Source organism: Pyrus communis, chromosome 6 (assembly GCF_041283825.1).
Source record: "Pyrus communis isolate YQ-2024b chromosome 6, ASM4128382v1, whole genome shotgun sequence".
NCBI classification, from domain to species: Eukaryota; Viridiplantae; Streptophyta; class Magnoliopsida; order Rosales; family Rosaceae; genus Pyrus; species Pyrus communis.
The window spans coordinates 116,335-234,250 of record NC_142570.1 but is presented as its reverse complement, the minus strand read 5'-3'; the positions used below and the strand labels follow the sequence as shown (position 1 = coordinate 234,250).

At 37.4% G+C, this 117,916-nt stretch overlaps 18 protein-coding genes, 1 long non-coding RNA gene and 1 other non-coding gene across 31 annotated transcripts; 9 read left to right on the top strand and 11 right to left on the bottom strand.

Annotated features, from left to right (window-relative positions):
• Nucleotides 1-7,258: 7,258 nt before the first annotated feature.
• On the bottom strand, nucleotides 7,259-9,111 carry LOC148696070 (uncharacterized). The gene is made up of 2 exons (XM_088696148.1): nucleotides 8,337-9,111; nucleotides 7,259-7,314 (listed from the first exon to the last, which is right to left on the bottom strand). Exons 1-2 carry the CDS (start codon nucleotides 9,097-9,099, stop codon nucleotides 7,259-7,261), a joined length of 819 nt encoding a protein of 272 aa, XP_088552274.1. The 5' UTR covers nucleotides 9,100-9,111.
• Nucleotides 9,112-14,182: 5,071 nt separating this feature from the next.
• LOC148696069 (uncharacterized) lies at nucleotides 14,183-16,182 on the bottom strand. Its single transcript, XR_015963832.1, has 4 exons — nucleotides 15,995-16,182; nucleotides 15,790-15,900; nucleotides 15,193-15,259; nucleotides 14,183-14,392 (listed from the first exon to the last, which is right to left on the bottom strand). It is a non-coding gene; the product is annotated as an uncharacterized LOC148696069 (long non-coding RNA).
• Nucleotides 16,183-23,271: 7,089 nt separating this feature from the next.
• Nucleotides 23,272-24,718, top strand: LOC137711443 (germin-like protein subfamily 1 member 13). Its single transcript, XM_068450687.2, has 2 exons — nucleotides 23,272-23,493; nucleotides 24,007-24,718. The coding sequence occupies exons 1-2, from the start codon at nucleotides 23,367-23,369 to the stop codon at nucleotides 24,558-24,560; spliced, it is 681 nt and encodes a 226-aa protein (XP_068306788.2). The 5' UTR covers nucleotides 23,272-23,366; the 3' UTR covers nucleotides 24,561-24,718.
• A 1,061-nt stretch (nucleotides 24,719-25,779) lies between these two features.
• On the bottom strand, nucleotides 25,780-27,103 carry LOC137710912 (Kinase interacting (KIP1-like) family protein). Its single transcript, XM_068450072.2, has one exon. It carries the CDS (start codon nucleotides 26,957-26,959, stop codon nucleotides 25,934-25,936), a length of 1,026 nt encoding a protein of 341 aa, XP_068306173.1. The 5' UTR covers nucleotides 26,960-27,103; the 3' UTR covers nucleotides 25,780-25,933.
• A 21,818-nt stretch (nucleotides 27,104-48,921) lies between these two features.
• Nucleotides 48,922-50,405, top strand: LOC137711398 (germin-like protein subfamily 1 member 13). The gene is made up of 2 exons (XM_068450635.2): nucleotides 48,922-49,164; nucleotides 49,686-50,405. Exons 1-2 carry the CDS (start codon nucleotides 49,038-49,040, stop codon nucleotides 50,237-50,239), a joined length of 681 nt encoding a protein of 226 aa, XP_068306736.2. The 5' UTR covers nucleotides 48,922-49,037; the 3' UTR covers nucleotides 50,240-50,405.
• A 463-nt stretch (nucleotides 50,406-50,868) lies between these two features.
• LOC137710325 (tetratricopeptide repeat (TPR)-containing protein) lies at nucleotides 50,869-53,369 on the top strand. Of its 2 annotated transcripts, XM_088695255.1 has the most exons (5): nucleotides 50,869-51,801; nucleotides 51,905-52,042; nucleotides 52,243-52,359; nucleotides 52,800-52,935; nucleotides 53,033-53,369. In XM_088695255.1, the coding sequence occupies exons 1-4, from the start codon at nucleotides 51,313-51,315 to the stop codon at nucleotides 52,845-52,847; spliced, it is 792 nt and encodes a 263-aa protein (XP_088551381.1). In that variant the 5' UTR covers nucleotides 50,869-51,312; the 3' UTR covers nucleotides 52,848-52,935; nucleotides 53,033-53,369. The 2 variants fall into 2 exon arrangements, with proteins under 2 accessions (XP_088551381.1, XP_088551382.1); XM_088695256.1 differs by lacking the exon at nucleotides 51,905-52,042 and having other exon boundaries at nucleotides 51,194-51,801.
• A 171-nt stretch (nucleotides 53,370-53,540) lies between these two features.
• On the bottom strand, nucleotides 53,541-57,907 carry LOC137710324 (kinase-interacting family protein). Of its 9 annotated transcripts, none has more exons than XM_088695247.1 (4): nucleotides 57,710-57,907; nucleotides 57,467-57,577; nucleotides 56,267-56,484; nucleotides 53,541-54,771 (listed from the first exon to the last, which is right to left on the bottom strand). In XM_088695247.1, exons 3-4 carry the CDS (start codon nucleotides 56,445-56,447, stop codon nucleotides 53,771-53,773), a joined length of 1,182 nt encoding a protein of 393 aa, XP_088551373.1. In that variant the 5' UTR covers nucleotides 56,448-56,484; nucleotides 57,467-57,577; nucleotides 57,710-57,907; the 3' UTR covers nucleotides 53,541-53,770. The 9 variants fall into 9 exon arrangements, with proteins under 9 accessions (XP_088551373.1, XP_088551374.1, XP_088551376.1 ...); XM_088695248.1 differs by having other exon boundaries at nucleotides 57,787-57,879; XM_088695250.1 differs by having other exon boundaries at nucleotides 57,695-57,846.
• Nucleotides 57,908-58,097: 190 nt separating this feature from the next.
• On the bottom strand, nucleotides 58,098-61,934 carry LOC137710893 (dehydrogenase/reductase SDR family member FEY). The gene is made up of 8 exons (XM_068450050.2): nucleotides 61,492-61,934; nucleotides 61,149-61,269; nucleotides 60,951-61,068; nucleotides 60,715-60,851; nucleotides 60,362-60,463; nucleotides 59,758-59,850; nucleotides 59,482-59,554; nucleotides 58,098-58,719 (listed from the first exon to the last, which is right to left on the bottom strand). The coding sequence occupies exons 1-8, from the start codon at nucleotides 61,677-61,679 to the stop codon at nucleotides 58,457-58,459; spliced, it is 1,095 nt and encodes a 364-aa protein (XP_068306151.1). The 5' UTR covers nucleotides 61,680-61,934; the 3' UTR covers nucleotides 58,098-58,456.
• A 2,221-nt stretch (nucleotides 61,935-64,155) lies between these two features.
• Nucleotides 64,156-65,857, top strand: LOC137710422 (early nodulin-like protein 14). Its single transcript, XM_088695246.1, has 2 exons — nucleotides 64,156-64,363; nucleotides 64,849-65,857. Exons 1-2 carry the CDS (start codon nucleotides 64,159-64,161, stop codon nucleotides 65,379-65,381), a joined length of 738 nt encoding a protein of 245 aa, XP_088551372.1. The 5' UTR covers nucleotides 64,156-64,158; the 3' UTR covers nucleotides 65,382-65,857.
• Nucleotides 65,858-66,955: 1,098 nt separating this feature from the next.
• LOC137710264 (uncharacterized) lies at nucleotides 66,956-69,032 on the bottom strand. Its single transcript, XM_068449190.2, has one exon. The coding sequence runs from the start codon at nucleotides 68,322-68,324 to the stop codon at nucleotides 67,233-67,235; it is 1,092 nt and encodes a 363-aa protein (XP_068305291.2). The 5' UTR covers nucleotides 68,325-69,032; the 3' UTR covers nucleotides 66,956-67,232.
• A 13,924-nt stretch (nucleotides 69,033-82,956) lies between these two features.
• AGD15 (ARF-GAP domain 15) lies at nucleotides 82,957-86,348 on the bottom strand. Its single transcript, XM_068450477.2, has 8 exons — nucleotides 85,953-86,348; nucleotides 85,784-85,842; nucleotides 85,536-85,626; nucleotides 85,039-85,093; nucleotides 84,743-84,833; nucleotides 84,441-84,642; nucleotides 83,477-83,657; nucleotides 82,957-83,234 (listed from the first exon to the last, which is right to left on the bottom strand). Coding segments are annotated over exons 1-8 (732 nt in total). The 5' UTR covers nucleotides 86,004-86,348; the 3' UTR covers nucleotides 82,957-83,232.
• Nucleotides 86,349-86,487: 139 nt separating this feature from the next.
• Nucleotides 86,488-87,036, bottom strand: LOC137710265 (sufE-like protein 1, chloroplastic/mitochondrial). The gene has a single exon (XM_068449191.2). It carries the CDS (start codon nucleotides 86,992-86,994, stop codon nucleotides 86,662-86,664), a length of 333 nt encoding a protein of 110 aa, XP_068305292.1. The 5' UTR covers nucleotides 86,995-87,036; the 3' UTR covers nucleotides 86,488-86,661.
• A 96-nt stretch (nucleotides 87,037-87,132) lies between these two features.
• Nucleotides 87,133-87,205, bottom strand: TRNAF-GAA (transfer RNA phenylalanine (anticodon GAA)). The gene has a single exon. It is a non-coding gene; the product is annotated as a tRNA-Phe (tRNA).
• Nucleotides 87,206-87,285: 80 nt separating this feature from the next.
• LOC148696068 (uncharacterized) lies at nucleotides 87,286-88,253 on the bottom strand. Its single transcript, XM_088696202.1, has 2 exons — nucleotides 88,040-88,253; nucleotides 87,286-87,752 (listed from the first exon to the last, which is right to left on the bottom strand). The coding sequence occupies exons 1-2, from the start codon at nucleotides 88,137-88,139 to the stop codon at nucleotides 87,376-87,378; spliced, it is 477 nt and encodes a 158-aa protein (XP_088552328.1). The 5' UTR covers nucleotides 88,140-88,253; the 3' UTR covers nucleotides 87,286-87,375.
• Nucleotides 88,254-89,923: 1,670 nt separating this feature from the next.
• Nucleotides 89,924-94,013, top strand: LOC137711049 (E3 ubiquitin-protein ligase RING1-like). Of its 2 annotated transcripts, none has more exons than XM_068450248.2 (2): nucleotides 89,924-91,404; nucleotides 93,697-94,013. In XM_068450248.2, exon 1 carries the CDS (start codon nucleotides 90,250-90,252, stop codon nucleotides 91,393-91,395), a length of 1,146 nt encoding a protein of 381 aa, XP_068306349.2. In that variant the 5' UTR covers nucleotides 89,924-90,249; the 3' UTR covers nucleotides 91,396-91,404; nucleotides 93,697-94,013. The 2 variants fall into 2 exon arrangements, with proteins under 2 accessions (XP_068306349.2, XP_068306350.2); XM_068450249.2 differs by having other exon boundaries at nucleotides 90,112-91,404; nucleotides 93,703-94,013.
• A 1,653-nt stretch (nucleotides 94,014-95,666) lies between these two features.
• Nucleotides 95,667-97,885, top strand: LOC137711040 (uncharacterized). Its single transcript, XM_068450236.2, has 3 exons — nucleotides 95,667-96,225; nucleotides 96,359-96,495; nucleotides 96,720-97,885. The coding sequence occupies exons 1-3, from the start codon at nucleotides 95,962-95,964 to the stop codon at nucleotides 97,465-97,467; spliced, it is 1,149 nt and encodes a 382-aa protein (XP_068306337.2). The 5' UTR covers nucleotides 95,667-95,961; the 3' UTR covers nucleotides 97,468-97,885.
• A 1,595-nt stretch (nucleotides 97,886-99,480) lies between these two features.
• On the bottom strand, nucleotides 99,481-104,185 carry LOC137710362 (dolichyl-diphosphooligosaccharide--protein glycosyltransferase subunit STT3B). Its single transcript, XM_068449316.2, has 6 exons — nucleotides 102,846-104,185; nucleotides 102,160-102,696; nucleotides 101,337-101,791; nucleotides 101,003-101,125; nucleotides 100,340-100,399; nucleotides 99,481-99,901 (listed from the first exon to the last, which is right to left on the bottom strand). The coding sequence occupies exons 1-6, from the start codon at nucleotides 103,782-103,784 to the stop codon at nucleotides 99,772-99,774; spliced, it is 2,244 nt and encodes a 747-aa protein (XP_068305417.1). The 5' UTR covers nucleotides 103,785-104,185; the 3' UTR covers nucleotides 99,481-99,771.
• Nucleotides 104,172-106,204, top strand: LOC137710363 (DNA-directed RNA polymerase II subunit RPB7-like). The gene is made up of 6 exons (XM_068449317.2): nucleotides 104,172-104,425; nucleotides 104,720-104,885; nucleotides 105,011-105,061; nucleotides 105,237-105,302; nucleotides 105,417-105,485; nucleotides 105,943-106,204. The coding sequence occupies exons 1-6, from the start codon at nucleotides 104,310-104,312 to the stop codon at nucleotides 106,003-106,005; spliced, it is 531 nt and encodes a 176-aa protein (XP_068305418.1). The 5' UTR covers nucleotides 104,172-104,309; the 3' UTR covers nucleotides 106,006-106,204.
• Nucleotides 106,205-106,726: 522 nt separating this feature from the next.
• On the top strand, nucleotides 106,727-111,699 carry LOC137710651 (plastid division protein CDP1, chloroplastic). 2 transcript variants are annotated; one of them, XM_088695244.1, is made up of 12 exons: nucleotides 106,727-107,087; nucleotides 107,384-107,497; nucleotides 107,619-107,756; nucleotides 108,074-108,178; nucleotides 108,270-108,392; nucleotides 108,674-109,042; nucleotides 109,134-109,286; nucleotides 109,430-109,549; nucleotides 109,917-109,982; nucleotides 110,070-110,843; nucleotides 110,955-111,145; nucleotides 111,266-111,699. In XM_088695244.1, exons 1-12 carry the CDS (start codon nucleotides 106,830-106,832, stop codon nucleotides 111,348-111,350), a joined length of 2,496 nt encoding a protein of 831 aa, XP_088551370.1. In that variant the 5' UTR covers nucleotides 106,727-106,829; the 3' UTR covers nucleotides 111,351-111,699. The 2 variants fall into 2 exon arrangements, with proteins under 2 accessions (XP_088551370.1, XP_068305833.2); XM_068449732.2 differs by having other exon boundaries at nucleotides 106,728-107,087; nucleotides 109,191-109,286.
• Nucleotides 111,700-112,038: 339 nt separating this feature from the next.
• Nucleotides 112,039-115,425, top strand: LOC137710416 (succinate--CoA ligase [ADP-forming] subunit alpha-2, mitochondrial). Its single transcript, XM_068449430.2, has 7 exons — nucleotides 112,039-112,507; nucleotides 112,969-113,178; nucleotides 113,427-113,597; nucleotides 113,838-113,961; nucleotides 114,653-114,714; nucleotides 114,894-114,975; nucleotides 115,074-115,425. Exons 1-7 carry the CDS (start codon nucleotides 112,292-112,294, stop codon nucleotides 115,211-115,213), a joined length of 1,005 nt encoding a protein of 334 aa, XP_068305531.2. The 5' UTR covers nucleotides 112,039-112,291; the 3' UTR covers nucleotides 115,214-115,425.
• The last annotated feature ends 2,491 nt before the right edge of the window (nucleotides 115,426-117,916 follow it).

Genomic DNA, 117,916 nt, shown 5'->3' with positions numbered 1-117,916 from the left:
ATTTGCAATTTTTTTTGTATATGCTTTAAAGAAAGTATTATCAGCTTTTCGAAAGTGGTTGGACAGTTTTTTAGGACTCATAAGGATATTTTATAGATTTTTTTTTTTTTTTGGTGGTGAAATAGAAAAATAAACACACACTGGCGTTGATAAAAAAGGATATCCGAGATATAGAAAAAATATTAAGAGCCCTACATAGATTATTGAGAAGCCTATTGATCAAGCAAAATGACACGAAAGTAAGCTTACGATCACTACTTTATAAATTAGCAAAATCAATCTGTAATCATGACTTATAGCTTACAGTTTTCGTGAAAAATGCAAATTTTCAACATTTACAAATTTTTTGGTATATGCATTCATGAATGTCTTATAAGCTGTTTGAAAGTAGTTGGCCCATTTTTCAAGACCTATAAGTGTTTTATTTCTTTTAATTTTTTTACACGGATTATTAAGTGGTGAAATAGAAAAATAAATAAATACTAGCGAATAGCAGAAATGATATCCAAGATCCGCAGAAATCATTAAGAACCCTGAATAGATTATTGAGAAGCTTATTGATTGATCAAAATGACACAAAAGTAGGCTTACGATCACTGGTTTAAAGATTAGCAAAATTGATCCAAAATTGTGACGTATAGCTGACAATTTTAATGAAAAATGAAACTTTTGAACATTTGCAAAGGACTCGTAAGGATATTTTACTGATTTTTTTTTTTGTGGTGAAATAAAAAAAATAAACAAACGTTGGCGCTGATCAAAAACGATATCCGAGATCTAGAAAAATCATTAAGAGCCTTACACAGATTATTATCAAGCTTATTGATCAATCAAAATGACATGAAAGTATGCTTACGATCACTACTTTAGAAATTAGCAAAATTGATCAGTAATCGTATAGCTCAGAGTTTTCGTGAAAAATACAAATTTTGAATTTTTTTGGTATATGCATTCAAGAATGTCTTATAAGCTCTTCGGAAGTAGTTGGCCCATTTTTTAAGACCTACAAGTTTTTTTTTTTTTTTTTTTTTTTTTACGGATTATTAATGTGATGAAATAGAAAAATAAATAAACACTAGCAGAGATCGGAAATGATATCCGAGATCCGAAAAAATCATTAAGAGCCCAAAACAGATTATTCAAAAACTTATTGATCGATCAAAATGACACGAAAGTAGGCTTACGATCATTGGTTTAAAGATTAGAAAAAATGATCCAAAATCGTGACTTATAGCTCACAGTTTTAATGAAAGAAGAAACTTTTGAACATTTGCAATTTTTTTGATATACGCTTCAAAGAAATTATTATAAACTCTTTGGAAGTAGTTGGACAACTTTTTAGGATTCACAAGAGTATTTTACTGATTTTTTTTTAATTTTTAATTTTTGTGGTGAAATAGAAAAATAAACAAACACTAGAGTTGAGAGAAAATGATATTCGAGATCTAGAAAAATTATTAAGAGCCCTACACAGATTATTGAGAAGCTTGTTGATCAATCAAAATGACACGAAAGTAGGCTTACGATCACTACTTTAGAAATTGGCACAATTGATCCGTAATCGTGACTTATAGCTCACAGTTTTTGTGAAAAATGCAAATTTTGAACATTTGTAAATTTATTGGTGTACGCATTCAAGAATGTTTTATAAGCTATTTTGAACTAGTTGGACCACTTTTTAAGACCTATAAGTTTTTTTTTATGTGGTATTAATGTGGTGAAATAGAAAAATAAATAAACACTAGTGGAGAGCGGAAATGATATCCAAGATCTAGAAAAATCATTAAGCCCTTCACAGATTATTAAGAAGCTTATTGATCAATCAAAATGACACGAAAGTAGGCTTACGATCATTACTTTAGAAATATCGTGATCTATAGCTCACAGTTTTCATGAAAAATGCAAAATTTGAACATTTGCAAATTTTTTGGTATATGCATTCAAGAATGTTTTATAAGCTCTTCGGAAGTAGTTGGCCCATTTTTTAAGACCTATAAGTTATTTTTTACGGATTATTTGACACACCCCGACCGAGATCTGGGAGTGCTGGCCGTCACTCGAAGGTGACGTAGCCATGTGCGCGTGCGGAAGCTATTAAGAAGGTAATATAAAAGTACGAATAATTAAAAACTAGCATGCAAAGTACTAAAACAAGTGCTAGCGTATGTAAGACACAATTTCAGAGCAAGTCTACAGCAGTCGAAAAGGAAAGATACGACATAATTACACCCGAAGGTGACCCTACAATGGTGAGTGTCTGTCAGAAATGCCGGGACGCCCTCTGGGAAAAACCACCGAATCTGCTAGACCACTAGAACCTGGAGGGGCGCAAAAACAAAAGCGTGAGTGGGCAAAAACAAAGTTCTTTGAAAACTCTTTAGTAAAACACATTCTAACCCCTCGCCGTAAAACCTGTATACTTCCCAGAAAATGAACATATATACGTACGTATAGATATGCCAATCATGCTCTAAGATATGCCAATCATGCTCTAGAATATGCCACAACGGAATCTCATAATTAAATGTAAGTACTCAAGCGTAATTCACATTAATAGCATACAATCTGGCAGCCGGGAGTCACCTAACGTGACCTGTACGGCTGCATCTAGAGCTCCAATCTCAACTCAATAACTGAATCTGCACACGAGTCGGAACCACCTAACGTGGTCTGTACGACAAGGCTAGGTGTAATATATACGCTCTAGTGCTACGATCACGTGAAGACTATGCGAATAATCGCGGGTCACCTCCGAGTCGGAACCACCTAATGTGGTCTGTACGACAAGCCTATTCACCTAACTTGGATCCAAGACGAGCGTGTGGTGCGGGTGAACATCACGTGAAGGACTATGCCCTGGCCCTGGGCGGGAGCACTAACACCGGGGTGCAGATTATGAGCTCTCTAAGCATTTCAAACTACTACTGAATGTAAATATGAATAACCTTTACCTGGCACTTACCTGTGCGTCCACAGCACCAAATACACATATATATAATTAACGTATATGCAACTAATCATGCATAACCACCAATTATATAAAAGGAGTGACATATAACAAATAAGCATTATACTAAATTTCTGGGAATTAATATGTATATAGGTATATACGGAAAACAAAAGCCCACTCACTGATAATTGGAAGGGTCGTAGCCCCCCTGCCTCGAGTGTGTACGCTCGTTCTCGGAATACGAATCACCTATACGCGAAAAAGCTACGAAAACGTTAATTTAAAAGCACATAACCAACTTCTCGTAATAACTTCTCATACATTGCTCAAAATGGACAATTGAATATACCAACGTGATCTACACAACCTCAGGATCACACCCATATTTTTAGAATAATTTTTGGACCCCGCACGCGCCCCCACGCGCCGGCCAAGGCACGGCCCTACGCGCCCCCCACGCGCGGCCACGTGCCATGCACACTGACGGTGTCAACAGACGCCGTCAGGAATATTCCGTCAACTAACGGAATATTCCGTTAAATCTAACCAGATGCCGTTAACGGCATCAGGAATATTCCGTCAACTTTGACGGAATATTCCGTCTCCTTCTCCAGTCTGTCCCCGACGCCGGCGCCGTCGCCGTCACCGGAAAACTTGCAACTCACTATTTCTCTCTCGTTTTTCCACCTTTTTCCACGTTTCTTGCACCAAAATCAACCTTAAAGCTAGTAGAACATGACCCAACAAGTTTTAAGGCCTAAAAACCATGGAATCTCACCTGCAACAACGATCCAAGTTCGGCCAACTTCGAACCTAGCCTTCCCGACGTCCAAATTCGTCCAACGAACTACTCCCAAGCTCCTGGGAACCTCACAAACACAACTACAAGCTTAGAATCTCCTAAAACAAGCTAGATTAGGTTTGCATGAACAATGCATAATTCGGCCATTGTTGAAACGACGTGAAAACGTTCGAATTCTTACCTGAAATTGATATGGTTGTGCTCCTCACAACCTCACGAGTTCAATGGTGTAATTGGTTCCTTAATTGGTGAAGGTTTGAGTTGGTTTGTGTGTGTGTCCGTATGCAGAATGAAGAAGAAGAAGAAGATGAACTCGGGGAGGAAGAGAGAGAGAGAGAGACAGAGTGACAGAAAGTGAGGGAAAGAGGGAGGGAATCCCGGGAAGAGAAAGAAAATGTATGAGTGTGTGTGGTCCCACAACCCACACAACACAACACTAAGCGTAAACGAACAAATTAGGGGTAAAATCGTAAATTCACACGTACGTTAAAATGAAATTTGGGACGGGATGTTACAACCTACCCACCTTAATAGAATTTCGTCCCGAAATTCAAAATAACTAAATACACCCCTAATGGTCAAAGAACAATCTAGGATACAAATCCCTCATCCTATTTTCTGTCTCCCATGTCGCTTCTTCAACCGAGTGATTCCTCCACAAGACTTTCACCAAATTCACCGTCTTGTTCCTCAGAACCTTCTCTTTCCAATCTAAGATCGTTAACGGCTCCTCGTCATACGTCAAATCTGGATTTATCTCTAACGGTTGAGGAGGTATCACATGTGATGGATCAGCAACATAATGTCGGAGCATAGACACGTGAAAAACGTTATGTACTTTAGCCAACTCCGAAGGCAACTCCAACCTGTAAGCTACCTCACCAACTCTTTCTGTGACCGTGTATGGTCCAATGTACCTGGGACTCAACTTCCCTTTCTTTCCAAACCGCACAACACCTCTCCACGGTGAAAGCTTTAGAAATACCCAATCTCCGACCTCATACGTTCTGTCCGTAGCATGCCGATCTGCTAAACTTTTCTGCCTGTCCTGAGCTGTTTTCAGGTTAGACCTAATTACCTGAACATTTTGAGTAGTCTCCTCGACAATCTCCGGGCCTACTAAGACTCTTTCTCCAACCTCTGACCAACATAACGGAGTGCGACAAGATCTACCATACAAGGCCTCAAATGGCGCCATGCCAATGCTTGAATGGAAACTGTTGTTGTAAGCAAATTCCATCAAATCTAACCGCTGGTGCCAAGCATCGGTAAACTGCAACACCGAAGCTCGCAGCATATCTTCTAAGGTCTGAATAGTTCTCTCGGACTGTCCGTCCGTCTGTGGATGATATGCCGTACTGTAAAGTAGTCTCGTACCCAAAGCTTCTTGAAAAGCTACCCAAAACTTCGATGTGAATCGTGGATCACGATCCGAGACAATACTCACAGGGACACCATGGTACTTCACAACCTTTGAGATAAACAATTCCGCTAACCGGCTCAAAGAATACTTCTCTCTTACTGGAATAAAATGTGCTGACTTAGTGAGCCGATCAACGATCACCCAAATGCCGTCAAATCCATTATGTGTACGCGGGAGCTTGTACACAAAATCCATAGTGATATTTTCCCACTTCCATTCTGGAACGGGAAGCGGTTGTAACAGCCCAAACGGCTTCTTTCTTTCTGCCTTAACCTGCTGACAAACAGCACACCTGCTCACATACTCGGCTATCTCCCTTTTTATACCCGGCCAATAGTAAAATGGTCGAATGGTATGATACATTTTTGTCGCTCCTGGGTGCATGGCATAAGCCGAGATATGTGCTTCATCGAGAATTTCCTTCTTCAACTCCACACTACTAGGCACAAACATTCTACCCTCTAACATCAACATGCCATCAGAATCACGAACTCTGAGATCTCGCCTCCTTCCTTGATCTCGAGCTCGAATTAGTTCTTGAATCTGCTCATCAGTTACTTGAGCTTCAAGCACCCGATCAACCAAGATTGGCCTAACTTGAAAATTAGCAAGTAACGCCACATCTCGATCTTCTGCTTCTAATTTTACTCCCGTAGCACGCAAGTCCACTAAAAGAGGAATACGACTAGCGTACAACGCATTAATACGGCCATGTGACTTTCTGCTAAGTGCATCGGCCACTACATTCGCACGACCAGGGTGATAATCAATCGTGCAATCGTAATCGCTGAGCAACTCCAACCACCTCCGTTGACGAAGATTAAGTTCCTTCTGGGTGAAGAGATATTGAAGACTTTTGTGATCTGTGAAGATCCTACACTTCTCTCCGTAAAGATAATGTCTCCACAACTTCAACGCAAAGATGATAGCAGCCAACTCCAAATCATGTGTAGGGTAATTCATTTCATGGGGTTTCAACTGCCTCGAAGCATAAGCAATCACCCTACCATGCTGCATCAATACACATCCCAGACCATTCAAGGAAGCATCGCTATAAACCTCGAAATCACCACTATCGTCCGGGAGTGCCAAAACAGGTGCATTAGTAAGACAATGCTTCAACTGTTGGAAACTCTGCTCACACTTATCATTCCACTCAAACTTAACGTCTTTCCTTGTTAACCTCGTCAGTGGCAAGGCAATCACCGAAAAATCCTTAACGAATCTCCGATAATATCCCGCCAAACCAATGAAACTTCTCACCTCAGTGACGGTTCGTGGTTGCTCCCAACTCTCCACAGCTGCAACCTTCTGAGGATCAACCAATTGATCTAACCAGAACTGGCACTTGCTAAACTTAGCATACAATTGGTGTTCCCTCAACCTTTTCAACACCAAAGTAAGATGTCGGACATGCTCCGCTTTGGATTTAGAATACACCAGAATATCGTCAATGAAGACAATAACAAATCTATCCAAGTAAGGCTGGAATACTCGGTTCATTAAATCCATAAAAGCTGCTGGTGCATTCGTCAACCCAAATGGCATAACCAGAAACTCGTAATGACCGTAACGAGTCCTGAACGCCGTCTTAGGAACATCATCCCTACTAATCTTCAGCTGATAGTACCCAGACCTCAAGTCTATCTTAGAAAATACACAAGCACCTCTCAGCTGATCAAACAAATCGTCGATACGAGGCAATGGATAACGGTTTTTAATCGTCACCCGATTCAATTGCCTGTAGTCGATACACAGCCTCAAAGTCCCATCTTTCTTCCTCACAAACAACACTGGAGCGCCCCAAGGCGAAGTACTAGGCTGAATAAACCCTTTATCCACTAATTCCTGTAGTTGCACTTTCAATTCCCTTAACTCAGCGGCAGCCATACGATAAGGAGTTAATGAAATAGGATTAGTACCTGGAAGTAACTCAATAGTGAAATCCACGTCTCGATCTGGGGGTAAACCAGGTAAATCCTCAGGAAACACATCAGGGAAGTGTCTGACCACTCTCACATCCTCAATTCTGCTAGGAACGGTCTCCTCTAGCACCACATGAGCTAGATACCCCTGACAACCTTTAGATAACAACTTCTTTGCTCGTAAAACCGAAATAACACCGTGTCTCACCCCACTCTGCTCACCCACAAAAGTAACCTCAGGTAATCCAGGACGGTGAAACGTAACTACTTTCCCGTAACAATCAATGTTGGCACGATAGAAATGCAACCAATCCGTGCCCAAAATCACATCAAAATCGACAATATCTAACGGGATAAGATCCGCTGGCATAACAACACCCTCTACTATCACTGGACATCCTGGGTACATACAATCTACAACACATCTCTCTCCTCTAGGCATAGCGAACTCTAAATCGTACCCTAGAGGTGTGGGGCGAGGTTGCGTTACTTGAGCAAATGTATGAGAAATAACGGAATGTGTAGCTCCACAATCAATTAAGACTCTAGCAAAATAACCAAGAATGTTTAACGTACCCATAATCAAGTCCGGGTTGTTCTGAGCATCCTGCAGGGAAATATTGTGAATACCCCCCTGGCCCTGCTGTCGTTCGCCACGACCTCTGCTAGCTTGAACACCGCGACCTTGAGCTCCACGCCCCTGACTGGGCTGACCCATCTGTCTCGAAGACCCTGGACTACTAGTAGCAATCTCACTCTGCTGATACTGTCCTCCTGGGTACCACTGAGAACCACCCGTTGGAGCTGGAGGATACGGCATGTAGTTGCTGGGATACGGGGGATAACCACCCTGTGAATACGGGTCCTGGGGGTATTGATACGGTCCCGGAGCATAGGGAACAACATCACCCTGATAGTGATAGGCACCACCTCTACCTGCTTGACCATAATTACTCGGACCTTGGATTTGCTGAATCGGTGCAGGTGGCGGCATAAAGGTCTGATGCGGCCTCTGCTGCTGACCCTGGGGACAATTCATTGCTCTATGTCCCATCTGTCCACACGTGAAACAACCACCGCTGCCACGCCTGCACTCGCCGAAATGTCGGTTATTACATCTACGGCAAAATGGAACTTGGTTTCGACCACCATCACCTTGTCTCTGGCCTCGAGCACCTCCATAAAACCTACCTCCTCGTCCTTGTCCAGAGGCACTGAAACCACTACTAGACGAACTCGAACTAGTACCACCCCTTTTGAAGTTCTGAGTTTGGCGAGGCCCAAGCGACATCTGACCTTTTCCTTTGTCATCTTTGTTCTGATTGCCGTTTTTCTCTTCATCACTGTCACTCGACATATTCTCAGAGTCCTCAATCCTCAATAGTATCTCATAGAACTCCTGGTAGGACTCACAGTAAGTAGTAGTTGCCATAGAACGCCATCTCTTCTTAGTGCCTAAGCGGAAACGACGGAGCATCTCCGCCGGATTACTTGCGACGTCCGGATGGTAACGAGACAGATCAGTGAACTTACGATAATACTCGTTAGCCGTCAACTTCCGCTGTTTCAATTCAGTGAATTCTTGTTTCTTACGATCAATATACTCAGGGGGTACAAATCTCCTCTGAAATACATCCTTGAAAACATTCCAATCCGTACTCTGAGCTGGAGTCAACCTACGAAGCTCCTGTTCCCACCAGGCTGCAGACTCCATCTCCAGAAACCATGAGGTTGTCTCGACCCACCTGTCCATAGGAAGGTTCCCCTGGTTATGCAACACACGGAAAGTCTTCTCTATGTGTTCCAACCATCGCTCCGCGCCTTCATGACCCTCACTACCATTGAACTTATCCAACTTCAGGTTATACATAGTCTCCAGAGGAGTCCTCTGGGGAGGGCGGATAGCTGTCTGAAGGGCTGTAGCAATAACTTCCCCCAACTGAGCAAAATCGGGGAAGTTAGACTCAGAAGAACGACGTGGTTCCCGACGAGGCGGCATGATTCTGACAGAAGACACCAACTATTAGAATACTCACAAAGACACAGGACTGCCAAACCTAAGCTCTGATACCAAGCTGACACACCCCGACCGAGATCAGGGAGTGCTGGCCGTCACTCGAAGGTGACGTAGCCATGTGCGCGTGCGGAAGCTATTAAGAAGGTAATATAAAAGTACGAATAATTAAAAACTAGCATGCAAAGTACTAAAACAAGTGCTAGCGTATGTAAGACACAATTTCAGAGCAAGTCTACAGCAGTCGAAAAGGAAAGATACGACATAATTACACCCGAAGGTGACCCTACAATGGTGAGTGTCTGTCAGAAATGCCGGGACGCCCTCTGGGAAAAACCACCGAATCTGCTAGACCACTAGAACCTGGAGGGGCGCAAAAACAAAAGCGTGAGTGGGCAAAAACAAAGTTCTTTGAAAACTCTTTAGTAAAACACATTCTAACCCCTCGCCGTAAAACCTGTATACTTCCCAGAAAATGAACATATATACGTACGTATAGATATGCCAATCATGCTCTAAGATATGCCAATCATGCTCTAGAATATGCCACAACGGAATCTCATAATTAAATGTAAGTACTCAAGCGTAATTCACATTAATAGCATACAATCTGGCAGCCGGGAGTCACCTAACGTGACCTGTACGGCTGCATCTAGAGCTCCAATCTCAACTCAATAACTGAATCTGCACACGAGTCGGAACCACCTAACGTGGTCTGTACGACAAGGCTAGGTGTAATATATACGCTCTAGTGCTACGATCACGTGAAGACTATGCGAATAATCGCGGGTCACCTCCGAGTCGGAACCACCTAATGTGGTCTGTACGACAAGCCTATTCACCTAACTTGGATCCAAGACGAGCGTGTGGTGCGGGTGAACATCACGTGAAGGACTATGCCCTGGCCCTGGGCGGGAGCACTAACACCGGGGTGCAGATTATGAGCTCTCTAAGCATTTCAAACTACTACTGAATGTAAATATGAATAACCTTTACCTGGCACTTACCTGTGCGTCCACAGCACCAAATACACATATATATAATTAACGTATATGCAACTAATCATGCATAACCACCAATTATATAAAAGGAGTGACATATAACAAATAAGCATTATACTAAATTTCTGGGAATTAATATGTATATAGGTATATACGGAAAACAAAAGCCCACTCACTGATAATTGGAAGGGTCGTAGCCCCCCTGCCTCGAGTGTGTACGCTCGTTCTCGGAATACGAATCACCTATACGCGAAAAAGCTACGAAAACGTTAATTTAAAAGCACATAACCAACTTCTCGTAATAACTTCTCATACATTGCTCAAAATGGACAATTGAATATACCAACGTGATCTACACAACCTCAGGATCACACCCATATTTTTAGAATAATTTTTGGACCCCGCACGCGCCCCCACGCGCCGGCCAAGGCACGGCCCTACGCGCCCCCCACGCGCGGCCACGTGCCATGCACACTGACGGTGTCAACAGACGCCGTCAGGAATATTCCGTCAACTAACGGAATATTCCGTTAAATCTAACCAGATGCCGTTAACGGCATCAGGAATATTCCGTCAACTTTGACGGAATATTCCGTCTCCTTCTCCAGTCTGTCCCCGACGCCGGCGCCGTCGCCGTCACCGGAAAACTTGCAACTCACTATTTCTCTCTCGTTTTTCCACCTTTTTCCACGTTTCTTGCACCAAAATCAACCTTAAAGCTAGTAGAACATGACCCAACAAGTTTTAAGGCCTAAAAACCATGGAATCTCACCTGCAACAACGATCCAAGTTCGGCCAACTTCGAACCTAGCCTTCCCGACGTCCAAATTCGTCCAACGAACTACTCCCAAGCTCCTGGGAACCTCACAAACACAACTACAAGCTTAGAATCTCCTAAAACAAGCTAGATTAGGTTTGCATGAACAATGCATAATTCGGCCATTGTTGAAACGACGTGAAAACGTTCGAATTCTTACCTGAAATTGATATGGTTGTGCTCCTCACAACCTCACGAGTTCAATGGTGTAATTGGTTCCTTAATTGGTGAAGGTTTGAGTTGGTTTGTGTGTGTGTCCGTATGCAGAATGAAGAAGAAGAAGAAGATGAACTCGGGGAGGAAGAGAGAGAGAGAGAGACAGAGTGACAGAAAGTGAGGGAAAGAGGGAGGGAATCCCGGGAAGAGAAAGAAAATGTATGAGTGTGTGTGGTCCCACAACCCACACAACACAACACTAAGCGTAAACGAACAAATTAGGGGTAAAATCGTAAATTCACACGTACGTTAAAATGAAATTTGGGACGGGATGTTACATTATTAATGTGGTGAAATAGAAAAATAAATAAATAAATGCTAGTGGGGAGTGGAAATGACGTCCGAGATCTGAAAAAATCATTAAGAGCCCTAAACAGATTTTATTTTATTTTTTAATTTTTTTTGAACAAACGATATTATCTATACTAAGGGGAAGGGGGCGGGCTTATCCTCACATTGGGCTATGGGGAGAATCTAACCTAAAACCTCTCACTTACAAGTGAAGAGGAATACCACTAGACCGTAGTACTAAGTGGCTCCCTAAACAGATTATTGAGAAACTTATTGATCCATCAAAATGACATGAAAGTTGGCTTACGATCACTGGTTTAAAGATTAGCAAAATTGATCCAAAATCAAGATTTATTGTTCACAGTTTTAATGAAAAAAGACACTTTTGAACATTTGCAATTTTTTTGTTATACGCTTTAAAGTATTATAAGCTCTTCGAAAGTAGTTGGACATTTTTTTAGGACTCATAAGGATATTTTATGGATTTTTTTGGTGGTGAAATAGAAAAATAAACAAAAACTAGCGCTAAGCGAAAGTGATATCTGAGATCTAGTAAAATCGTTAAAAGCCCTACACAGATTATTGAGAAGCTTATTGATAGATCAAAATGGCATGAAAGTGGGCTTACGATCACTAGTTTAAAAACTAGCAAAATTGATCCAAATCGTGAGTTATAGCTCACAGTTTTAATGAAAAATGAAACTTTTGAACATTTGCAATTTTTTTCGGTACACACTTCAAAGAAAGTATTATAAGCTCTTCGGAAGTGGTTCTACAGTTTTTTTGGACTCATAATTATATGTTACGGATTTTTAAATGTGGTGAAATAGAAAAATAAATAAACACTAGCGTTGGGCGAAAATGATATCCAAGATTTGGAAAAATCATTAAGAGCCTTACACAGATTATTAAGAAGCTTATTGATCAAACAAAATGACAAGAAGGCAGGCTTCCAACCACTACTTTAGAAATTAGCAAAATCGATTCATAATTGTGACTTATATTGCTCACAGTTTTCATGAAAAAATGCAAGTTTTGAACATTTGGAAATTTTTTGGTATACGCAATCAAGAATTTTTTATAAGCTCATCGGAAGTGGTTGGACCATTTTTTAAGACCCATAAGTTTTTTTTTTTTTTTTTTTTTTAACAGGTTATTAATGTGGTGAAATAGCAATTTTTTTGGTATATGCTTTATAGAAAGTATTATAAGCTCTTCGGAAGTGGTTCGACAGTTTTTTAAGACTGATAATCTTATGTTTAAATATTAGCAAAATTGTGTATGGCTTAAATATTAACAAAATTGATCCTAAATCGTGACTTATGGCTCACAATTTTAATGAAAAATGAAATTTTTGAAATTTTGTAACTTTTTTGATATACGCTTTAAAGAAAGTATTATAAGCTCTTCGAAAGTGGTTGGACAATTTTTTTGGACTCATAAGTATATTTTATGCATTTTTTTTTTGGTGAAATAGAAAAATAAACAAACATTGGCGCTCAACGAAAACGGTAACCGAGATCTAGAAAAATCATAAAGTGCCCTCCACATATTATTGAGAAACTTATTCATCAATCAAAATGACACGAAAGTAGGCTTATGATCACTAGTTTAAAGATTGGCAAAATTGATCCAAAATCGTGACTTATAGCTCACAGTTTTAATGAAAAATGAAACTTTTGAACGTTTAAATTTTTTTTGGTATACACTTTATAGAAAGTATTATAAGCTCTTCGAAAGTGGTTCGACTGTTTTTTAGGCCTCATAATCATATATTACATACATTTAATGTGGTGAAACAGAAAAATAAATAAACAATGGTGCTAAACAAAAACGATATTCGAGGTCTAAAAACATTATAGAGAAGCTTATTGGTCAACCAAATTGACACAGATTATTGAGAAGCTTATTGGTCAACCAAACTGACACGAAAGTAGACTTACGATCACTACTTTAGAAATAAGCAAAACCGATCCGTAATCGTGACTTATAGCTCACACTTTTCGCGAAAAATGAAAATTATCAACATTTACAAATTTTTTGGTATACGCATTAAAGACTGTTTTATAAGATCTTCGGAAGTAGTTGGATCATTTTTTAAGACTTATAAGTTTTTTTTACGGATTATTACTGTGGTGAAAAGAAAAATAAATAAACATTGGCGGCGAACGCAAATGATATCCGTGATTTGAAAAAATCATTAAGAGCCTAACATATTATTGAGAAGTTTATTTATCAATCAAAATGACATGAACGTAGGCTTATGATCACTAGTTTAAAGATTAGCAAAATTGTGACTCTCACAATTTTACTGAAAAATGAAACTTTTGAACATTTGCAATTTTTTTGGTATACACTTTAAAGAAAGTATTATCAGCTCTTCGAAAGTGGTTGGACAGTTTTTTAGGACTCATAAGGATATTTTACCCTTTTTTTAATTTTTTTAATTTTTTGTGGTGAAATAGAAAAATAAACAAACACTGGCGCTGAGCGAAAATGATATCCGAGATATAGAAAAATCATTAAGAGCCCTACATAGATTATTGAGAAGCCTATTGATCATTCCAAATCACACAAAATTAGGCTTACGATCACTACTTTAGAAATTAGCAAAATTGATCCGTAATTGTGACTTATTGCTCACACTTTTTGACACGCCCCGACCGAGATCGGAGCGTGCTGGCCGTCACACTAAGGTGACGTAGCCATGTGCACGTGCGGAAGCTAAAAAAAAGTAATAATATAAGTACGAATAATTAAAAACTAAACTAGCATACAAAGTACTAAATAAGTGCTAGCGTGTGAGTCACAAATTCAGAGCCAGACAACAGCAATCCAAAAGAAGAATATGCGACAATAGTTCACCCGAAGGTGACCCTACAATGATAGGTGTCTGTCAGAAGTGCCGAACAAGCCCTCTGGGAAACCACCGGAACTGCTACTCAACTAGAACCTGGAAGGGCGCAAAACAAAGTGTGAGTGGGCAAAAACAAAGCTTTCGAAAACCATTTATAAAATACTTTCTAACCCCTCGCCGTAAAACCTGTATACTTCCCAGAAAATATATACACATAATAGATATGCCAAATATGCTCAAAGGTATATCAATCATGCTCGATAATATGCCATGCTGAAATCTCATAACGATATGCAAGTGCCCAGGTATAAACATATCAATATCATGTAATCTGGCAGCCGGAGTCACCTAACGTGACCTGTACGGCTGCATCTAGAGCTCAAATCTCAATCTCAATATCTAAACCTGCCCACGAGTCGGAACCACCTAAAGTGGTCTGTACGACAGACCTGGGTGTAAATAAGTGCTACAATCACGTGAAGACTGGGCGAATAATCGCGGGTCACCTACGAGTCGGAACCACCTAAAGTGGTCTGTACGACAGGCCTGTGCACCTACCTTGAATCCAAGGTGAGCATAAGGTGCGGGAGGTGAACATCACGTGAAGGACTGTGCCCTGGCCACGGGCGGGAGCACTAACACCGGGGGTGCAGGTTATGAGCTCTCTAACTATCTCAAACCATTACTGAAACATAAACGTGAATAACGCTTACCTGGCACTTACCTGTGCGTCCACAGCACCCAATATGCATATGTATAAGTATATGCAACTAATAACGTACCCAACGATGCACGAAAAACGATAATGTAATGCATGGCATAATGAATAAACATTTATTCAAGTTCTGGGAAAATATAGTATATAGGTATATACGGAAAACCAAAAGCCCACTCACTGGTATGTAGAAGGGTCGTAGCCCCCCTGCCTCGCGTGTGCACGCTCGTCATCGGGGTACGTGTCACCTATATGCGAAATAGCTATAAAAACGTTAACTTTAAAGCACATAACCAACTTCTCGTAATAACTTCTCATACATTGCTCAAAATGGACAAATGAATATACCAACGTGCTCTACACCACCTCAGGATCACAACCATATTTTTAAAATAATTTTTGGACCCCTCACGCGCCCCCACGCGCCGAAATAGGCACGGACCTACGCGCCCCCACGCGCGGCCACGTGCCATGCACACTGACGGTGTCAATTGACGCCGTCAGGAATATTCCGTCAAAATTCCGGAATATTCCGTTAAACCTAACCGGATACCGTTACTGCCGTGAGGAATATTCCGTTAAACTTAACGGAATATTCCTGTTTCTTCTCCGGTCTACCCTCGCCGGACTCCGGTCACCGGAAAACTGGGAAAACTTCAAACTCACTATTCTCCTTCGTTTTTCAACCATTTTCTATGATTCTTGTACCAAAAGAAAGCCCTAGACTAGTAGAATCACGCTATACAACTTTTAAAAGCTAAAAACCACGCGATCGTACCTGTCACAAAACTCAAAACTCGGCCAACTCCGAACCAAGCTTTTCTGACGTCCACTTCCGTCCAACGATACACTCCGAGGTTCCTTGGGACCTCACGAACACAACTACAAGCTTCAAAAGTCCAAAAACAAGCTAGAATAAGTTTGCATGAACAGTACACAAATCGGAGCTTATGAAATCGACGTGAAAACGTCGAAGTTCCTACCTGAAAATGGTATATTCGTGATCCCCTCGACCTCACGATCACAACTGCACCCTTGGTTTCCTCGATCTGCTACGGTATAATGGTTCTTGGTGTGTGTCCGTACGTTTACAGTGGAAATGGGAGCTCGGGGGAGAGAGAGATAGGGAGAAGACAGAGGGAGAGAGATAGGGACAGTGTATGTGTGTGTGTGTGTGTGTGGCCCAACACATGCCAACACCACACCACCCACCAACAGAATAACGAAACGAACTAGGGGCTAAAATGTCATTTCACTAGTACGTTTTAATAATCCCGGGACGGGATGTCACACTTTTAATGAAAAATGCAAATTTTGAAAATTTGCAAATTTTTTGGTATATGCATTCAAGAATGTCTTTTAAGCTCCTCGGAAGTAGTTGGCCTATTTTTTAAGACCTATAATTCATTTTTACGGATTATTAATGTGGTGAAATAGAATAATAAATAAACGCTACTAGGGAGGGGAAATGATATCCGAGATCCAAAAAAAATATCATTAAGAGCCCTTTAAACAGATTATTGAGAAGCTTATTGATCGATCAAAATGAAACGAAAGTAGGCTTACGATCACTAGTTTAAAGATTACACAAATTGATCCCAAATCATGACTTATTGCTCACAGTTTTAACGAAAAATGAAACTTTTGAACATTTACAACTTTTTTGGTATACACTCTAAAGAAAGTATTATAAGCTCTTCGGAAGTGGTTGGAAAGTTTTTATGACTCACAAGGATATATTTTATGGATTTTTTTTTTGTGGTGAAATAGAAAAAAAAAAAAAAATACTGGCCCTAAGCGAAAATGATATCCGAGATTTAGTAAAATCATTAAGATGCCTACATAGACTTTTGAGAAGCTTATTGATCAAGCAAAATGACACGAAAGTAGGCTTACGATCACTACTTTAGAAATTAGCAAAATCGATCCGTAATCGTGACTTATAGATTACAGTAGTCGTGCAAAATGCAAATCTTGAACATTTGCAAATTTTTTGGTATATGCATTCATGACTGTCTTATAAACTCTTCGGAATTAGTTGGCCCATTTTTTAAGACCTATAAGTTTTTTTTACGGATTATTAATGTGGTGAAATAGAAAAATAAATAAACACTAGCGAAGAGCGGAAATGATATCCAAGATCCGAAGAAATCATTAAGAGCCCTAAACAGATTATTGAGAAGCTTATTGATTGATCAAAATGACAAGAAAGCAGGCTTACGATCACTAGTTTAAAGATTAGCAAAATTGATCCAAATCATGAGTTATAACTCATAGTTTTAATGAAAAATGAAACTTGAGCATTTGCAATTTTTTTGGTATACACTTCTAAGAAAGTATTATAAGCTCTTCGGAAGTGGTTCGACATTTTTTTAGGACTCATGATTATATGTTACTGATTTTTAAAAATGGGGAAATAGAAAAATAAATAAACATTGGCTGGGCGAAAATGATATTCGAGATCTAAAAATCATTAAGAGCTCTACACAGATTATTGAGAAGCTTATCGATCAAATAAAATGGCAAGAAGGTAGGCTTTCGACAACTACTTTAGAAATTAACAAAATCAATTCGTAATCATGACATATTGCTTGCAGTTTTTGTGAAAAATGTAAATTTTGAACATTTGCAAATATATAAACACATGGTTTTTTAACGGGTTATTAATGTGGTGAAATAGCAATTTTTTGGTATATGCTTCATAGAAAGTATTATAAGCTCTTCGGAAGTGGTTCGACAATTTTTTAAGACTAATAATCTTAAGTTTAAATATTAACAAAATTGCGTATGGCTTAAATATTAGCAAAATTGATCCAAAATCGTGAGTTATAGCTCACATTTTTAATGAAAAATGAAACTTTTGAAAATTTGTAATTTTTTTTATGTACACTTTAAAGAAAGTATTATGAGCTCTTCGAAAGTGGTTGGACAAATTTTTAGGACTCGTAAGTATATTTTATAGATTTTTTTTTTTGGTGAAATAGAAAAATAAACAAACATTGGCGCTCAGCGAAAACGATAACCGAGATCTCGAAAAATCATTAAGTGCCCTCCACAGATTATTGAGAAGCTTATTGATCAATCAAAATGACACGAAGGTAGGCTTACAATTTTAATGACTAGTTTAAAGATTGGCAAAATTGATCCAAAATCATGACTTATAGCTCACAGTTTTAATGAAAAATAAAACTTTTGAATGTTTAATTTTTTTTTTTTGGTATACGCTTTATAGAAAGTATTATAAGCTCTTCAAAAGTGGTTCAATCGTTTTTTAGGACTCGTAATCATATATTACAGACATTTAATGTGGTGAAACAAAAAAATAAATAAACACTGGCACTGAACGAAAATGATATCCGATGTCTAAGAAAATCATTAAGAGCCCTACACAGATTATTGAGAAGCTTATTGGTCAACCAAATTGACATGAAAGTAGACTTACGATCAGTACTTTAGAAATATGCAAAAACGATCCGTAATTGTGACTTATAGCTCACAGTTTTTGTGAAAGATGAAAATTTTAAACATTTGCAATTTTTTTGGTATACGCATTAAAGACTGTTTTATAAGCTCTTCAGAAGTAGTTGGACCATTTTTTAAGACCTATAAGTTTTTTTTACGGATTATTACTATGGTGAAAAGAAAAATAAATAAACACTAACAACGAACACAAATGATTTCCGGGATTTGAAAAAATCATTAAGAGCCTACACAGATTATTGAGAAGCTTATTTATCAATCAAAATGACACGAAAGTAGGTTTATAATCACTAGTTTAAAGACTAGCAAAATTGATCCAAAATCGTGAGTTATAGCTCAAAGTTTTAATGAAAAATGAAACTTTTGAACATTTGCAATTTTTGTAGTATACACTTCAAAGAAAGTATTATAAGCTCTTCGGAAGTGGTTTGACAGTTCTTTAGGACTCAGAATTATAAGTTACAGATTTTTAAATGTGATGAAATAGAAAAATAAATAAACACTGGCACTGGGCGAAAATGATATCCGAGATCTAGAAAAATCATTAAGAGCCATACACAGATTATTGAGAAGCTTATTGCTCAACCAAAATGATATGAAAGTAGGCTTACAATCACTACCTTAGAAATTAGCAAAATTGATCTGTAATCGTGACTTATATAGCTCACTGTTTTCATGAAAAATGCAATTTTGAACATTTGCAATTGTTTTGGTATACACATTCAAGAAAGTTTTATAAGCTCTTTGGAGGTAGTTGGACCATTTTTTAAGACCTATAAGTTGTTTTTTACGGATTATTAATGTAGTGAAATAGAAAAATAAATTAACACTAACGGAGAGCGGAAATGATATCTGAGATCCGAAAAAATCATTAAGAGCCCTATACAGATCATTGAGAAGCTTATAGATTGACCAAAATGACCCGAAAGTAGGCTGAGATCACTTGTTTATAGATTTGTAAAATCGATCCAAAATCGTGACACAGCATTTTCGTGAAAAATGCAAATTTTCAACTATTGCAATTTTTATGGTATACGCGTTAAGGTTCTAAAAAACGCTAGGTGCTAGTCGGGCGGCGGGCTAGAGCTTAGCGCCTAGGCGGCTCGGCGGATTTAGGTAAATTTCTTGTATATCTTGTAAATAAGTGCATATTGATACTTACAAAAAATTAAACTTGTATGAGATTCATGGATAAGATAATAAAAGAATAATAAAATGCAACAAGAGTATCCAACAAGTCCAAAATTTAAAAACACATTAAGCATATATGCCATAGAACCATAGTGAGGAGTATTATAGGATGACACATGTATAATAAGTTCACAATTTAAAACCACATAAAATGCAAAATAGAAGGAAAATAAGGAAATATAGTAATGTAGATAGGATTTTTTTTTAATTTCAAAAAAAAAAAAAAAAAAAAACCTCCTAGCCGCCTAGCACCGCCTAACCCGCCTAGAGCCACCTAGGGCTGGCTCGCCCGTCTAGAGCCCAAGCGATTTTTCCAACCTATTTGCGAGAAAACTCCTCGGGTCACCACCGCCCAGCCCCTAGGCGGCCGCCTAGGCTCTTTTTAGAACATTGCGTTAAACAAAATATTATAAGCTCTTCAGAAGTAGTTGGACCATTTATTAAGACCTGTATGTATATTTTGCAAATTTTTAATGTGATGAAATAGAAAAATAAATAAACACTAGCGCAGAGTGTAAGTATTATATGAGATCTAGAAAAATCATTACGGGCCCTACATAGATTATTAAGAAGTTTATTGATCGATCAAAATTACACAAATAAGTAGATTTACGATCACTGCTTATGAAATTAGCAAAATTGATCCATAAACGTAATTTATAACTCACAGTTTTCGTGAAAATGTAAATTTTGAATATTTGCCAATTTTTTGGTATATGCATTAGAGAAAGTTTTATAAGGTATTCGGAAGTAGTTGTACCACTAATAAGACCCATAAGTATTATTTTCGGATTTTTAAAGTGGTGAAATTAACAAAATATAAAATACTGGTGGTGAGCTAAAGTGATATTAGAGATTAAAAAAAAATCAATAAAAGCCCTACACAAATTATTGAAAAGCTTATCGATCAACCAAAAAGATAAAAAAAAAAAGGTTTACATTCACTACTTTCGAAATTAGTAAAAAGCTCACAGTTTTCGTGAAATGAAAATTTTGAATTTCCAAATATTTTGATATATGCGTTAAGGAAAGTTTTATAAGCTCCATAGAAGCAGTTGGGCCATTTATTAAGACCTAGAAATAATTTCTCCATATAATTAATATAAAATAGAAATAAAAATAAAATTACTGTCGGAGAACAAGTGCCAATTCATATATGTTATCCACTAAGAGAGCATTACGCTTTGGAATACTTCAATTGATTGTAATATAATATCAACGGCTAATTAATTCATTTCCTCTCCATCTTCCTCATTGTATAAATATGTATATACCTCACAGACCTTTACTAAATGTACCTTTAGCCTGATATTCTTCACTTGTTCTTTTTTCAAGCAAGATTATATATTTTATTTATTCATTGAAGCAACAAAAAGTGGGACTCAGTCAAATTAAGCTTTTGAAAATTCTATCTTAATGCATGGTTGATCGTCCTTTTTATTCATATTGTAATTTTAACTTCTGGCTATCTTAATTGAGATCGATTTAATTAACACCTATATATGCATGTATTTTTAACAATATTTTCAATAAAATTCCCGATGAACAAAAAATGCAATTCAGTTTTAATTTTTTTTTTTAAAATAAAATTAATCAACACTGAGAGAAATGAGGATTTGAACCCAAGTGTAATGTATCTCTAACTATTAGGGTAATCGACCGCATACCAAACTGCAATACGGTTAGTGGCTTATTGCCAAAAGAATTGGTACATATTAATATTGAATTTTAATCCAGACCAGTTCAATTAATTAGTAGTTACAACCAAGTCTATACCTGCTTCTAAAAATTAATCCAAGTCTTTTACCTGCTTCGATTATCGAGAGGGAAAATCCAAGACCAGTTCATCATCAGTGTCTCTTGCTAATCTATAAATACAGAAGTGTCCCCATACCTAATTTTCATCCATCTCAAAGCAACTGATCATCTAGCAGCTACTACTACCACTTTTTTTAAAATCACCTCAGTACCAAATCAGGGCTTAGCCCAGGATTCCGTTAGTGGAGCTGACCTACCATATATGTATATTTTTTTTAGTTTTATATTTATAAATTCGTTGAATTCAATGATTAAGATCTAACTTGATCAAATCCAACGGTAAAAAAAGATATCTAACGGTCCAAATTTAAATCCAACTGCTAAAGTAATTAAAAAAAAATATTTTATGTGTTTCATATTCTTTCGTAGTGTTCCACGAGTTTTATGGTGTCGGTTTAGTGATTTTTCAATATATATTGGAATCTAAATATTTTTAGGTTAAAATGTTCATAAAATTAAATTATGATAGTCTACATAATTTTTTTTTTTTAAAAGTTACTTTAAGAAAGAAATTATCCTAAATTCATTATTTAATAATCTAAGGCTAAAAATTTAACCTAGAAGGGTTGAAGGAGAAAAACTGTTTCTGAATTAAAATCTAAATTGTAAAATCTCACATCGCCCTGGGGAGTGGATCCTGTAAGCCTTATATGTACCTGCTCATCTCCAAATAGCACGAGGCCTTTTGGGAACTCACTGGCTTCGGGTTCCGTAGGAACTCCGAAGTTAAGCGAGTTCGCGCGAGAGCAATCCCAAGATGGGTGACACACTGGGAAGTTCTCGTGTGAGTTCCCATAAACAAAATCGAGAGGGTGTGGTCGGGGCCCAAAACGGACAATATCGTGGTATGGTAGAGTTGAGCCCGGGATATGGTGGGAGCCCGGACGAAGATGTGGTGGAGGCCCAGGCCGGAATGTGACATAAATTTTCTGGATTAAAAAATTTAGGTTTTAACCCAAAGATGGAGATGGTCTAAACACTCCATATTTGAAGTTGAATAAGCCGCGACCATACTAGTTTCGGTATGGTATCCCATACCGAACCACCCCTACATATATTCCTTATAGTAAAACTCATTCTATATTGGACCACTTCGAAATTCAAGTGCACCAACGTAGACATATTTTTGTTTAGTGTTCACTTCTGATCAATTTGGATTTACATGAGAAATCAGGTCCAAAAGTTTAAAATCCTCGATTAAATCGGATACTCGTATGATCCAAAAGTTTAAAATTCTAGTTTTTCATCTCATATTGTAGTTTTTCTTTGTTGCATTTGTCAATTGCCCTCAACAATTGTGGGATTAAAGTTATCATTAACAGGATATTCTTCACTTGTTCTTTTTCAAGCAAAATTGTATATTGTATATTGAAACACCAAATAATGGGACTCGGTCAAATTATTTATGTGCTGGAAAATTCAAACATAAGTAGCTTCTGATTTCAAGTGTCAAATTATTCATAATTTATAGTTTTAATTTCGGCTATCTTAATTGAGATCGATTTAATTAGTTACTGAAAACACCTATACACGCATATTTTAGTTTTACTAAATTTTATTAATAATAAATGTTAATCCAAGACCAGTTCAGTTAATATTAAATTATAATCCAAGACCAGTTCAATCAATTCGTAATTACAACCAAGTCTTTACCTGCTTCGATTATCGAGAAGGAAAATCCAAGACCAGTTCATCATCAGTGTCTCTTGCTAATCTATAAATACAGAAGTGTCCCCATACATAATTTGCATCCATCTCAAAGCAACTGATCATCTAATACTACTTTAGTTACACGGTATATATCAAAGTACAAGGTCCAAGTCCTTGCTAATCTATAGGATAATCTCCTATAAACTTTAGCCAGCGATGAAAGGAGTTCATTTCCCTGTAACTGCTATTGCCCTATTAGCATTCGCCACCCTCCTTGCCTCTGCCTCTGATCCAAGTCCTCTTCAGGACTTTTGCGTAGCAATTAATAACACCGATCATGCTGGTACGTATAATTATACGTTTTAATTACATAAATACAATATCATTATTTAAGATTACTGTTATGTTGTATAATTAATTTATGTTTTATTTTTTTGTCAAGTAAAATTCCTATTAGTAAATATATAGAGTACGTAGGAAATAACAAGGCCTAAAGTGTAATGTTATTCATACCATATTAGTCTTATTAACTATTCTCAAATAGAATGTGCTCTTGGGTTGTACCACATTTTTATACCACCTTAGATAACATTTGACGTGAACAGCCATATCATTTGAATTAATCAGATTTTTAAATTTAATTTATTATTTAATAAACTAATAATTAAGAAAATATGATACAAAAATATAGTATGAATAACATTACCCAGGTCTGAACCCTATATGATTGTGCAAGGCTGATGTTACAGGCTGATGGCTCATCATCATCCATGCATGTACAACACGTACGTGCATAAAAAAAATAAAATAAAAAATAAAAAAAGATTAATTTGTTTGTCTGTTTCATTTCGAACAGTGTTCGTGAACGGGAAGTTCTGCAAGAACCCAAAACTTGCGTCAGCAAACGATTTCTTCTCTGACAAGCTCCGGAACCCCGGAAACACATCGAATCCGATTGGTTCAATTGTTACGGCAGCAAACGTAGACGATATACCCGGACTCAACACTCTCGGCATATCCTTTGCTCGCTTAGACTTTGCACCAAATGGCCTCAATCCTCCTCACACTCACCCTCGTGCCACGGAGATACTCATAGTCTTGGAGGGCTCACTCTACGTCGGATTCGTCACATCCAATGCCGACGGCAATCGGCTGTTCACCAAAGTGTTGTACAAGGGAGATGTGTTTGTGTTCCCAGTCGGTCTTATTCACTTCCAACTCAATGTCGGAAAAACCAACGGTTTGGCCATCGCGGGTCTCAGCAGCCAGAACCCGGGAGTGATCACCATTGCGAATGCCGTCTTCGGATCCAACCCTCACATCAACCCTGATGTTTTGGCCAAGGCATTCCAGGTGGACGAGAAGGAGGTTGATTATCTTCAGAAACAGTTTTGGTACAACAACCATTAATCAAAACGACTACACAAATTATATGAAATCTAATATTAAAACAACTACACAAATTATATGAAATCTAAAATTAAGTAAATAAGAAGATCATGGTTTGATTTTGCTTATGTAATGATGTACCAGTATAATATTAATAAAACAGTGATGTATGTTGCTTATCCCGAAATTTCGGTCGAGCTCTTACTTTTAGTTTGAACAATCGAAAAAAGCAATTACTTGTCATGTAGATGTAGCTGGGTTTTAATGTTTTGTGTGTTGTGTTGTGTTGGTCAGTGCAACCATACAAAGAGGACAAAGCAATATTGGTGGATTTGTGTGGTCTTCGTGATTTCACCATAAAATGGAGAACAAAGTGTCAGGTATCAACAAATACAAATACTTGATCAAAATGGAGGTAGCCTAATTACAATGAACCCCTCAAATTTTATTTTCATGTGTGTGGATACAGTCACTGTAATTGTGTGCCAATTTGATCTCCATTTATGATGAGGTCACAAAATCCATCATATTGTTTAGCGGGTTCCACAAAATCACTAAATGCTCTACATGAATTATTAAGAGCCTTACCTGGCAATGAAATGACACGTAAGTAGGCTTACAATTTTTCTTTTGGATTAGAAAATATTAATAAGAAATAATGACTTACAGCTCATAATTTTCGTAAGAATTACAAATTTTAAATATTATAGAAGCTATAAGCCCATTTCAAACTTCAAAGTGTTGGAGCATTTATTGAGTAATATATAGAAGTTTTTTTTATTTTTTTATAGATTTTTAATGTGTAGTGGACCGAAAATAAAATAATTAAATACTGTCAATGAGCAAAAGTGTTATCCAAGTTCTAGAAAATCACTGTCCTTGGACGAGTGGGGATCTCACAACTTTCTGATGTACCTATTTAATAGTCGTAATCTACATAAGACATTTGTTATACTAAGGATCAGGATCAGAGTGTAGTGTTCATTTTACTAATCTTCCAATCTACTAGTTATAGTCTCCTCATATCCGATTGTTTAGACAAGATTTTGACTAAATTTAGAGACAGAATTCTGTTTGAGAACTGTCCCTTTTTCATCCGTGTGAGGAAATCGGTTTTGCTTAATGAACTGTACAGTTTCCAAATAACGACCCAAACGCTGGAAATTCATTTGAAGCATTGAATAGTTTAGTCATAGATTAAAAGTTGGCAACTTCAACTTTCGTGGCACACCTTACCTGGTTTCAGCATCAAATTCTCCTTGACCATGAAACTAATATAAGGCAGGATCACCATGGAGTCATCAGGTTCATTACAGCGTTGAGTCAACCGAACAATAGAAGAAATATAAACAGACCACCGTTAACTTAAGTTTACTAAACAGATACCATTAAGGTTAAGTAGAGCCTCCGCACAGAAACAAATCCATGTTCTTGACCTTTCCCCACCAACTCAAACCCTTCTTCCCGCTCACAGCGCCAAAATCCTTCACTGTGCTATTACCGCTCTTCAGCCTCCGATTGATCTTCCCTATTTGGAAGCAAACCTCCATGTTCACCTCATTCCCATTAAACTTGCTCTTGTTGTTGATGCTCCTACTCTCTTCTTGTACAAGTTGGGAGGACCATTGGTCTCTCTTCACGAGTTGCTCATAGTACTCCTTGTTCCTCCTCTCCAACCCATAAATCTGGCCCTGCAGGTCCTCGATTTTACGGCTAAGCATGCACACCCTCTGATCCTCCCTCACCTTGAGCAGACATCTAGCCAGCTCTCCAGCTTTCCTCTTGATGAACATGGACTCGGATGCGAGGGCTTTGTTCTCTTCCATCAGTGCACCCATTTTGTACCCCAACTTGGCATTCTCATGCAGTAGTATGAGCCTTTCGGACTCCAGCACCTCAAGCAAGCTCTTCTGCAACTCTATCTTCCTGGATGACTCATTGTATCGCCTCTCTGTGGTGTTGGCCTCATCAAGTAAGATATCGCATTCGACATTCTTCATCACAATCTCCGTAACAATCGCGTCCAAATCCAAAACCATGCCATCATCCTGAGCGGCAGCAGCCAGAGGTAATTGCTGATAGGAGAGGGAACTGTCCACGTACGAATCCATCTGGCTTAATGTATCACCATCTCGGTCTTGTTGGTCATGATAGTCGTCATAGTAGTCATTATCAGTGATTGAGGTTTGGGAGGAGTGTCCACGTCGATGATTGGTTTTGGCGATTGTTTGAATGTAACGATCGGATAAAGTGAGGTAGGCATTGTACAAGTCTTGAAGCAGAGAGAGAAGCTGAGGGCGTCGTTTGTAGTAAGCCTCGGCTCGTTCAGCGAAGGTGTCTCCAGTGTCTTGTTGAGCTGTGTTAGATGCCAGCATCTTCATCCTCTCTTCCATATCTGACATATATAACAACCGAGGCATCCGTTAATCTTATTTGAACTAGAATGCAGCATTCGCTTCCGCTCATATTTGTCATCAATAACATGCACATTATATGCTGCTGGGCTTTTTCTTTTTTGGGTCGGGCTGCTGAGCTTAAATGTGGAGTGCAGAGATCAAAAGTAACAAACAAATTAAACATGCAATTAAAAAAATCAAATTGGAGTTTAAATTGGGAAATTATGATGGAGACTAGAGAGTGAGCAGAGCATCTAATTCAAAAAGAGATTTTGAATGAACAGGACCACCAAATTGTGAAATGACCAATTTCCCCCTGGAGACATATATGTCACTATCCATCAAGATATGTAGAGCATGTTTGTTATCCTGCTTAAAAACTTAAATTGGTCTTGAAACTAACTTTTAAGAACATTTCTTAGAAACAGTTTTTTTTAGGTTTCAAAAACGTGTTTGGCATTGAACTTAAAAACTATTTTTGAATCTAAAAATTTGAAAACTTGTTTGGTTTAACTCTTAAAAACAACATTTTTTTTTTCAATTATGTATTTGTTTTAAGATATACAAAATATATGAAATTAAACCTTAAACATACTATTTTGATATTCATATGCTAATACAACACATATATGCTCGGTGATCAAATTAAACTTCAAGTCTTAGACAATAAATATTACATTAAAACATTCTAGAAAACCAATAAACTTTGAGACTAATTGTTATTGACGTAATCAAGCCACATTAATCCGGCTATGTGGTCTCTAACATCATTCATAACATTGTCGTCATTCAAATGCATGTTTTTCCCTTCTGAACTTGAACCATCCAAATCAGATGATGAATCACTTTCTGAACTTGAACCAATGTTGTCCACTTCATTTGAATCCATCCTATATAGACAAACCAATAATTATATTCACTTATGAATGTACAAAGCTAAAAGCTACATTCACTTATGAATGTACAAAACACATATATACTCAGTTCTATGTAGTATGTACTATATACTCAGTTTTCACGAACTAGATGATAAATAAAAAGGCATTTTATGCATGCGAATATCAAACAAAATAAGAGTAGTGTGACCTAAGAGTAACTCATTTACCTCTTCCAAAGACACATGCATGATAATACGACTCCACGCAAGTCCCCAGTTGAAAAGACAAGGTTAAAGGAAATCTCAAAAGAAAGGGGACATAGTTTTTGTATTGCAAAAGTCATACAAATTTACCAGAAAAATGAAAGATCAAAACTTAAGTAGCATTCAGTTCTAATTAGCTAAATATGTAATGAACAAGAAGAATAAGGGCAACCCTAAACCAACAAGTCTCCCGCTTTGTGAGGAACATAAACCCCCATGAATAACAAAAAAGATTGGAACTTTGCCTTCCTATTCATTGTTCTTCATTCACCAAATTAACCCTTAATTTGTAACAAATTAACAAATTTAAAAACAAGATATTCACAAAGGCTCCTATTGAAATTTGTAGGTAAGTAGATGCTATTTGTACCAGAGAATCCAATGTATCTAATGAATAAAAACAAGATATTCACAAAGGCTCCTATTGAAATTTGTCAAGTTAGGTTAGATGGGAAGTGCTTCGACCACTGCACTCATCCCGTCTTTCCAGCCTTTGAACATGATGAATCAAATGGAGAATCAAAGCAAATCAAGGGTTCCAAAAAACAGAAGGGTACATGAGAAGTTGAGAACACAACTGAAAATCACTACCCTTGTTGAATTCCAAGGGTTAAAATCCAAATTGCACAATTTTCGACACCAAAATGAAAACAGAACTTCTCTTATTAAATCCAAACAGGAACTATCGCTAAAAAACACAATGTAATTCAAAGACCAAGTCTGTCATTAAAGCATTCACAGAGAAAATATGAAAAATTCATTTTTGAACTCAAACATTTGACATTTTGGCTACTCCAAAGACCCATCCAATGAAACAAGTATATCACATAATATTACTTGCTACATACATGTAGCAAATGTCAGAAATCCATTCTATGAAACAAGCAACCATATGAATTTTGTAACCAACCACATATTTACCATGTCAGCATAAAAAAAGGATCTGAACCCATCAGCTAATTCGTGCCATCTATCAATTCAAGATAGCAAAAATCCAGCTTAAAAAGATGATTTTCAAGCTCGTAGCCATCTAATAAACAAACCCCACTTCCAAAAACTCCTCAAAAGTTGAGTTTGAATGGAAAAACGGATAGCAAATTATGACCATCAGACTAACAAAGAATGGATTTTTTAATACACTTTTCATGTAAATTAATCACAACCAGATGGTGGTTCCCAATCCTTTTCTGAAACTAACTACGTAAAATGCGAGTGATGAACAATCAAAGCATTAAAGCATGGGTTTTTTTTTGTTTTTTTTTATTTTTAATATATATATATATATATCTATATATATATATCTATATATATATATATATATATATATCTATATATCAAAGAACAGAGAAGATGAGGAGGAGGACCTTGTTCGATGATCGGATTCTTGAGCTAATAAGGCTTGTCCAGAACGCTCTCCATCGAGAACGAAAACGACCGAGTCCGATTTGATGTCCTTGTGAACAAAAGCTTGTATTTGTTCTTCCTGGAAACGAAATCGATCAGTTTGGATTGCGATTTGCAATGCCACACTGTCTCTGCTCCGCTGCTCGAAATATATATACAGTATATAAATGAATCGCACCAATTAGACAGATAAACTCAATTTCTCACAACCCAACACATAAATCCAACTTTCTGATCATTTTCTCCATTCCGAGGAACCAAACAAAATAGTAAGAGAAAGACCCATTACCTTGATTGTTCCTGACAGTGAAGAGAATGACCTAGTCTCATCCCCAATCAACCACTCGGAGATTCAAAGCTTAAAGCTATTCGCCGGAACCTTCACCCTACTAGCCGAAATCTCTTGGTCGTTCGTGGTTGGTGAGGTGGAAGGCTTGTTCGTGGTCTGCACGGCGCAGGTCACTCAAACCTCCATTGTGATCTGAATCTGTGAAAAAGAAAATACTAAAACCTGACTTTTGTTGTTTTCAAATTATAATGGGTTGTTCTTAAATTTTTTTGAGTCCAGTTTTGCAAAATGGGCTTACCAAACGGGTTTTTTTACTTTAAAACTTAAAAATTGTTTTTGAGTTAAAAACCTTGGACTCAAATCCAATACCAAACAGGCCCGTAGATTCCCTCCTTTATAGTTGCTTAATACCACGGTTTAATGATATTCCTTTTCATCTGTAAAACTAACTCCAATGGTGGGCTAAAAACCAAATTACCCCCCAAACCCACTCCAACCCAAGGGGAAATTTTGGGCTAAATGCTAAATGCTAAACCAATGCCAAATTCCTCCCAAAATTTAGCCCAGAAATCAAAGTGGACTCCATCCAATATTTATCGGAATTTAAATTTTTTTAGATTAAAATGTTCATAAAATTAATTTACGATAGTCTACATATTTATTTTTTTTTTTAAAAATTAATTTAACAAAAAAAATAGCCTAAATTCATTCTTTAATAATCTCGGGCTAAAATTTTAGGCTAGAACGGTTGGAGCAGAAAAGCTATTTCTAGGCTAAAAGCTAAATTTTTCGGGCTAAAAAATTTGGCTTTTAGCCCAACCATTGGAGATGGTCTAAGTGAAAAATCTTAAATTCAATTTTCGTCAAAGACGAAGGTGAACCACATTATTATATCAAGCCTATTGTAAGGCTTAATCACTCCTTCATCCGCTTAATGTATATACTATAGTTTGTTCAAAACATAAAAAATAAATACCCTCCCCCATTGGTTTCAAATTTGATACAAACTAAAACTTATAGCGAATCAGCAATGGTTCATACTCGAATGTGTAGATGTGCACAGCATACACCAGTTCATACTCAACTTTGATGATAAGTCATAATGTTTGTTCTGCTTGATTCCAGGTGGCTCTCTTTAGATGGTTTTCAGAACATTATTTCACTTGACTGTACTATACTTAGCAGAACATCTCAAACATGATTTCCTTTTCCCCAATCCCAGTTTCTACAACTCAAGACAAGAGTCCAGCCAATTTTGACCCTGATGTATTAACAATGGCAGTAAAAAGGAAGAAGAAGATGATGACGTATACTGGAATATTCCTGACGGCGTCAACTGACGCCGTCAGCGTGCCAGGCACGTGCCTGCGCGTGGGGGCGCGTGTGGCCATGCCTTGGCCGGCGCGTGGGGGCGCGTGCGACGGTGAAAAATTATTTTAAAAATATGGGGATGTTCCTGAAGTTGAGTAGATCACGTTGGTGTATTCATACACCTCATTTGAGCATTGTATGAGAAGTTATTTCTAAAGGTTGGTTATGTGCTTTAAAATTAACGTTTTTATAGTTGTTTCGCATATAGGTGAATCCTATCCCGAGGACGAGCGTGGTCACTCGAGGCAGGGGGCTTACGACCCTTCCACATACCAGTGAGTGGGCTTTTAGTTTTCCGTATATACCTATACACTTATATTTTCCCAGAAAGTGATTTAAACGTTTATTAGTTATATGCCATATGTTATATTGCCATTTGTTATGCATGATTAGTTGCATTTATATATGTCTATGTATTGGTGCTGCGGACGCACAGGTAAGTGCCAGGTAAGTGTAATTCATGTTTACTTTCAGTAGTGATTTGAGATGCATAGAGAGCTCATAACCTGCACCCCCGGTGTTAGTGCTCCCGCCCAGAGTTGGGCACAGTCCTTCACGTGATGTTCACCTCCCGCACCACACGCTCAGCTTGGATCCAAGTTAGGTGCACAGTCCTGTCGTACAGACCACTCTAGGTGGTTCCGACTCGTAGGTGACCCGCGATTATTCACACAGCCTTCACGTGATCGTATCACTTGAGCGTATATATGTTACAGCCAGGCCTGTCGTACAAACCACTTTAGGTGGTTCCGACTCGTGTGCAGGTCTAGTTAGCGAGATTGAGATTTGAGCTCTAGATTCAGCCGTACAAGTCACGTTAGGTGACTCCGGCTGACAAATTATATGACATTGCTTGAGCACTTGCATTTTACTTTGAGGTTTTGGCATAGCATATTCTTGAGCATGATTTATATATGTATATATTCTATTTTCTGGGAAGTATACAGGTTTTATGGCGAGGGGTTAGAACATTTTTACTAAATGGTTTTCGAAAAGCTTTGTTTTTGCCCACTGACGCTTTTGTTTTGCGCCCCTCCAGGTTCTAGTTGGCTAGCACGTTTGGTGGTTTCCCAGAGGGTTTTCCCGGCATATCTAACAGATGATCACCAGCGTAGGACCACCTTCGGGTGTACTTTTGTTGCGTCATTTTCTTTTGGACTGCTTTAGGCTTTCATACTCTGAACTTAGCATCGCACTTACGTTGCACTTGTTTATTGTTACCTTATGTAAGACTAGTTTTTATTTATTCGTACTATTTACATTATTATTTTATTAGCTTCCACACTGTGCACATGGTTACGTCACTTCCACGTGACGGCCAGCATGCCCGGATCTCGATCGGGGTGTGTCAAAAGTAGGCTTACGATCACTGGTTTAAAGATTAGCAAAATTGATCCAAAATTGTGACGTATAGCTGACAATTTTAATGAAAACTGAAACTTTTGAACATTTGCAAAGGACTCATAAGGATATTTTACTGATTTTTTTTTTTTTTTGTGGTGAAATAAAAAAAATAAACAAACGTTGGCGCTGATCAAAAACGATATCCGAGATCTAGAAAAATCATTAAGAGCCTTACACATATTATTATCAAGCTTATTGATCAATCAAAATGACATGAAAGTACGCTTACGATCACTACTTTAGGAATTAGCAAAATTGATCAGTAATCGTATAGCTCAGATTTTTCGTGAAAAATGCAAATTTTGAATTTTTTTGGTACATGCATTCAAGAATGTCTTATAAGCTCTTCGGAATTAGTTGGCCCATTTTTTAAGACCTACAAGCTTTTTTTTTTTTTTTTTTTTTAACGGATTATTAATGTGATGAAATAGAAAAATAAATAAACACTAGCGGAGACCGGAAATGATATCCGAGATCCGAAAAAATCATTAAGAGCCCAAAACAGATTATTCAAAAACTTATTGATCGATCAAAATGACACGAAAGTAGGCTTACGATCATTGGTTTAAAGATTAGAAAATATGATCCAAAATCGTGACTTATAGCTCACAGTTTTAATGAAAGAAGAAACTTTTGAACATTTGCAATTTTTTTGATATACGCTTCAAACAAATTATTATAAACTCTTCGGAAGTAGTTGGACAACGTTTTAGGACTCACAAGAGTATTTTACTGATTTTTTTTTAATTTTTAATTTTTGTGGTGAAATAGAAAAATAAACAAACACTGGAGTTGAGAGAAAATGATATCCGAGATCTAGAAAAATTATTAAGAGCCCTACACAGATTATTGAGAAGCTCGTTGATCAATCAAAATGACACGAAAGTAGGCTTACGATCATTACTTTAGAAATTGGCACAATTGATCCGTAATCGTGACTTATAGCTCACAGTTTTTGTGAAAAATGCAAATTTTGAACATTTGTAAATTTATTGGTGTACGCATTCAAGAATGTTTTATAAGCTATTTTGAAATAGTTGGACCGTTTTTTAAGACCTATAAGTTTTGTTTTACGTGGTATTAATGTGGTGAAATAGAAAAATAAATAAACACTAGTGGAGAGCGGAAATGATATCTAAGATCTAGAAAAATCATTAAGAGCCCTTCACAGATTATTAAGAAGCTTATTGATCAATCAAAATGACACGAAAGTAGGCTTACGATCATTACTTTAGAAATATCGTGATCTATAGCTCACAGTTTTCATGAAAAATGCAAAATTTGAACATTTGCAAATTTTTTGGTATATGCGTTCAAGAATGTTTTATAAGCTCTTCGGAAGTAGTTGGCCCATTTTTTAAGACCTATAAGTTATTTTTTACGGATTATTAATGTGGTGAAATAGAAAAATAAATAAATGCTAGTGGGGAGCGGAAATGATGTCCGAGATCTGAAAAAATCATTAAGAGCCCTAAACAGATTTTTTTTTAATTTTTTTTTTTAACAAACGATATTATCTATACTAAGGGGAAGGGGGCGGGCTTATCCTCACATTGGGCTATGGCGATAATCTAACCTAAAACCTCTCACTTACAAGTGAAGAGGAATACCACTAGACCGTAGTACTAAGTGGCTCCCTAAACAGATTATTGAGAAGCTTATTGATCCATCAAAATGACATGAAAGTTGGCTTACGATCACTGGTTTAAAGATTAGCAAAATTGATCCAAAATCAAGATTTATTGTTCACAGTTTTAATGAAAAAAGACACTTTTGAACATTTGCAATTTTTTTGGTATACGCTTTAAAGTATTATAAGCTCTTCGAAAGTAGTTGGACATTTTTTTAGGACTCATAAGGATATTTTATGGATTTTTTTGGTGGTGAAATAGAAAAATAAACAAAAACTAGCGCTAAGCGAAAGTGATATATGAGATCTAGTAAAATCGTTAAAAGCCCTACACAGATTATTGAGAAGCCTATTGATAGATCAAAATGGCATGAAAGTGGGCTTACGATAACTAGTTTAAAAATTAGCAAAATTGATCCAAATCGTGAGTTATAACTCACAGTTTTAATGAAAAATGAAATTTTGAACATTTGCAATTTTTTCGGTAGACACTTCAAAGAAAGTATTATAAGCTCTTCAGAAGTGGTTCTATAGTTTTTTAGAAATCATAATTATATGTTATGGATTTTTTAATGTGGTGAAATAGAAAAATAAATAAACACTGGCGTTGGGCGAAAATGATATCCGAGATCTGGAAAAATCATTAAGAGCCTTACACAGATTATTGAGAAGCTTATTGATCAAACAAAATGACAAGAAGGTAGGCTTCCGACCACTACATTAGAAATTAACAAAATCAATCCATAATCGTGACTAATAGCTCACAGTTTTCATGAAAAATGCAAATTTTGAACATTTGAATTTTTTGGTATACGCAATCAAGAATGTTTTATAAGCTCCTTGGAAGTGGTTGGACCATTTTTTAAGACCTATAAGTTTTTTTTTTTTTAATTTTTTAATTTTTTTATATGGATTATTACTGTGTGGAAAAGAAAAATATATAAACACATGGTTTTTTTTTTTTTAACGGGTTAATAATGTGGTGAAATAGCAATTTTTTTGGTATTTGCTTTATAGAAAGTATTATAAGCTCTTCGGAAGTGGTTCGACAATTTTTTAAGATTGATAATCTTATGTTTAAATATTAGCAAAATTGTGTATGGCTTAAATATTAACAAAATTGATCCTAAATTGTGAGTTATAGCTCACAGTTTTAATGAAAAATGAAACTTTTCAAAATTTGTAATTTTTTTGATATACGCTTTAAAGAAAGTATTATAAGCCCTTCGAAAGTGGTTGGACAATTTTTCAGGACTCATAAGTATATTTTACGGATTTTTTTTTTTTTGGTGAAATAGACAAATAAACAAACACTAGCGCTCATCGAAAACGATAACTGAGATCTAGAAAAATCAAAAAGTGCCCTCCACATATTATTGAGAAATTTATTGATCAATCAAAATGACACGAAAGTAAGCTTATGGTCACTAGTTTAAAGATTGGCAAAATTGATCCAAAATCATGATAGCTCACAGTTTTAATGAAAATGAAACTTTTGAACGTTTAAAATTTTTTGGGTACACGCTTTATAGAAATTATTATAAGCTCTTCGAAAGTGGTTCGACCATTTTGTAGGCCTCATAACCATATATTATAGACATTTAATGTGGTGAAACACAAAAATAAATAAACAATGGTGCTGAACAAAAATGATATCCGAGGTCTAAAAAAATTATTAAGAGCCTACGCCGATCAGTAATTGTGACTTATAGCTCACAGTTTTTGCGAAAAATGAAAATTTTCAACATTTACAAATTTTTGGGTATACACATTAAAGACTGTTTTATAAGCTCTTCGGAAGTAGTTGGACCATTTTTTAAGACATATAAGTTTTTTTTATGGATTATTACTGTGGTGAAAAGAAAAATAAATAAACACTAGCGGTGAACGCAAATGATATCCGTGATTTGAAAAAATCATTAAGAGCCAACACTGATTATTGAGAAGCTTATTTATCAATCAAAATGACATGAAAGTAGGCTTATGATCACTAGTTTAAAGATTAGCAAAATTGATCCAAAATCGTGACTTATAGCTCACAGTTTTAATGAAAAATTGAAACTTTTGAACATTTGCAATTTTTTTGGTATATGCTTTAAAGAAAGTATTATCAGCTTTTCAAAAGTGGTTGGACATTTTTTTAGGACTCATAAGGATATTTTATAGATTTTTTTTTTTTTTTGGTGGTGAAATAGAAAAATAAACACACACTGGCGTTGATCAAAAAGGATATCTCAGATATAGAAAAAACATTAAGAGCCCTACATAGATTATTGAGAAGCCTATTGATCAAGCAAAATGACACGAAAATAGGCTTACGATCACTACTTTAGAAATTAGCAAAATCAATCCGTAATCATGACTTATAGCTTACAGTTTTCGTGAAAAATGCAAATTTTCAACATTTACAAATTTTTTGGTATATGCATTCATGAATGTCTTATAAGCTGTTCGAAAGTAGTTGGCCCATTTTTCAAGACCTATAAATGTTTAATTTTTTTTAATTTTTTTACACGGATTATTAAGTGGTGAAATAGAAAAATAAATAAATACTAGCGAAGAGCAGAAATGATATCCAAGATCCGCAGAAATCATTAAGAACCTTGAATAGATTATTGAGAAGCTTATTGATTGATCAAAATGACACAAAAGTAGGCTTACGATCACTGGTTTAAAGATTAGCAAAATTGATCCAAAATTGTGACGTATAGTTGACAATTTTAATGAAAAATGAAACTTTTGAACATTTGCAAAGGACTCTCATAAGGATATTTTACTGATTTTTTTTTTTTTTGTGGTGAAATAAAAAAAATAAACAAACGTTGGCGCTGATCAAAAACGATATCCGAGATCTAGAAAAATCATTAAGAGCCTTACACTTATTATTATCAAGCTTATTGATCAATCAAAATGACATGAAAGTACGCTTACGATCACTACTTCAGAAATTAGCAAAATTGATCAATAATCGTATAGCTTAGAGTTTTCGTGAAAAATCCAAATTTTGAATTTTTTTGGTATATGCATTCAAGACCTACAAGCTCTTTGGAAGTAGTTGGCCCATTTTTTAAGACCTACAAGCTCTTTCTTTTTTTCTTTTCTTTTTTTTAACGGATTATTAATGTGATGAAATAGAAAAATAAATAAACACTAGCGGAGACCGGAAATGATATCCGAGATCCGAAAAAATCATTAAGAGCCCAAAACAGATTATTCAAAAACTTATTGATCGAGCAAAATGACACGAAAGTAGGCTTACGATCATTGGTTTAAAGATTAGAAAAAATGATCCAAAATCGTGACTTATAGCTCACAGTTTTAATGAAAGAAGAAACTTTTGAACATTTGCAATTTTTTTGATATACGCTTCAAACAAATTATTATAAACTCTTCGGAAGTAGTTGGACAGCTTTTTAGGACTCACAAGAGTATTTTACTGATTTTTTTTTTAATTTTTTATTTTTGTGGTGAAATAGAAAAATAAACAAACACTGGAGTTGAGAGAAAATGATATCCGAGATCTAGAAAAATTATTAAGAGCCCTACACAGATTATTGAGAAGCTCGTTGATCAATCAAAATGACACGAAAGTAGGCTTACGATCATTACTTTAGAAATTGGCACAATTGATCCGTAATCGTGACTTATAGCTCACAGTTTTTGTGAAAAATACAAATTTTGAACATTTGTAAATTTATTGGTGTACGCATTCAAGAATGTTTTATAAGCTATTTTGAAATAGTTGGACCGCTTTTTAAGACCTATAAGTTTTGTTTTACGTGGTATTAATGTGGTGAAATAGAAAAATAAATAAACACTAGTGGAGAGCGGAAATGATATCTAAGATCTAGAAAAATCATTAAGAGCCCTTCACAGATTATTAAGAAGCTTATTGATCAATCAAAATGACACGAAAGTAGGCTTACGATCATTACTTTAGAAATATCGTGATCTATAGCTCACAGTTTTCATGAAAAATGCAAAATTTGAACATTTGCAAATTTTTTGGTATATGCGTTCAAGAATGTTTTATAAGCTCTTCGGAAGTAGTTGGCCCATTTTTTAAGACCTATAAGTTATTTTTTACGGATTATTAATGTGGTGAAATAGAAAAATAAATAAATGCTAGTGGGGAGCGGAAATGACGTCCGAGATCTGAAAAAATCATTAAGAGCCCTAAACAGATTTTTTTTTAATTTTTTTTTAATTTTTTTTTTAATAAACAATATTATCTATACTAAGGGGAAGGGGGCGGGCTTATCCTCACATTGGGCTATGGCGATAATCTAACCTAAAACCTCTCACTTACAAGTGAAGAGGAATATCACTAGACCGTAGTACTAAGTGGCTCCCTAAATAGATTATTGAGAAACTTATTGATCCATCAAAATGACATGAAAGTTGGCTTACGATCACTGGTTTAAAGATTAGCAAAATTGATCCAAAATCAAGATTTATTGTTCACAGTTTTAATGAAAAAAGACACTTTTGAACATTTGCAATTTTTTTGGTATACGCTTTAAAGTATTATAAGCTCTTCGAAAGTAGTTGGACATTTTTTTAGGACTCATAAGGATATTTTATGGATTTTTTTGGTGGTGAAATAGAAAAATAAACAAAAACTAGCGCTAAGCGAAAGTGATATATGAGATCTAGTAAAATCGTTAAAAGCCCTACACAGATTATTGAGAAGCTTATGGATAGATCAAAATGGCATGAAAGTGGGCTTACGATCACTAGTTTAAAAACTAGCAAAATTGATCCAAATCGTGAGTTATATAGCTCACAGTTTTAATGAAAAATGAAACTTTTGAACATTTGCACTTTTTTTGGTACACACTTCAAAGAAAGTATTATAAGCTCTTCGGAAGTGGTTCTACAGTTTTTTTGGACTCATAATTATATGTTACGGATTTTTAAATGTGGTGAAATAGAAAAATAAATAAACACTAGCGTTGGGCGAAAATGATATCCAAGATCTGGAAAAATCATTAAGAGCCTTACATAGATTATTAAGAAGCTTATTGATCAAACAAAATGACAAGAAGGCAGGCTTCCAACCACTACTTTAGAAATTAGCAAAATCGATTCATAATTGTGACTCATATTGCTCACAGTTTTCGTGAAAAAATGCAAGTTTTGAACATTTGGAAATTTTTTGGTATACGCAATCAAGAATGTTTTATAAAGCTCATAGGAAGTGGTTGGACCATTTTTTAGGACCCATAAGTTTTTTTTTTTTTTTTTTTTTTTTTACAAGTTATTAATGTGGTGAAATAGCAATTTTTTGGTATATGCTTTATAGAAAGTATTATAAGCTCTTCGGAAGTGGTTCGACAGTTTTTTAAGACTGATAATCTTATGTTTAAATATTAGCAAAATTGTGTATGGCTTAAATATTAACAAAATTGATCCTAAATCGTGACTTATAGCTCACAATTTTAATGAAAAATGAAACTTTTGAAATTTTGTAACTTTTTTGATATACGCTTTAAAGAAAGTATTATAAGCTCTTCGAAAGTGGTTGGACAGTTTTTTTGGACTCATAAGTATATTTTATGCATTTTTTTTTTGGTGAAATAGAAAAATAAACAAACATTGGCGCTCAACGAAAACGGTAACCGAGATCTAGAAAAATCATAAAGTGCCCTCCACATATTATTGAGAAACTTATTCATCAATCAAAATGACACGAAAGTAGGCTTATGATCGCTAGTTTAAAGATTGGCAAAATTGATCCAAAATCGTGACTTATAGCTCACAGTTTTAATGAAAAATGAAACTTTTGAACGTTTAAATTTTTTTTGGTATACACTTTATAGAAAGTATTATAAGCTCTTCGAAAGTGGTTCGACTGTTTTTTAGGCCTCATAATCATATATTACATACATTTAATGTGGTGAAACAGAAAAATAAATAAACAATGGTGCTAAACAAAAACGATATTCGAGGTCTAAAAACATTATTGAGAAGCTTATTGGTCAACCAAATTGACACAGATTATTGAGAAGCTTATTGGTCAACCAAACTGACATGAAAGTAGACTTACGATCACTACTTTATAAATAAGCAAAACCGATCCGTAATTGTGACTTATAGCTCACACTTTTCGCGAAAAATGAAAATTATCAACATTTACAAATTTTTTGGTATACGCATTAAAGATTGTTTTATAAGATCTTCGGAAGTAGTTGGATCATTTTTTAAGACTTATAAGTTTTTTTTACGGATTATTACTGTGGTGAAAAGAAAAATAAATAAACATTGGCGGCGAACGCAAATGATATCCGTGATTTGAAAAAATCATTAAGAGCCTAACATATTATTGAGAAGTTTATTTATCAATCAAAATGACATGAACGTAGGCTTATGATCACTAGTTTAAAGATTAGCAAAATTGTGACTCTCACAATTTTAATGAAAAATGAAACTTTTGAACATTTGCAATTTTTTTGGTATACACTTTAAAGAAAGTATTATCAGCTCTTCGAAAGTGGTTGGACAGTTTTTTAGGACTCATAAGGATATTTTACCCTTTTTTTTATTTTTTTTATTTTTTGTGGTGAAATAGAAAAATACACAAACACTGGCGCTGAGCGAAAATGATATCCGAGATATAGAAAAATCATTAAGAGCCCTACATAGATTATTGAGAAGCCTATTGATCATTCCAAATGACACAAAATTAGGCTTACGATCACTACTTTAGAAATTAGAAAAATCGATCCGTAATTGTGACTTATTGCTCACACTTTTAATGAAAAATGCAAATTTTGAAAATTTGAAAATTTTTTGGTATATGCATTCAAGAATGCCTTATAAGCTCCTCGGAAGTAGTTGGCCTATTTTTTAAGACCTATAATTCTTTTTTACGGATTATTAATGTGGTGAAATAGAATAATAAATAAACGCTACTAGGGAGGGGAAATGATATCTGAGATCCGAAAAAAAATCATTAAGAGCCCTTTAAACAGATTATTGAGAAGCTTATTGATCGATCAAAATGAGACGAAAGTAGGCTTACGATCACTAGTTTAAAGATTACACAAATTGATCCCAAATCGTGACTTATTGCTCACAGTTTTAACGAAAAATGAAACTTTTGAACATTTACAACTTTTTTGGTATACGCGCTAAAGAAAGTATTATAAGCTCTTCGGAAGTGGTTGGAAAGTTTTTATGACTCACAAGGATATATTTTATGGATTTTTTTTTTGTGGTGAAATAGAAAAAAAAAATAAAAATACTGGCCCTAAGCGAAAATGATATCCGAGATCTAGTAAAATCATTAAGAGGCCTACATAGACTATTGAGAAGCTTATTGATCAAGCAAAATGACACGAAAGTAGGCTTACGATCACTACTTTAGAAATTAGCAAAATCGATCCGTAATCGTGACTTATAGATTACAGTAGTCGTGCAAAATGCAAATCTTGAACATTTGCAAATTTTTTGGTATATGCATTCATGACTGTCTTATAAACTCTTCGGAAGTAGTTGGCCCATTTTTTAAGACCTATAAGTTTTTTTTACGGATTATTAATGTGGTGAAATAGAAAAATAAATAAACACTAGCGAAGAGCGGAAATGATATCCGAAGAAATCATTAAGAGCCCTAAACAGATTATTGAGAAGCTTATTGATTGATCAAAATGACAAGAAAGCAGGCTTACGATCACTAGTTTAAAGATTAGCAAAATTGATCCAAATCATGAGTTATAACTTACAGTTTTAATGAAAAATGAAACTTAAGCTCTTCGGAAGTGGTTCGACACTTTTTTAGGACTCATAATTATATGTTACTGATTTTTTAAAATGGGGAAATAGAAAAATAAATAAACACTGGTTGGGCGAAAATGATATCCGAGATCTAAAAATCATTAAGAGCCCTACACAGATTATTGAGAAGCTTATTGATCAAATAAAATGGCAAGAAGGTAGGCTTCCGACAACTACTTTAGAAATTAACAAAATCAATTCGTAATCGTGACATATTGCTTGCAGTTTTCGTGAAAAATATAAATTTTGAATAATTGCAAATATATAAACACATGGTTTTTTAACGGGTTATTAATGTGGTGAAATAGCAATTTTTTGGTATATGCTTCATAGAAAGTATTATAAGCTCTTCGGAAGTGGTTCGACAATTTTTTAAGACTAATAATCTTAAGTTTAAATATTAACAAAATTGCGTATGGCTTAAATATTAGCAAAATTGATCCAAAATCGTGAGTTATAGCTCACAGTTTTAATGAAAAATGAAACTTTTGAAAATTTGTAATTTTTTTTATGTACGCTTTAAAGAAAGTATTATAAGCTCTTCGAAAGTGGTTTGACAAATTTTTAGGACTCGTAAGTATATTTTACAGATTTTTTTTTTTGGTGAAATAGAAAAATAAACAAACATTGGCGCTCAGCGAAAACGATAACTAAGATCTCGAAAAATCATTAAGTGCCCTCCACAGATTATTGAGAAGCTTATTGATCAATCAAAATGACACGAAGGTAGGCTTACAATCACTAGTTTAAAGATTGGCAAAATTGATCCAAAATCGTGACTTATAGCTCACAGTTTTAATGAAAAATGAAACTTTTGAATGTTTAATTTATTTTTTTTGGTATTCTCTTTATAGAAAGTATTATAAGCTCTTCGAAAGTGGTTCAATCGTTTTTTAGGACTCGTAATCATATATTACAGACATTTAATGTGGTGAAACAGAAAAATAAATAAACAATGGCACTGAACGAAAATGATATCCGATGTCTAAGAAAATCATTAAGAGCCCTACACAGATTATTGAGAAGCTTATTGGTCAACCAAATTGACATGAAAGTAGACTTACGATCAGTACTTTAGAAATATGCAAAAACGATCCGTAATTGTGACTTATAGCTCACAGTTTTTGTGAAAGATGAAAATTTTAAACATTTGCAATTTTTTTGGTATACGCATTAAAGACTGTTTTATAAGCTCTTCAGAAGTAGTTGGACCATTTTTTAAGGCCTATAAGTTTTTTTTACGGATTATTACTATGGTGAAAAGAAAAATAAATAAACACTAACAACGAACACAAATGATTTCCGGGATTTGAAAAAATCATTAAGAGCCTACACAGATTATTGAGAAGCTTATTTATCAATCAAAATGACACGAAAGTAGGTTTATAATCACTAGTTTAAAGATTAGCAAAATTGATCCAAAATCGTGAGTTATAGCTCAAAGTTTTAATGAAAAATGAAACTTTTGAACATTTGCAATTTTTGTAGTATACACTTCAAAGAAAGTATTATAAGCTCTTCGGAAGTGGTTTGACAGTTCTTTAGGACTCAGAATTATAAGTTACAGATTTTTAAATGTGATGAAATAGAAAAATAAATAAACACTGGCACTGGGCGAAAATGATATCCGAGATCTAGAAAAATCATTAAGAGCCCTACACAGATTATTGAGAAGCTTATTGCTCAACCAAAATGATATGAAAGTAGGCTTACAATCACTACCTTAGAAATTAGCAAAATTGATCTGTAATCGTGACTTATATAGCTCACTGTTTTTCATGAAAAATGCAATTTTGAACATTTGCAATTTTTTTGGTATACACATTCAAGAAAGTTTTATAAGCTCTTTGGAGGTAGTTGGACCATTTTTTAAGACCTATAAGTTGTTTTTTACGGATTATTAATGTGGTGAAATAGAAAAATAAATTAACACTAACGGAGAGCGGAAATGATATCTGAGATCCGAAAAAATCATTAAGAGCCCTATACAGATCATTGAGAAGCTTATAGATTGACCAAAATGGCCTGAAAGTAGGCTGAGATCACTTGTTTATAGATTTGTAAAATTGATCCAAAATTGTGACACACAATTTTCGTGAAAAATGCAAATTTTCAACCATTGCAATTTTTATGGTATATGTCACATCCCAACTCCCAGCCTCCAAGGATATTGTCCGCTCTTGCATTCCCTGCCCGAAGACAGGACTACCTCGCGGTTTTGTTTCTGTGGACCGGTACTCGCCCGTAGGCAGCGTCTGCCAACCCCGAAGGGCCTGCCCACAAAAGGCCTCCTTGAAACTTAAGAGTTGTGAATGGATATATAAGGCCAGGACTCGACCCTCGTGTGGCCGATGTGGGATACTACAATCCACCCCCCTTAGGGAGCCCGACGTCCTCGTCGGCACACCGAACCAACACGAGTCCGGCTCTGATACCAAATTGTCACATCCCAACTCCCAGCCTCCAAGGATATTGTCCGCTCTTGCATTCCCTGCCCGAAGACAGGGCTACCTCGCGGTTTTGTTTCTATGGACCGGTACTCGCCCGTAGGCAGCGCCTGCCAACCCCGAAGGGCCTGCCCACAAAAGGCCTCCTTGAAACTTAAGAGTTGTGAATGGATATATAAGGCCAGGACTCGACCCTCGTGTGGCCGATGTGGGATACTACAGTATACGTGTTAAGGTTCTAAAAAACGCTAGGCGCTAGTCGGGCGGCGGGCTAGCGCTTAGCGTCTAGGCGGCTCGGCGGATTTAGGTAAATTTCTTGTATATCTGGTAAATAAGTGCATATTGACACTTACAAAAAATTAAACTTGTATGAGATCCATGGATAAGATAATAAAAGAATAATAAAATGCAAAAAGAGTATCCAACAAGTCCAAAATTTAAAGACACATTAAGCATATATGCCATAGAACCATAGTGAGGAGTATTATAGGATGACACATGTACAATAAGTTCACAATTTAAAACCACATAAAATGCAAAATAGAAGGAAAATAAGGAAATATAGTAATGTAGATAGGATTTTTTTTTAATTTCAAAAAAAAAAAAAAAAAAAACCTCCTAGTCGCCTAGCACCGCCTAACCCGCCTAGAGCCACCTAGGGCTGCCTCGCCCGTCTAGAGCCCAACTGATTTTTCCAACCGATTTGCGAGAAAACGCCTCGGGTCACCACTACCCAGCGCCTAGGCGGCCGCCTAGGCCCTTTTTTAGAACATTGCGTTAAACAAAGTATTATAAGCTCTTCGGAAGTAGTTGGACCATTTATTAAGACCTGTATGTATATTTTGCAAATTTTTAATGTGATGAAATAGAAAAATAAATAAACACTAGCGTAGAGTGTAAGTATTATATGAGATCTAGAAAAATCATTACGGGCCCTACATAGATTATTAAGAAGTTTATTGATCGATCAAAATTACACAAATAAGTAGGTTTACGATCACTGCTTATGAAATTAGCAAAATTGATCCATAAACGTAATTTATAACTCACAGTTTTCGTGAAAATGTAAATTTTGAATATTTGCCAATTTTTTGGTATATGCATTAAAGAAAGTTTTATAAGGTATTCGGAAGTAGTTGTACCACTAATAAGACCCATAAGTATTATTTTCGGATTTTTAAAGTGGTGAAATTAACAAAATATAAAATACTGGTGGTGAGCTAAAGTGATATTTGAGATTCAAAAAAATCAATAAAAGCCCTACACAAATTATTGAAAAGCTTATCGATCAACCAAAAAGATAAAAAAAATAGGTTTACATTCACTACTTTAGAAATTAGTAAAAAGCTCACAGTTTTCGTGAAATGAAAATTTTGAATTTCCAAATATTTTGATATATGCGTTAAGGAAAGTTTTATAAGCTCCATAGAAGCAGTTGGGCCATTTATTAAGACCTAGAAATAATTTCTCCATATAATTAATATAAAATAGAAATAAAAATAAAATTACTGTCGGAGAACGAGTGCCAATTCATATATGTTATCCATTAAGAGAGCATTACGCTTTGGAATACTTCAATTGATTGTAATATAATAGCAACGGCTAATTAATTCATTTCCTCTCCATCTTCCTCATTGTATAAATATGTATATACCTCACAGACCTTTACTAAAGGTACCTTTAGCCTGATATTCTTCACTTGTTCTTTTTTCAAGCAAGATTATATATTTTATTTATTCATTGAAACAACAAAAAGTGGGACTCAGTCAAATTAAGCTTTTGAAAATTCTATCTTAATGCATGGTTGATCGTCCTTTTTATTCATATTGTAATTTTAACTTCTGGCTATCTTAATTGAGATCGATTTAATTAACACCTATTTATGCATGTATTTTTAACAATATTTTCAATAAAATTCCCGACGAACAAAAAATGCAATTCAGTTTAAAAAAAAAATTTTAATAAAATTAATCAACACTGAGAGAAATGAGGATTTGAACCCAAGTGTAATGTATCTCTAACTATTAGGGTAATCGACCGCATACCAAACTGCAATACGGTTAGTGGCTTATTGCCAAAAGAATTGGTACATATTAATATTGAATTTTAATCCAGACCAGTTCAATTAATTAGTAGTTACAACCAAGTCTATACCTGCTTCTAAAAATTAATCCAAGTCTTTTACCTGCTTCGATTATCGAGAGGGAAAATCCAAGACCAGTTCATCATCAGTGTCTCTTGCTAATCTATAAATACAGAAGTGTCCCCATACATAAATTTCATCCATCTCAAAGCAACTGATCATCTAGCAGCTACTCCTACCACTTTTTTTAAAATCACCTCATTACCAAATCAGGGCTTAGCCCAGGATTCCGTTAGTGGAGCTGACCTACCATATATGTATATTTTTTTTTTAGTTTTATATTTATAAATTCGTTGAATTCAATGATTAAGATCTAACTTGATCAAATCCAACGGTAAAAAAATATATCTAACGGTCCAAATTTAAATCCAACTGTTAAAGTAATTAAAAAAAAATTATTTTCTGTGTTTCATATTCTTTTGTAGTGTTCCACGAGTTTCATGGTGTCGGTTTAGTGATTTTTCAATATATATTGGAATCTAAATATTTTTAGGTTAAAATGTTCATAAAATTAAATTATGATAGTCTACATAAATTTTTTTTTTAAAAAGTTACTTTAAGAAAGAAATTATCCTAAATTCATTATTTAATAATCTAAGGCTAAAAATTTAACCTAGAAGGGTTGAAGGAGAAAAACTGTTTCTGGATTAAAATCTAAATTGTAACATCCCACATCGCCCTGGAGAGTGGATCCTGTAAGCCTTATATGTACCTGCCCACCTCCAAATAGCACGAGGCCTTTTGGGAACTCACTGGCTTCGGGTTCCATAGGAACTCCGAAGTTAAGCGAGTTCGCGCGAGAGCAATCTCAAGATGGGTGACACACTGGGAAGTTCTCGTGTGAATTCCCATAAACAAAATCGAGAGGGCGTGGTCGGGGCCCAAAACGGATAATATCGTGGTATGGTAGAGTTGAACCCGGGATATGGTGGAGGCCCGGGCCGGGATGTGACATAAATTTTCTGGAATTTTCTGGATTAAAAAATTTAGATTTTAACCCAAAGATGGAGATGGTCTAAACACTTCATATTTGAAGTTGAATAAGCCGCGACCATATATTCCTTATAGTAAAACTCATTCTATATTGGATCACTTCGAAATTCAAGTGCACCAACGTAGACATATTTTTGTTAATTGTTCACTTTTGATCAATTTGGATTTACATGAGAAATCAGGTCCGCATTGGACATCTTTTCGGCCTAGATTTGGACCAAACTTTGTTCATTGCCCAATTTATGAAAACATGACTAACCATGACTAAAAGATTACTACAATGAGAAGAAAATAACGGAAATTACATATTATGGAACACAGTAACATTTGGTGTTTTCACGTTTTATCCCCTGTTTTGCTGTTCTTTTGCTCTTTTATTTTCAATCTTAATAGTAAAATGACAGTTTTATCCATGTGGTACGCATGTGGGTATAATGCGTCCTTGAGTTCCAGCTGTTGTTCTCCTTTCTCGACAGGATAAACCCACGTGTTGGTCATCGCGGGAAGCTCTTGTACTGCTTCCGATACACCTCTCTCGATCTCTCCAGCTCTCTCCCAAAAACCAGGAACAAAAAATCTCTTAAGTTCTCTCGGCCAACCAAAGCTCGCCCATTTGGGCTTCCACTCCCATCCAAACAAACCCCCAATAACAATCACAACAATCGACATTGGGGTTATCAACATCATCAACTCCCCCAGCACCTCAACTATCGTGGGTCGTCTTAGAATCTCCATAAAAGCCGACGCCAACACCATCGTTGAGCAGAAAAAGCACAGAAAAATCCAAAAGTTTAAAAAACGAAGAAAAAAAAAGAAGAGAAAAATCCTCGATTGAATCGGATACTCGTATGATCCAAAAGTTTAAAATTCTAGTTTTTCATCTCAGATTGTAGTTTTTCTTTGTTGCATTTGTCAATTGCCCTCAACAATTGTGGGATTAAAGTTATCTTTAACAGGATATTCTTCACTTGGTTCTTTTTCAAGCAAAATTGTATATTGTATATTGAAACACCAAATAATGGGACTCGGTCAAATTATTTATGTGCTGGAAAATTCAAACATAAGTAGCTTCTGATTTCAAGTGTCAAATTATTCATAATTTATAGTTTTAATTTCGGTTATCTTAATTGAGATCGATTTAATTAGTTACTGAAAACACCTATACACGCATATTTTAGTTTTACTAAATTTTATTAATAATAAATGTTAATCCAAGACCAGTTCAGTTAATATTAAATTATAATCCAAGACCAGTTCAATCAATTCGTAATTACAACCAAGTCTTTACCTGCTTCGATTATCGAGAAGGAAAATCCAAGACCAGTTCATCATCAGTGTCTCTTGCTAATCTATAAATACAGAAGTGTCCCCATACATAATTTGCATCCATCTCAAAGCAACTGATCATCTAATACTACTTTAGTTACACGGTATATATCAAAGTACAAGGTCCAAGTCCTTGCTAATCTATAGGATAATCTCCTATAAACTTTAGCTAGCGATGAAAGGAGTTCATTTCCCTGTAACTGCTATTGCCCTATTAGCATTCGCCACCCTCCTTGCCTCTGCCTCTGATCCAAGTCCTCTTCAGGATTTTTGCGTAGCAATTAATAACACCGATCATGCTGGTACGTATAATTATATGTTTTAATTACATAAATACAATATCATTAATTAAGATTACTATTATGTTGTATAATTAATTTATGTTTTATTTTTTTGTCAAGTAAAATTCCTTTTAGTAAATATATAGAGTACGTAGGAAATAACAAGGCCTAAAGAGTAATGTTATACATACCATATTAGTCTTATTAACTATTCTCAAATAGAATGTGCTCTTGGGTTGTATCACATTTTTATACCACCTTAGGTAGCATTTGACGTGAACAACCATATCATTTGAATTACTCAGATTTTTAAATTTAATTTATTATTTAATAAACTAATAATTAAGAAAATATGATACAAAAACATAATATGAATAGTATTACTCAGCCCTAAACCTTATATGATTGTGCAAGGCTGATGTTACATGGCTGATGGCTCATCATCATCCATGCATGTACAACACGTACGTGCATAAAAAAAATTTAAAAAAAGAAAAAAGAAAAAAAAAGATTAATTTGTTTGTCTGTTTCATTTCGAACAGTGTTTGTGAACGGGAAGTTCTGCAAGAACCCAAAACTTGCGTCAGCAAACGATTTCTTCTCTGACAAGCTCCGGAACCCCGGAAACACATCGAATCCGATTGGTTCAATTGTTACGGCAGCAAACGTAGACGATATACCCGGACTCAACACTCTCGGCATATCCTTTGCTCGCTTAGACTTTGCACCAAATGGCCTCAATCCTCCTCACACTCACCCTCGTGCCACGGAGATACTCATAGTCCTGGAAGGCTCACTCTACGTCGGATTCGTCACATCCAATGCCGACGGCAATCGGCTGTTCACCAAAGTGTTGTACAAGGGAGATGTGTTTGTGTTCCCAGTCGGTCTTATTCACTTCCAACTCAATGTCGGAAAAACCAACGGTTTGGCCATCGCGGGTCTCAGCAGCCAGAACCCGGGAGTGATCACCATTGCGAATGCAGTCTTCGGATCCAACCCTCACATCAACCCTGATGTTTTGGCCAAGGCATTCCAGGTGGACGAGAAGGAGGTTGATTATCTTCAGAAACAGTTTTGGTACAACAACCATTAATCAAAACGACTACACAAATGATATGAAATCTAATATTAAAACAACTACACAAATTATATGAAATCTAAAATTAAGTAAATAAGAAGATCATGGTTTGATTTTGCTTATGTAATGATGTACCAGTATAATATTAATAAAACAGTGATGTATGTTGCTTATCCCGAAATTTCGGTCGAGCTCTTACTTTTAGTTTGAACAATCGAAAAAAGCAATTACTTGTCATGTAGATGTAGCTGGGTTTTAATGTTTTGTGTGTTGTGTTGTGTTGGTCAGTGCAACCATACAAAGAGGACAAAGCAATATTGGTGGATTTGTGTGGTCTTCGTGATTTCACCATAAAATGGAGAACAAAGTGTCAGGTATCAACAAATACAAATACTTGATCAAAATGGAGGTAGCCTAATTACAATGAACCCCTCAAATTTTATTTTCATGTGTGTGGATACAGTCACTGTAATTGTTTGCCAATTTGATCTCCATTTATGATGAGGTCACAAATCCATCATATTGTTTAGCGGGTTCCACAAAATCACTAAATGCTCTACATGAATTATTAAGAGCCTTACAATTGTTCTTTTGGATTAGAAAATATTAATAAGAAATAATGACTTGCAGCTCATAATTTTCGTAAGAATTACAAATTTTAAATATTATAGAAGCTATAAGCCCATTTCAAACTTCAAAGTGTTGGAGCATTTATTGAGTAATATATAGAAGTTTTTTTTATTTTTTTTATAGATTTTTAATGTGTAGTGGACCGAAAATAAAATAATTAAATACTGTCGATGAGCAAAAGTGTTATCCAAGTTCTAGAAAATCACTGATCGCCCAACACAATTTATTAAAATGCTTATCGCACGACGAAAATGATACAAAAGTAAGCTTCTGATTGGTCCTTTAAATTAGAAATTTACGACTTGTAGCTCATAATTTGTAAAAAAATACAATTTTAAGGGCATTAAAGAAAAATATCGTAATTTGTAAGTGAAACGGTTGGAACACAAGTAACGGAAGCATTTGTTACGCGGATTACAGTAGGAAATTAACTGTCATCTATCTCTGCACATAGAGAAATGGATGTGGTGCTGCCTCTACCTGGAGCTACTGCCTCCGCCGCCTCTAGATCTTATTCCAGGCGTGTGCGACGCCGCATCGTGGTCAAAGATTGTCAGTCAGCAGAGGACGTCAAGGAAATTAGGGTGTGCACCAACCGCACTTGCCGCAGACAAGGTTCGATGCAAATCGTTGAGGCTCTCACCGATCTCGCGCCTCCTAACGTCTCCGTCAAATCCTCCGGCTGCTTGGGCCGCTGTGGGGCAGGCCCCAACCTCGTGGCGCTTCCCGCCGCGACTTTGGTCGCTCACTGCGGCACCACCGCTCGAGCGGCCGAGGTCCTCGTGGCACTAGTTCTGCCAGGGGGAAGAGGAGGTGATGGTGGTGGTGGTTCGAATTGGAACGCTATTGTTAACAAGAGTTTGGAAGCGCTGGCGTTGAGAAACAAGGCGCGAAGTGAAGTAGTTGACAAGAACAATTTCTCTCAGGCTGAGCTCCTCCTCTCACAGGTACTCTCTAGCTAGCTCTCACTACTCTCAGTTATATATTTAAAAGAAAATATAACAAGTGATTTAATTTAATTAAACACAATTAGCATATTACTGCATGCAGGCTATAGAATTAGGACCAATTGGGGGTGTTCATATTATGTATAAGGAGAGGTCCCTTGCAAGATTAGCATCCGGCAATTGTTCCGGGGCTCTTGAAGATGCCGCTCAAGCTTTGGCTTTGCATCCTCTCTATCCTGAGGTGCATGCTTGGTCTCATTATTTGATTCGTTAACTAATAAATTATTCCATTGCTTAATTAATTACCACGTGTGTATGTATATATGGTTATTAGCATCCAGCATTTCTCCCTGCTGCCTCTGCCTCTCTGGGTAGGCAGTAGGCAGTGGTCACAATACATTTTAATTTCATAAAGTTGATCATAATTTGTACTTTGTTCAGGCTTATATTTGCCAAGGTGATGCATTCTTGGTCATGAACAAATTTGACTCGGCGCAGAGATCATATTCGACAGCTTTACAGATGGATCCTTCTCTTCGACGTTCCAAATCTTTCAAGGTAGTCAATTTTTATCACTGACTTTGTGACTATATCCTTATACATGATTATCCATGTAATCCGTTCAATGTGCAAGATTTGATGCGTTCTGGAGACTTTGTCTACTCCTGTCCTGAATGTAATGCAAGATGTAAATACACAAAAAATTTATAACTTTAACTTGAAGATGGCTTGGAAAATGGCACGGAACATATATATGTACGTGAAATTTCACTGCTCTTAGATTTGATTTCTGCCTTCCATTGCTAGGTCGGTTAAACGTACAATTTGGTTTTGGGTTGAACAGTGCAATCTGAACCTCGAGTTTGTTTTCTGTAGTCTGGAGTTGAACTTGATCCAGAGCTAATGCAATTGGATTTTTGTTTACAAATGGTGGTTGTCGAATTCTTTTCCCATTTATTGATATCATACTTTTCTCATCACCTGTGCCACTGATGCAGGCTAGGATTGCAAACCTAGAGAAACTCACTGCCGCAAATCTGCCTTAAGAGCTGCAATGTTCCTGGAGTCATGTATAAATCGATCAATTACTCAACTTTGATGATAAGTCATAATGTTTGTTCTGCTTGCTTCCAGGTGGGTCTCTTTAGATGGTTTTCAGAACATTATTTCACTTGACTGTACTATACTTAGCAGAACATCTCAAACATGATTTCTTTTTCCCCAATCCCAGTTTCTACAACTCAAGACAAGAGTCCAGCCAATTTTGACCCTGATGTATTAAGAATGGCGGTAAAAAGGAAGAAGAAGATGATGACGTATACTGGAAAAATGGTAAGTTATAGGACCAGCACTTTTCTCTTTAAATCAATTGCAACAGCCTCAGGGCATTGTATATATACAAATTCGTGAAATCTGCAAGTTTTTTCTTCATGAGCCTAACTAGCACTATGTCCTCGGACGAGTGGGGATCTCACAACTTTCTGATGCACCTATTTAATAGTCGTAATCTACACAAGACATTTGTTATACTAAGGATCAGGATCAGAGTGTAGTGTTCATTTTACTAATCTTCCAATCTACTCGTTTTAGTCTCCTCATATCCGATTGTTTAGGCAAGATTTTGACTAAATTTAGAGACAGAATTCTGTTTGAGAACTGTCCCTTTTTCATCTGTGTGAGGAAATCGGTTTTGCTTAATGAACTGTACAGTTTCCAAATAACGACCTAAACGCTGGAAATTCATTTGAAACATTCAATAGTTTAGTCATAGATTAAAAGTTGGCAACTTCAACTTTTGTGGCACACCTTACCTGGTTTCAGCATCAAATTCTCCTTGACCATGAAACTAATATAAGGCAGGATCACCATGGAGTCATCAGGTTCATTACAGCGTTGAGTCAACCGAACAATAGAAGAAATATAAACAGACCACCGTTAACTTAAGTTTACTAAACAGATACCATTAAGGTTAAGTAGAGCCTCCGCACAGAAACAAATCCATGTTCTTGACCTTTCCCCACCAACTCAAACCCTTCTTCCCGCTCACAGCGCCAAAATCCTTCACTGTGCTATGACCGCTCTTCAGCCTCCGATTGATCTTCCCTATTTGGAAGCAAACCTCCATGTTCACCTCATTCCCATTAAACTTGCTCTTGTTGTTGATGCTCCTACTCTCTTCTTGTACAAGTTGGGAGGACCATTGGTCTCTCTTCACGAGTTGCTCATAGTACTCCTTGTTCCTCCTCTCCAACCCATAAATCTGGCCCTGCAGGTCCTCGATTTTACGGCTAAGCATGCACACCCTCTGATCCTCCCTCACCTTGAGCAGACATCTAGCCAGCTCTCCAGCTTTCCTCTTGATGAACATGGACTCGGATGCGAGGGCTTTGTTCTCTTCCATCAGTGCACCCATTTTGTACCCCAACTTGGCATTCTCATGCAGTAGTATGAGCCTTTCGGACTCCAGCACCTCAAGCAAGCTCTTCTGCAACTCTATCTTCCTGGATGACTCATTGTATCGCCTCTCTGTGGTGTTGGCCTCATCAAGTAAGATATCGCATTCGACATTCTTCATCACAATCTCCGTAACAATCGCGTCCAAATCCAAAACCATGCCATCATCCTGAGCGGCAGCAGCCAGAGGTAATTGCTGATAGGAGAGGGAACTGTCCACGTACGAATCCATCTGGCTTAATGTATCACCATCTCGGTCTTGTTGGTCATGATAGTCGTCATAGTAGTCATTATCAGTGATTGAGGTTTGGGAGGAGTGTCCGCGTCGATGATTGGTTTTGGCGATTGTTTGAATGTAACGATCGGATAAAGTGAGGTAGGCATTGTACAAGTCTTGAAGTAGAGAGAGAAGCTGAGGGCGTCGTTTGTAGTAAGCCTCGGCTCGTTCAGCGAAGGTGTCTCCAGTGTCTTGTTGAGCTGTGTTAGATGCCAGCATCTTCATCCTCTCTTCCATATCTGACATATATAACAACCGAGGCATCCGTTAATCTTATTTGAACTAGAATGCAGCATTCGCTTCCGCTCATATTTGTCATCAATAACATGCACATTATATGCTGCTGGGCTTTTTCTTTTTTGGGTCGGGCTGCTGAGCTTAAATGTGGAGTGCAGAGATCAAAAGTAACAAACAAATTAAACATGCAATTAAAAAAATCAAATTGGAGTTTAAATTGGGAAATTATGATGGAGACTAGAGAGTGAGCAGAGCATCTAATTCGAAAAGAGATTTTGAATTGAGCAGGACCACCAAATTGTGAAATGACCCATTTCCCCATGGAGACATATATGTCACTCACCATCGTATCCATCAAGATACGTACATTCCCTCCTTTATAGCTACTTAATACTACGGTTTAATGATATTCCTCATCTGTAAGTGAAAAATCTTAAATTCAATTTTCGTGAAAGACGAAGTTGAACCACATTATTATGTCAAGCCTATTGTAAAGCTTAATCACTCCCTCATCCGCTTAATGTATATACTATAGTTTGTTCAAAACATAAAAAATAAATACCCTCCCCCATTGGTTTCAAATTTGATACAAACTAAATCTTATAGCGGAATCAGCAATGGTTCATACTCGAATGTGTAGATGTGTATAGCATACACCAGTTCATACTCGAACGTAATTGAGTCACTGATTTTTTGTCTACTACACTTTTTCATAAAAACAAAGTTACCATGGGGGATTTATAATTAAATTCCACACTCTATGAGCTTTAAATAAAATAAAATGATGCATCATTTCATGCAGAATTATTGTTTAAAAAAAAGAAAGAATGTTGAAAAATGTTGCATCAATTCATGCAGGTTATCTCTCTTTCCTTGAATCCTGCACCTAATCCTAGCACCATGAGTTTGTAGCATAGAACATGAAAAAGAAGAAGAAGAAAAAAAAAAGAAAAGAAAGGGGGGATCGAGTAATGTGCTATGAAAGATGAAAGAGAGAGGTCGGTGCCTTACTTCCTGCCTCGAATAAAAATATCAAACAAAATCAATTATATACCGCTACAAGCCAATGGCCATGTTATCTTCCGACTAGACTAGTGACCACTCATCAGATGGAGTTTTGAAATTCAAATACAAAGGAAGGGTGGATGGACAGACAAAGAGACAAAGATGGTAAACTCCAGGCTACGTACGTTTACCTAGTCAGTTGTCACATCCCATCATCACATGTGCTTGCACGAAAACCCTCCTAAGCTTTTCCATTCAACTTTTCATCCATAATCAAACTAAAGTAATCGGTCAAGATCACAAGTACGTTGTTCAATTCAATCATGCATGCACCAAAACAAAGATAAAAAGAATTATAGAGAATGACTTGAATGCAACATTGTATTATTCAACTAAACGCCAAATGATGGTCTTTTTATGCAAGTTGTTCTCCGGGTCCATGAGTAAAAGTTGAAGGGAGAAGAAAAATGATTCAGGTGAAAATGTTCCTACCGTCAAGGACGGGCAAGAGCCATGGGGGTTTCCGATTCATGGTGGACTTGTTGCTGCTGCTTAAACTGCTTCTTGGACTTGGAGGAGCCGACGACTCAACTGAAGGAGGAGGAGGAGGAGGATTTGATGAAGCTGATGACATTGTTATTTGCTTCTTCCCCGCTGTCGGTCCCATCGACATGTCTCGAGACTCTCAAGCCTCCCACAACAGTCAACAGCTTCATAAAAGTGAATAAATTAAATTAATAAAAGAAAAGCAAAATAAAAACATTAGTTTGCTGTTCATGAACAGTATAAACTTTGTGGAAACAGAAAGAGCAGGAGTAGGGTTTCGTTTCTGAAACGCATTTAAGACGGAGACCGTACGTACACCTTGTTGTACAAGACAAGAAAGCGCAGATGATAGCAGAAGCAGCAGCACCACACAAACCTATTTCTTTCCCTTGCAGTACAAGACATTAAAGCGCAGATCTCGAGGAGGAGGAGGAAGAGCAATGAATTCGAAAGATAATAATGTTCTTCTTTTCGGTTTATAAAACAACGAGTATCAACACTGTTCATTTCACATATGTGTGCGTATGTATGTATGTATGTATGTACGTGGGTTTAGCTTTGGAACATTGATCATGACTCAATTCCCCATGCATAATTTCCAGGGAGGAAATTAATCAGTGTGATTTTATTTAGGAGAAAGACATCCTAATTTCTATCCTTTGATTCTTTCTTAAAAAACACAGACGGATTAACTGAATGAAAACTGGATTTACTAAACAAATGATGATCAGAGACAGAAGCATAATTGTTTTTTCATTGTTTGTTTGTCTGTTTGAATCTCAATCTCCCTTTCCATTCCAAATTCCAAATGTTTGTCTCATCTGCCCACAAATCACAATATATAATTACATATGCAAAGAAAAGAAAAGAAAAGAAATTAATTAATTAATTAAGGAGATGATGAGTTGATTTTTAATAAAAGACAACCGTTGAGAGATTATAGTATGGAGACTCAGACTCTGTGTATGGCATTCAAAATTTCAAATCATTAACGCCGCTTTCATAATTCATACTTGCGGGTGCGGTGCTTGAAAGATATCATTATGTGCGGTATTTGAATTACTGAACAATACTAAGTAATGAACAAATGATATGAGAGAGAGAGAGAGAGAGAGAGAGAGAGAGAGAGAGAGAGGAGAGAGTTACCTGCAGGCAGAGGCAGAGGCAGGACCAGAGAGAGGAGAATACTGAATACCCAAGAGACTCAAGACGACGGGGGAGCAGATGAAATAGCTAGCGCTGGTTCCAGGGGTATAGCTGTAATTAAACCACGATTATATATTATCCCTGCTCTAAAATAAATAATATAAATTAAGGAGAAGAGTAACGTATGTGAGGGCAAAGCAAGAGCCTAAGCAAAGCTCCTAATAATACTTATTACATTCCCACCATTCTTGATTAAGGACGGAGAGAGAGAGAAGTGAAAGAGGGTCGGCGCTGTTGAGTGTATATATGTATACCATTACCATGTGTACTCTCACATGCTGCCTCTTTCCAAATCTTTTCAAATTTTTATTTTCACATCCGAGTGAGAATCCAAGTCTTTGGAGAGATATAGCGTTCCAAAGCACTAATACAAAATCATTTATAATATTTTTCACATAACGTTGTATTAATGGTTAAAAACATTACATTGGCAGTGGCCCCCATGTACCCATTAAAACGTAGCGTTGTATTGTTTGCTTGCATTGTCCCGCCTCCTATAACTTCCATCCCATCTCTTTTAAATCTAAATTCGTGGATATTGTTTGCTTGCATTCTTAAGTCATTACTCATCTTTTTAACACTGAAATTGTGTCTAAATAATTCTCTACATATAATGTCTATGTAATTGAAAACATTAGTTTACACCAAGAAAACAATTCCACCGGTGGGAACTGGGAAGAGCGGGGTTGAAAACACCATCACAAGTTAAAAACCAGCGTCAGACCTTCATAATCGTTTCTGTTCCCGCACCCATCACAAGTTAAAAACAAATCTAAACAACTAAATTGGTGTACAACACAACACAACACCATCTCTTCAAATTTCTTCCAGATGATCGTGCCACTCCAGTCTTTCTTCTGCATTCAACCCTTCCACACGTTATCTAGGCTGCACATTTGACACGCACTTTTAGCATATCATGCAATAAGGCTACTCCCCATGAGCCCCGTATCTGCATGCAACTTCTTCCCCTTCTATAAGCCTCTCCACTGCATCAGACGGAAGGCCAATCATCTCAAATGTCTTCTCCCACACTTCGTGAGAAGTGTCAACATTATGCGATTCTTCTGAAGGATTCGTTGGATGGCAATCTTGAGAAATAAAGGCACAAACAGGAAAGTCATCCGTTTTCAACAATTCACAGTACTCCGGAATCTGTGGATCAGTGGCTGCAAACAGAGCACTCCTAGAACCTGCATACAATAAATCAGTCCAATATGATTTTCACAATCCCTCCCTCCCTTCTTTTGGTTCTGTCTTCAAATGAGCATCAAAAGCTTTATTGATTGCTTGGGCGGTAAAATTAGGATCTGTTAAGTAGATCACTTAGGAGCAAAGAGTCAACAGTACCTGATAGCTTAATAATTCATAAATAAGTGATTAGGAAGTTATCTATCATAAAGATGAGGTTTTCATCTACACTTTACAAGTCTAGGATGATCCCAGGGGTACTCAGAATAATACCTTGTTTTATTTTCTTTACATTTTACGTTTTCAAATTTAGGTACGTATGCGCATCTAGCACATATAAGCACAAGCCACGTCTTTGTAGCACATATATAAGTGTTTCAGTTTCTTAGACATTCCTATTTGCCAAAAGCTCTTCTAGCATTATTGTTGTTCTTTCGTTTAAAAAGTCGCAGTTGGGTTTAAGCAAGTTCTTTGGGTTTAACAAAGTGAAAAAGGAACAGGACCAAGACAAGAAGATGATGAGAAGAACCGACTTTTCTATTCCGTTCCGTCTTATCTTTTTTAATCTTTATCTGGCCAACTCACAGGCTCGGGTGACTTTAATTATGGCCCACTCTTAACTTTACTAAATGCAGTAAAATACGAGATGATATTAACTACTCATCAAAGATAAGTTACAAACCTTGCTTCTGAGGTGCTTTCAGTATCTTATAAGTAAGAAGGTATAAAATGGTAAATGAAATGTAATAGCAAGAGGGACACACCTTCTTGAGCACTAAACATAAAATAAGGTACTAGATGATACGCAGCCTGAACAATCTTGGGTAGATCCCTTGCCTGTAATTAATTGAAACCCAAAATGATACATAAAACTCAATATACTATACTGTATATGTAAATAATATTTGAACGTAAAATCTTCAAGGTACATAAAACAATAACATGCAAGACTGTCAATTAGAACTTTCATATAGAAACCTTGAAGGCACATCCGTCTTCAAGATAACAAAGAATGGAGGGGAACGCGTCAAGATACTTACAACATTAGTCTGGACAATTCCAGGTGAAACGCACACTACACTAATGCCAGATTCAGCAGGCAGCCGCTTATGTAGGACACTACTAAACATAATCTGCAATCCATATACAACTAGGTTAGAGTAGTCTTGTTTTAGTTTCGAAAATTATATACATACCACCGCAGTTAATTGACATTTAATTATGTGCAAATGTGTCCAGCCTTGGGTAATAGATGACCAGCTTTTACACTAATAGATAAGAGAGATCAAAGCAGAAGTTGAAACCATAAAAATTAAAAAAATTAAAACAAAATTATAAAATAAAAAAAATAAAAATAAAAAAAAATAAAAAAAAGGAGGAAAGCCAAAGAACACAAGCAGATTATAGCACCCAATCATCAAGCATTTGATCAATGTACAGGTCCAAGTAACTAAAAAGATCTAATTAAAGAGAGAGGCACCTGTATTTCAAATATATATATCACACAAAGTAGCTAAACTTTACAGATCAAGAGGACCTGAATTCATTTCCACAAATATGGATAGGAAAAAAAGCTTGTAGCTCTTACAAGCTTGTTCCGGCTAAAATATGGAAACCATCAAACAATAAAGACTTTCAAGACACCTGTGCCAACTTGCTGCTTGAGTAACCCACTAAGCTTGTATATTTTCTTTTCCCGGAAACAACGTTCATGTCTTCTGTGTCAACAAAGCCAACATAATGCATCTATATAAAGAAAGAACGAGCATTCTCAGATTAACATAACAGTAAAACAAGAAAATCAAACTGTGAAATACATTTATAGTGCCAATATAAAAACCTAAGGATGTATCTACAACTAGTTAGCATATATGCCATCTAGTTTTTCTTTCCATGTGTGTGTACGTAGGTGTGCGAATGTTATATATATCATATATAGCCAGAAAAGCAAAAGCAGAAGAGCGTAAAATTTTATGCACGATGACCGTGGAACTTACAACGGAATTCAAATTAACAATTCGACTCGGAGATCCTCTAATGAGGGAAGGCAATAGCAAGACGGATAGCAATGCTGGAGCCAGATGATTCACTTGCAAGTGTTCTTCGTAACCATCTTTAGAAAACTTTTGTGGCTCTGAACACACCAAAGACAGAGTAGTCCAGCAAATGACCGATCAGATTCTGAAGGGATGAACATTTGAAATCAGGTAAAAATGTCTACAAAAGGATCAACCTCCAATTGAAAATATCCCAGCATTGTTGATAAGAACATGGAGAGGTCCTAAACGAGCATTCCATGCTTGGGCAAATCTCACAACAGAATCCAAAGAAAGCAGATCAAGTTCCATAACCTATTAAAGTTAAACAATATTATTGTTTGTATACAATTAATGAAATGTAGATATTAGCGTTGGCCCTGTTAATAAGTTACCTCAATATTGAGAGGAAGCCCCATTCCAGACCATTCATTTTGCCACTTCTGGATCAGCTCATTAGCTGCTTTCGTATTCCTCACCGCCATTACAACATGCGCGCCTGATTCCGCTAGCTGCCTGTTCAGTTTTCATGTTTAAGCAAAACTAATTCAAAATTCAGAATTGAAACTGAGAAATGGGCACCAGGTTATCAAAATTCTCAGTAACCAAATGGTGGGACCCCTAAGTCCCAATGCAATCTTGCTAACTGAGTTGATTCATTTATACTAAACAAACAGGCCAACAAGAAAACTGAAATCGTCAATGTTTCGAGATTTGAAGGAAGGAGAAGGAGGAGACCTGGCGATTTCGCGGCCGATGCCGCTGGTGGATCCAGTGACAATGCAAGTGAGATCGTTGATGGGAGGCAAAGGCATGGGGTTTTGCAAGTGGCTGGCCGTGATTCTCTGGAACAGCATCTCGTACGCCAGATACAACCACCCTCTCATCCACTCTATCCATCCCAATCCTTCCTTTTTCTTCTTCATCTTCACTTCCTCTTTCGAATTTGACGCCGCCGACACCGCCACCTCAGCCTCCTCTCTCTCTTCTCTGATGCGAGTTAAAACAGTAGCTTGAGCCTCCGTGTCTATACGGCCTCTACTCGTAGTGGTACTGGTAGTGGTAGTGGCAAGTGGATTTGGACGCCTTGCCCGGCGACCATTTAGGTGTACGAAATATTTTATTATTTTTTCCGTAATTTGTGCTGACTTAAAAATGGTTCGAAAAGCCTTGGTTATTCTGGAATCGGGAGTTTTAGATGGCTACAACTACAAATATAATTAGTGAATAATTTAGTTCTAAATAAGCTCTAGTTAAATTCGAGTAATCCAAATTAATATTAGAGTAGATTAATCCCAACTCAAACAACAAACAATGAACGTTGTAAATTGAATACGATTGATCTCAAATCGTAGCACTAAACATTATATCACATCAAACTCAAAGCCTAGTATTTAATAAACACCAGCAACATCACAATCACTCTTTTTGGAAGTCAGGATATAGCATTATCCAGGCAAAGATGCCAAAGTTATACAAGAAAGCCTACACCACGGCAAACAGCCGAAATAACTACTAGAAAAGAGTAGTGCGAGGAGGTCACATTTAAACCATGGTGCAATGCTAGAGCGTCCCTCCTCACACTACCAAAAGCACTTAGGGGGGGGGGCATGGAAGGTCATCATTACGCAGAACATAAATAAGGGAAGATGGGGGTATGTCAACCCAAACATGATCACATACTTCCCTACAACGTCGCGACACCAACTGGCCCACTGCCAAATTGGCCAGTCTTAGAACCCAAGACCAGCGACAATCAAGAAAATCCTTTCCCAATCTGCAACACTTCACAGGAATAGGGAAGGCATCCCAACTGCCTTTCTTTGCCATGTCCCTAAGGCAAGAAATTGATTCCAAAGAGTAGGACTCAACAACAATCAGGTTCCAACCCCTACTTTTTCCCAACATACACCCATGCATAATAGCCAAAGCCTCCGCCATGGCTGCACTTGTAGCCTTCACACAATCACTCTTTTAGATAACTTAAGTTGTACCACTTTGTTTTTACAAGCTACAAATTCACTAGCTGAAGGTACTTCTCTCTTATGCCTCGTTTATTAGTTCGTAATCAAGAAATTGAATTGAGGAGTTAGAAGGTGGTGAAATCAGAAAGGAAATTATTTGTTATCTTCACTTGTTATTGAAACTATTTACTAAAATGAGATGCAGGGTTCAAGGAAATTATTCCTGTTAACTCTATCAAGAGTTTCATTAAGCCTCAAACATAATCGAGGTGGAGCTCGCTGATTTGATAAATATGTATACAATGCAGTTATTATACATTGAAGTTTTTCAACGTATAATTTAAAACGAATTATTAAAACTATGTACAAAAATATTTTTGAGAAATACTAATTAGAAGTGCTAAAAGGTAGAGTTTGAAGATTGGAAAATGATTTAGGCATGTTGCACACGCGCCAAGTGTGCTCATCGGGGCAGTTTCCTTTCCTATAACAGAATTCTAACGAGAAATGCTAGTGTAATAACCACCACCCCCATTGCCCGCTGTGCCACCTCTCCATCTCTCTCCAATCACCTTCTCTCTAAAAACTAAAAGGTCGCATGGCGATTCAACAGCTGCGTGAGAGCAGAGTATATATACACTCGCACTGCGCTTAGCTAAGCTCTTCAATCCATTCCACCACTCCGTCGCTAATTCCTTTCGCTTTCTCCATTATTCAAGAATTTCTTTTGCTCAATCGACCGTCGTCGTCTCGATTTTCTTTTACCAACGCAAGAAATCAAGAACTGCAAGTACGTACTGAATCAGTGAGTCACCTGAGACTTTTGGTTGAGATTTACTCTGCTACGTACTGCGTTTTGACTTGCATTGGCGTTCGATTTCAGTTTGTTTTTGCTTATTTATTGTTTCTTTCTTTTCACGATCATGTCATGTGTTTACCAAGTGTTTGCGCATTTTCCAAGGAAGTGGCATGAATTTTCTCTGCACATTTTCCAGAGAAAATGGTATAATCTCCTGAGAAACTTTCTACGTGCTGCATTTTGACTTGCATTGACGTTCAAGTTCAGTTTTTTCTTGCTAATTTTTGTTGAAAGTGACCCTGCTGCTACGTACTGTGCGATTTAACTTGATTGACGTTCGATTTCAGTTTGTTCTTGCTTATTTCTTCTGTTTGATTTTCTTGAATATATCCACTAGTGCGTTGAGTGTGTGCGTTCTTGAGCTCCGCCGATCCATTACATCATTAATTTACATTCTAATTCTTGTTTCTTTCTTTCATGATCGTGTGCCTGTTTACCCAAGTGTTTGGGCTTTTTCCTGAGAAATGGCAGAAATTTTCTCACCATCATTTCTTGAATTTGGATATTACGATGTATCAAATTATCGATTACTGTAGTTACTAATTAGAAAATGTATGCGTGCTGATTTTTCAGTCTGCAAAAATGAAGGATTTAAGACCAGGATGGGCAGTGAAGGCGATCCTTGTCGTGATATTCACATCTATGTTCTTCCGCTGCGTCTCTGCTGGCCCTGCAGCTGCTGCAACCAACACCAACCACTCTGTTGGTGGAGCTTCCGGTTGGGATCTCTCCTCCAACCTCCAAGCATGGGCTGCTCGCGCCACTTTCCGTGTGGGCGACTCTCTTGGTGTGTAATCTGATTATCCTATCTATTTGATTAGCTACATTTAGTTCATTGGTTATCTCTTTGTCCTTTTTAATTGATTTGATTACTTCAATCTTGTCTTACTTATTTGGTAGCCGTTTGGTTTGAATCCTTGAATAAGGCTGCAGGGCTTAAGTATGACATAGCATATTACTAAATTCACTGAAGATGAACAATCCGTTTTTTTTTTTTAATTTTCTTTTCTTTAACCTTCTTGATAACGAAACAGGTTGAATTTTGATATGTAGGCAAAACTGCCGTTTAATTTGAGGCTCTGTTTTAAGCCTGACCCTATCAGTTAAGATGGTGAATAACGGAATCAAACAGGGCACATTGCTTATAGGAGGGAGGGGGGGGGGTGTGGTTTGGTGTAATTAGAGGTTGATTAATGATTGATTATGGATAGAGATGATATATTTGAATCTGAAGTTAACATTTGATCATATGGTGGTGGTGGTGTGAGGCAGTTTTCAGGTACACGCCGGTGCATGATGTGCTGGAAGTGATGAAAATGGACTACGATTTGTGCCACACAATAGACCCAATGGAGACGCACAATGATGGGGAGACAGTTATTCCATTGAGGCAAACCGGAGACAGGTACTTCATATGTGGGAGGCTGGACCACTGTGCCATAGGCCTCAAGCTCCATGTTCTTGTCCTGCCTGCTCTGCAGATGAGTCCCAATGTTAATGCAACCTCACCCAGCAGCCCCTTGATCACTAGTCCTCCATCAAATACTGCTAATTCAATTTCCAACAGCAGCAGCAGACATGGTCCAGATGGTCAAGCAGTGGGAAATGATCATGTGCTGCCTTCTCCGCCGCCATCTACTTCCAATTACTCGATTAATTCTACAGATGGTTCACCTCCTGATCATGCTACAGGCAATAGTACTACATCTGATGGGCACTTAACTTGGGGCAGCACCTGGATCCAGCCATTGGTTACAGTTGTTGCAGCACTCGTGATCATGCAGCTCATGTTTACCTCTTCTTAGATTCCTTGGTGGAGTGCCACCTCCATAGCTGTGTGTGTTCTCTTCACTCGTGCTGCCCTGTTTCTTCTCGTCACTGTTGTTGCTGCTGAGTTACTTGTCATCATTCATGCTGTCGTATTTCTTTTCATCATTGGAACCATTGTTGCGCATCTTCTTCATTAGAAGCACTGTTCCTGGTGCTGCGTTTCTTGTCGTGGTTAGAACCATTGTCGCCGCCACTGCTGCTGCGTCTCTTCTCTTCACTGCTTTGAGATTGTTCGGGTCTTAAGTAATTCGCCTTGGTCTGATTTGCTAGCTAGCAAATAGCTCTACATACATAGAATATTATGGATGGATATAATATGAAAGCCTAGGCTGATATAGGTATAGCTCTACAACTTGAAGGATATAGATATTTTGGAGTTAGTCAAATATTGTTGTTACTGAGAGGGAGAGCTTTGTGATACTCTAATGCTCTAACCATTCTTCTTCTTCTACTTTCTTCACGTAATTGGTGTCCTAAATTTCCACTCTTGGGCCTGCCCTATCAAATGGTTCAATGGGTTTACTTTTGTTGAGACTTGTAGCCCAAGGTTTTGGGTCCATTTCTCTATCTTGCGATTTGTGTTCACCGTCATTTTTCTTTGTATGTATACTCTTGTTAATTATGTCTCTTGATAACCTTTCGATTTTGTTGAATCCAATGATTAGAAAAGAAGGAAATGAAAAAGGTCTTATTAGCCAGCCCTCTTAATCTTAAATCCGCACAAATTTCACATAACTACTAATAAAAAAAATAATAATAAAAAAAAGAAAAAGAAAAAAAAAGGATTATATCCTAGACCTCAATTCACTTGTATTTTACTCACTCTCTACTTTGGCAATGCAATTGCAAACAGCTACTGATACTATCCCATTAATTGTAGTCTCCACAAGTTCAGAAAGCAAAGACATTTTCCTCATGTGGTAGAGACGTGCACACTGTACAATATGGGAGGTAAGACAATGGCCTCCGATTTTGATATATTTGAGCATACGCTACTTTGTTTTCAAAATTTGGCTTAATCTCAAATTCGTGCTGCTGAGAAACCGTTCATGTTGTAAATTCTAAATTGGATGAATGCTGTTCTCACTCCTAATTACCTACGGAAACCTGCCTAACCTTTACATACTGCTACTTTTGGTTGATAACTACATTAACCAATTAGATGCCTCCATATAATCAAATATCAAACATACAAGGTGGAGTGGATAGTCATGGAAGTAATTGAACAGTACTGTAAACAAGGAGTTGAAGGATCATTGTCTAATTAACACATAAATATAGGGAGTTGCAAGATCTATATTTTTTTATCATTGGGTGGAATAAATTAAATTGAATTAACAGATAAAAATTAAACATGGATGTGTGAGAGACTAAAAAAAAGTGCGTATTTAATTTTTTAGATTATAATCCTAAAGAAAACAGAAGTTTATCTAAAAAGATTCCACAACGTATGTAGATTTACTAATGTATAAGCCAAAAGGCAAAAAGGAATTTCTCAGCTGAGAGCTGTGAGCTGTACTCCCACAAAATTCTAATAGAACAGCAATACTTTGCAGTACTAATTAAAACAAAGTTTATTAATCAACAAGGTAATGACAATAGATATAAAACTAAGGTAGCTAATGAGTGGTTTGGTTTAGTAGTTGATGAGCTTCTGCCAACTGATAACTAATTAACAATACATATATAAGAGATAAACAAGCTTAAGGTACAGACAAGAGAACCTCTCGTATTCCTTGTGCATTTAAAAGTAAATGGAACAAAAATAAGGTAATTAAATACACACCAAAAAGAAAGAAAAAGGTCTATGATAATAGTGAGAGAAGCTAAATTCCGGTGCTAGCAATCTCCCTGAAACGACGTTGATCAGATTCTAACCTCTGAAGCCTGATGTCGTTGTTGAACTTCTTGATGAAGGCCTCTGCTCGCTGGTTCAACTCTTCCTGAGTCATCGACTTTTCCCTTCTCAACGACCCTCTGTCGCTAAATGTGTCCGACTTCTTAAGCTCCCGGCGAGCCCATGTCACTGCATCGTCCTCGTCATCGTGACCATCATCAAAGTTACATTGATTTAGTTGACGTTGTGGAACTTTGAATTTGGTACTTGTGATGGCCAATTGCCGGCCGGTTAGGCGAGGAGGCGTGTCCCAAGTGTCACTCTTTTTGAGGTGCTTACCACTTGGCTTGCCTTGCCCCTCCATGATGGCCTTCCATGTCGTGTCCAATGTCTTGGTGTCATCATCCGCCTCCACCTCCTCCTCTGTTGGCATCGAGTCAGCGCAGCACTTTTCCAGTGACGTCCCAGATCGCTGATGATCATCGTAATCAAAGGTAGTAGTGCTAGTACTCAGACTAGTACTTGGCATGACACCTTCTTGTACTGTGTGAATGTCAAGCCAACTCATCATCTCATTATTCGATGAGTACAGATTCTTGTCCAGAGATGATGAAGAAAATAGAGAAGTTGCATCATCTTCCGGATGACTTTGGATTAATGTGTCCTGCTGCTGCTGCTGCGGCTGGGCGGACAACATCTGGGATTGGCTGCTGTTGTGCTTCTTGTCGGGGCTGTTGTCTGGACTGTAAATAAAATCGTGAGAGGGGTCAATGCTGTCGGTGGCCTTGGCATTGTTTTTGTGGTTTCTGCGTTGGAAAGCGGAGGAGGCGGCGATGGTGAGGATGACAAGGTTGAGGATGATGTAGATGTAAAGAGGGGATAAGGAGCAGCAGCTTTTGAAGGAGGTCCAGATGTGGGGGACGAGGGAAAGACAGAGGTTGAGCAGGTAAGGAATGATTGCTGCTTTGAAGAATACCGCTGTCGACACTGTCCCTACACAAAGCAGCAAAACCTTTGCCGCCCAGATTGCCGTTTCCAGTCTTCCTCTTCTAAACATATGATCCATCATCTTAATTTGCATCCTAATTATAATAATTCCTAACTGGAAGAAGGATAAGTTTGAGAAATTCAAATTCAAAGTAAGAAGAAAGAAGCAAAGAATGTGTCAAAAACCACACGCTCTGCCTCTGCTCAACAAAAGGAGACCCAAAATAGCATATAAAACGGCCATTTTCGAAACAGTAGAGACTTGGGATATTGGAGACTACTTAGGCTAGACACGGAGACTAAGGAACAGAGAGAGAGAGAGAGAGAGAGAGATGACAGGGTTCCTTAAAACAGCGTAAAAAATTGCTGGAATAAATTTCTACCTTAAGGCTGGAGACAAGAAGAACAAGTCTGGTGCGTGGCACTTGATGAAAATATGTATATGAGCAGCCTTATAGCCTAGCTAGGATAGGATCGCATGAAAATATTGGATCACTCCCATATCATATTATACACACACACGCACACACACACAAGGAAAGAAGAAGAGAAATTAAGGAGAAGAAAATGAAGAGGGAATGAAGGTGGACTGATGGAGTCGGACTAATTCATTCATATAGAGCTAAGAAGAATGGACAGAAAGTAAAGCAGAGAACGGATGCAGTTTGCATTCGCAATTGCAGACGGATTTTGCATCTCTTCGACTTCAATGGCGATGCAGTGAATGGGCTTTTTATTTAGAGAGCAACAACGAAAGAAAAACAACGAATTAATTTAAAGAAGTTGAGCAAGGACAAGGAGGGTCAAGAGCCAGGGACAGGGAGGGAGGGCTTAAATGCACAAAAGCCGAGGGGAAGGCCCTCTGTGCTTGTGGGAGGCGCTTAAACTCCTCTCAACTATTCCTTCCTTGATCAAATCTCTACCCTCCAATTTTCGTATCCTCTCCCAAACTGTTCGACGTTTGCCACGTTATTCTTTTTATAATTAAAGACTAGCATTTGCTTACACACTTTTTGTATATGAACACGAACACATTTTTTTCAGAAAATAAGAAGGAGAGAGGGAGAGAGAGAGAGAGAGAACATGGGGGAGTGGGAGGTATTTTTTTTCGGTTTTTTTTTTTTAATATTAGAGGTATTTTCACATCAACTGCAGGTGAGATTTCAATAAAAAAAATGTAAAATTTAGACATGTGAAATTACATTATTACCAATCTTTTTTTTTTTTTTTTTATGATTGAAGACTAATTTATCTTTTCATCGTTTGACAAATAAGATTTTATTAATTAATAGAAATTATTTCCTTTATTATTATTATAGTCATATATGGCCCAGCACCAGCAACAGCCGATAAGAAAATTAGTTGATGTCACAAGTTAGACCAAAGTTTTGAATTAATTAACCAAAATCTAATCTCCATTAGATCCAGTACCGTGCCTCTTTGCTTTCATCCACCGCTCAGTCCTACTCCTAAATGGAATTTATTGTGAGTGCTTGCCCAACTAATTATCGCACAGTTAATTATTACTATTAAGTGTTAAATTTTAGTAAGACGTGTCAATGATTTAACTCTGATATTATTCTTCAACTTCATCACCTACTAGCTCAGCATGAGTTTGATTTCATCCTAAAAGGCCTTACTGAAATTAGGAATGGAACCTTCTTTTATATTATAATTTATTTTGTCAAACTTTACATGGAATTTTCAGCCCTACGTAGTAAGTTCTAACCCACACTCATAGTTTCGCATTTTATTAGCTTTGATTGCTTGCTTATTTGTGTGTGTTCCTTTCTCTACTATTTGAAGCATGCTCTCGAATTTTGTAAAGAACAATTTATGCACAAACCATAAATAAGTTAACCAATTTAGGAAGTAAACTCAGCCCAACAAAAGGACAAATTTTTTAGTGTTCCGGAAACACTGGCTGACATACCAAGTATAATAATATAATTGATTGGAAAAAAAAAATATACATATATATTTCAACCAATTATGTTATTATATTTGGTATTTCAAGTCGTGTTCACAGCACACTGCAATTTTTCTCGAACAAAAATCCCTCATTTCCCTCCAGCTCTGTTCCTTAGGCCAAAAAGAATGTCATCATGAAATGGAATGGAAGCTGTATATACTTTTATGTTTGTTGTTTTTGGAGGGGTTGGTTGGTGGGTGGAAATTGGGCTAATTAGCAGCTGTTCTCCATTCCTAAATTTCCTCCTCTATTTCTCAAACAAATATTAACCAGCTCCCCTATTCTATTTACTTGACCTCTAACATTCTAGGCTCTTGATCATCATGTATATGAAAGTTTGTAATTTCTTCTTGAGTATCAACTTAAATATTAACTTAATTACCATGGATAATTAATTAGATGTATCAATTAGATCCTGGTAGCTAGAAGCTTGCTACGTGCTCATCATCATTTTAATTACAAATTAAGGAAGTGCCAAAGTGGCACTGTTTAGGAGGAGGATGCATGTGATGAAAGTGCCAAGGCCGCATAAGTTAACCAGGCTGATAAGCAGAAATGGACCCTCCCTTCCATATGGGGTTGGGGGCCATTGGAGGTCTCCTCCTGTCTGACCCCAGGGAACACCCACAGCCATGCACTAGCCACCACCCTACGTACCCACCCACCCACCCACCGTGGTAGCCTGCAGGTTCTGCTTTTCCAACAATCGTTTTTCTTCTTTTCTTTTTCTTTCTTTCAATATATTACTTTATTTTATATACATATGAATATTCTGCGTTGAAACTGATAGCACCCTAGTCACTCACTACGTACCAAAAACACTCCGCCATGTCCCGACAAATTCAATTAAACCCCTATATTTCTCTCCTCTAAGTTCTCTTATATATGCAATTTCAATTAATCACTACTCTTCGACTCCTTTTTCCAAATTAGGCACTGATAGGCAGTACTGACACTGGCAGGCTTCATGCCGTCCAAAATATTGCAGCCAGCTAGACATCATGTCCAGTGCTGATTGCCTGATTGCCAAGAGGTGAGGCTAAGGAGGAATGTTGAAGATAGCCAATGACCGATGAAGAACACAAGAATGTTGATCATGTGGGACACAGAGATAGAAAATGCATATATGCATGAGAGATGAGACGTCCAGTTATGTTTATGGTTTTCTCGTAGGAAAATAATTAAGAACTATGGTTTCATTTGTAGTTTATATTAGGGTTTAAGATTGCTTTCTTATTTGTTTCATAATTAGGTCTTTATAAACACCTTTTAATTGTAACTTTCTAATTACTAAGTATAGCAAGATCTGATCATTTGGTTATATAGTCGTCTTGACAATTTGTTATATTCTTATTTATTTTAATCAATAAAATATGAATACAAGTTTGTAATGTGTTTGCTCAATTTCTTTTTCCGTTCTTTGATATAGATATATTTTTTAACACAATGATTATATATAGTAGCAAAGTAAGCAAGTAAAAGTAAAACTAACGTCACTTGGAATGAGCTACAGTGTATATATATTAGACTACTACCACATAATACTACTAGTGATTGATGGCATTGCATTTACAAAAGAGAAAGAGAAAGAGAAAGATCTTTCTATAGTCATGATCACAAACAGTTTTGGTTTTGATTTTTGTTGCCCAAAAAAGAAAAAACATAAATCCATCCGTTAAGAGAAGGAAATATTTGTTAACTTCTGATCGAGGAGGCAGCTCGTAGGAGGATGTGGTCGGAGGAAGGAGCTCTCCATGACATTGTTCTCATTGTCCAACTGATCGATCCAAGGAATGGTTTATATCACTAGTAGTTATCAGGAGTCTTGTTCATTATGGACTAGGATTATCTCCATTCCTATTTTCATCATCTCACCTCACATTATCTATTTGGTCTTCCTTTTACATATAAAAAATTAATATAAGATTTTGACGTGGTTTAATCGTGACCGTTCAAATAGGAGGGAGAGGGAAGAGGAAGGAAAAAAAAAGGAGAGAGAAGCATACTTCATCACCATTGGTCCACTTCATCAAACTTTCTTTATACGGTTGATGAGTCATCTATCGTTATTAAAATAATTTATAATCCCCATTTTACCCTTGTTGTTAGTATTTTCCACTACTTAATTTTTGCTATTATTTAATCTTATTTATGGTGATTGGAAAGAAAGAAAAAGAAAACGTTGTTTAGGGTGATTTCTGTTTTGGGTTTCACAAAGCTTTGCTATCACATTCTCCCTTCTCTTTCATACAAATGTTTCCCTCTCTCAAGTAGGTGTTGTTCTCTTGTGTAGGTTTCTTATGTCACTTTGTTCATTCTCTTTTGCAGGTAGCTTATATAAAATACCAGAGAGAAGGAAGGCATACCATATAGAATGAAGATTGTAAACATACATTATTGAAGCATTTCCCACCCTATTCCCTATCCCTTTTGATCAATCCTTCTCTTTCATGGGTATCTTAGTAACATGTAGATTTTAACAATTCTAGATATTTTTCATAATTAGATAATGATGTGTTATCATTACCTTTTTTTTAAAGATAATGATATCAGATCTTTTTCACAAGTAAATATATATATATATATATTTTTTTTTTTTTTATCTTTGTCCAAGGTAGAAAATTATATCTGTTTTCGTATTCTCACTTGTAAATAATTGTGTTAGTTTTTGGTTACCTAAGTTAATTTTCTTTTCTTTTTTTTCAACAAGAATTTGAATATGTTAGTAAGGTATTTTATATTACTTATTTGCAATTTTAATACTTGACATTTTTTGTTTTGATGTTGCTGGTGACCATGACAACAACACAAAAATTCAAAATTCAAAAGTTCAAAGTTAAAAGTTAAAAGGGAAATTGAATGCATAAATTAGGGTCTTCATTTAATTTCCATAACCTAATGCAGGGATAGGATGGACATCAAATAAGAATTAAAACATTAATTAACAAATAAATTGACTTGGTCTTTTTCCCAAAGTAGTGTACATTAATTGGGTCTCCATGAAAATGGACGGCCCTTAATTGTAATTTCTAATTTATTTACTATATATTGGCTCATCAAATTGAGCTTAATTTCCTTTTGATACAATGTATGTACGGGATTCTTTGAAGATAGCTAGACCCACCGATGTCACAGATCCCTCTTTAGTCATGCCTACCAGTGACCCCCTCTTGGAGTATTTTGCTATAATATCCACATTCTCCTTCATCGATTTCCTTTTCATTTGACGTACGTACGTAGTTGCTTGGTGAGTCGGTGACAAACTTAAGCTCGATCGCCTTTTCTTGATGAAAAACCAGTTTATTAGAATACAAGAATAAACCTGTTTATATATAGTACTAGCTCCCAATCACAGCCCATAATTAATTATAAGTGAAAACATGATTGGGATATCTCACTAACTATGAATATATTGCTCTCTTAGTTTGACGGATCTTTCACTTGTGGACATTCAATTTCAATTTTGCCCATTGAAGTCCTGTTTACATTTCTATCAAGGGCAATCCGTCAAATCAACAAATTAACAGAAACGAAAGTTGATGTTTTAATAATTTACTTCAAGTAATGGACACATGGATGAACATAATTGGCATGTTTGAGCACGTTTAATATCGAACCTGAATACTTTCATTCAGTCATAAAAAATAAATTCTGAAGGTTTTTCCATCAACACTTTCTAGAGGATTCATGGTAAAACGAGGGGAGTGTTTAGCCCGCTTTGATAATTAATTTAAGGTTTTTTGTTTTTGTTTTTGTCAAAAAATAAATTTGTTAAATTAAATGTTAGATTAGGAAGTAAACGAGATTTGAACTCACACCGTAATGTAAATGTAACACTTCTCTTTCCACCACTACGTTAGAGGGCTTGCAATTAATTTAAGAATTAAGGTGAAAATAAAGTTCTAAAATATCGACTTTTAAGAGTATGGCCACAGTATATAAAAATAATTATTATTATATGCAGAAATAGTCAAAGGGTATTGCCCAGAAATATATGAAAAACCTTTATATATATATATATATATGTCTTTGAATTCTTGTTCCATTTTATAAGATAACAGGTGTAACAATGTTATTGTTGCAGCAATATTCTATAATATCTAGATATGTATATATATAGGTGAATTTGTCCAAAGATTACTTTTGTTTATAAATTGGCTTCTTTGTCACCAATTGAATTACCACTGACGCCATATCATTATCCTCTGCCAGTATACAATATACAGTACACTGCATGCATGCTTTTTAAAATGAAAAGGTTTGAGCAACTAGAGAGTCCAATTTGACGGCAACTGCTCCCTGCGGACTGCAGTTTAATCTCGGCGGCAACGGCGAGATTAATAAACAATTCCAAGAGAATATTGTTTCATCCCCATGCCACCATGCAAGATATTGACGACCTATAGATTATGATAGCCGGAGCTATATACGTATAAGAAATAATCAAGAGAAGTTTTTATGATCAACGTCCATGCCATCGAGTTAGTTATCACATATAATTATTGACCAGAAATACAAAAAATGTTGACTATTAAGTAGATTCACACGCATATATATCATCTTCTAAGAATTGAAAAACCACAACTTTTGTTTAATTACTGATGTAATTAGGGATAAATGGAAGCTGCTTGTAATTAACTAAGATTAACAACTAAGCAAACAGCCTAGTGAATATATAGTGAATTGTATTCTTGACTGTTTGAAGTAGTTAGCGCTTGATTAATGACTGTATAAAGAGATGGAGACATATGTTGGAGTGACACTCACTGTGCTGGTAGGGGGCTACACCGCTATATTATATATAAATAGCCCTGTACACATCTACATTATATCCCACTAGAAACCAAACCAGAGAGAGAGAGAGAGAGAGAGAGAGAGAGGAGAAGCTTGAAGATGGGCGTTGGAAACTTTGAAGCGCTGCCGCTAGTGGTGGGTGTCCACCAAGCGGCGTCCTATCCCTTTTGTTTTAACTTTTCCGTCGCCCTAATTGCCAAGTGGCCACTGTCCATGGATTTAGGGTTTATATGATATGATACATATCTTTTCTTTCTTCTCTCTTCCTCTCATCGGTCATCTCTACTAGTACTATTATATACCATCCGACTGCTACTACAAGGAAGGGTCATTGACTCACTATATATATAAAATATTTTGAAGGGCCCTACGCAGCTATATGTATATATATATGTTAACAAGGTATATAACATTCAAAGAAAGGAAGAAATGGAATTGGAAGGTCTTTCATCTTTCATTTGAATAATGGCCTTGAAATAATGGGTGAATTAGTGGGTCCGCTCCCCCTCCCCCTCCCTTAAAGAGAGAGAGTTGGAGTGGCGTACAGAAACAAAATGACTTGGCGGGCTGAGCGTGCTTGTCTATATAATTGTATTGCTGGTGAGTGTTTTTACATGATATAATGGTTGGTTGCTTTTTTTTGTTTTTTGTTTTTTGTTTTGGTAAACTAATGGTTGGTTGCTTGGGGTGGAAGACTAAGGACGACTAAGCCACCAATTCCAATTTGCTGGGCGGCACCTGCTTTGCTCCCAAGCTAAGCTTAAGCTAATTATAACTGCTTTTGCATTTTGCAATATATAATATATATAACCAAATACAAAACACTATTGTAGATATGGCCATCCCCTTTTCATTAATCATGATTCCTTTACATGCACTATACAATATACATATTTATATACCATCACTTTTTGGTTTTCTAGATATTTAAATATAACACTGTTTGGACCCAAATTTACACCATCGGCCCGTGCAATCAAGGCCATTGAGTGAGCATAGCTCTCAACCGTCGGATGAAAAGTGAAGATAATTTTGTTATTATTGAAAGATAATATTATGATTTTTATCATAATAGTTATCGTTTAACAAATTATCTTGATATTTTCTTATACGGGATAATAAGATGCAAAGTAAGTTTCCGAGCAAGCAGTACAATTCAAATGGACTTGGGACTCCTATTATCAGATTGAGCAGCAGCATGGTGATGGTGCATTAAGATGAGAGTTTGAATAGTCAATATGCACGGTTTTGGGATAACGTTGAAGTCAAGATAATGATGCAAATTGGAATGTCATTGGTACATGGAATTTGGATGACAGAGATCCACGACATTTAAATATTATAATCAATCTTTGGATTAGATTGGTGTTCTACAAAGATGAAAGGAGCACACGACATTGACCCGAGGAATCTTGACTTTGAGGGATATTATCAAAAAGGTTCTTTATGACAATATATGGACGCCGAGAGTTAGAATGGAACTGGAATATTTTATTTCAGTGGCTAAGCATTACAAAATCTATAAATAGAGGCAGTGGCAACGACAAAAAAGACTTCCAATTCAACACACAACTGCCATGCGCAAAACCTCTTAAACATCTTAAGATTTTTTTTATTTTCTTTTTTCCGCGTACACATCTTCAATTTGGATAAACAGCACTATGAAGGCAACCGACAAACACCTTCAGTTTGGATAAACAGCACTATTGCCGTAAAATCAGCCGACCGAGGAGCACCTTCAGTTTAGATAAACAACACTGCGTCAAGGCCGACTGGTTACCTATCCAAGTCTCGGTCGAGAAGGGTTTCCAAATCCTTATTGGCAGAGGTCATCTTATTAGCCTTCTCAGCGAAGTAAGGTGTTACGAGTTACGATATTCGGCGCATTGAACACCGAGTGATTTTATGATTGGATACTCACAAGTGAGTTTCAGAGTTCGGCATTCTGATGTCCGAACCACATTCACCATCAAGACATACATCACCTTTCAATACTTGTGTCCGTACAGTCTGGTGTCGATTCGACGTGCTTATACTTTCACGAATATAATCACTGTGACTGAATCCGGCGTCGACAATTTGTGAACTTCGCAGAACTAACGGCCTTGTCTTCAAGCTCGAGAATCCAAAGGCCGAGATTTGTTCCTTCCTCGGCCGCAGTCGCAAGATAAAGAAGTCAACAACGCGCTCAACGCAACATCAACAAATTTTACTCCTCGGCTGAGCTCGGCTGACGAGTTGGCACACCCCGCATTCAACCAAATGACGTAGTTAGCTTATTAGTTACTTGGCCTGCGCGCCACGTAAGCTTTGTAATTGTTAGGATCAACATTTTGGCACGCCCAGTGGGACCCAGTGCTAAAACTACGAAGTTCATATGATATATCAAGATGTCAATCCGACTCCATTTAGCCGATTGCACGAGCTTTTTATGCAATTGAAAAGAATCAGTGAGGAGAATACGCAACGCCTTAAAGAGAATAGAAAACGCCTTGCAGAGGATAAAAAATCGTGGGAAGCGGTAAAACTTCTTCGTGGCGTGAGAGCTAGGCAAAAATCATTCACCTACATGTTGAGAATAAAAGCTCCTATTACCCTGTAAGAGTAATAGGTAAACGAAGACAGGGCTCGATTTAATGCCTAGCTAGATGAAGAACGTTTTCCTTACGTTTCTGACTATCGATCAATTCTCTTTGAAAAATGGTTAAATCTAAAGGTCAGGGGGCAATTTTCCACTCCGGCCACAATCAAAATTCGGCCTAAAAAGATTGTCGAGACGGCCGCAGACGAACCTAGGCCACCTATTTTCTCGGTCGAGACTGAAATTGTGGTAAGCCTAGAAGAAAAAGTTCCAGTTTCTGAGCCACAAATCAACTTGGAAAATTATTTGTCAGATGAGTGCTCCAATGACGAACAGGGCCAAGACATGGTCTTAGATGTCGAAACCATGACAATCGATATGGTTATTGGTGATAAAGCCAATATGGAGAAACCTCGTTTGGCTAAGTTGTTCAAGTTAAGAGCCGAAGTTGACAAAATTATTATGCCCAGGGGACATAATAATTATTCCACACGTTCGGCGGCCGATGATAAAAAATATTTCGTCAAGTCAAAAGTATTTGGCAATGATTTTTTATTCGGCCCTGGAAAAAGGCAAATTGAAAATTTTGTTGTTCCAAGATCTCGACTTGGAATAAAGCATCGTTGGCCTCCTCATTTTCATGGATTGGCCACTTTTATTCCCGTATGTTAGATTTCCATTTTCTTTTTATATATTCTTATCCATCTGGCTTTTTGAGCCGATGTTGCATAAGAAAATAGGGGGCCAACGAGTATCTAATTTTGTACCTCGTAAAAAAAATAAAAAAAAATAAAAAAGGGAAGAAACTTTTGGCCGAAGGAGTATAAAAAATGTCATTCGACTTTTGGCTGAAGGAATGGGAGCTATTGGCCCAAGGTGTCAAAAAACTAAAATAAAATAAAAACCGCAAAAGAGGCCAAGGATATTAACCCATTTAGCCGGCTCAGAAGGAATGCTTTTGACCGAAGTGACCGAAAGAATGCTTTTGGCCACAGGAACAAAAATCACATGCGTTGCTGACATTGGATATATAGTAGCATCACATCAATCAGGCTACCTATTTAGTCATGATTGCTGACAATAGATTGTGTGTATGTGTTTATGTATATGCATGGCCGAGGAACAAGTTATCAAGGAAGATTTTTCCCTCGACCCTTCACCCTCAACTCTTCTCGACCTGTATCATACATGCCGAGCTCGACGAACTGGTGCTCGGTACAGGTTCTTTATATACATATATATATATATATATATATATATATATATATATATATATATATATATATAGGCATGACCAACAAATTATATTAGGTAATCAGGTTACCTATATATCTTGACCCTCAACAGCGTTCGGTTTTCCTCGGTCCAAATTTTTTCGAGATGGTTGAAGAGGTTATTTATTAAAGTGGCCGAGCCTTGTATAGAATTGTGGTAGCCGAGGAAGACCATAGCGTTGGCAGTACAGAGGTGTTGCTGAGTAAAAAGTTTCATTATCGGCGATACGAGAGTTCTTCGACTGTGCTAATTTCCTTAACCATTCGGCCTACAAGCCGAAGTTCAAGGAAATTGGGGGGCAATGTTTGGACCCAAATTTACACCATCGGCCCGTGCAATCAAGGCCATTGAGTGAGCATAGCTCTCAACCGTCAGATGAAAAGTGAAGATAATTTTGTTATTATTGAAAGATAATATTAGGATTTTTATCATAATAATTATCGTTTAACAAATTATCTTGATATTTCCTTATACGGGATAATAAGATGCAAAGTAAGTTTCCGAGCAAGCAGTACAATTCAAATGGACTTGGGACTCTTATTATCAGATTGAGCAGCAGCATGGTGATGGTGCATTAAGATGAGGTTTGAATAGTCAAGATGCATGGTTTTGGGATAACGTTGAAGTCAAGATAATGATGCAAATTGGAATGTCATTGGTACATGGAATTTGGATGACAGAGATCCACGACATTTAAATATTATAACTAATCTTTGGATTAGATTGGTGTTCTGCGAAGATGAAAGGAGCACACGACATTGACCCGAGGAATCTTGACTTTGAGGGATATTATCAAAAAGGTTCTTTATGACAATATATGGACGCTGAGAGTTAGAATGGAACTGGAATACTTTATTTCAGTGGCTAAGCATTACAATATCTATAAATAGAGGCAGTGGCAACGACAAAAAAGACCTCCAATTCAACACACAACTGCCATGCGCAAAACCTCTTAAACATCTTGAGATTTTTTTTATTTTCTTTTTTCCGCCGACACATCTTCAGTTTGGATAAACAACACTGTGAATGCAACCGGCAAACACCTTCAGTTTGGATAAACAGCACTGTTGCCGTAGAATCAGCCGACCGAGAAGCACCTTCAGTTTGGATAAACAGCACTGTGTCGAGGTCGACTAGTTACCTATCCAAGTCTCGGTCGAGAAGGGTTTCCGAATCCTTATTGGCAGAGGTCATCTTATTAGCCTTCTCAGCGAAGTAAGGTGTTATGAGTTACGATATTCGGCGCATTGAACGCCGAGTGATTTTATGATTGGATACTCACAAGTGAGTTTCAGAGTTCGACATTTTGACGGTCGAACCACATTCACCATCAAGACATACATCACTTTTAAATACTTGTGTCCGTACAGTCTGGTGTCGATTCGACGTGCTTATACTCTCACGAATATAATCACTGTGACCGAATCCGGCGCTGACGATTTGTGAACTTCGCAGAACTAGCGGCCTTGTCTTTAGGCTCGAGAATCCAAAGGCCGAGATTTGTTCCTTCCTCGGCTGCAATCGCAAGATAAAGAAGTCAGCAACGCGCTCAACGCAACATCAACAAATTTTACTCATCGGCTGAGCCCGGCCGACGAGTTGGCATGCCCTGCATTCAACCGAATGACGTAATTAGTTTATTAGTTACTCGGCCTACGCGCCACGTAGGCTTTGTAATTGTTAGGATCAACAAACACATATATCTAACTAGTTGCAGTTCCTTCCAGCATGCATAATTTTAACTAATTCATATATAAATTTGTAAAGTAATTAGTTGATGGTAGAGAGAGTTGTTAGCTAGGCAGGCAATGACAAGAATCTAGGGTTTGTATGATTGAATCCTTAAAAGCAGCTTATTCTTATTGAATGCTTTTTTTCTTCTTCTTTCTAAATAACCAAATATATTTGTCCTAAATATTTCTAGGTAATACTTTGTTTAACATTTTAATTACTATGTTCCTGCCTAGCAAAAAGAAAAAAATTGACCTTTTCCATATTCTTGCCGAGAAGCTAACCCGGAATTAATAGTAATCTTTCAATTCAAGTTCTGATCACAAAACACACACACACACACACACACACACACACGGCTACCTAGGTAAATGGCAATGTTATATCATCCAATAGGAAAAGGGAGAGAGGCCCACACAGCCACAGTGTGTTGTGTAAACTTGGACAGAGAGAAATAGAAAGGGCCCGAAATTAAAAAATATTAGGTGCTTCATCATCCATCATGCAGTTGGTTGTTTAATTAGTTTGAATGGATATATCATATTATATACATGTATGTACATAATAATATTAGAGAGATTATATTTATGGATTACATTTGTATGTCAGATGACACAAATAATCAACATCATTTGCCTCATGGTATGTATACATTAATTTTTACATACACTAATGTAGTATAAAAATATGATTTTCTTAAAAAATTTCATTTATATAAACTAAATATTAAAGCATCTTCATCACGAAAAATGAAAAATGAGACAGAAATGATTAATATAGATAAAGAAACCAATTTTAGTGTAATGACTCAGCCCCATGGATTCCCCATGTGCACATGCATGATTTTGTTGGTTTGACGATGACCCTTTGTAATTAAGTAAATATTAATTAATTAATGTCATAGTTAACAACATTTGTGCTCCCCACCTCATTACAGCCCCTTTATACAAAGTCCGGTTAATTTTATATTTACATGTATTAAGTATATGTATATAGATGGTGACCGAATTAAAATCACGGACGACAAAAGCATGCATGCATCAGTTATGACTATTAATTCAAATTAATTCATGAAGTGAAGGGTTCTAATTAATATATATTTCTTGATTATATATTAAACGATGTACACTGTATCATGTACCAAATTAGATGAAGATGTTTGGAAGGAGCGAGGAGGATGGAGAGAGAGGGACAACAGTTGACATGTCATTTCACTCTTATATATAATATATACATTGGAAGTTATAGAAGTATAAATATAACAAAGCAAAGTATGGGAAGTTATTGATCTGCTGCCTCCATCTCCATATCTGTAGGAGCCAAATTGAAATTTTGGGTCAGACCCTTCCGATTAGATAACAACATCTGTACAACATCCAGGTTGAACACTTTTATACACAAACAAAACATACATGCAATGCAATTATTGATTTTTGTTCTTCTGACAGTCTCCAGTTTAAAATAAAATGAACCAATTAAACGAGCCAATGCATAAGAGATCAAGACACTTGTTTTGAATCTTATTGTACATATAATTATATAATTAATTAGCATCTAATCCAATGATCAACTGTATGTATATATGTGCATGCATGATAATTAAGGAGGTTAATCAAAGTGGCAATGAAAGGCGAATTCAGGTTCCTTTTCTAATTTGCAGGACAGTGCAGCAACTTAACAATGTCGGCAAATTTGACCGTATAATTTGCATAATCTAGTGAAAGCTATGTGTGCCCTTATAATAATAATAATAATACATAATAATACATAATCATCATCTATATAAAGGGCCTTTGTTTTTGGTACTGTATTATATACAATATTCCTTGGATTGTGGGACTCCAAAGTTCAAATCATGAATCATCGAAGCAGATCAATTAATTGTTTGCGAGTAACACATCTTCTTTGTTCTGTTTAATAATTCTTATAACAATTATTACATTAATTCTTTCTCCAGTCTGCGTTATTAAAGAACATGAGATGGAGACGCTGGAGAAGGCGGCCGGCTGTCCAACACTAGATCTTTTGATTGTTTCAGATCTTTTCTTCTCTTCTCTTCTCTTGCAATGTATCTAGTGTAGAACGATCGAACGAACAAGCAAAAGAAATTAAATCTAGTCTTATTACAGAAGAAACTACTTTTCGTTTTTAAGGTGATCGATCGACATGAGAACAAGCGCAAATATATATATGGTCAAACAACCTCATCCTTGCAAGTTGCAACTAATTGAAAACGAGAGATTTTTAGTGTACTAGGAACACTGTCCTGTACACAAGTGTCATAATACAAGTTTCCAATCACTTGTATTATGACACTTGGTGTACCAAGTCGTGTTCCCATTACATTGAAAATTTTATTCTGGAAAACGAAACTTGGCAGGAAAGAAACCAATTAATGACTTATTCTGCAGACTCGGTGTGAAAACTTTCTTGCACATCATTTGATACCATTTTTTTCTTCTTCCATTCATAGTGTTAGTGTGTGACAACTAAAACAGCAAACCTTGATGTCCAATGTCCAACCCTACAATTTAAGGGTAGGAATAAATACAGACTCAGTGCTCACTCCAGTTCAGTTATAAACTATGGCGTTAACTTCCAGCTGGTTCAACATTAATTAATTCCATGGGCTTCACTTAAATTATCTTCTCCTGCAAATCATGGATGGTCACAAGGTTAGAGCCGAGTCCGGTGCTTACAATTTAACACGCAATTTTACAAGACAGTAGAAATCATTTTCCATGTATTAAACATGTTTTAGCTGGGGATTATTAAGGAACTACTCAAATTCAAGTTATTTTCCATCTTCCCTTCTTCAATTTTACTACTTCCTTCCCAACTGCAAAATAGTAAACAAGTAACAAAAAGAAAGATGTTACTATAGTTTTCTTACAATCAAAAGTTTGCCAGAGCGGAGGAGCGGCATACTTCTGCTTTGCATCATGAACATAAAGCAAGCTGAATAGGTCTGTTGTACCGTTGATCTTTTTTGTGACTGTATCACATTCCATCATTGGTGGTGGCCCCCTTGCTGGAGGTGACGTAGTAAACTTATGATTCAAATCTAAAGAACCCTGCAATAAACAAGGGAAATTAACTAGAAAACATCTTCGACTTGTCAAAAGTAGCATAAAAATTACTTATCAAAGATAAGAGCATTACCAACTCATTTGACAAAGCACGCAAACAGACACGAAAGAGTAGACATACAACAAATCACGGAAGCAGATAGCTCCTATGAGAAGTGGCTTTTCTCTTCCGTTTCATCTTTTCGACATGTGAAATCAGTTATATTTTAGGTTACTTAGTATGGATCGATCATTTTCTGGAAGAAAATTTTGGGAAAGGCCTAAGTACAGTATGATAGGCATATATTAAAGGGTAGAGGCAAATAGCAGCTTAATAATCTATGAAGTCCAAGTATGGATCGTGTACGACAAATATTAGGGAAATCAACAAGGCAAAAGAGAAAACTTCTTTTGCTTCACCAGACCTAATTTCTCAATCTCATAATCTCCAAAGAAAGTGACATCGCCAAGCCAACAAAGAATCTCGATTTTCTTGCTCTCAGCTTTAAACCGCCAATTTTCTAAAAGCTCCCTTATCTATCTAAGAATGAGCATGACCCATGAGAACTCAATTAGGGATCAGAAACACACATAAAGCTGTCTATTCCACACTTGTAAACACGCCAAGTGACAGAAACTCCCTAATTAGTGATACCTAGATGACAGGTTTATTACAGATGCAAAATATGAGGAAGAAGCAAGAAACATTTTCCTGAACCTAACACCTCCAAACAACTTGATCATTTTCATCAAGATAACATAGCAAACATAACCAAATAAACAATCTACCCCACGGGATCTTGCCACTGTAGGAGCAGCTTCTGCCAGGTTCGTAAAAAGCATTGCCTCCTCAAGAGAATGTCTCCTTGTTTTCTTAGGAACTCCACATGTGGCTCCGCCCTTTACCAAACTGTTGGAACTGATGCTCATATCTATTGGTTTAGGAGTTGGTTGTTTTGCATTCTTCAAAACCCACATTTTCCCCTCATACCTGAAAGTTCCAAAGAAAGTTAAGAGCAGAAGGAAATGATAACTAACACATTCTCCATGTTCCACATGAAGCTCATAATTAGCTTCAGAAAACAACTTACTTGGCACGAATAAATTTCTCAGTCCCACTTCTGTCAAAATTTGGTGGCAATTCTTTTTCCCAATAACTGTTTGCCTTTTCATTACCCATGGCTACGCAAAGGTGCATAGAGAGTTGATTAGCAGGATAATGAATTGGAACACAGTAGTCGGTTAGAAAATATTAAAAACACACAGAGCAAAAATGTTAATAGTGAACTGATGCTTTCTAACAACTATTTCGGGGAAAAGAAGGAAAAAAATGTCACTGAGATGACAAACAATGCATAAGTATCAGTTACCATAGTTGTGTTCTTACATTCCATAAAAGCAACCTGTTCTGGCAGCCATGTATCCAAAGTTGTAGACCGTACCTATTTCCAAGATCAACCAGGCTAAGCTATTATTAGAACATAGAGTTGCAATAATATGAAAACATATGCTACTCAAACAGATTGACAATCAAATAGAATATTACTCAACTTTGATAAAAGTAGTTCAGTGGACCAGAACACGTAAATAACTGAATGCAGATTCAGGCTATGCCAATCAGCATTGTCATTCAAAACATTTTCGATTACTTAAGAGGTATTAAGTGGCCTCATTATCAATCTTTAACAATTTCAGAAACCAAGAATAATTCTTTAGTCACATGGCTGTTCAATTTCTTCAATGAAGAGTTACCAGACATTTGTTAATGACTTTCATGAGTACCAATCCATTTGAATATGCGAAGCCAGTAAAGGAAGGGTGAAAAAAAGTTTACTGGCAAGAACAGCATATGAAAATAGAGAAATGATAGGTAGAAAAATAAACCTTTGATATATGCACTCCAAGACTCCGATGAATTCCTGAGCATTGCATGCAAATAAATATTCCCAGGTTGACACTAGCCCATCGCGGGGCTCTGAAAGAAATACATTGCAGCACAAAGATAACGTTAATATGGACATCAGATTGCCACAATCAAGACCAACACTAAGAAATATAGCCAAGACAAGCACGTGAAGAGAGTAGTAAAAATATACTAGACAAAAGAAAAGAGAGGGATGTGAAATGCGTACTTGCTCCGGCAATCAGCACATTCCCTGTTTTGTGGCAGCTTAAGAAGGCCTTCTAAAATCTGGAGGCACAAGCAACAACGTGCAACACAAGACAGAAACAATAAACGGGGATTGTAAGTGTAGCACAAGAATGTGCAAGGAAAAGAAAACGACTGAAAATAAAGGATACCTTGAGGTGTTTGGCGTTGAGGTCTTTGGAAACGGAGGCCTTGTTGTTCATTGTTGCTAGTGTGAATGTGTATGCTTGTGCGCCTACCTTCGCTAGTTTGTTGGTTTGGATGATACGGGACCGGAAACAACAACACAATAACACATACGCAGCAGCAGCAGCAACAACGGAGGCAGGCAAGGCGTTAAGACTTGAGAGCGAAGGAAGGCAAGGCCCAAGGCCACGGAGAGAGAGAGAGAGTATGGAATGAAGGTAGAGGCTAATTCCAAGGAAAAACGGTTGGCATTCCTCAAAACATGCCTACAATCATTTTCCATTTTCATACTTTTCTATTCTGTTCTGTTCTATTCTATTCTATTTCTGTCTTCTTTTTTTCTTAAAAAAGCCAGCCTCATATTCTCTCTCTCTCTCTCAATACTTGCAAAAATGCAAAACATTCATTCAAGCGCAAACTGCAATTGAAAACTGCAAAATTATAATCAAAGCGCACAGCATAATTCTGGAAGAAATAAATTGGACATCATCACCATGTATGTATAAGCAACCATTTCAATTTCACATTAAAAACCAACAAAAATTACATAAATTATTAATAATAAGTATAATAATAATAATAATCTGATAAATCCTCCAGCATAAATAAAGCACTAGCAATTAGCAACTGAATTAACCACCAAAGAGTTTTCATTAGTTGGAATTTCGAATCCTATTATTTGGGGTTGAGGACAATCTCTTGGGGAGTCTTGGCCACGATGGACAGCGCGTGGAGCCCGGACTGGAGCTCGTCGGCCAAGGCATCGTAGACCATGCGGTGTCGTTTCACCAGGCTCTGCCCCTCGAACTTTGGGGACACGACCTTGAGGTTGAAGTGAGTTTCGCCATTGCTATTGGCCTTCTCTCTCATGGCGGCGTGGCCGGCGTGCTGATGCGACACGTCTTCAATCTCCAAAACGCTCGCTTCCAACGCCGTCTGCAATTTCGACCTCATTCTGCTTGCTCGTGTCAGCTGCGACACCACCGTCGCTGCTCCTCTCGAACCCATCTCTCTTTCCACACTCCAGCACCATCACACTCAGACTCGGTCACATTCATATATTAATTATTTTCTTCGCTTTTTTTTATTAAAAAAAAATATATATGAAAAAGAGGGAAACAACGAATTGAAAAAGAAAAAATTTGGTGCGGTGAAGGTGGATCGAACACCTGACCTTCAGATCTTCAGTCTGACGCTCTCCCAACTGAGCTATCCCCGCAACGGATGACATTTCGCACTATTTTAAAAATATTAAATATATATGCACGGACCATTCGCATTTCAAATAAACACAATACAGATTCAAAGGCTTGATTATTAATTAATTAGAAGTTGATAAGCATTTATTAATATGGTATATCTATACATGGTGATGGTGGTGTCCATTGTTTAACTATAATATTTAACAACATATGCGCCAAATCCGAAAGCCACAATCACAGCAACTGCCGTCAGAAACTTCACTGTAACATCTTTTCCCACTTTTAATCGTTTAGAAACTAACATCCTTTGGCCCTTAAATTCGCAGCTTGTTGGTTTATTAGCATCATAATCACCAGCATTGACTACTACAGGCATTGTCACTGTAAGGACTCCTGCACTGTGAAGCTTAGCGTGAACGTCATTTGGATCGCACTTGTCTGAAAGTTTGATTTCTTTGTGGAAGCGGCTCCATGTGTTTCCATTACTTTCCTTCAAAGGGCGTTCTCCATGGATTGTAGCCATTCCCTTATGAATTTGAACCTTCAGGTGTTCCTTTTTAAAACCTGATCGACATCGATTAGTACAATAAGTACAAGAATTAGTTAACAAAAATAATTAAACAATATCAAAATCATTCAAATCAACATATATACATTAATTCTTTATCTAATATATATATGCATACAAGTACGCGGGAAGACCATTTGTTTATGTTTAAAAGAAAAGAATAATTGTGCGAGCATATGTGCATGATTTCAGGCAGTTGGCTGGGGGAAATGCAATGGAATTAATGTAAGGGCTCCATCCTTTCAACATAATTAAGGCAAAAAAGATAATACAAAGTGATTACCGCGAAGATGGAGCTCAATCTCGTCGCTTCCATGCCATTTGCAGAAGGGTTCAAAGTCTTCGTAAGTGCGTTGGGACTCAGCTACGACCTTGTTTTCCATGAAAATTTTCTCCTCTTTGATCTTTAGACAGACTCTAGCAAGATGAAGAAGCGATTATATCTATATATGTTACAGAGATATTGTTGAAATTGATTGATGAAGATGTAGGCATGTCTGTGTCTCTATTTATACTAGTTATTTTATGCATGGCAATTGGCAAGGGATGAACCAACACAAAGGCACAAAGCTAGCTGACCGGTTAAGGTAATCTCTGAGCTAGCAAGCTAGAGGTTTCTTTTGGTTTTCCTTTTAATCGAAAGAGAGTCATTCTTTTTTGATTTCCTAGGGTTTCTGAACCTTCTTTGTTTTAAGAACAATATTATATAGTGCGGAAGTGTTTCCTCAAATCGGGTACATCCATCAGTTGTGCATGTTGTGATATTCACTCCTCGCTTGCAAGGGTTATGAGAATGCCCTTTTTTTTTTTTTTTTAGAAGGAATAATTACGTACCATCTTCTTTGATGTAATGTTATATGGCCAAACAACAATTCACATTGTCAGAAAGAAAGGTATATAAACAAATTCCCTTGTGACATGTGGCACATTTACCACCATATATTCGTAACCTAAAGTTTCCGTAGTAACAAATAACGACTTATAGTCTGCTCTTGTTTTGCTCTCTTTAATTTGATTATTATCTCTAAATAAGATGTCAAAATATCGAAATCAGCAATAACGATAACAAAAGACAGCATTAATGTTTTCGAATCGAGAAGCCAAATCTAATGTGGCATGACATGAATTGACATTTATCCCCCTTGCTGCCAAATTTGACAGCACCTTCAGATTTATTTAATTAATTATTAAATGCTTTTTGTAAAATTTTTATTGGTTTAAATCATTATCCTTGTTTCTTTTCATTCCCAATGCAAAGAAAATACATATGAATTATTATTTTATATTTAAAATTTGACATATTGGTTGGAGATCAAAAATTTAAAAGATGCCAAATTTTAATGGTACATTTATTTTGTGTTAATTTGTCCTTTAATGGTACATTTATCACATTTTCTTCTAGATTTTCTCTTTTACTCAAATTGACGAAAATAACCTTAAATTGGATAAAATTTGAAGAAAGGTGATCAACCTATGGCCATCTATATGCAAACAGTAAAAGAAATCTCTGATGACATATATCCATGGAATTGTAGTTTTGTTTTTGGGGTCAAATCCTCTTTTGACGAACATAAATTATTCATAGAAGTTGGAAGATTTAGCTGCCTTAAATTTGAAGGAAAGTTCTCGAGTAATAGTAGAGATATTAAATTAATAAATTAAATAAGATTTTATTAATAAAAAATAAGCATGTTTATCAATAATTAAAATAATCTAATTATCAACTTTTATATTATTTAACTTACGAAATTTAGTCTAAAAATTTAATCCCTTTGCTATCATCCTACTTCCAGCAGTGATAGTAGATATTTCTCGGGGCCATGCAAAACGTTGCTTGTTATTGGATTTAGCAACAAACCCCCGTGTCTGCCTGGAGTGCCCACCATTTTATTGCAATTTTCAAAGAGAGGAATTGATGCTGGGTTTTCCAAAGACGTTGGCAACTAGGTTTGAGTTGCACGCGCTTTCATTAGGTTTTTTATTTTTATTTTCTTCTTGTATTTATTATTAAATAACTTTTAGTTAAAATTTAGAATTTTAAAGTGTTGTTTATTAATTTCTTTTTTTATACATTAATCATTAGATGGAAAAAATCTAAAGCCTATGTAGGATTAAAAAAGAAAAGGGAAAAACCATTTAAATAGGATGAAAAATCAGGAACTGAATTAGAAAATAAAAATAAAAGATGGTGCTGTATTTGGACAATGAGTCCGCTCCTAGTCATCTACATCCGTCGTGTTGCTCGTGTACTCCTATATCGGCGGCGCGCGCACTCGCCTAAACGCCATATTTCATCCACCCATTCAACTTTCCACTACAGAAACTCTCTCTCTCTCTCTCTCTCTCTCTCTCTCTCTCTAAAATGTAAAATGTAAAATGTAAAAACTCCCTCCCCCTTCAGCCTTGAGTTTCAGGTCTCCCTTGTTTCGTCCTCCATATAAATCGCCTTGCCCGCCCTCTCTGTCAAATCTCTCTTTTCTCAAGCCTAGCAACATGTCGTCCTCGGGCGGCCACTCCGGCAGTGTTGGCGGTCCGATCGCCCCTCAGCTTTACTTTTGCCACCAGTGCGACCGTACGGTTTCCCTCACCCCCTCACCTACCTCCGATCTCGTTTGCCCTCTTTGCAGCGGCGGCTTCCTCGAAGAGCTGGAAACCCCTAACCCTAACCCTTCCCCCCCCAATCCTTTCTTTTCTTTCCCCTCCTCCGACGCTCCTCCCTTCGCCTCCAGCGGATTTCCCCTCCTCTTCTCCTCCTCCGCCTCCGGCCCCGCTCCCGGCCCTGCCAATATAGCCGACGATCTCTCCGCCCTCTTCGGTGGCGCACCCCAACGCTCCTCACCCTTTCACGACCCCGACGCCTTCAACCCCTTCGTCTTCCTCCAGAATTACTTGCAAACCCTAAGGGCAAATGGTGCCAATGTCCAGTTCGTGATCGATAGCACCCCCGGCGGTGGCGGGGACCCATCAGGCTTTCGTGCTCCCACCAATCTTAATCTCGGCGATTACTTCTTCGGCCCGGGCCTCGAGCAATTGATCCAACAATTAGCCGAGAACGATCCAAACAGGTACGGCACGCCACCCGCCTCAAAATCGGCGATCGATGCCTTGCTGGTTGTGAAAATCTCAGAGGATTTGTTGGCTTCGGATTCATCGCAGTGCGCTGTGTGTAAGGACTCATTCGAGCTCGGTGAGGAGGCCAAACAGATGCCCTGTAAGCACATATACCACTCGGATTGTATTCTGCCTTGGCTGGAATTGCACAACACATGTCCTGTCTGTCGCCACGAGCTGCCCACTGATGATCCTGAATACGAGCAGAGGATTCGTGTGGACTCTGGAAATGGCAATCAAACTGGTCAATCTGGGGCTCGTGGTGGAGCCAATATTTCTATGGGCGGCGGTGGGAGTAGTAGTGGGTTTGGGTTTGGAATTGGCGCGCCATCTCCAGACAATCAGAGTCCGAGTCCTCGAACTGTGGAGCGGAGGTTTACCATCTCCTTGCCGCGCTTTTTCAGGCCATTGGGTGGTACGGCCGAGACTAGCAATACCGGGAGTGGAAACAACGAGGAGTCGAACTCAGGGAATAGGGGAGGGCCTAACTCTGGACCAGAGGAGCCTAGGCAAGAAGATCTTGATTGAGCACAATTGGTATTGCACTTGTTACCTTACACATTCATATATGTTTGTCTTCCATTTGGTTTATTCTGACCTCACAAGCTTGAATGTGCCTGTCAAACTCTGTTATTTATGTCTTGACAAACAGTGGCTATTAGCTCCCTTTATTTTTGCATCACTACTCATATGGACATGCATGAGCTATTTCATAAAATTGTGCTTCATGGAAAGTCATGTACATTTGAAGTCTTTGTTTGATAATTACTTATTTGTAAGCCTTCTAAGTGGCAAACTTGCAACTACATTGTACCTTAGAGACGTTGCTTTGCATGAGTTATTTGTAGTTAATCATTCCCACACGAATATGAGGGTCGGGTCCTATAGTGTTAGGTAAAAGGAAGAAAACATGCAACCAATGAAAAATGCTAGAAAATACATATTTAGACACTGGCAAGGGTATGACTTTCCCATTTGTGGTTGATCTAACATGACATAAAAGTTGAACCCACGCTTACTCCGTATTAAAAAGATATCTTCATGTAACAGTCCTGGTAGACCACCATTCATTTCCATCAAGCCTCAACAATCTTATAAATCAACTTCTTTGAACTAGTTAAATTCTATAATGCATACCTGAAGAACTTTGGAAATATACAGATGTGAATTGTGGATGCATATCTAATAATGCTAAACCATAGTGTATACCACACATAAATGCCGCTGCAATGGTTGATACTCATAATTATTGGTTTTTTGGGATGTATCATATATACCATATTGTGATATGGGTGATATGACCCGTATGTCATCAGATGGTTGTAGGAGGTGACTTTAACGATATCTCTAGGATAATGTTTGATATCCTAGACGTTATGATATTTGTTATAGGTGAGAGATCTACGAGGTGCATAAGCACCAATGCCACGACATACTAGGTTTTATTATGTGTAGTGGCTAAAATCACCATCTGCAGTGTTCTAGGTTCATGTTGTCTAACCCTTGGAATAAACATACTCTTTCTAGAAGTGAACCTTCCGTTCTTTTTTTGTGTGTTACTCTGATCACCATCCCAATCATGTATGATTATGGATGTATAACAGTGACCCTATTCTCTAGATTTGAGAATATGTGGCTTATATTTATTTCACAAGATCAAGTTGTTCCGGAGTTTTCTCCTTTTTATGCATCCAGCTTTTGAAAGTTACTCACAAAAAGTGGAGAAGAGATGGGGTTGGATGTAAAGGTGGGTCGGAGTGCTTTTATAAATTCTTCGTGGTAATTTGACTAGAAGCTAGTGGGAAAGTAGTTATTCTGCTCATATTCCACTTCCTAAATGTGGAAGTTATGAGAGACAAATTCTAAGCATTAAGTTGACTATAAGCTATTGGGGAAGTGGTTATTCTGCTTATAATCCAATTTTCTACATATGACAGCTATGACTAGCAGATTTCAGATTTGTCAGACTCTTGACTCATTTGATACATTAGATCTTTCATAGGAGCTTACTTTTTGCATTTTTAGTTAAATTGTAATACTCATAATTCTCTTCTTTCTTTTTTCTGTCAAAATCACCTGAAGTTGTGTGCTGATGAGATTTTTATGTGGTGTTCCATCCATTCAAAAGAGTAAGACCATACAAATCTAGATTTTTATGTAGTATGAATATTTCCATCCATTCAAATCTAGATTTTAATGTTTATTTTTCTTTTCCATTCAAATTAGGCTGTCTTGTTTGTATCAGTATTGGATAGTATGAGTATTTCTGTATGACTAAGTTTTCTAAGCCAAACCATACATGAACGAGGTTCTTTTGTTTTAGTATGCTGAAACTTGAGGAAATCAAGTGCATGTTTTACTATATTTCTAGCAGCAGTTATGTGCATGATTCGTTTAGTTTATGAAAGTCTTTAACATAGCTCTATGTTCCAAGTTGTAAGACCTTTTGGGATTGCTTGGTGTCTAGGATTGAATTGGAATGGATAACTCATAAAATTCAAGGTATATTGAAGTTAGTGGTGTATGATTTTACATTTTTAGGGGATTAGAAGTGGAAGATTAGACATGAAGGAAACTTGACCCTTCTAGTCCTATCTTTTGGGGGGATTGGATCATTCTTCTACTTTTTGGTTGGAATCAATTTTTCAGTATCTGCCTTCAAAATATATTGAATATAGTGAAATATTTAATCCTAGACACCGAACGAATCCTTTGTGCTTTTTTTTTTTTTTTTTTCTTTCCAGTTTGCTATGTGGCATTGTGTGTAATTACGAATATTGTGTGCTCTCAAGTTTTTAAGTAAATGGTTGCCTTGTCTCTTTTTGGTAGGTACAGTTAGCAGATATGCAACCAATTGTTGAACAAAGAGAGAGGAGGGCTTACACATTAACAGTTAGTGACAGTTGTTTTTCTCTAAACATTGTCCCGATATTCATAGGTAAATGTCCATCGTTATATGGTTCGTTGTTGAGAATTCTTTTGTAGATTCATCATCAGATTTATGAGAATTTTATGTGCATGATCTGTGTTGTCGATTGCGGTGTAAATTTTTTTGATTTGGGTACCATGGTAATGTTGGGGATATGTCTGTAATGAAGCTTTGCCTTTCTTTCTTCATTGGGTTATATTGCAGTTGAGCTTTGAAATGGTTTTGATATTGTTATCTATAAATTTATTATTGTGATGCCCAACCCACCCCCGCCCAAATTGTGATTAGGTGTCCTAACCGCATAGCTTAAGGCCGTAACTGTAAATCCGAGTAGTGGTGATGAACTTGACTGCCAATGCCAATATACGTTGAGTAGAAATGGAGATTGGTATTGCCATGGCGTGACCAAAGCAAGCTTCAAGTTAAATTGAAGGAGGAATTTTTGGCCGTGTTTATTGGATGGTTGATCAAGAGTTTAATAGCCAAAAGTCAAATTGTGTATGATATTCAAAAGTTCACATTGGATTTGGTGGGGGTGGGTTGGTGGGCCGATGATGGCAACTCCAGCACATGCATTTGTCTGCCCGCCTCAAAATCAAAATCAATATAAATATCAATTTCAATATTAAACGTGGAAGAAAGGAAAGTGAAGTCTAATTGGAGTAGTTTTTGTTGTACTCAAAAGAGGAGTAGAAAAGAATTGTAACCAAACCAAAGGTAAAGAGCTTTACCCAAAAAAAAAAAAAAAAAAAAAAATCATTTTTTGAATTGAATTTTTACAAAAATGATCTATGAATCGAGATTTACAAAATTAATGGTTTGAATTGTTAAAGTTCGATGTAAAGTAAGCTCTACACCTAATTTATTATTTTTGAAAAAAAATAGCGTGCTATACACAATTTTCTAAGATGCAGTGGAGTAGTGTGCAACGTGTATAGCACACGCTGTATTGTTCAACAATGTCCCTCTCCTTTACCCCCTCTCATGTCAGATCGTATTGTTCGCTAGGCAGGGAAAGGAAACCAACTATTTAGATCAAATTTTTTTATATATATATATATATATATAATAAATAAAAGAGAAAATTTGAAATAGGTCCAATTTTATAGATCATCTTTTGAAATAGGCCTAATTTTTAATGATTTTTAATTTTTGAAATAGGTTCAATTTTTAATTTTTGGACTCATATGAAAAGACCCATTTATAAAAATATGTGACATAATTATTGATGGTAACAAGCTTTATTTTATCATTAATGGCATATAACAATTGTAACTTTAATGTAAAAAGTTGATTTATCTAACATTTATCCGTAACAAAATCCCTAAAAAAGACAATAGGAAATAAAATAAACAAACAAACATCAACTCCAAATGTAGGTGGGGAAGGAGTGGGAAAGGAAATCTACGTATAACATACTCACGACTGGACTACAAGTACGTGAGGGAGGGAAGGTGGGGCCCCGAGGTGGGAGAGTGGTTCGTTTCGTGACTTGATTGAACGATCCAAAATACCATCTTAGGCCTGATTTGGTACTGAGATGATTATGAAAAAAGCTGGTATCAAAAAAAGTTGGGAGCTGTTTTTGTGTTTGGTAAACATTCAGCTTCAGCTTTTTTTTCACAGTTTTGGGTGAAAAAAAGCCAAAAACAAGAAGTTGCAAAACCCAGCTTTGAAAAACTGGTTTTTTTTCACATATGTTTTACATAAAAGTTTACCAAACACTATAATACTGCTTTTTTTTTTTCAAAAGCACTTTTACAAAAAAGTTTACCAAACACTCTGCTGCTTTATTTCACAGCTGCTTATTCTCACAGCACAGCAGAAGCAGCTTTTTTTCAAAGCACAGCAATACCAAACCAGCCCTTAATCGGTTCGGCTGAGAGATGTGTCGGTAGTCGGTTCGGCTGAGAGATGTGTCTCTCCCTCTTTCTTGTCCGCTGTCCTCCTCACGCCCTCCCTCAGCTCATCTCAGCTCAGTCATACCGCGTCAGGGAATCATAATGTTAATGTTAAAAAATAAATAATTAAAAATAAATGTAAATACTGCCTGCCTGCCTTATGCTTCTTCCGCATACAAGAAGAAGAAGCAGTTGACTTTCATGTGGACTCCATTTTTCTCTACAACTTAAATATTATTCTTATTCATTCTCTTGTTTTGCTGTATGCCGTATGGATCTGCTTTTGTGTCGGTTTGCTTTCTGAAAAACTCTCCACTCCCAACCAAGACATTGGATTTGAGGCAATCAGGCCCGCAGCTGCCAAGGGACGAGGGATCGGAGAAAAGTGGCAGATCAATTATGTCTCCTTCCAATCCAAGGTCGGTCGAGAATAATGGAGGAGGCGGCGGCGGTGGCAAGAATTACATCGAGCACCAAGTCTCCAAGATGGACACACTCGCCGGCGTTGCCATCAAATACGGCGTCGAGGTTTCCAACTCTTGTCTGAAATACCTTTTCTTAATTAGCTTCCTGCCCTGCGCATTGTTCCTAATTACATTTAGTACTAGTCTGGAATTGCTAAAAATTGCTATGGAATTGATAAATGGTAAACACTAAACAGGTGTGTGACATTAAAAGGATGAATGGGTTTGCTACAGATCTTCAAATGTTTGCTTTGAACACCTTGAAAATACCTTTGCCCGGAAGACATCCTCCCTCTATTCCTTCTCCAACCACAACCACAACCACCGCCACAAGGTAATTCTTTCAATTCAAACGTAGATTTACTATTCCTGAAAACTTGATGTTAGGGTTCCTTCCGTAAGACTCTCTGTCGTTTACAACAAAAGAAGCATTCCTTCAAATGTTATGATGCGTTTTGTTTACCAACTTTCGTTTCGGAATGGATGCACAAGTGCATCTCGGTATCTATATATAGCCACCGGTTACATATAGCTAATCATTTGTACAACTTAATGCAGAGAAAACGACACTGAAAAATCCACTCCTTGTCTTGGCCTATCTATTGGTTCAAAACCTCCCAAAGAGAAGAAGGTCACTACAGCAATGAGCACTTTACAGAAATATTATGGTCTAAGATCTCCGAATTTGAAGGGAAAAGCGCAAGGCATGGAGATGGCTGTCTACAGAAGTCGAAGTTCTGAATCCTTTGATCAAAGCGCCATCTCACCATTGTCCGACCCTCTGAGTCACCCTAACAAGTCCAGACATTCTTCCATTGATCTCTTGTCTGAGAATGGTGCAATGGCTGATTACCTTGGAGATGGGCAGGGTGAGAAATTTGATGACAAATCAGTCCGGAGGCGTCAGAGAGCTGAAGTTGATAATGGGGCAGTCACACCAGAAAAGTTGTTAAGGGGGGAAAACAGTGGTGGGACTTCAACAGGAAATGGTTTAGCCATGAGGCAGAAATCATCAAGCCGAGCATCGCTGCAATCTGATTCAGATTCAGGATGGCTGAACTCTGTTCCGGTGGGAATGGGGGATTCTATCACTATCATGGCAGACGACATGGCTGTGGTTCGCAAGTCATCAAGCACACCGAGCTTAAAAGACCAAGACAGTAATAACACAGTATCAATTTGGCCAACTTCAAGGTGGAGCTTGACACAAGACCTTCAAGCTCTCTCAACTGCAACGATGGCCAGACCAATCTTTGATGGCTTAACAAAGCCAATAACTGGCCGCTGGAAAACAGCCCTTGATTAGAGAAATTCATTAGCACTGTGATATCATGGATTTGTTTCCTTACAGTCGATCCAGTTGGCTGAAAGTTACTCAGCTACAGATTCCGCCAAAGGCATACATATTCTAGAGCTGGTGCAGTATTATAATTCTAGCGGGAGAAACATACCTGAGAAAGAGAGAGGGTAGGAGATTACAGTGAATAAGAGATGACGTGCAGCAATGCGTTAATAACAGCACTTAAAAGTGTGAAATAGTAGATGCCATGCCGCATCTTGAGAAATGGAGATGGTATTGGTACACGACCAAATTATTTATTGTTTTGTTCTTGGTCGCTGTTATATGTTACTTGTTGTATAATGATAATGTATGCGAGGCTGTGCATTACAGCAGAATTGTTTGTTGCTTATTGGCAATTCAAATTGAATTTGTTAGCACAAAACTCTCTTCCACTTGCTCTGTTTGTTGATTTTATCATCTTTTACTGCTTGGTTGTGCTCAATGGCTTAATGTTAACACACGCAATAAGAAGCAACTTTGCCTCCACCCACCACTCCAGTTTCCAGCCCATGTCTCTGCCTCGGTGCTCCGACCGACAGTGTTTTGCGCTTTTGGGGGCGGAGACAATTGAGTTCAGCGAGCTTAGGAAGCAACCAATTGTTATCAGAAACACTTGATGCAAACATTTGGTTGAGTTTTTTTATTTAGTTCTATCTTTCGACCACGAAAGCAGTCTAACAGATTGCATTTGGATGCATGTTACAAGTTTTGGATTTAAAAACAGCATCACTGGAATTCATCAGCATCATATATCAATCATATATCAATTCTCAATTCTCAATCACGAAACCCAAACACATGTATCTTGGGGCATTACAATTCTTGTTTTATCACCGACAAAACCTATACCTAATTCATTCCTCCCTCCTCCCCCTAACAAACACCTAAGCGCATTACACAACACCATCACAGATCTACAATACTACGAATCAAATCCATCCTATCCAATCAATCCACTCTTTCAGATTCCAATACTAGATAGATTGACTATTGATCAGACGGAGTTGCTGTTAATGCCTGAAGAAGAAGGTGAGGGGTGCTGGTGGCCATCGTGATCGTGATCGTGGTGGTGATGGTGTTCCTCATCGTCGCTGTCGTCCTCGTCGAAGGGCTTCTGCTTGTGGAAGATGCAGCACTTTTTGGAGCTCTTCTTCTGCATAAACTCGTTGTCCACCGTCCCTTCCTTCCACGACACCTGCTTCTTCTTCTTCCGATTCAGCTTCAGCACCACCGCTTCCGATTGCGACGACGATGCGCCCGCGTTCTCAAGGGTGATGGTCGTCGTCATGCTCCCGCTCGTCGTTGGTGCTGTTGTGCCTCTGCCTCTCCCGCCGCCGCTCATGCTTCAATCGCAAATCGCAAATCTCAATCAATCGTCAATCCCAGGGCGTTTCGCCCGGTTCGCTCGCTTGCCTTTTACCTTTCTTTCCTTTCTTCTCTCTTTTAATTAGATTACACCCCTTTGACCTTCTCTAACCGCTCACCAACAATTGCTTGCTTTTTTCCTCCTCTTTATTTTCCCACCCACTCTCTAATGAAAATGTTAATAAAATGCTTATTCTTTGGGTATAAGAAATGAGAAAAATTAATGAAAAAAATTTGAAAACTTTGAGTTTTAACGATAAGAACAAAAAAAAAAAAAAAAAAAAGTAAATAGTACCATATTTGATTTTTTAATATAAAAATATAATTTTTCGTTAAAATGAACAGTACCGTGAATTTTTCGTTAAAACTTCCTAAGAAATAATGGTATTTGCGTTAAGGCAGAGGCATGTATGATTTATTGTCCGACTTAAACTTTAATAAAAAACCTTCAGTCCTGTTTCCTTTACTTAAACTTTAATGAAAAATCTCCGGTACTGTTTACTTTAACAAAAAATCACATTTTTACACTAAAAACCCAATCCTGATACTATTCACTTTACCTTTTATTTTATGTTAAAACTCAAAGTTTTTAAACCTTCTTTCCCAATCCTGATAAGAGAGCTTAAATGTAACTTAATAAAATCTTTCTCAACGATACAAATCAACAAAACCGTTGGTAATTCACGGAGGCAAAACGACGGGCTTCCAATCAGGGGTTCCGGATCCAGATCAAATCAGTCACTAAATAGCCTTCAGTGCCACAAACCGAGTCTGTGAAAAAGAAAAATACGCTTTTGCTATCTTCTAAAAACTACATCTCAAGACTCCAAGCTCTCCGCCTTTCATCTAATCATGCTCCTTCACTGTTCTCCTTTCCTTCTTGTCGCTGCGACTGCACCGGACTTACCACCTATTATTTGGTGGTTTCACTTTGTAAATACGAACAATCCAATTCGATGTTGTGAATGCCTCTTCCAGGTATTCAAGTTTGATATCCTTATTTCCAATTTCAACCCCCCGTGCACGATCATACCTGTCAAACAAAACAACTGCAATCAGCAATTTGGCATAGGTAGCACATGCTGATGCACTGCAAACACACACAACATAAACGTGTTTATGCAATAATGCACTCTCCATTTTCACCCAATAACGTACTAGGCCTCAACTAGTGATGTAAACCCAAGCCAACGGAGAATTACCAGCCTACTGCAGCCTTTAATGCAATATAAAACTTAGGAAGAGCACCCAGTATTATCAATCTTGCATATTGCGGCCATTCTCCCCATAAGGATGCATAGGCTCCGGTTTCTAGGTTTTCTATTTTTCAATCAGTTTAGACAATTGTTGGTAGTGTCTCAATACTCCATGTGCTACGCTTTTGCATTATACTTGTGCTGTGCGTTTCTTTGCACACCAACGCACAGCAACATGCACACCTACAGTTGTTATCAAGACACATGAAACTTACCCAGGTGGTTTTCCATACTCTGTCGTCATCTCTCCAAATCGATAGTAAGACAGCTTGTACCTAATCACCATACAAAACGAAAACCAAATCATTCCTGTACAGAACTTGACATAATACATAAGGAACACTGATAATATAATAATTTCCAAATGGATATTTCACCCAAGGGTCTAAGATTAATTTTGAGTGAGATAGCGCCCAAATACCCCGCACATTAGAACCAGTGGTCCAGCAGAAACGAAACTCAATTTACTTTATGATATACAGCCCACTATATCAATCACTAGGCCTTAAGGATTGCAAACCAAAAAATCATCAAAGCCAATCAGCTCTTTGACTAATTTCAAGCAAGTATAAGGTGTTATCTTATTACTAAAAGTTTTAAAGAATTCATTCATAAAAGAACAATCATACACATAAGCTCAGTGTAACAAGCATATGTTTTCCACTTTGCCTACTTTAAATCACCATAATGATTTTCCTACAAACAAATTGTTCTGGATTATGGAACCCCTTTGGACGCATGCGTTTTTTCTTTTATACTATGTTCGTGAAATGAAGTAAGGTGTGATCCCGCTAGAAAAAGATGAAATTAATAGCTCTGTTCAAAAATCTTACATGTACGTACACAATATATAAGTCTAGCTGTGTTATGAAACTTACATGAGACAGTTCAACATCTTGGGAGCTGCACCTTTGTCAACACGATATTCACCATTAACAAGGTAATCGGGTTCCTTAATCACAGGAAATACTCCACCCCCAATTCTGACCATCCACAGAAATCTGGCATACAGAAATTTGTCTTACTATTACAGTATTACTATATGGTGAGTGCAGAATAACAGACAAGAATATAACTTTCACTTAAATTCAACAAAAGGGTTCTGAAGATGAATCAGAAACATTGGTTGAGATAGAAGTAAGACACATGCATAACTACACTGGTCCACCAACACAATCATAAACAAGTATTATGAAATAACAAGTGACTTACTTGTTGATATCATCAGAAGAATAACCAGTAACACCACCAAATACAACTAAAACATAGTCCACGTCAAGTGATCTCATTATGTCATATGCCTCATCTTCATAAGATGACATTGCACGCCCAACTGTAGCAATGTGTGTATTGTTCCAGGTGTTATTGTCAACTATAACAGTTCTGTTTCCCATTGCAGTGATTTGGTACCCATAATCCCACCATGACATCACTTTAGCATCTGGAGGAGTATTCTGACGAAGCCAAAAGTATGCCTCACGGTAATCATCAAAAATGACCCTGTTCCCATGGGCACCCCTTGCAGCCAGAACAATTGAGGGAGATGAGTACGCCTCTGATGTAACCCAGGTGCAGTGAGTTGCATACTTACTAAGCAAGTAAAATGCACCAAAAAGTAAGGCAAAAGCACCATTTCTTTGAAAAGGCTGAGATTGATCAATTGAACCCTGTTTGTAACACAAATTTTAGCAAAGATACTGCTATATACTGTAACTAAAAACATAAAACCAAAAATAGTACTTGATATATACCACCAAAATATCTCGAAAGAAAATCACCACAGAACAAAACATTAGCCGGCATTAACCAGTTCTAAATGGCGCACACAAAACACACTCACAATATTGTCCTCACCGCTAAGAGTCAAAATCCGTACTAACCATGTTCACATAAAAATAAATTTCCTATTTAGAGATTCAGTAGCTGCCACTGCATTTGGTTCAAACACTTGGTGAGTATGGACTCTGTACTCCACAGTGAGCAAGAGATCAGAACTGTAAGTGTGTGTATGCATATAAAGGAGCAAAGATCTCACCTTTGAAGAACCTTTTGTGCTGCTGGCTCCTTTGGCTGAACCAGTTTGAGAAACCTTGTCCTTTGCCCTGGCCAACTGTGTCAAATTCTTAATAGTCGCAGAGACAGCAATAGCACTAATAAGACAAACTGCAGGTGTGGCAACAAGAATCAACCGAACCATGACACCAGCGAAGTACATGCTTGTAAGACCATACATTACTATAAATATGGTGGCATCTGACAACCGCTTGAAGCAGAAGTAGAGACCGGCAGGGAAAAGGAAGAGCAAGATATGGAAATCGAACATAAAAGATGACCAAGCTGTTGGTTGATGCTCAGAGACAGATGCAATAATAGGAATGTGATCCTTGGCATATGTTGGGTCTAGCAAGGAATAAAACCGGCCAGTCCATGGAGAGATATAGCCAGATGCAGTGCCGACTCCCAAGGCAACACCACCAACGGCCACAGCACAGGTGACAGTGATCCTTAAAAAGGCTTGAAACATCTTTGAGTCACTTAGCAGGTGCTTGACATAATCTAAGAAGTAAAAAACCTGACAACCCCATCCCCCGTGCCACCAACCAAACATGGAAAATGAAGTAAGCACTAAGAAATGAATTGACATAAGATGTTTACTTCATAAAACAAATAAGTTGGTATATCATAAATTGAATTCTGCATGGAATGGAAACGTAAAGCAACCTGCATCAAGAAGAAGACGCCCATGGCAGCCATGTGCTCCCCAGACTGAACGTGCTGAAAGCCGACAAAGCGAATTTGCATAGCGAGCAACATTCCGAGAATATAAGTGCAATTGTAGGCGACATACAACCTCATGGAATAGCGCCCGGTGATCAAAAGCACCAAAACGTAAAGGGGAATCAAGTTGATTATAAAGATATAACCTCCCCAGGCAGAGACCATGTAGAAGTAGCCCAATGCGGAGCCCAACGCCCAAGCGAGCGAGCCGGTGTTGACGGCCTTGACGAACAAGTAAAACGTCAGCAACAGGGCGAAAATGGCGACACCCTCATTGTCGTAGGAGCCAGCCACCGATCTGGAGATGTAACCTGGGCAAATGGCGATCAATGCGGCGGCAACAAGGCCGGCACCGGTGTCCCATATCTCTTTACCAAAGAAATAGGCAACGATGGTGGTGTTGGAGGCGAAAAATGGAGCGGTCAAGACGCAGACCTCTCGAATGTGAACGGCGAAGCTGAGGAATCGGAGGGCCCAGTAGATGATGGCGGCGGTGACCATGAGGCCAGGGTAGAGAGTGCCGCCGATGATCCGACCCAAGGGGTACCAGCTCTCGGAATCGAACCAGTTCCAGAATTCGTAGAAGCCCTTCTCGGTGAGGTAGAGGGTAGTACGGTAATTGAAATAGGGATCGAACTCGTGGATCATTGACTCGTAGCGGAGGACGCTGAAGAGGCGGGTGATGAAGGCGAGGACGTAGACCAAGCAGAGGATGGAGACTCGGATCAGGAGCTCCTGCTGCTTGGTCTTCAGTTTTAGGGTTTTGAACGAGAAGTTGCCGAGGAGATCTGACATGGGTGTGGCTGGGGGAGGGGATGGCGACGAAGATTGGCCGGTTTTCGCGGTGGCTGTGCCGTTGAGGGGCTCAGATTTTCCGACCATGATGTTTCAGTTTCCGATGAGAAAGAAATGAACTGGAGTGAAGTGAATTTCAGGGGTTGTGAGATAGTTTTTTCAGAGGGTTATGGGATTTTGCGTTTCACTGCTACACTTAAGAGTGGTGGGAGTGACATTTTAGGGTCGCCACGAGCACGACGGACAAGGATCAGGGATCAGGAATGGGATCTGCTACTGCGATTTCAAGAATCTCCCCGCAGGTCAAACGTTAATACAAGCATTAACAGCGTTGGACTTGGACATGCGAGCCTAGATATTTTGGGCTTATATTTTATCCGGCTTGGCTGGGCCCTCGAATTGGGTTTTCCTTTTTACTACGTTGTCCCACGGCGAGAAGGAATCTGCCTTGTTATTTAAAGAATTTTTACGAATAAAAAGGAAATCCCTAGGTCGGTCGCTCTCTCGAGAGTAGTAAGAAGTTCCAAGTTGGAAGCTCAGGGCAAACGTCGAATTCTCAATTTCCATCTCACCAATCAGAATTGAGAGATTAAGATTCAGAAAGAGAGAAACATGTTCTTCCATATAGTGTTGGAGAGGAACATGCAGCTCCATCCTCGCCACTTTGGCCGCAATCTCCGTGAAAATCTCGTTTCCAAGCTCATGAAAGATGTCGAAGGCACCTGCAGGTTTCTCCCCTCCTCCTTCTTCTTCGGTTTTTTTTTTTTTTTTTTTTTTTTGCCTTTTTTTTGTTCCCACAATGTCGCCTGAGGAAAATTAAAAATTAAGGACGAAAACGGGAAACCCCTCTTTGCTCTATGCTGGTGGGAAGTAAACTTCAGAACACAAAAACACCCCAAAAAATTTGACTTTTGTCGATCCTTTTGTAGACAGTCATCACTATGATTCAATTCAATTCTCTTCACCGTTTTCATCAGGGTTTGCGATGCATCAAATAGTTGATATGTATACTTTTTGTGCAGTGGCCAACATGGATTTGTGGTTGCAATTACGGGCATAGAAAACATTGGGAAAGGGATGATTCGTGACGGGACAGGCTTCGTCTCATTCCCCATGAAGTACCAGTGTGTTGTTTTCAGACCATTCAAAGGAGAGATCTTAGAAGCTGTTGTTACCATGGTAAACAAGGTATGCTATTTCCTCCTTCACCTGTTAACGTTTTATCATCAGTGTTCTTACTTTGGTTTTGCAAGCTCTTGTATTCTGTATAATACTAACTACGAAAAATGTAATGTCATCTCGAAATTTTATAGATGGGATTCTTTGCTGAGGCTGGTCCTGTTCAAATCTTTGTTTCGAACCATGTAAGTATCTCTTCCCCTTCGATTATTCTGGGCAGTGATAAGCATTATCCATATCTTGTTAGAAAACTTTGTTTTCCATAATTTTTTTTTTTTTGTCTTGTACAAAGTTGTAAACATTTGCAATGACTTGGGTTGTGTTGTTGCTATGGGTTAATGTCGTCATCTTGTGTTGTAGTTGATACCGGATGACATGGAGTTCCAGACTGGGGATATGCCAAACTATACAACATCAGATGGATCAGTATGCTTCAGTTTCAAACTTTCAACTGATTCTCAGCTGTTTCTTTTAGCTTTAGATTTATATGGTTAAACTTGTTTTAAAAAATGTTTAAATTGATTTCTTGTTATTTTGCAGGTTAAGATTCAGAAAGACAGCGAAGTGCGATTAAAGATAATTGGAACCCGAGTAGACGCTACTGAAATTGTATTACCCTCAATCTGTTTTCTCTTGTCTCAGCGGTTTTTATATTTTGCCATCTTCCTTGTACTGTACAAGTGATTCAGCTTTTGTTATGGAGGAAAAGGGTGGTGTGGGGGGGATGATTTAGAGGCGTAAAGTAGTACATTCATCCTAGCCTTCTAGGAATGGTCCTGTTTAATGTTTCCTTGATTAGTCAGCGAGTCTTATTTTGGATTTTTGACACTAGTAAATCATACTGAATGTGGAGTGGTGGGATGATCATCATGATCCTAACCTACATTCTGAGGAATGTCTTACTTGTTTGATCCTGGATAGCTGCCGTAGTCAGTTTTTGGTGCATTAGTTTCTTAGAGCCTGGCTGAAGCCACTTATGTAAAAACGGACTAAAATAGTTTCGTCCTCCATGCAAGTTAGCTTCTTTTTGTTTGCTTCTGATACTAGTTTTCCCTGTATTTTGCAGTTCTGCATTGGCACCATAAAGGACGATTTCTTGGGTGTGATAAACGATCCTACGACTGCTTAATGAAGTTGGGATATTTGTAGGCATGGACATTTACCCGTTTGCCTTGTGGCATTTGTTCTGTTGGATGGCTGAGTAGCGTGGATTTTTTGTATGTTAAGTGGGGGAACGTTTAGACCTGCTTTGTAATCCTAGAACACATAAAACCATCCTTGTAATTGTGTACAATTTAATCTTATTTACTCAGAGCATGCTCAACTCATTCATGTTTTTTGTTTTGTTTTGTCGTCGGTCGATTTGTACATGTTACTTGGGCGAAATGGCATAATGGATCATCCTTGTAGTCATGAGAGAGCAGTATAATCCTTGTCATTTGAGGTTCGTGTGTAGGGTAATGGTATTTTCATGCTCAGATGGAAGTAGCTCATGTGAAAACCAAGAGTTTGGCGATGCAATGCATCCGAGGTTTTTTCTACGATTCCTTACATCCCGACGTGTTTGTAAAGTCTGGTCAAAACACATAAACATAAAACCTAATCAACCGAAAAAACATCACAACTAACAACGGAAAGAAAAAATAAATTCACGACAAAAAATTACAACAAAATCCTCAAAAACTGCATCCTTTGCCCTTTCTCTTTACTTTTTGGGTCTCAGTCGAAATCCAAAAACAATGAGTGATGAGCGTGTTTTGTTTGTTCTTTCCTTCGCCTTTAATAATAATATAATTATTTTCTCAAAAAAAAAAAAAAAATATATATATATATATATATAAAATAACAATAATAATAATCTGAGAGATAAAATGAAAGGAACGGTGAAGGTGAAAATTCCAATTCTCTTCATCAGCGACAGCGAGCGAGGAGGTAGTAACTAACTAGGAAGCCATGACAGCTGCTTTGTCTCACGCCTTGCTAAGCATTCCGTCATCTCGCAGTTGCCTTTGCCGAATCGGTAATCACAAGCTCTGCGTTTGGGGTTTCTCCAGTGAAAGAAGCGACTCCGGAATCGGAATTTCTAGGGCTTACAAGAGGAACCGTGATAATCTCACCGGCCGCTGGAGTCTCAAATCACTCGACACCCACATTGGTGTCGAGACTGCTCCTCCTCGCACCACCGTTGAAATCCCCGTCACCTGTTACCAGGTCGCTTCCTCTGCTTTAATTTGGATGGGCTTTGTGTTTGTCAAATCGAGTCATTTTTACATCTACTTTCTTTCTGGTTGAGAGAGATCCTGTAACAGTGGCTGAACATACTCAGTCTGCTATCCTTTCGCTAGCAGCATATGCAAGCCTAGCAGTCCCATAATTAATTGTTATCACAGTTTGTCTAGTATTTTAGCGATTAAGGGATTTGTTTCTTGTGCTATGATTTCCCTATTTTCGGAACTTCATTATAAGTCACCATTTACTAACTTAATGCCAAACGAATGACTTTGCAGCTTATTGGCGTTCCTGCTAAAGCTGAGAAAGATGAGGTTGTTAAATCAGTGATGGAATTGAAGAGTGCTGAAATTGAAGAAGGCTACACTTTGGATGCTGTGCGATCTCGCCTGGTACGCTCTTGGATTTTATTCTTTATTTTTTATATCATATCAGCTGGGAGGAGTTTTCTTACAAGTTGTGCTATATATTTTATATTGTTCGATTCTTTTTCTCTTACTGCTTTGTTTTCAGGGTCTTTTAATGGATGTGAGAGATAAGCTTCTTTTTGAGCCAGAATACGCTGGCAATATTAAGGAAAACATCCCACCTAAATCTTCCCTACGAGTTCCTTGGGCATGGTTGCCCGGTGCACTTTGCCTTCTTCAAGAGGTACTTAGTTTTACATCGAATGTTGCCTTTAAGGCTCTTTGTTCCTTTCCTTCCCTTCAATGAAAAATAAATATTGTTGAGCACCAGTTTAACTGGAATTGATTTCTTTTTTCTGAAAATTAATTACTGTACTCTTTCAGTGAAACTCCATTTGCCACCATACTTTACATTGTGGATTCTTGTAGATGCTTTATTAATATATTTGTAATTTTAGAGAAAAACCTTTTTTTTTTTTTTTGTCTAATTAAAATCAAAAGAAAAAAAATAGGATTTTGTTTTGAAAGACGGGTATATGTTATGGGATTTCTCCATTCTAGGTTGGGGAAGTTAAGCTTGTGCAAGATGTTGGCCGCGTGGCTGTTCAGCATCCAGATGCTAAGCCTTATATTCATGATCTTCTTCTATCTATGGCGCTAGCGGAGGTAAGGCATATCAGGAAAGGGGTCTGGATATTGTGCCATCTGTTTCAGCCTTGTTATGCCTCCTTTTCTTATCCTAGGTGCTTTCTTGAAGTGTGCAACTGCAAAGGTTGGTTTTGAGAAGAACAAGGTGTCCCAAGGTTTTGAAGCTCTAGCTCGTGCTCAGTGTCTTCTAAGGAGTAGAAAGTCTCTTGGAAAAATAGCATTGTTGTCTCAGGTAATACTCTCATCTTCTATTCTGTCAATATTTTGTTATCTGGTTTGTCACTCTGGAATGGGACTCTTGTTTTTCTGTTGCAAAGTAGTGACCAGATATCTACATAATAATCCCAAAAGTATAGTGGATCAAATGTTGAGATGTTAAGACATTCTTAGTCAGATGGATCATGGACCTGCTGGTTGAAATCTGTCACAGCATTTAACTTTTTTCCATGCTTGTGCCCAAAAGTATACTTGCTTTTGCTGCTGTGTAACACATATGTTGGCCATGCTTAATAGATAGAAGAATCTTTGGAGGAGCTTGCACCTGCTTGTACATTGGAATTGCTTGGCATGTCTCAGTCACCTGAGAATGCTGAAAGAAGACGAGGAGCAATTGCAGCCTTGCGTGAATTGGTCAGACAGGGACTTGATGTGGAAACTTCATGCCGGGTCCAAGACTGGCCATGCTTCTTGACCCAAGCACTTAATAGACTAATGGCTTCAGAGATGGTTGATCTTCTTCCATGGGATGAGCTAGCTATTACAAGGAAGAATAAGAAGTCACTAGAATCACAGAATCAACGGGTTGTAATTGATTTTAATTGTTTCTACACGGTGTTAATAGCTCACATTGCACTGGGTTTTTCAAGCAAGCAAAAGGAATTAGTAAGTCCATTATTCACCTAGGTTACTGGCTTTGAAATAACTAGTTTTGAATATGAATGCTGATGGAATAGTTCTCTTCAAATTCTCTCAGGGTGGTTGTTGTGTGTTCCATTTTGTTAATTTCAGTATTTATCATATGGTTGGGCAGATTGAGAAAGCAAAATCTATATGTGAATGCCTGATTGCATCAGAGGGTGCTGATCTGAAACTTGAGGAAGCTTTTTGCTTGTTCCTCCTTGGTCAGGTATATTCTTCCTTCTAGTTTTATTTCCTGCACTGTTTCATAAAATTCTTTTGGATATCATGCAGAGATAGAATTTTTTCCTAGAATTTTTTTCCCTTTTTCTCCTTTCTGTTTCGTTAACTGAATATTTACTTGCTTTCCAGGTTGATGAGGCTGCGGTTGTTGAAAAGCTTCAGAAGCTGGACTTGAACGCAAATTCTGCTGCACGAAATTCAATCTTAGGGAAGGAAGTTAAGGATACTTGTGGTGCAACTCAATCGTTGGTATATATCTCTTATTGGTTATTGTTGCCTCCCTATTTACACAGCGTTATCGTGGTATTAGCTGGATTAAAAGGCTCTGTGTATCAACTCCTTTTGATTAGTGGCATGCACATCAGTGGTCCAAAAAAGCATACACCAGCAACCAGGGGCCACTCTAGTCTATTTTCTTTTTTACTCTCTATGTGTCATGTCATGGTTTCAGGAAAAGTAAAAGTTGTTTTTAGCCTGCGGAATAGATGGTTTATCATGAAAATGCAATGTGTTCTATATTGTGCCACTTCACACTCTACTTATTTCAGTACAAACTTTATGTTTGTTTTCAAGGTCAGTACTTTCTCATGTCGGACTGCCTGCTGAACTTGATCAGGAAATGTGGCTGAAGGATGCTGTCCTTTCTGTGTTTCCAGACTCACGAGATTGCTCTCCATTGTTGGTGAGATTCACAAGGATGGATTGAATAAGGATCCTATCTTTAGCTTTACCAGATGGTTTATGTATGTGTGTATGTATGTCTTTGTAGGCCAACTTTTTTGGTGGTGACAAGAGGACTCCTTTGAGCAAGAAAAGCAAAGTAGTTCCACAGAAGTTGCCTATCATAAGTCAAAGACCAATATCCACTGCTTTTGTGTCGGAACGGAGGGATTTCGATGAATCTTTTTCCCATATGAACTCTTCTCAACATCTTGGGACAGCTGTTAAGCAGTTGGCTTCAACTGATCTGCAAAGTCCCATAATATTGGGCAAGACTGGCAGTGGAAGCAGTTCTAATGCATCATCTGTTCAATTGGAAAGGAATCTTGGCATGCCCCGTGGTAAAGCTTGGGATGGTTGGTTTGCGAGAGGAGTTTTGGTGGGAAGAATCGCTTTAGCTGGAGTTTTGGGGTGCATTGTTTTTGCTTCCTTAAGGTTAACAGGCTTGAAGGGAAATGAGATGAGAAGTGCTTCTAAACAGGCCTCCAGTAAGCCAAATATGCACACAAGTTCTATTGCTTGGACGACAGTTTCATCTGCGGATTCTAATCTAGTCCCTGCTCACGTCAAGGGAAATGGACTAGCAGGCAGATTTAAGAAGCTTTTGGCGACTTTTATGAAGCCGGTGGGGACCTGCTCAGATGCTGGAAATCCACAAATTCTGGATCTGTCTTCTTCAACAGCTGTGTTCCGGAGGCTTATGTCTATTGAAGAAGCTGAAGACCTTGTGAAGCAATGGCAAGCAATTAAGGCTGAAGCTCTGGGGCCCACTCATGAAATTCATAGCCTCTCTGAAATCCTTGATGACTCGATGCTTGTTCAGGTATATTTAAGCTTACTTCTTTTTACATGTTCTTTTCCTTGATAATTCTTGCAAGTTTCACTGCTTCACTGTATGGGTGTGGGTGGTTACGACTGCGTGCATGATACACAGTGGCAGGCTTTGGCTGATGCTGCAAAAGCGAGGTCTTGTTATTGGAAGTTTGTCTTGCTACAACTGTCAGTCCTTGGTGCTGAAATTATATCAGATGAAGTTGGAGGGGAGAGAGCAGAGATCGAGGCTGTCGTAGAGGAAGCGGCTGAACTTGTTAATGAATCTGAGCAAAAGAACCCAAGTTATTACAGGTGAGCTGAATGAAGGAGTTATGATTACTCTTGTGGTTTCTGTTACCATATGTGGGGTGGGGAGGGGGTGATGATTACCATGGCTTGTATTTGATTTGTTTTCTGTTGGAGTGATTGCAGTACCTATAAAATTTGGTATGCTCTAAAAAGGCAAGAAGACGGTTCGTGGAGGTTCTGTGAAGGGGAAGTTCAAGCACCACCATAACATTGGCCTTGCCTAATAGTTGCTGCTGAATAATGCTTATCTAACTTGGTGGGTTTTCCTCCCATCTGTAATTTTTATTGTGGAGGAGGTCCCGACTAATTGGAGATGTGGATCTAAATTTAGGGAGGTTTTTTTTTTCTTTCGCACAAGTTTGAAAATGGTTTGTTTTGATAATTATTTAGTTTTGATTATGTTAATAATTGTTTACATGTAGCTGGTATAGAATGAGCGTTGCTTTCACCATCATGTGTTTGGTGACTCTTTTAACATAGGAATTGTTTGAGACATATACAAATTATTAATTAATTATCCAACTCAAAGGACAAGGAAGGAGGATCAAGTTTCCAAATTTACCATGTCTTGTTATGCTAATGTACCCGTTTATCTTTTGAAATCTTTTTATTTTTTTTTTAATATAAATATGAACTTGTCAAAAGATTAAGAGGTGACGAGCAACTTACGTGGAATGAGCTTATTGTCATTGTGGCATTCTTGTCCAATTAATTGGATCGACACTTACTTTTGATTTTCGAATATAGTAATAATTGACACATGCATTAAGTCAGAACTAACAGACAAATGCCTGCAAATAATGGTGTTGCTAAACAAACAACCCAATGCCTTGATTGAAAAAAAAATAACAAACAAACAAACAACCTAACGGGGAAAATGAGGTCTAAAAGAAAACAAGGTGGAAGCCCATGATGAAATCCATCATAGGATTTTAATTTCCCAAATGCGGCTCAACCCACCAGAAAGCTTTTGAGAAGAAAGCCCAGCCCAGCCCATATTAAACCACAGCGCCCCACCCCCACAGCCACAGCCACAGCAGAAGAAAGAAGAATCTGAGACTAAACACTGTTTCGTTCATCTCATTGAATTGAAGCGCACAAAATCAGCCCCCGCCAGCCAACTGAGAGCGAGCGAATCACGACGGTGTGATGGGTCGCCAAGCCGTAGCCAAGCTGATCTGTTCGATCGCATCGCGCAAACCATCTCCTTCAACGTCTTTACTTCAGCGCCGTCATTACTCCCCGGCTCCGCCCCCGCCCCCCGCTGTCTTCGTCGACAAAAACACTCGCGTCATATGCCAAGGCATCACCGGAAAGAACGGCACTTTCCACACCGAGCAAGCCATCGAATATGGCACCAAAATGGTATCTATCACTTGCACCTGTCTTTTCTCCAAATTGGTCTCTATATGTGCTCTCGCTCCCATCTGTTTTCCATTTCCGTTTGCTTTATTGAATTACTGCTCTGTTTATGTGTTTAGATTCATTTGCTCATCTGCTTAAACTTGTTTGTCTCTTCCTAGTGAATATCAAAGGCGGGCTTTCAATTCCCTATAACTAATTCAACGTGAAAAAACGAGCGATATGGGTTTCATAATGCGCCAACATGCTGCTAATGCAATATTTTAAGAAAACCCCCACTGTTTACTTACATGTAGCAATGGGCAACCTATTCCAATGAACTGCTATATAGGAGTGATCACAATTAACGGACTGGGTTTCAATGTGAATTTCCCAAAATAAGCTTTCTTTTAGCAATATACTTTAACCATTTTTTTTTCTTTCCTTCTTCATTGTTTAATGTGCATACGATTGTGCTGAAACAGGTGGGTGGTGTAACACCGAAGAAGGGTGGGACTGAGCATTTGGGACTTCCTGTTTTCAACTCAGTTGCAGAAGCAAAAGCTGAAACAAGGGCTAATGCCTCAGTCATATATGTTCCCCCACCATTTGCTGCTGCTGCTATTCTGGAGGCAGTGGAAGCAGAGCTGGATCTTGTTGTCTGCATTACTGAGGGGATCCCACAACATGATATGGTAGTGTTAATTTCACCAATATCTTCAAATAGAAAGGATAAGGTCACCATGTTTTTACTTGGTAATTTGGGTTTTGAGACTTCTAAAGAACCCCTGACCATAGTTATTGAGTTTATCCTTCGTGGACTATCATATGGCTTGACTTTTGGACTTCATTGAACTTGATCTGGGCCCTGATTATTATTTTCAGTTCACTAGTTCACTGAAAGCCTTGTTACTGATCTTGAATCTGGTCTTAACTGATTCAGGTGCGTGTCAAGGCTGCTATTAACAGGCAATCTAAAACTCGGCTCATTGGGCCAAACTGCCCTGGAATTATCAAGCCTGGTGAATGCAAAATCGGAATTATGCCTGGCTACATTCATAAACCTGGGCGCATAGGAATTGTTTCTCGATCTGGTACCTTGACCTATGAAGCGGTGAGTACTATTTTTAATCCAGGGAGACTGGGAGAGTTATCTGATTAGGCTCTACAATTTTCCCTTTCCAACATACAATTTTCATATTAATTTGGTTCTTTCAGCAGATGGGATACTCTTATTATGATTCAATCTTCAGCTCTTCTTGTTTGATGTTTGGATCTTGTGGGTACCACTTCCATTTACAATTTTATTCCTTTTCCTTGTAAATCTGACTAATTTATTCCTTTTACCCTGTAGGTTTTCCAAACAACTGCTGTTGGCCTTGGACAATCCACCTGTGTTGGTATTGGGGGGGATCCGTTTAATGGTACAAACTTCGTTGATTGCATTGACAGATTCCTACAAGATCCTCAAACAGAAGGTTAGGAGCTTGATTTAGTTTTTCTCCTGTTGCAGTTGGTCAAATTGCAGATTGAAAGGGAGGAATGTGCATCCCTTCATGCACTCATCTCTATATGTTTATATTGCATGTTCATATTGATGCTATGAGCGTCTGTAAAATAATAGATTGTTTTAGGACGCTTATTTTTCCCATCACTTTTGTCGAGTCAAATAGGACGTGTTCGTACGCTCTGATTCTTCAACACTTTTTAGGGGCTTTATGAAAAGCATATCATGCTCCAACTACTTTGACTGGATTCTAATTTCCATGTAAGCATCAAGCTCCATGTAGTGCAAAGTCTTTTATAAGAGGATATGAAGATGATATCCAACTTTTTGTGGTTAATGACTCATGAGTCAAATTTCATTTAGATTCCTCATTTAAACCTATTTTCATTTTCGATTAAATTCAATTTTTTGATACAACTGTTTGTGTTATGTCTCTCTCCATGAGTTCTCAAATTACTACTAAAGTTCGTCCTTTTAGGACTTTTGTCTTTCATGATTTTGGATGCTCGTCCATTCTACTATTTTTGGCTTGCTGTGATTATTAAAGTGTATGTATTCTTCTTACCTTTGTCATCAGTGTGGATATTGGTGAGGTATACAAGACAATACGTGTTGAAGTAGAGGACTAGTAATTTGAACTAATTCTAGAATGTATGTTTCAGGTATCGTTCTTATAGGAGAGATTGGTGGGACTGCAGAAGAGGATGCTGCTGCATTGATTAAGGTCAGAATGTCACCATCTTTGGTTAGGGTTTTGAGTGGCCATAACCGGAGAGAAATACCTTTCTGTTGCTTCGTATCTTTCTAAGGATTTGTTGAGCCATAAATTGATTTTAGTTACTGGTGTCTATATTTGTTGTCTGGATATGGGTGCTCAGACTGATTCTCTGACCAATGAAACAGGAAAGTGGAACTGAGAAGCCTGTTGTTGCATTTATTGCTGGATTGACTGCTCCTCCTGGTCGTCGAATGGGTCATGCTGGAGGTATATAATTCTTTACCCTCTCTCTCTCTCTCTCTCATTGTCTAAGGTTGAGTCTCTGGTTTTCGATATGTTATGATTGCTTGCATTTGGTTGTGCAGCTATTGTGTCAGGGGGAAAGGGTACAGCACAAGACAAAATCAAGACACTAAGGGAAGCTGGGGTTACCGTGGTGGAGTCTCCTGCGAAAATTGGGGCGGCCATGCTTGACGTCTTCAAACAAAGGGGCCTTGTGAATTAGCAGCTTGACAATGTCAGTTCACTTGCAATCACACCTATAATATTCTATGGCAAGATGCCGAAAACAAGATGATTGTCTCCAGTTTTTCAGTGATTATAAGTTAACTATGAAGGAGCATTTGAATGCTCCGAGTTTTTCCTTTGTCCCATCAATTTGTTTATGAGATACGTTTTGTCATACATAACAAATGAAACTACATATGTTGAAGAGTATTCCCCGCATAACCAGGTTGAAAATAATTTATCAGAAGAGGAAAACAATGAATTAATGAAACTACATATGTGCAGCCTACAATACATCTATAAGGGCGGTTTAGGGGAATGGATCTTTTTAAAAAGAAATGTGAATTAGTTGTAAGGTTCACATCACATTGTAAACTTTCTATCGAAAAGTAACACCAACTCACCAACACCGAAACAAATTAGCAAATTGGCAATAAGCCCCTGTTTATTAGGCAAGGCTTCCATAGAATTGTATAAACTAATTGAGACATTTTCTAGAAAGATGTTTCATACAAAATAACTCAAGGTTCTTGGATAATATAGTCAACAACACCATATTGTATGTTTGAGCAGCATCTTGGAAACTTCCTTCGTCGTGGTGGGTGCTCGATGCTTGAGTAAGTATTGACAGACTCACTCTTACAAATATAATAAGTGCAATTCTTCTAATCTAATATAATATAATAGAGTAATGTTATTTGTATCATGTTTTTGTACCATATTTTTATACCATCTTAGGTGACATTTGATCTAGACAGCCACATCATTTGAATTAATCAAAATTTTAAATTTAGTTTATTATTTAATATACTAATAATTTAAAAAAACTAGTTAATTAAATGATGATTATGGTATACGAGGAGTCTTTCTCCTTTTTTTCTTGGGTTTTGCAAATGAGTATAAAATAAATATAGAGACACAATAAACCTCGACTAAATCGGAGAGTAAGTTCCTAAAGTATAGGTACTCACCGGATATATTGTGTATGTCCTCACATATAGGGACTGTATAGAGACAACCTTGAGCAGACAAAGTGGCCCACAATCTTGATTGAAGCTTTTAACGCTTTTAATGTTAATGTTTTTAATTAATTAAAAAAAATATGTTAGAAAACGGGGCTTATAATCTTGATTGAAGATTTTAATGCTTTTAATTAATTAAAAAAGGTTAACATAAACAAAAAATGTGCACTTAATCAAACTTTCACATAAAGTTATAAAAGTTTTAAATTTAGGAATTCTACTATAAGGAATTAGAAGCAATATTCCTTTAAAAACACAAAGATTTTCTTTAAATATTTAAATAAGTACTCAAAAGTAATAATGAAAGTCTCTAAATAAGAACTTCCATTAAAGATGTTGGCCCTCTAAAGTCAGAGAGTATTGATGAAAGCATTGCTTAATATGCAAATTCATCAGTTGCTCGATGCAAAACTACTATAGGTGTTTTCAGTTAACGGCGAAAGCTTTGCATATGCTGATCAATCCTCAATCTCGATACCCCTAACATGTGTATAAACATGTATCCTAGAGGACAGAGACTTTGTGTCATATTCACTGTACTAAAGATTTCCGACTAGATGTTAAGGAGTTGATCACCGTTCTGATTACTTGTTAGGGCGTTTGAAAATTATGAAATGGCGCCTATATCTTCCTAGGCACCACACCTGACTCACCTAAACCCACCTAAGTCGTGACTCTCAATTCGACAAAAAATAAATAACTTCCAATTTGCATTTTATTTTTCAATGAATTATGAGAGCAACTCCACCCCTAAAGACTTTGCGTCAACACCCAGCCCATTTATCCACTTCAGTGAACAGTAATAGACCCTAATGAACAGTAATATGCCAAAGCATCTCCACCCCAAATAAAATGTGCTGGCACCCAGTCTAAAAATGAGTTGGCACAAACGATCTCCACCCTTACAAAATGCGCTGGCACCCAGTCCATTTAAAATATTAAATATTTTTTTTATAAAATAATAAATTAAAAAATAGTTTTAATTTCGGATAGGATTTTTAACCAATCTCGTCACGCCACGTGTCATTATCCTTATGTACTATTTTGTTAATAGATTTCCGCTAAGATTTTCAACCAATCCCGACAAGCCACGTGTCACTTTTTGTTTACAATAATTTAGGCAAGATTTCGATAAGATTTTCAACCAATCTTGTCACACCACGTGTCATTATCCGAACGTACTATTTTGTAGATAGATTTCTAATAAGATTTTCAACCAATCCCGACACGCCACGTATCACTTCCTGTTTACAATAATTTAGCCAAGATTTCGATAAGATTTTCAACCAATCACATAGTGCCACGTGACATTGTCCAGAACCTCATCTTCTCTATTTTTTGTCCATATAAACCCTACATCCCTACATCCATCCTCACACTAAACTCAATCCTTTTTTTAGCTCAGAATTCTTCTTTATCGTTTTCAAATCTTGAGTTCTTACAATGTCTTCTTCAAGGAGAGTGTATAAATAGTTGCAAGAGCAGCAGAAAAGGTTGTTGGCACAACAGGAAGAATTGGTCAATCTTAACGAAGGTGGAGGTGGAGATGAGGCCTTCGCAATGGATGATGATGAGGATGATCACCATAGAAGGCGGAGGGCCTCACATTCCCGCCGTATCATGGAAGCTGTGGATCAGATAGCCAAACCCAGACGTGCGGCAAACATCGATAGAAGAAT

What these genes read in the sequence shown, in the direction of transcription:
- LOC137711443 (XM_068450687.2), top strand. Translation starts at nt 23,367, where the DNA reads ATGAAAGGAGTTCATTTCCCTGTAACTGCTATTGCCCTATTAGCATTC. An exon ending in TAATAACACCGATCATGCTG is followed by an intron (nt 23,494 to 24,006) that starts GTACGTATAATT and finishes CATTTCGAACAG; the next exon opens with TGTTCGTGAACGGGAAGTTC.
- LOC137711398 (XM_068450635.2), top strand. Translation starts at nt 49,038, where the DNA reads ATGAAAGGAGTTCATTTCCCTGTAACTGCTATTGCCCTATTAGCATTC. An exon ending in TAATAACACCGATCATGCTG is followed by an intron (nt 49,165 to 49,685) that starts GTACGTATAATT and finishes CATTTCGAACAG; the next exon opens with TGTTTGTGAACGGGAAGTTC.
- LOC137710324 (XM_088695247.1), bottom strand. Translation starts at nt 56,447, where the DNA reads ATGTCGATGGGACCGACAGCGGGGAAGAAGCAAATAACAATGTCATCA. An exon ending in GCTCTTGCCCGTCCTTGACG is followed by an intron (nt 54,772 to 56,266) that starts GTAGGAACATTT and finishes TATATATGTCAG; the next exon opens with ATATGGAAGAGAGGATGAAG.
- LOC137710325 (XM_088695255.1), top strand. Translation starts at nt 51,313, where the DNA reads ATGGATGTGGTGCTGCCTCTACCTGGAGCTACTGCCTCCGCCGCCTCT. An exon ending in CTGAGCTCCTCCTCTCACAG is followed by an intron (nt 51,802 to 51,904) that starts GTACTCTCTAGC and finishes TACTGCATGCAG; the next exon opens with GCTATAGAATTAGGACCAAT. An exon ending in GACGTTCCAAATCTTTCAAG is followed by an intron (nt 52,360 to 52,799) that starts GTAGTCAATTTT and finishes CCACTGATGCAG; the next exon opens with GCTAGGATTGCAAACCTAGA.
- LOC137710362 (XM_068449316.2), bottom strand. Translation starts at nt 103,784, where the DNA reads ATGGTCGGAAAATCTGAGCCCCTCAACGGCACAGCCACCGCGAAAACC. An exon ending in GCGTCTTCTTCTTGATGCAG is followed by an intron (nt 102,697 to 102,845) that starts GTTGCTTTACGT and finishes TGGGGTTGTCAG; the next exon opens with GTTTTTTACTTCTTAGATTA. An exon ending in GAGTATGGAAAACCACCTGG is followed by an intron (nt 99,902 to 100,339) that starts GTAAGTTTCATG and finishes TTTGTTTGACAG; the next exon opens with GTATGATCGTGCACGGGGGG.
- LOC137710264 (XM_068449190.2), bottom strand. Translation starts at nt 68,324, where the DNA reads ATGCAAATTAAGATGATGGATCATATGTTTAGAAGAGGAAGACTGGAA.
- LOC137711040 (XM_068450236.2), top strand. Translation starts at nt 95,962, where the DNA reads ATGCCGTATGGATCTGCTTTTGTGTCGGTTTGCTTTCTGAAAAACTCT. An exon ending in CCATCAAATACGGCGTCGAG is followed by an intron (nt 96,226 to 96,358) that starts GTTTCCAACTCT and finishes AACACTAAACAG; the next exon opens with GTGTGTGACATTAAAAGGAT. An exon ending in ACCACAACCACCGCCACAAG is followed by an intron (nt 96,496 to 96,719) that starts GTAATTCTTTCA and finishes AACTTAATGCAG; the next exon opens with AGAAAACGACACTGAAAAAT.
- LOC137711049 (XM_068450248.2), top strand. Translation starts at nt 90,250, where the DNA reads ATGTCGTCCTCGGGCGGCCACTCCGGCAGTGTTGGCGGTCCGATCGCC.
- LOC137710363 (XM_068449317.2), top strand. Translation starts at nt 104,310, where the DNA reads ATGTTCTTCCATATAGTGTTGGAGAGGAACATGCAGCTCCATCCTCGC. An exon ending in AAATCTTTGTTTCGAACCAT is followed by an intron (nt 105,062 to 105,236) that starts GTAAGTATCTCT and finishes CTTGTGTTGTAG; the next exon opens with TTGATACCGGATGACATGGA. An exon ending in ATACAACATCAGATGGATCA is followed by an intron (nt 105,303 to 105,416) that starts GTATGCTTCAGT and finishes GTTATTTTGCAG; the next exon opens with GTTAAGATTCAGAAAGACAG.
- LOC148696070 (XM_088696148.1), bottom strand. Translation starts at nt 9,099, where the DNA reads ATGCCGCCTCGTCGGGAACCACGTCGTTCTTCTGAGTCTAACTTCCCC. An exon ending in AAGGGGTGGTACTAGTTCGA is followed by an intron (nt 7,315 to 8,336) that starts GTTCGTCTAGTA and finishes GTGGGTGAGCAG; the next exon opens with AGTGGGGTGAGACACGGTGT.
- LOC137710893 (XM_068450050.2), bottom strand. Translation starts at nt 61,679, where the DNA reads ATGAAGAAGAAAAAGGAAGGATTGGGATGGATAGAGTGGATGAGAGGG. An exon ending in TGGGATATTTTCAATTGGAG is followed by an intron (nt 60,852 to 60,950) that starts GTTGATCCTTTT and finishes TGGTGTGTTCAG; the next exon opens with AGCCACAAAAGTTTTCTAAA. An exon ending in GAATTGTCCAGACTAATGTT is followed by an intron (nt 59,555 to 59,757) that starts GTAAGTATCTTG and finishes AATTAATTACAG; the next exon opens with GCAAGGGATCTACCCAAGAT.
- LOC148696068 (XM_088696202.1), bottom strand. Translation starts at nt 88,139, where the DNA reads ATGGAAAACAAGGTCGTAGCTGAGTCCCAACGCACTTACGAAGACTTT. An exon ending in GATTGAGCTCCATCTTCGCG is followed by an intron (nt 87,753 to 88,039) that starts GTAATCACTTTG and finishes GATGTCGATCAG; the next exon opens with GTTTTAAAAAGGAACACCTG.
- LOC137710265 (XM_068449191.2), bottom strand. Translation starts at nt 86,994, where the DNA reads ATGGGTTCGAGAGGAGCAGCGACGGTGGTGTCGCAGCTGACACGAGCA.
- LOC137710422 (XM_088695246.1), top strand. Translation starts at nt 64,159, where the DNA reads ATGAAGGATTTAAGACCAGGATGGGCAGTGAAGGCGATCCTTGTCGTG. An exon ending in CCGTGTGGGCGACTCTCTTG is followed by an intron (nt 64,364 to 64,848) that starts GTGTGTAATCTG and finishes GGTGTGAGGCAG; the next exon opens with TTTTCAGGTACACGCCGGTG.
- LOC137710416 (XM_068449430.2), top strand. Translation starts at nt 112,292, where the DNA reads ATGGGTCGCCAAGCCGTAGCCAAGCTGATCTGTTCGATCGCATCGCGC. An exon ending in TCGAATATGGCACCAAAATG is followed by an intron (nt 112,508 to 112,968) that starts GTATCTATCACT and finishes GTGCTGAAACAG; the next exon opens with GTGGGTGGTGTAACACCGAA. An exon ending in ACAAGATCCTCAAACAGAAG is followed by an intron (nt 113,962 to 114,652) that starts GTTAGGAGCTTG and finishes TGTATGTTTCAG; the next exon opens with GTATCGTTCTTATAGGAGAG.
- AGD15 (XM_068450477.2), bottom strand. Translation starts at nt 86,003, where the DNA reads ATGAACAACAAGGCCTCCGTTTCCAAAGACCTCAACGCCAAACACCTC. An exon ending in TGTGCTGATTGCCGGAGCAA is followed by an intron (nt 85,627 to 85,783) that starts GTACGCATTTCA and finishes TATTTCTTTCAG; the next exon opens with AGCCCCGCGATGGGCTAGTG. An exon ending in TTGGAGTGCATATATCAAAG is followed by an intron (nt 85,094 to 85,535) that starts GTTTATTTTTCT and finishes TCTTGGAAATAG; the next exon opens with GTACGGTCTACAACTTTGGA.
- LOC137710651 (XM_088695244.1), top strand. Translation starts at nt 106,830, where the DNA reads ATGACAGCTGCTTTGTCTCACGCCTTGCTAAGCATTCCGTCATCTCGC. An exon ending in TATCTATGGCGCTAGCGGAG is followed by an intron (nt 108,179 to 108,269) that starts GTAAGGCATATC and finishes GCTTTCTTGAAG; the next exon opens with TGTGCAACTGCAAAGGTTGG. An exon ending in GTGGTGCAACTCAATCGTTG is followed by an intron (nt 109,550 to 109,916) that starts GTATATATCTCT and finishes GAACTTGATCAG; the next exon opens with GAAATGTGGCTGAAGGATGC.
- LOC137710912 (XM_068450072.2), bottom strand. Translation starts at nt 26,959, where the DNA reads ATGCCTCGGTTGTTATATATGTCAGATATGGAAGAGAGGATGAAGATG.